The sequence below is a fragment of the Panthera leo genome, chromosome A2 (assembly GCF_018350215.1).
Source record: "Panthera leo isolate Ple1 chromosome A2, P.leo_Ple1_pat1.1, whole genome shotgun sequence".
Lineage (NCBI taxonomy): Eukaryota > Metazoa > Chordata > Mammalia > Carnivora > Felidae > Panthera > Panthera leo.
Genome location: NC_056680.1, coordinates 554085 through 686149, shown reverse-complemented (window position 1 = coordinate 686149; position 132065 = coordinate 554085). Strand labels below are relative to the sequence as shown.

At 64.8% G+C, this 132065-nt stretch overlaps 8 protein-coding genes and 1 long non-coding RNA gene across 19 annotated transcripts in view; 4 read left to right on the top strand and 5 right to left on the bottom strand.

The window, feature by feature from the left end:
- The window catches only part of MIDN (midnolin), a 9255-nt gene extending 1905 nt beyond the window's left edge, over positions 1–7350 (bottom strand). The window contains exons 1-9 of one of the 4 annotated variants that reach the window (XM_042927800.1): positions 7272–7350; positions 5421–6051; positions 4282–4369; positions 4039–4101; positions 1995–2123; positions 1598–1909; positions 1248–1416; positions 830–1090; positions 1–127 (exon numbers count right to left, since the gene is read on the bottom strand). The exon at positions 1–127 is cut by the window's left edge and continues 1905 nt beyond it. In XM_042927800.1, coding sequence (XP_042783734.1) covers positions 1–127; positions 830–1090; positions 1248–1416; positions 1598–1909; positions 1995–2123; positions 4039–4101; positions 4282–4369; positions 5421–5653 — 1382 coding nt within the window. In that variant the 5' untranslated portion in view covers positions 5654–6051; positions 7272–7350. The remainder of the gene's footprint in view (positions 128–829; positions 1091–1247; positions 1417–1597; positions 1910–1994; positions 2124–4038; positions 4102–4281; positions 4370–5420; positions 6052–7271) is intronic. The other 3 variants (XM_042927801.1, XM_042927802.1, XM_042927803.1) reach the window with 3 other exon arrangements.
- Positions 7351–10473: 3123 nt separating this feature from the next.
- On the bottom strand, positions 10474–12829 carry ATP5F1D (ATP synthase F1 subunit delta). Its single transcript, XM_042927380.1, has 4 exons — positions 12564–12829; positions 11680–11833; positions 11099–11187; positions 10474–10994 (listed from the first exon to the last, which is right to left on the bottom strand). Exons 1-4 carry the CDS (start codon positions 12702–12704, stop codon positions 10872–10874), a joined length of 507 nt encoding a protein of 168 aa, XP_042783314.1. The 5' UTR covers positions 12705–12829; the 3' UTR covers positions 10474–10871.
- Positions 12830–15589: 2760 nt separating this feature from the next.
- Positions 15590–24224, top strand: LOC122213673 (CACN subunit beta associated regulatory protein). Of its 4 annotated transcripts, none has more exons than XM_042927759.1 (10): positions 15590–15618; positions 17418–17534; positions 17633–17772; positions 17996–18060; positions 18404–18548; positions 18756–18927; positions 19107–19295; positions 19651–19861; positions 21047–21230; positions 22144–24224. In XM_042927759.1, the coding sequence occupies exons 2-10, from the start codon at positions 17439–17441 to the stop codon at positions 23210–23212; spliced, it is 2271 nt and encodes a 756-aa protein (XP_042783693.1). In that variant the 5' UTR covers positions 15590–15618; positions 17418–17438; the 3' UTR covers positions 23213–24224. The 4 variants fall into 4 exon arrangements, with proteins under 4 accessions (XP_042783693.1, XP_042783695.1, XP_042783694.1 ...); XM_042927761.1 differs by lacking the exon at positions 15590–15618 and adding an exon at positions 16936–16963 and having other exon boundaries at positions 18832–18927; positions 19148–19295; XM_042927760.1 differs by lacking the exon at positions 15590–15618 and adding an exon at positions 16936–16963 and having other exon boundaries at positions 19107–19244.
- Positions 24225–24541: 317 nt separating this feature from the next.
- Positions 24542–43762, bottom strand: STK11 (serine/threonine kinase 11). 3 transcript variants are annotated; one of them, XM_042927762.1, is made up of 10 exons: positions 43372–43762; positions 34712–34795; positions 33467–33556; positions 32634–32766; positions 32408–32544; positions 31228–31355; positions 29034–29091; positions 28567–28763; positions 25904–26122; positions 24542–25082 (listed from the first exon to the last, which is right to left on the bottom strand). In XM_042927762.1, the coding sequence occupies exons 1-9, from the start codon at positions 43659–43661 to the stop codon at positions 25920–25922; spliced, it is 1320 nt and encodes a 439-aa protein (XP_042783696.1). In that variant the 5' UTR covers positions 43662–43762; the 3' UTR covers positions 24542–25082; positions 25904–25919. The 3 variants fall into 3 exon arrangements, with proteins under 3 accessions (XP_042783696.1, XP_042783698.1, XP_042783697.1); XM_042927764.1 differs by lacking the exon at positions 24542–25082 and having other exon boundaries at positions 25995–26117; XM_042927763.1 differs by lacking the exons at positions 24542–25082; positions 25904–26122 and adding an exon at positions 28103–28349.
- A 13734-nt stretch (positions 43763–57496) lies between these two features.
- SBNO2 (strawberry notch homolog 2) lies at positions 57497–106721 on the top strand. Its single transcript, XM_042927754.1, is given in 34 exon segments — positions 57497–57599; positions 70151–70342; positions 74884–74957; positions 75560–75671; positions 82604–82657; positions 89474–89635; positions 91908–91991; positions 92246–92342; positions 92668–92822; positions 92903–93036; positions 93116–93206; positions 93286–93429; positions 95691–95808; positions 96049–96154; positions 96560–96713; positions 97560–97736; positions 98237–98334; positions 98998–99080; positions 100160–100351; positions 100602–100771; positions 101334–101465; positions 101959–102094; positions 102175–102287; positions 102394–102465; positions 102546–102654; positions 102865–102939; positions 103171–103314; positions 104177–104251; positions 104254–104270; positions 104354–104446; positions 104582–104713; positions 104939–105015; positions 105242–105432; positions 105511–106721. Coding segments are annotated over 33 exon segments (4167 nt in total). The 5' UTR covers positions 57497–57599; positions 70151–70222; the 3' UTR covers positions 105987–106721.
- Positions 106722–108192: 1471 nt separating this feature from the next.
- GPX4 (glutathione peroxidase 4) lies at positions 108193–110594 on the bottom strand. 2 transcript variants are annotated; one of them, XM_042927757.1, is made up of 7 exons: positions 110385–110594; positions 109426–109520; positions 109197–109341; positions 108883–109034; positions 108760–108784; positions 108526–108585; positions 108193–108447 (listed from the first exon to the last, which is right to left on the bottom strand). In XM_042927757.1, exons 1-7 carry the CDS (start codon positions 110466–110468, stop codon positions 108415–108417), a joined length of 594 nt encoding a protein of 197 aa, XP_042783691.1. In that variant the 5' UTR covers positions 110469–110594; the 3' UTR covers positions 108193–108414. The 2 variants fall into 2 exon arrangements, with proteins under 2 accessions (XP_042783691.1, XP_042783690.1); XM_042927756.1 differs by lacking the exon at positions 110385–110594 and adding an exon at positions 109791–110036.
- Positions 110595–110938: 344 nt separating this feature from the next.
- Positions 110939–112245, top strand: LOC122213672. Its single transcript, XR_006199610.1, has 2 exons — positions 110939–111296; positions 111915–112245. It is a non-coding gene; the product is annotated as an uncharacterized LOC122213672 (long non-coding RNA).
- Positions 112246–115700: 3455 nt separating this feature from the next.
- Positions 115701–121321, top strand: POLR2E (RNA polymerase II, I and III subunit E). Its single transcript, XM_042927753.1, has 8 exons — positions 115701–115887; positions 116945–117119; positions 118911–119026; positions 119586–119666; positions 120226–120284; positions 120379–120457; positions 120636–120716; positions 120935–121321. Exons 1-7 carry the CDS (start codon positions 115831–115833, stop codon positions 120699–120701), a joined length of 633 nt encoding a protein of 210 aa, XP_042783687.1. The 5' UTR covers positions 115701–115830; the 3' UTR covers positions 120702–120716; positions 120935–121321.
- Positions 121322–125816: 4495 nt separating this feature from the next.
- ARHGAP45 (Rho GTPase activating protein 45) overlaps positions 125817–132065 on the bottom strand; it is an 11849-nt gene continuing 5600 nt past the window's right edge. For both annotated transcript variants that reach the window (XM_042927752.1, XM_042927751.1), the window contains exons 9-23: positions 131887–131997; positions 131717–131797; positions 130094–130276; positions 129774–129911; positions 129490–129680; positions 129262–129386; positions 129093–129176; positions 128871–128957; positions 128606–128778; positions 128109–128297; positions 127877–128014; positions 127554–127780; positions 127276–127468; positions 126480–126588; positions 125817–126139 (exon numbers count right to left, since the gene is read on the bottom strand). In XM_042927752.1, coding sequence (XP_042783686.1) covers positions 125817–126139; positions 126480–126588; positions 127276–127468; positions 127554–127780; positions 127877–128014; positions 128109–128297; positions 128606–128778; positions 128871–128957; positions 129093–129176; positions 129262–129386; positions 129490–129680; positions 129774–129911; positions 130094–130276; positions 131717–131797; positions 131887–131997 — 2352 coding nt within the window. The remainder of the gene's footprint in view (positions 126140–126479; positions 126589–127275; positions 127469–127553; positions 127781–127876; positions 128015–128108; positions 128298–128605; positions 128779–128870; positions 128958–129092; positions 129177–129261; positions 129387–129489; positions 129681–129773; positions 129912–130093; positions 130277–131716; positions 131798–131886; positions 131998–132065) is intronic.

Genomic DNA, 132065 nt, shown 5'->3' with positions numbered 1-132065 from the left:
GGCCAGTGGTAGGGGCCGCGGGCGTCGCGTCGCGCCTTCCTGCGGAGCCGCTTCTGCTGAAGCAGCAGCTGTAGGCGCTCCACCTTGCAGCGGGTGGCCCGGTTCTCCGTCTGCCGCAGCCGGTCCCCTGGAAGGAGGCAGGGACTGTGACTCCTGAGCGCCCCCGCCCCCGCCAGGAGACACAGCCCGACTTCCTTCACGATGCCCCGAGAGAGGGAGCCGGCCGAGGGGGGTCTTTGCGGCTCTGGCGGACCCTGGGGTCCCCCGAGGGGACTCGAGGCGTCCGCTGCCCGTGTTAACCGCGAGCCGGGCGCTGGCAAGGCCGGGCCCGAGGCAGACGCGGAGCAACACTAGTGCCCGAGTTAGGTGGACCTCCAGCCCTGAGGCTGGTGCCTTGGTTTCCCCTTTGTGACCTGGGGGCTGGGGGTCTGCCCGGCAGAGAACAGTGTCGCTGTTCCACAGGTCTCAGGATTCACTGGGGATGACTGGGTCTCTGGGGGACACAGGCTACCCCCAGAGCCGCTCCAGCGCCCTCCCCTCCATCAGACTCGGCCATTCAGAGGCTCCACCTGCCATCTGGACAAGGTGCGGGGGGGGGGGGGGGGGGGGGGGGGGCGCGAGCAGGGAGGAAGTACCCCCCCAGGAGAGGACAAGGACACTTTGTGCCCCCAACACACATGCTCCCTTCTCTCCAGGCTCGTGCAGAGAGGGTGAACAGCAGCTGGTGCCCCCCCTCCTCCCCCAGCTCCCCGGTGGGTCAGCTGCTCTGAGCAGCCCACAGAGGGGCCTTGAACAGCCCAAGGGCGGGCGGGGCCAGCCGGTCACTTACCCAGAGGCTTGCACGTGCGGGCCTGGCTCAGGGAGGCAGGGGCTGCAGCCGCCAGCTTCTCACAGGAGGTAGTTTTGGGGGTGAGGTCCGGGGCGGGCGAGGCGGGCGCGCACTGGGCATGGCAGCGTAGCTGGGTCAGCGACGGGGGCATGCCCTGGTAGTGCCGCGTGGCACTCAGAAGGTCGTTGAGGATCTGCAGGATGGTGCCGATGTCACGCCGCGGCCGCCCGCTGCTATCCTGGCAGTTGGGGTGCAGCGTGCCTGCAGGAGGCAGGGGGGCTGCTGGTGAGTCCGAGTGACTGACACGCGGCCTCAGAAGGGCAGGGGGCCCCTCGTTCGTATACGGCGGGACCCCAGGGTGAGGGCCCAGACACGCAGACCGGTGGCCTCTGGGGTGGGGATGCGCCATGACACCTACCAGAGAAGGTCCCTGAGAACACCCCCGGGGCGTGGTTGACGAAGCTCTCAATGACAGCGCCGGGCTTGCGGGAGCGGGAGGCGGGGCTCCCGCTGGGGGTGGACGCGGGGCTCCCGCCGGGGGTGGACGCGAGGCTGCCAGCACTGGCCGGGGGCGAGCAGTCCATCTGCTGGTCAGGGGGAGGGAGGCATGGTAAGCTGCGGGGTGCAAGGACAGCCCTCGGGGGCCAGGGTCTGAGGGTCACCCACCGGCCCAGGGTCTGGGGATGGCCCTCCGTACAGAGAACACCTCTGGGACCGCGGACAGCCACCTTCTGGGCCCCGAGGAGAAGCCTTCCGGGCAGGACTCACCTCGGGGCAGGTGGCAGCTGAGTGGGATCGGAAAGAGCCGGCTGTGACGGGTGAGGGGGACGCAGGGGCAGGGCTGCTGGACACCGGGGGCACTCGGGCGGCGCTGGACACTGGCCGGCAGGGAGAGGACACAGGGGCGGTCACGCTGGGGCCCCCCCGGGCGGCGGCGGCGGCGGCGGCGGCGGCCGCCAGCACGTGGCGGTGTTGCAGCGGGGTATGCTGGGCGGCCAGCTGCAGCTGGACGAACATCATGTGGTCACCCACGCGCAGCGCCAGGGTCAGTGGCGAGCGGCCGGACAAGAAGTCACTGACCTGTAGAGAGTGACTCGTCAGCGCCAGGGCCCCGGCCTGCTGCGCCCCCAGCCCGGCCCGGCCCCGGCCCCCCGCGCTGCGTGACCTGGGGCCTCTCGCCGCCCCTCTCTGGGCTCTGGGGTCCCTGTCGGTGCCACGGATGCTTAAATAAAATGAATCGGTATTTCCGGAAGACGCCTCCGCCAGCCCGGCCTGGCCCGGGCGCCACTGGGGGCTGTGGGGGACAGAGGCGGGTCAGATGGGGGGGCCTGGCCCTCCCTGGCCAGTTTGGTTCTTTCAAGGGGAAACCGAGGCCAGAGGGGGCAAGGCCCAGTCAGCGGTCGCTGTCCTCAAATAACCCCACCCTCCCAGCCCCCAATCCTCTGCCTGTGAATATGGGAGGGGGGCCAATCTCAGACCCCCTCCCAGTTAAGCCACCCAGGCAGCAAGTGGGCGGGAATTCCTGGACAAATTCTTCGTCCTAACCTTTGCTTTCTCAAGATAAATATTTATCTGTCCTGGGTGGGGCTGAGGCTGAAGGGGAGGTTTAGCTGCTGCGGGAGGGGGCCCTGATGGTTCTCTGAGGCCTGGGTCCCCTGAGAGCTCAACACAGCCCCAGCGCAAACCCTCAAAATCTGGCGGTGTGTGTGTGTGGGGGTGCGTCTGAGCCCAGGCTGCACTGGGCTCCACCTCTGGAGCCTGGCCAGCGCCGAGCTTTCCCCAGGGGCCAGGATGGTGGGGGGGGGGGGGGGGTGGAGGTTTCTGAGAAGTGACATAGGCCAGGATGACTCAGAACCACCGCCTCCCAGCTCTCTGCTGGCAGCGGCTGGCGTAACCTTGGGGGCCGTGGGGAGGAGGAGAGGGAGGTGGGCAGTTTGCAGCCCCCACCCTGAAGCCTGGTCTTCATGGCATCCCCCCCCCCCAGCTCCAGAGACTCCCCTTGCAGGAAGGGCCTGGGGTGGCTTCCCAAGGGCAGCTGGGGAGTCCCCCCCACCCCTCCGCCCTGCAACTTCCTCCCTGGGGAGGGCGAACAGGAGGGCATGACTCTGTGCCAGGCGGGGGAAACAGCCCTGGGAGCTCAGTCACTCCGCCCAGTGGCCCCCCCCACTCCTGACGCAGGCACCCTGGGGCGGATGTGAACCAAAGACACCCCTGGCCCCCCCACCTCCGCCAACCGCAGGCCCCCCATGAGCAGAGCTCAGTTCAGGAAATGGAGCTCAGCTCCCACCTGGCTCCCGGGACCCCAGCTCTGCACTGCCCCCCCCCCCCCCATGGCAGACCACCCAGCGCCAGGGCCCCTCCTCACTAGCTAGCTGCTGAGGACAGGATGCTACATGCCGGGGAGGGGGCGAGGGCCTCAGGGCAGGAGGAGGGAAGCCGCTGAGCAGGTTTCCTGCGGCCAGCCCAGCCCACCCCCTAGCTGGGGCGGGCAGCAGGCGGATGGCTGAGGCCTGTGTCACCCTCCTGGGAGGAGGGACCCGCCGCCAGAAAAATGAGGAAAGGAGGAGGTTAAAAAAAAAAAAAAAGAAAAGGCTGCAACAAAACCGGGAACCCGGGTGTGGGCCAGCCCCTGCCTCCCGCTTCACCTCCTGGCCAGTTACTAAATATTTTCCTAACATCCTGTCTAGGCTGCAGCCCTGGGGCTGGGTGCCCCCCTCCCCCTTTTGGGGCAGAGAACAAAGGCCAGAGGGAGGAGAGAGAGGAGTGACTCCGCACCCCTTACAATGGGGTCACAGAAGGCGGAAGGACTGTCACCAGGCTGGCCCTTCCAGGCCCCCCTCCCCGCAGAAATTTTAAAAAGGTCACCCCAGGGAAACCGCAGTGGCTGCGGAGGGGGTGCTCCCCAGTGTGGGCCTGGGGACCCAGGCCCTGGTGTGGGAGCGTGGGCCAAGGTTACCCCCTCAGGCAGGCTTGTGAAAGCCCAGCCCCCTCCCCCATGGCAGCCACCATGGGAGAGAAGGCCCTCAAGGTCAGGTGGTGAGTGCTGGGGGGGGGGGGGTGGGTAGGAAGGAGGAAGAGGAAGCTGGGTGACCAGGCTACACGGGCAGGAAAGCTGGGCGGCGCACCCCCTCCCTCCCCACGGGTCTCCAGGGAGCACAGACAGCCCCAGGCCCTCGCCCTGGGCTGGGAGGGACCGGCGAGGGTCTTACCTGTGTCTCAGTCAAGCTCTCCAGGGCCTGCATCACAGACTGCTCTGGCCTTGAGGCCTGCGACTGCAAACAGAGAAGCCGCTTTGAGCGTGCGCTTGGGTCAGAGGGCCCGGGCACCGGGGCAGGGGAGCCGCTTGCCGGCAGGGCCGCCCTGGCAGGGCGTGTGCTGGGAAGCGAGCTCTCAGGGGAGGGGGCTGCCCGCCTGTGCCAGAGCCTCCGGGGCACTGTGCCCCAGCCATTTACCATGAGGCCCGCCTCCACGGTGGGTACCAGCGTCAGCTTGCTGCCATCCCCCACGCCGAACTCCTGCAGCTTCCCCGAACTGAGCCGGCTGGGGGGAGGAAGGAAGAGGGTGAGGCCAGGAGACAAGGCAGGGACGCGGAAGCAGAGGCCGAGGGGGGAGGGCTGTGCTCCTGGGGGACGCAGGGGAGCCCTTCCCACCCCTGTCCCTTCCCGGCCTGTGGGCCTTCCACACCCAGGGCCTGAACCTCCCGGTGGGGTGGGGGGGAGGGGGGGCTGTCAGGCATCTGGCCCTGAGAGCCCCCAGGCAAGTGGCTCAAATCTCCTTCCCAGAAGCCCCAACTCTGTACTAGGGCACCACCTCTGCACCTCAACAAAGCACTTTTTCATCATCCGGGTGCCAGTGCGTCCTTGCCACCCTCTGCCACCCTCCCCTCACCCCAGGGTCGGCCCCAGCCAGTAATTCAGCTACACCGACCCGGGGCTCCTCTTTGTGGGCGCCACAGGGCTTAGCCTTTAGGGTCTTTTTGCGGGGCCGGGCTCCCCCTCCTCCCTCCCTCTCCCTGGCGCAGGCCGCCGCCGCTCAGACAAAGGAGACCCTCCCCCACCCGCCCCTCCCCCACTGGGGCCCCTCCGCTGGGGATGGACAGTGCGTGTCCCTGGAGGCCCGCGGGGGGAGTGCTCCCCGGTCTGGAGGCGATTTAAATACCAGGGGGGAGGGGGAGGCTGCGGGAGTGCTCGGTGGTTAGAACAAAGGGGGGTAGAGAGACGCAAGTGGGGGAAGAACACAGCCAGACGTGGAGGGGGGCACCGAGCAGATGCGGAAGCCAGCCGGAACGCAGGCAGAGAGGGAGGTGGCCGCGCTTCCCACCCCCGCAGCCGGGACCCCCACACTGACCCGGGACTGCTGCCTTCCCGGGAGGGGGGAGGGCCGCCCTCGCAGCCGCCTTTGTGCAGCGACCCCAGGCGGGGGAGGGGGCCGAGGCAGGCAAGGCCGAGCAGAGGGCGCCCGAGAGCGCGCGGCGCGCCCCCGCCCCCCGTCTGGCCGCCCCCTTCCTTCCCCGTGCGGCGCGCTCTTTGTTCCCGCCCGGGGGCCGGGGCCCGAGGGGGCGGCGGGCCCGGGGGCGGCGCGCGGTACCTACGTGTCTTTGTGGAGCAGTGCCAGGCGCTCCTTGGGCACTTTGAGCCTCTGGGACAGCCGCTTGCGCAGCCCCTCCACCGTTTCGTCCGGGGGCACCGACAGCTCGTAGCGGGTGCCCGTCGTGCTGTGAATGGCCAGGCTCATGGGAGCCGCCTCGGCCGCCGGGCCCAGCTCGCAGGCGCCGCCGGGGGCCCCGCGCCGGCAGCTCCGGGCGCCGCCGGGCTGCGGCTCCATCCCCGGCCCGCGCTGGAGGGATGGGGTCCGCGGGGCGCCGCCAATCCTCGCCGCGCCTCCGGGCAGTGCTGGGGGGCTCCCCGAACCGGGGTCCTCGGGGTTCCTAGGGACAGCGCTCGTCCCCTTCGAGAAAGTCCCAGGAGCGGAAGATGAAATCAGGAATCAAAATCCAAGCAGCGCTCCGAGGTCGCGTTGGCTCGTCGGGGCGCCTTCCGGGGGTGGGGACTGCACTCGCGGCTCCTTTCAAGGACAGTGGGCGCGGAGGAGGGTCCGGAGAGGGGGGTGCCGCTCGGGCTTCCGCGCTCGGTGCCGTCCGCCGCTCGGGCCGCGCTTCCCCGCGCGTCCCCTCCCTTAGCAACAGCCGCCGCCGCCGCCGCCGCCGCCGCCGCTTGGAAGATCTGGGGGTGAAAGTAACAAGAAAAAAAAGTTATAATGTATCAACGTTCCAAGGGGCGGGGCTGCCGCCCCCTCCCATTCACTACTTACTCCGCCGGCCCAGCGCCGGCCAATCGTCGCGCGCCGAACGCCCAGTCGGCCGCACGGGCGGGCCAATAGGAACCGCCGCGGCGCTGCCCCACGTGGCCGCGCGGGCCCGCCCCTCGCTCCGCCCCCGGCCCGGCGGCCAAGGGGAGCGCGGCGGGGGCGGGACTGGCGCCGCTCCGGCCCGCCCCCGCGCCCCACCCGCCCGCGCCGGGGGCCATTCATACGGCCCGCAACAAAGGGCAGGCGGCCGGAGGGAGACGGGGGAGGGGGACGGCCCGCAGGGTCCGGGCCCGGAGCCGCGCGGCGTGGGGGCGGGCACTGTCCCTGCGCCGGGAGGGGCAGGAAGCCGGGGGACACCCACCCCCCCCCCACCGTGTCTGTCCGGGAAGCCGCCGCGAGCGGAAGCGGGAGGCGATCCCCACGCTTCGTGGCCGGGCGGCTCTCGGGAGGTTCGGACGGCGGGCGTCCCCACCTGTGGGGCGTGAGGTCCCGGCGAGGAGTGGGGCTGCGGGCGGGGCCTGCACCCTGGTGACGTGGGCCAGTGCCGGGAGGGCCCCTCCCGCGCCGGTACCACCTCGCGTCCCACCCCTGTCCCGCGGGCCGGGCCCGCTTCCCGAGTCGCGCCCGCCCGAGCCGTGACGTGACGCGGCGTCCCCGGCTGCGCCCGCGCGCGCCGCTTGGGGCTGCGGTGAGTCAGCAGCGCCGGCGCGCCCCCTGCCGGCCCCGCCCGGGAGCGCTGCCGGGAGTCCTGGGGAGGGGGCGCTGAAGCTGCCCTGGGGCCGGGAAGAGGCCGACGGCACTGCCGGCGAGCGGGGAGCTTCGCTAGGGGCTTGAAGCCTCTAAGGAAGGAGACTGGGGCCACACAACTGAAGAAACTCAGGCCGAACAGCAATTTGCTCAAGGTCACTCGCGGGGTAGGAAGAGTGCCCGGGAGGCGGGGCGGGGGCTGAGGTCCTGCCTGGGCGGTGCTGCTTGCGCCGAGCCCCTCCCATCCCACGACCCGAGGGGCTTGCCAGGGCTAGAGACACCCCGAACCCCGTCTGCCCACAGAACAAAGAAAAGTGGGACACCTTTAATAAAAGGCCTGAAGTGGGGACCCTCCTACTCGTCCCGTGAGGTCCCACCCCGCACTCACCAGGCGCCGCCAGTCCGAGGTCCCAACCGTCCTGAGCTTACCCACGTCCGGGACTAGAGCGCGGTGGCGGGGCAGGTCTGGGACCGAGCGGGCGGCCCCCAAGCCTTTATCCGCACCGCCTTCCCTCGGGGTGGAGTTTGGGCGGGCAGGGGGCGGAGGGCCGGGCGGCCAGTGACGCAGGCGGGCCCCCGCCCCTGCCTGCAGGCCAGGGCCCTGGGGCGCCTTGGGGCCTGGCTCCCCACCCCTTAAGCCTCGCTGCGTCTGGGGGGGGGGGGGGGCTCTCCATGAATACTGTAGAACCTGGGGTCGGAGTCGGCTCAGCCGACCAGTAGTGTCCCCAAGACGAGGTTTCGGGGTGCGCGAACTGACTCCCGCCCCGCCCCCTTTCCTGCCGCCCCAGGCCGGGTGCTTCCGCCTGGGGGCGCCCGAGTAGGGGAGCGTGAGCGGAGGGGGCCCTGAGTCAGTGGCCACGATCCAGGAAAACAGGCCGGAGTCACCTGCCTGTTGTGGGGGTGCCCCAGCCAGCTGCCCAACTGCCTGGCCGCCTGCATCCCTTAACGGTGACCTCAGACGGCATTTATGGAGCGATTAACCTGCGCCAGGCCTGCCAGTGCAGCCAGGCACCACCCGCCGCGCCATGACCTTTCTGAGCCTGTTTCTGTAGCTTGGCTATAGAGTGATAGGAGAATCCCGCGCGGGACTCTCTGGAGCCCCGGGGGTGTTGGGGCGGGCAGGACCACCCTACCCATCTCACAGACCAGTTAACTGACACCACACGGTAGCAGATGAAAATGTGTTATGCCCTGTTTCCCCCAGCATGCTACTCTGGGTAGGGACGGTTTTGAGGATGACCATGATTGGCGTGGGGCCTTCTCAGCCCTTCTGCTCCCTCTGCCCAGAGGGGGACCTCAGGACCTACTGCCCTACCCCCTGTCCATTTATCTGGTGTCTCACTTTATCTGGCCTGACCACCTCCACCCCACCCTAGTCGTGGGCACCCCTCCCGGGGCTGTGTGCTTTTCCAGGTCTCCATCCTGCTCCCACCCAAAACTCCTGCAGCCTCTGCCCCCCTCCCCCAGTCACACCCACACAGGACACCCCGCCCCTTAGGGTCAGGGCTGGGCTGTAGGGAGAGGCTGAGCCAGCCCTTGGAAGGGGTCACTGAGGGGCTGGGGTTGAGCTGTGCGCTCCCGCAGGTGGGACTCCGGCTGGAGGCAGTGCCGGAGACGGGAGAGGGGAGTGTGGGGCCACAAGCGAGGGCCTTGCAGGGGCCAGACGGCCAGGCGGGCACCCCACCAGGCAGGGGTGGCCCAGGGAGTGGCGGACTTGAAGCTGGAGCATCTCGACGCTGGAGGGGCTGCAGGTGGAGTGAGTGGCGGGTCAGGGCTCCGCGGCTCAGGCGGGCAAGGCTGTGGTCTCGGGGCGCGGAGACCTAGTCCGTCAGGTTGCCGAGGGACTGGGTGGTCCTCCCGGAATTGGGGCCCCGAAGGTCACGCACTTTGGAGGTGGGGTACTGCTCTCAGGAAGGGACCATGGCCCCAGCCTGCCTCTACAGGTCCCACCTAATAAACACACTAAGCCCATCCGCTTCCTACTTCCTTTCCTCTTCAGAGCATCCTCGTGCTCTAGATGGTTCCTGGGTGTGAGCACACACCAAGTGCGAGCGGACCCCCTTCCTGGGAGAGGAACGGACCCTTACGGGAGCCTGACCTCGAGGAAAGGACCCCTGGCTCCTGGTCACAGGGCCCGCTCCACTCCACCCCAGGGCAAGGCCGGGGACAACACAGGCTGTTCCCGTAGGCCCACAGCAGACAGAGGCATCCGGAAGGTTCCAAAGCTCGCACTTCCCCCAGAGGCCCTGCACAGTGCTGAGGGGCCTTACCTACATCCGAGACTGCCCACCCTTCCACCTCCCCCCCCCCCCCCAGAGGCTGAGATCTCTTAGGGCACAGAGAGGTACGGATAGGAGGATTCCCGGTGTGGGTGGTGCCGGTCTGGCGGCCTGGTGAAGGTGCTGCGGTCTTGGTGGTGTCGCTGTACCCTCTCACCACCTCCTGGAGCCCCCGCGGTGTCTTTGGTCTTATTTATAGCTCCCAGGGCCTGGCCAGGAACCCTAGAACCTAGACTCCAAAACGCTCCAAAACGGGGGACAGGGAGAAGTGATCCCATGGCTGTCGCAGCGTCCTCTGGGCTGGGGGTTCCTGAAGTGGGGGCCAGCTGCTTGGGCCTACCAGCCTGAGGAGGGGGACCCAGCTAGGAGCCCTCCACAGCTGCGAGCTAGTCTGGAGGCCCCCACAAGCATGGCTCCACTACCTGGAGCCTCCAATACAGCCACGGGACAGTCACTCGCACGGGACAGTGACACACGAGCACAGAGCCCATCTGTGCTGACAACATGCCTGGGGGTGGCCTCCCCGTCACCTCCAGGCTGCCAATGACACACGGGGAGGCCCGGACTCTCCTGCACACTCACGCCCCTGGAATCCCCTTGCCCACCCTGCTGAGGCCCGGGGCTGAGGAAGGAGAAAAATGAGACCCCTGCCCCAAAGTCTCCCGCGGGCCACCTGGAGCCAGCGTCTGGGCCACCCCCACGGTTGCAAAAGGGAAGGAATGGAGCAGCTGCCCGGTGCCAGGGCTGCCCCCGCCCGGCTGCCCCACCCCATCTGGGGCCAGCCCAGGGGCCCGGATGCCACAGAGGTGCCAACACCACCGAGGAGGAGGGCGCAAGGCCAGCCCAGGCCACCCACAGGCCGGGTGAGCAGAGGGCTGGGCCTCTGTGGGAGCAGGCAGGGCACGCCTCTTCCCAGCGTGGCTGGGGCGGGCCGGGGAGCCCACAGGGCAGCCTGAAACCTGGCAGGGCCCCAGGGGGCTGTCCAGCAGCCCAGGCCCAGCCCAGGAACAGCGGCCACGCCCCCGCCTGCTGTGTCCCCAGGCCCCGCTGGCAACTTTGCCCACACCCACCCTCCTGGGATGATGGCAAACGCCCTGCCCACCACCCACCCTGGTTTCACTGAGTAAGCTCCCCGCTCCTCGGTTTACTCCAGACCCTCAAGGATCTCTTGGGCCACAGCTTCGACACCCTGGAGGCCGAGGCTGGTACTGAACGTCTCGTCACACTGGGGGGACAGGAGCACTGCGGGAAAGGCCAGGCAAGGTCCTGAAGCCACAGGCCCAGGCAGGAGACAAAACCAGCATACACGAGTCAGGTCCCTGGTTTTTAATGGGGGGCTCAAGCTGGGAGCGGGCTGTCCCAGGGGCAGGACTAGGAGCTGAGGGCTCCACAGCAGAGTCTACAAGGTTAGAGAGAAAGCGGGTGGCACGTCGGGTTGGGGCGGGGGGAGCGGCTGGAAGGGTGAGACGCAGAGCGGGGTCTCAGCCGAGCCCCCCTTCGCTAGGAGGCCTGACAGTGCGCTGCCCCCTGGCGGCCTCTTGGCGAGACCGCTCCCTCCACCCAAGAATCCCCCAGGTGGCTCGAGGCCCCTCTCTCCCCACTTCCCCACCCCCAATCAGACGACCCGCGCGAGCTGGCTCAGCCTGCCCGGGACATCCCCGGTCCGGTCCTGGGCCTCGGTTTCCCCGCTGGCAAGGGCCGCGGACCGCCTACTCGAGAGCTTTCACCAGGGCCTCGTTGGCCTCGATGCGGATTTGGATCTCGGCCCTGGAGGCCTCGTCTGCTGCCCCTGACAGCTCGGACTGCGCCTTCTCCAGGTTCACCTTGGCGGCCTGCAGGAAGTGGGTAGCAGGTGAGAGCCAAGCAGCGACCCCGCCTGGTGCCCCCGGCTCAGATGTGGCCTCCTGGGTCCATCAGCTTCCCCTGGAACACTCACCCCCACGTCCAGCATGTCCAAGGTCACGGCCTCTTCAGCCAACAACTGCACTGAGGAATCAGCGTTCACTGTGACGGAGCCACTACTCACTACGGGACAAGACACACGTGAGAGCTCCGTGTTCAGGTGCGGGGGACCCCGTCGGCCAGAGCCACAGAAGTGGCTCCAGAGCGGTCTAGCACGGGAGACAGGCAGATGCCCACAGGGCCCATGGTCGCCCACTGGCACCTGCACACGGGGAGCGGGGCCTCCTTCCTCCACCCACCAGCTCCAGCCCATCAGCTGAGCCGGGCTCAGGGGTGAGCGGGGCGCTGGGTCTGCATCTCGGCTGTACCTCAGAGTTGCGCTGCGGTACGCTCTCCTTAGGACCCAGTACCCGCCCCCCCCACCCCCCCGCCCTCTCCATCGGCTGGGCTTCCCTCTCAGACGCCCGGCCCCCACCGAGACCCTGACCCACCACAAGCTACTGGAGGCACGGGTTGGTCTCTCTCGTGGGCTCTGCTTCTGTCCACACGGAGAAGCGAGACACTTGGGCCTGCTGAAGCACGCGGCCCCGCCCAGCCCCGTCCCGGTGCACGCACCAAAGTATTTGGAGGTGGTGCCGTCCTCCGCGTGGACAACCACCAGCCCCGGCCGCAGGACCTGCAAGGTGGGTACGTGGGCCGCCAGGATGCCAAAGGCTCCCGTCTGCGTGGGAACGTCCACTTGCCGGACGTTGGCACCGTTGAAAAATACCTGAAAGAACACACGGGGAATCCCTGCAGGCCAGTCCTCCCCGCCCGGATCTCAGTCTGCCCTGCAGTGAAACGGCCCAAGGCAAGACCCAACGGTGACAGAACACACACGGGAGCAGCCACGAGGACGCGCATACTTGTTTTGGTTCTCTAGCAGCATCTTAGTGCACAGAAGATAAAATCCAGACGGAGCCCGTCCCCACAGAAACGCTCCAAGAGCACGAGAAGCGCGCCAACCCAGGAAGACACAAGACAACAAGTGTCTGAGGCTCGGGGTTCTGCGGGACGGGGCGAACGGTGAGGTCCAGCCCTGGGGCGTTGGATTCCAGGTGGATGGCTCGGGAACTCGGAGAGCTTCATGGGGCTCGGATTCCACACCACTTGGAAAGGCGTAGGGCGCGGGTCAACGACACAGGGGTTGGGGGTGGCTCTCGGAGGGACACAGGTGGAGGGGGCATCGGTCCGGGGTCCTGGAGGGGGAGTTAGGGACCTCCGAGACTCGGAGGCTGGGGACCCCGGAGTCCTGACCACACTGGGGCGCCGACGCGGATCCGGAGCAGGAGGCGGTGGCCTGGGGATGGATTTCGGACCACACGGGGGAGGGGGCACAGGGAGCGGGATAAATGAGGGTCGACAACCCAAAGGATGGAGGTCTCCGATTGCGGACCACAGCGGGTCCCGACTGGAGGCGGTGATCAAGGAGGGGTCCCGAGCCCGACCGGAGTCCGAACCTGCGTGGGTGAGGCGAAGGTGAAGGACATCTGGCCCGGGCCCGCAGCCGGGGCCGGCGCAGCCGCAGCCTCAGCGTAGGCGCGGGCCTGACGGACGAGGCAGCGCAGGCCGGGACGGCGCAGGACCGCGACGGGCAGCATGGCGACGGCGGCGAACGGACTCCGGCCGAAAGCGGGCAACCAGGAGGACGAGGAGGACGACGCGCAGAGACGTCTGGGAAGAGGAGTCCGGGCGAAGGCGCACGCGCGAACTACGACCCCCAGCAAACCGCAGGCGACTTTAACAACGACGCGCCGAGCTCCGCGCATAGCATGCTGGGGGTTGTAGTTGCCTTCCAGTCCCAGGAGCCTGCCGGTGGTAAGGGGGGGGGGGGGGGGGGAAGGGGGAGGACCGGAAGCCTGCGCGGAACAGGAGTCACTTGCATTCAAGATTTGGGGGGACGCTCGTCGGATGCCAGGCGCTAGAGAGCCATCAAGGGAAATGCCAAGATTCCGGCTCTGGTTTGGGGTGGTGGGGACGTTTAACACTCAGTGTAACGAATACGCAAATCATACAGCATGTTAGAAGTTAACAAATAACTAAACAAGAAAAACGGGCGCCTGGCTGGCCCAGTCTGAAGAGCATGCAACTCTTGATCTCAGGGTTGTGAGTTCAAACCCCATGTTGGGTGCAGAGATGACTTAAAAATAAACTCCAAAAAAAAAAAAAGGAAAAAGAAAAGCAGAAGGCGGGGGGGAACGCGGGAGCGGGCAGCCAGCGGACTGTCAGAGACGCAGACGTTGCGGGGACGGCCAGCCGGCGCGGCTCGAATACAATCCCCAAGGACGCCAGCAGAGGGCGCCCCGCGACCGGAGATGCGCTCGCCCCAGCCCCGCCCGGCCACCGCCCCCGCGCGCCGGTGACGCACGGACGCGTGCGCGGGCGGCCCGGGGCTCTGCTGATGTCACCGCGGCTCGCGCAGCCTCGCTCACGGCGTTGACGTCACCACTCCGCCCCCGCGCACACGCAGGTGGCGCCCCAGGCCAGGCCCCCAGGCCCACATCTTGGTCTGAGGGAAAACGCGGAGTGCGGGATGCACGGGCCTGGGGCCCACGCCGGGAAGGGACTTGGCTCCCGAGCGAGGGATGCAGGCTGCAGCGGTGGTGTCGCACCTGGACGGGGTCGTTGCGTCAAGGTGTTGCTCCATTGGCTCCCCAACCCCAGGGGCTGTCCGCGCCTCGGCCGCCTGTGGCCTGCAAACGAGGGAGGACCCAGGCCTAGTGCCCAAGCCCCCGTCCCCTCTGGGCCAGCGCCGTGAGGGACATCCTGGCGCTGTGTGTGTGTGTGTGTGTGTGTGTGTGTGTGTGTGCAGACGGAAGCCCTACTCGCGTTTCTAGGGGTGCATCCTGTGTTCAGCCCAACTTTTCCCAGAGCTCTGGCCCCCACATGGAGGCGAGCCCAATCTGCCTAATCATTCGGCTCCTGGAACCCATCCATTGGACAATTTCTGTCCAGTTTCTACTCCAGGGTGGCCAATGGGTAAAGGCACCACCTGTTACTCGAGTCCCCAACCCAGCGTGATTCTGGAAATCTCCAGTGGACCCATCGGCAGGACCTGTCCACTCAGTTGGGCCACTATGGCCACGATCACTGGTTTGCATGGCCCCAGCCTCCTCCCCTGTCCTTTCCTCGCTGCAGGTGCCTTCACACACAGCCAGAGGTACCAGGTCATTCTCCTGCTGGGAACCACAAGATGGCTTTCCTTGTTCCTTCCAACACATGTTGAGTTACAAACAGTGTTTCTTACCTCAGGTCCTTTGCACATTCAGCTCCCACTCGCTTAAGCCAGCTTTGCTGAGTATTTACCCACTTAACAAGCACATTCTTGTCTCCAGTGTGCAAGCCCCTGGGGACCCAGCGCTCGACTCGGAACTCACCCCTGTAGTGGGGGAAGGGGTGAGGAGCGACACAATACACTGGAGCAAATAACAGACAACACGAGGACCGTGGAAAGAAGCAGGGGACTGAAACGTGGGGTGTGAGTTGCTGTGTTACCAAAGGTAGCCATGAAGAGATATAACGGGACTTGGCCATTTGGGAGAGAGTTGAAGGAGGCCAAGGAGTGAATCTTGAAGCTGAGTGGAGAAAGAGCCGGACAGGCCCAGCACCTGCAAGTGCAAAGGCCCTGAGGTTCGACTGGCAGTGTCAGTTTTCACTGGAGAAAGAGGTGCCATTGTGGGGTGCTGAGCGTAGGGCCAGGTGGGCTGGGCTAGGACCCAGGCCAGGCCAGTGCAGGCTGGTGTCCTAAGCATCTAGAAGGATGAAGCACTATTCTCTGAGGAGAAGGGGAAGCAGCTTTGGGATTCACCAGACATGGAGTTTCTGCCAGAGTAGTTCTGATGTCACCCCGGGGCTGCGAAGGCCCTGGTGGCACTCAGCACAGATTATAGTGACTACCTTGGCCCATTGCTCGTCCCCACAGGCAGAGCGCCCGGTGAACCTGGCAATGTCTGCAGCACATTGGGGGAGAAAGTGGGGGGGCATGTGTCCAACACCGCCTAGACTGCATCCTGGGGGCCCCCAAGTTGGGGGAGGCGAAGGAGGGGAAGCCGACGCACCCGTCTCCTCCCCTACGTTCCCGGCCCCCGGCCCCTCGGACCCTGGCGAGGGTCCGGAGCAGTGCCGCAGGGGAGGGGGTGGAGACTCAGCGGCCGCGGGAGAGGGAGGCTCGGAGTGGGGAGGGGGCGTCCGGGAGCGCAGGCTCCGCCCCCCACTCCCGCCGGAAGGGAAGGGGAGGCGGTGGCCGGCACGCTGCGAGCCAGACGCGGCAGCGAGCGCGGCGGGGGCGGTCTGCCCGGGACCGGGTGGCACCCAGCGGGTCGGAGCGGGCTCGCCGCCAACGCGGTCACGTGCGCGGTCCCTCCTCTTGCGCCCTGCCTCCCCCGCGCGCCGCGCTCTCCATTCATAAATTCTCCGCCTGCTCCGCGGCCACCGGGCACCGGAGCCCGCCGGGAACGCCGCGCAGCCGCCCGCCCGCCCGCCCGCCCCCCATGGGCCGCGCGCCCCGGCGCTGAGGTAGGCGCGGCGGGCCCGGGGATACGCCGAGGCGGGCGGGGGCAGGCGGGGGGGCCGTGCGGCCCGCGATCGCCGCCGGCTCCGGGGCCCGACCTGGCTCCGGACCACCGGCCCTTCCCGCGAGGCGGCGAGACTGGAGGGAGGGGGTGGGAGTGGGGGGCTGGGGCGGGCGTGGGGGAGGCAACCTGCATCCCCCGTCGCGGCCTGGAAAGGAACATTCCCCCGCCCACGCCCTCCCCCGGCCTCAGTTTCCCCTGTGAGATCCAGCGAGGGTGATGGCGTCTGCGTCTCCCGTCTCCGGGATTAGCCCGAAGCGGGGATGCGCCCGGAGTCTGGCTTCCTGCCTCTCCTCCAGGGCTCGCCGTGCTCGTCCCCGGGGTCGGCCGGGGGCGCGGGGATGGGCGCGGTGGCGAGCGAGCTCGGGGAGGCCCGGCTGGACCTCAGGGGCGGGCCCGTGGGGAGCGTCCGCCCTCGGCTCCGGTCCCCGCCTACCCCCGCGAGTCCACCTCTCTTCCCCTTCGGCCTCCTGCCATCTTTTCTGGTCTCCTGTCACGGTCCCTGCGCTCCTGCCCCCTCCCCCTACAGCCGGAACTCATTTCCCGACCTACTTATGCGCGCCCCCTCCCCCAGAGGATACCCGGGAGCCGGGCCGTTCTCGGACCGCGGCGCTGAGAACGCCTGGGTTTCGCCAGTGCCCACCGCCCCCCGTCTCTGGGCCTCTTTACCCCGCTGTCGAGTGGGGTTAAACCCGAAAGCGTCGGGGACGAGGGAGCCTGTGTACAGGTTCCCTCTTTCCTCTGGGGAAGGACCGAACGCACGCCCTGCCTGCTGAGCGCTGCTGGTCATCCCGGCCCGGCCTCTGCTCCCTGAGATCCCGGAGTGCAGTCCCCGGTCCTTCCCACCGGGAGGAGCTGGAGTTGGGGAGGGCCGTCAGGTGCAACGTGCGAGCAGTCCCTTTGCCGAGGGCTGAGCTCCCGTCCCCGGCCTCAGTTTACTCCTAGCGCCAGGCAGAGGTGGAGGCTGGCCTGCTCGCCCGCCGAGGCGCCGGGCCCCGCGCTGGGCACCGGCGGGGAGGCCGCTGCAGCAGCCATCTTGCCGCCCAGGACCGGCTCAAGCCGCCCTGCAGGAGGCCTCCCTCCCCCGCGCCCCCTCCTCTCCCCAGTGCTCCCTGGCAACCCCCCCCCCCCCCACTTCCCCCTCCCCGCTCGGCCCGCTGGCTCGGTCGCCATGGGAACCAGATTCTTCAGGGCTGGGAACACATGCGCCTTCTTTGGCCTTTTCGCTCCCCCTAGCACCGGGGGGGGGGGGGGGGGGGGGGACAGCTACCTCCGGGAGTCGTGACTTGGTAGTCCCTGAGCTCCGTGCCTCCGCCCCCCTCCACGGTCCCTGTACCGCTACCGCGGAACCAGCCTCTTGCGCTGAGGCAGCCCCTTCCTCTCCCGTGAGGGGGCAGGCAGGGCTCCTGGGTCTCGCGGGAGCGAGCTGACATCCTCAGTTTCCCTATTCCTCCTAGGAGTGCTTCCCCTTTTCCGGGCAGGCTTCCCGGCCAGCTCGCCGGGCCGGCCCCACCGGCTGGGGAGGTGGTGGAGAGCAGACGCCTCCCCCGTTTTGAGCAGGGGGAAACGGAGGTCCCGGGGTCGATCTAAGCGGGGTGGGGGCTACCCCGGGGCTCTCCTCCACCTCTCCGTGAGTCACCGCCCCCCTGTGGACTCTTACTCCCACTCCCTCTCCCTGGGAGCCGGGAGGGAGAGCAGGCGGAGGAGCTGGTCTGAGCACGCCCTGTCCCCCCCCCCCCCCAGGCCCCTCCTCCTAGCTTCAAGATGCAGCCCACGCCCACCATGGCCACCGCCGCCGCAAGCACCGCCGCCACGGCTGCCCTGACCTCGAGGTGGGACAACACCACCAGCAGCCCCACCGTGAGTGAGGGGGCCCGGAGTGGGGCTGCTGGGCGGGGCGGGCTGGGCCGGGCCTCCGGAGGCCGCCCCCAGCGGTCCTGACCCCTGCCGGCCCACAGGCGGAGCCTGACCCCATCCTCAACAACTACGTGCTGCTGGTGGTGGTCCTGTCGCTCTTTGTCGGTGGCACTCTCGTGGTGCTGTCCGGAGTCCTGCTCCTGTGCAGGCGCTGCTGGGAGGTCCACCGGCGCTTCAACAGGTGTGCAGCCCACCCAGCCTTGGGGCCCCCCTGGGAGCGCCAGCGGGGGGTGGGGAGGAGGGGGACGTGCGCGCAGGCTTGCGCTTGCTCTGCGGGCATCCGGGGGCCTGTGTGGGGCCGGGTGAGTGCGGGCTGCCTGGGCTGCGGCTTGGCGGGAGGAGCTCGGGCAGCACTGTCTGCCTGCCCCGTCCCACCTTGGGGCCCCCCCGCGGTCTCTCCCCAGAGCCATGGAGGAAGCAGAGAAGACCACCACCACGTACCTGGACAGCAGCGCTCATCCAGCCCAAGGTGCGGCGCCCCGCCAGGCTCTGACCCCTGCCCACCTGCCCGCCCTCCTGCCCGCCCCCTTGGGCCGCCTGACCGGCTGTGTCTGTCTGTCTCCCCCACCAGACTGGGCGCAGCTCGATTCCGACTCATCTCTGTTTCCTTAGAGCCCGCGTAGGTGCTCACAGGCGCGTGCTGAGCGAGTGAGTGTGTGAGCGGATGTGTGAGTGCCCACCTCGCCCCTGCCCCGTCCCAGCGCTCAGTCGGGCCCCACCCCTCGACCCTTCCCCGACCCACCCCCCAGCGGTCGCCGGTCCAGCACCAGGCGAGGCCCGCCCGGGGCCCACCCTCTCGGCTCTCCTCGCAGACCCTGACTTCAGGGGGGAGGACCCCGAGGGCCAGGACGCGGAGACGGAGCGCTTCCTGTCCACCAGCTCCACGGGCCGCCGGGTGTCCTTCAACGAAGCAGCCCTGTTTGAGCAGAGTCGGAAGTCACAGGACAAGGGGCGCCGGTAAGGAGTGGCGCAGCATGAAGGGAGCCAGTCCCTGGGGAGGGGTGGGAGCCTGATGCCCTGCGATTGGGCTCCCTGGGAGTCGGGTCCTGCCTTCCGCCCCCGACCCCAAACCAACAGGGACGGCAGCAGGGGCGGGCTCGGGGGTTCGGGCTGAGCACGGGGGGGGCCGGCTGGCGTGGTGACGGGCAGGCGTGCCGGGCACAGGTACACCCTGACGGAGGGGGACTTCCACCACCTGAAGAATGCCCGCCTCACCCACCTGCACCTGCCACCCCTCAAGATCATCACCATCCACGAGTGCGACTCGGGTGAAGCCAGCGCCACCACCCCCCCCCACGCCGCTGCCGCCCCCAAGGCCAGTCTCGCCATATTCCAGGTGAGCGTGCGGGCGGCCGCCAGCCTGGTGCTCAGCGGGCGGGACACCCACCCTCTGGGCTGGGCCCCGCACCTCGGGACAGGGAGGGGGCGCCTGGCCGGGGTGCACAGAGGGCTGTGGGTCCAGCGCTCCCCCTCACGCACCCGTGCTCTTTGACCTGTTACTGCTTCCTCCCCCAGCCCCCGGGGAAGGCCCTCACCGGCCGCTCTGTGGGCCCCAGCTCCGCCCTGCCAGGTGACCCCTACAACTCGGCCGCGGGCCCTGCCGACTTCGAGATCAGCCCCTTGGCGTCCAGCGACTCCGGGGAAGGCGCCTGGGTGAGGGCCCCCGAGCGGCCCCTCCCCTCCCTGCCCCACTCCAGGACCGAGGTCAGCCTGTGGCCTCCCCCCTGCCATGGCTTCCCTTGCTCCTGCCCGGTCCCCCTGCGTGGGAGGGAGAGGGGCCGGCAGGGCGTAGAACACGCGCGCGGGGCACTCGTCAGACCAGGGACGCGTGCTCTCGGACACTCGTCCTCAGGAGCCTGTCTGTCCGGGGCTGGGGACCACAGAGCTGCCCAGCGCCTGGCTGAACCCCTGAGCTTAGTCCAGCTGCCACCCACCCGCTGAGAGCTGTGTGTTCCCCCTCTGCACTGGGGGTGGGGAGGGGGGAGCGCAGAGCTGCGGCCCAGGCTGGGGCAGCACTGGGAGGGTCTTTGTGCCTGACCGCCTCCCTCCTTCCTTCCAGGCGGATGCAGGCGCCCGGAGCACCAAGCCCGTCGGGTCGGGGGCCACAGGGGCACCCGAGGAGGCAGGTCCAGGCTCCGGGGCAGGACCTGTCCTGCATTTCTTCACCCGCCTGCGGCGCCACACCAGCCTGGACGGGGCCAGCCCGTACTTCAAGGTCAAGAAATGGAAGCTGGACCCCAGCCAGCGGGCATCTAGTCTGGACACAAGAGGTGAGCGGCGGCCCTGGGTAGAGACCAGGGCCCGGAGAGTACAGCCCCGGGCAGCCTTACAGAGCGAGGTTCTGCACAGGGAGGGGTCACTGCTCCCCAGGGGCCTCGGGCTCCTGCCCCGGGCTGGCCAGCAGCACCCCTTGGCCACTGGGCATCTTGCCCCAGGGCTTACAGCTGGTTGGGCCGTGCGCTCTGCTCCAGGAAAGCAGGGGCACCGTCAGACCACGGCAGAGATGGGTGAGCTTTTTCTGCAAGCTGCGAGGCCGTAGCGGTTTTGGATCCGTGGTCTGTCTGGCCGGGCAGCGTGGGAGCAGCCACAGACTGCGTGTCTAAGCGAACGCAGGGATGGGCCGGTGCGAAACGGTCTTCAGGATGATAGGTCGTGGGCCCATCTGGCCTGCGAGCCGTAGTGCACCCACCCCTGAACTAACGCGGCAGCTCTTCCCTCCTGTAGACCTCTGGTCTCGTGGAGCCCTGGCTATAGGGCCTTCTTATCCTCAGCCCAGAGCAGGAGCACGTGTCGGGGGTGGGGAGGTGGCCACCCTGAGCGGCGGGTACCAACAGGCCCCTGCCCAAGGGAGCTGAGCCGGGACAGGCGGCGCTGTGGAGGTGGGGGGTCCTGGGGTCAGGAGAGCTAAGGAGAGAGCACAAGCCCCTCGTCGGGGCCTGGTGCCAGCTAGTGCTGCAGGGGAGGGGGAGCGAGTTCTGGCCGAGGCGCTCCTGGGCGGGGAAGGCGGCCTACTGCACTGCCGTTGGGAGCTGAGACGGAGCCCGTGGTCCCCGAGGGTGATTAGAGTCAGGCATAGGTGTGCAAGTGCCTGGGGCCTGTTTGCCGGGTGACTGTCCCCCGCCCCCCCCCCCTTCCCACCAGAGCTTCGCCTAGGCCCTCCAGGGGGCCCGTGGGTGGAGGTCGAGCTGGCAGAAGAGGCCTCCCCTCTCTCCCCTCGGCGGCCCCCGCCAGCCTGTCCCTCATCCTCCCACGTGTCCCGGCTTCTGCCTCTTAGCTCAGCGGCGCCCGCCTCCAGGTGTCCAGTGCAGACCTGCTCCGGCCATGCTTTCGTGGCCAGAGCTGCTTGGGGGTCCCGCTACCGCCACGGCACCTCAGCGCACCCCTGACCCAGGCTGCTCCTTGCGGCCCGGGGCCGGGAGGGACTCGGGCAGGCTGACGCGCCTTCCTCTGCACAGGCTCCCCCAAGCGGCACCACTTCCAGCGGCAGCGGGCAGCCAGCGAGAGCACCGAGCAGGAGGAGGGGGACGCCCCCCACATGGACTTCATCCAGTACATCGCCAGCGCAGGCGACACGGTGGCCTTCCCGCCCCCCCGTCCCTTTCTGGCCAGCCCCGCCAGCCCATCCCCCGCTCTCGGCAGGTATTTTGTAGTAGATAGAAGCGTCAGGGGTGGACCTGTGGGCCCCCGCCCCACCCAGTCCCCCGCTAAGTGGCCTGGGGAGGGCTTTCCCCACCCTGCAGACCTATCACATTCTTCCAGCTCCATCGTCCCTCCTGGAGACTGCCTCACTGGGGCCACCTCTCCAGCAAGGACCAGAAGAGGGAAACTGGGGGAGACTGGGTAAGGGCAGAGGGGCAGGTGGGGCCCTGGACGATGGCCACAGGGTCGCCAGGACAGGACGCCTGCCCAGGCAGGGCTGCCAGGGGCGTGTGCCTGCTTGGATATTACTGCTCCCTGGTAGAGTCCACGGCCCCGAGGGGTCCGCTGTGGCCTGCTGCCCCTTCCTTCCTGCCCGTGTTCCTGAAGGCTGGATGGCCTCTTCTCAGAAATTGTGGCTACTTCTGCCAGCAGCACCTCCTCCCCCAGCCCCACAGACGGAGGTACTGGGGTGGTGCAGCTGCCTGAGTAGTCCCGCTGGGGAGTAGGGGCCGAGCTGGACTCCCGCCTGGCCCCGTCCATCCCAGCCACTTCCTGCTCCGCTGAGGTGTTAGGAAGAGGGGAGCGCCACAGGGGAATGTTAACTCTGTGGGTGCGGCGCCAGCCACCTGCAACGCCAGCAGGTGCTTGGGTCAGATATTGTAAAAAAAAAAAAAAAAAAAAAAAAAAAAGCCACGATTGAAAGGCAGGTGCCAGGAAGGCTTGGGGTTGATCCAGAAACCACCCCCTGCAACAGGGACCGCCAGCATTTTCTTAAAATCCGCTCTCCGCAGAGCCTGGCCGAGCCTAGGGGGTCCCCACCGGCGCCCACCCTTCCGGACCCAGAGGCAGGGTGGCTGGGGAGAACGTGCAGGGGCGCACACAGCCTTCTTGACTGCTGCGGCCTGGCTTGCAGGCTAGAGGCAGCGGAGGAGGCGGGCGCCGCGGGAGGAGCGAGCCCCGAGTCTCCCCCCGAGCGCAGTGGTGGTGCGGGGCCTGAGCAGCAGCAGGAATCTGATGGTGAGCGGGACTCGGGGCCAGAGCAGGCCCAGACCACCTACCGGGATATCTGGAGCCTGCGAGCCTCTCTTGAGCTGCACGCGGCTGCCGCCTCGGACCACAGCAGCAGTGGCAACGACCGCGACTCGGTGCGCAGCGGCGACAGCTCGGGCTCGGGCTCCGGGACCACCGTGCCCACTTTCCCACCGCCCTCGCCGCCCCCCACCCCCCGGCCGGCAGACAGCGAGGCGGGAGGTCCGCGAAAGCTGTTGCAGATGGACAGCGGCTACGCCAGCATTGAGGGCCGCGGCGCCGGCGAGGACGGGCTCCTCAGCGCGTCCGAGAAGCGCTCTTCCTTCACCAGCGCCGGCCGCACGGCCACTGTGGGCACCAGCTTCGAGGGGGCGCCGGCGCCCACCGAGGCGCCCGTCCGGCCCCGCAGCCCGCGCGCCTGGCCCCGCCGCGCCCCGCGCCGCGACTACAGCATTGACGAGAAGACGGATGCACTCTTCCACGAGTTCCTGCGCCACGACCCGCACTTCGACGACACGCTGCCCTGCGCCACGCGCCATCGCGCGCGCGCGCACCCCCACACGCGCAAGCAGTGGCAGCAGCGCGGCCGGCAGCACAGCGACCCCGGCGCGCGCGCCACGACCCCTGCCCCGCCCGCGGCCCCTTTCGGGGCCGACTCCCGCCCCACGCGCGCGCCCCTGCGCCGAGGCGACAGCGTCGACTGCCCCCCAGAGGGCCGCGCGGGCGACGAACCGGCCGCGCCCGCCATCCCGGTCATCGAAGAGGAGCCCGGCGGTGGCAGCAGCACCTGCCCCGGCTCGGGCCTGTGCGTCGGGCCCCCGGGGACGCTGCTGGACAAGCTGGCGGCTGGCCTCGATGACAGACTCTTCCCGCCGCGCCTCCCCCAGCCCATCGCCACCGCTCCCACGCTGGCCGCCGCCGCGCCCACGTCTCCCGACCACAGCCCTGCCTAAGCCCTGCCTCCTGCACCCACCTCGTCAGCTTCTCCGGCGCCGCCCGGGACCCCTGCCACGGGACCCGCCTGGGGCGCGACGCTCCGGGGCGCGAGCGCTGGGGCCGCGGGGCCTCGCGCGCGCACGCGCGCGGGTCTTCTGGCCGCCCCCACGTGCGCGTGCTCGCGTCCTCGTGACACCCTCGAGCTGCCTCTGGTGGGCACGCGCACACGGTCCCCGTTGGGCACTTAGCAGGTGCCCTGTGGCTTCCCAAAGCGCGAGGCTGCAGGGCCCTGGCTCGGCTGGAGGGGGCGAGGCAGGCTCTCCTCTTCGGGCACCCGGGGAGAACGTTCACCTGCCTTCCACCCTAGACAGCAGCCTCTGAGTGGTGGCGTCTCGGGCACAGAGCACCGGGAGGCGCTCCCGCAGGACCTGCTCCCTGGGGCAGGGGCGGGCGATGCGGGACGGCGCATGCGCAGGGCGCCCCTACCAGGACCAGTGGAGCCTCGAGGCGTGTCTGGGCTGCACGCGCTGAAGGCCTTCCCAGGGCGCACGCGCGCGGGCCCTCTAGGGCCCGGGGCTCCGGAGAGATCGGGGCCGGCCGGCGCCGGCTCTGCAGCGCAGGTCGGGTGGAGGCCGCAGCCGCCGAACCCCTGAAGCTGTTTACCTCACTGCGGCATGTGCTCGCGGCAGTCTGCGCCCCCTCCGAGCAATAAACAACGCCTCGCCGCCACCCCCTCCCGCCGAGTTCCCACGCCCACCCAAAGCATGTGAGTGGGCCACCCGCCCGCCCCGCAGGTGCACCGTCCAAAGAGCAGCCGGAACTCTGTCATGTTTTAAGACACAAAACCCAAACGGCCAAGGTTTCAAGTTTCCCAAGCTTTATTTATTGCCAAAAGATGGGGCAGCCCTCGCCTGCGGCCGAGTCGCCCCACCCCGCCCCTCCCCTCGGAGCTTCGTGCCGTCTGTGTACCATCCAGTGATGGAGTTTCTTGTGTTTGTTTTCTGGTTGATTATAAATATTTACTGCACACTCTTGCTTAGTTCGGGTTTTCTCTGGGGACCCAGGGGCACAGAGAACTTGGAAAGAGGGTCGGGGTCCTGCGATCAGGCCCCCCAGCTGCTGCACTGGGGAGCCGAGGGCCCTGGGGAGCTTCGGGGAGACCGGTCACCACTGAGGGGACTCCTGTCCAGCGTGGCCAAAGACAGACCCCCTTGGAAGCCCCAGTTCCCACCACCCGACCACCTGCCAGCCGGCAAGACCTGCAGAGCCCAGCCTGCCCCCCCCCCCGGGCTGTGAAGCCCATGAGAGGACCACCCAACAGTTCCCAAACACCCTTCACAATCAGCTCAAATCCACCTGCTTTATTTTTTCTTAGAAAAAGGAAAAGGAACCAACCGAACAACAAAGACAAGGCAGCCGCCTGGCTCCCTTGGGCTCTGGGCATGCATCTCGGTTGACGGCCCTGTTCTACTGGCTCCTGCTGTGGCTGTGGTTTGTCCGAACACATCACTTAGGTGTGGGAGGCGCTAACGTGGAGCAGAGTAAGAAGAAGTCAGGGGTGGGGCGAGGACCAGTAGTCTGAACGTAAAGTGCATGGCAGGGGCTTCCCGCGGGGCCCGCGTGCCGGCGCTCTCCCTCCTCCCGAGGCCCGGGGAGGGGGCTCAGCACAGGGCTGCAAAGTCAATGAGAGGCCGTGTTCACTGGCCATGAGGGGAAGGCCAGTCCCCAGTCCCTGCTGTCCCCCCAGCCACGGCCCTCCAGGACCCCTGGATTCCTGAGGGGCAGTCGGCAAGGAGGGTGTGGTGGCGGCCTTTCTGGGCAGCAGACGTGGGCCAGCAGTCGATGGGAAGACTGAGGACCTGGGCCGTGGCACCTGGATGAGACGGGCTGCAGACGGGAACAGATGGGTCACTCCTGGGCCAGCAAACACATTCTGTATCTCAGGAGGCAGGGCCCACCCACCCTGGGGCCCGCTGACAGGGTGGGGGAAACTGAGGCCTGGTCACACGGAGCTGTCAGGCGTCCAGAGAGACCAGGCAAGGTCGCACTGGTTTGAGGGGCCACCCTGTGGTTCACTCCCTGCCCACTGGGGTTAAGCACCACCCTCCACAGAGAGAGCCAGGCCTCCCTGAAGAAGCAGTTCTCAGCCTGCCTGGCTGGTTCTGATGCTGGCAGATAAGCACTCCAGGGCCACTTGAGGGAGGGCGGGGGCAGCACCCTGGGAGAGGGCACCCCGCCTGCACCCTGAGCAGACGATGAGCTCTCCTGCACCCCTGGGGCCTGATTCCCCTCCACATACACCTTCTTGGACTGGGGCAGGCAGGAGCAGGAAGAGGAAGTGGAGGAGGCCGAGCGGCCACCGGGGTGACAGCGCGAGCCAAACCCAAGACGTCCCAACCTCCCACCCGGCCACCCGGCGCCTCATACACCTCTGGGCTGAGTCCAGCATCACCCAGGGCTGGCAGGACAGGCGGCTCCTGTGAGGGGCCCGCCTCCTGCTCGCAGATGCTGCTGCCCAAGCCACCCCCCACCCCCGAACCCCCAGCCAGGGTCCTAGAGCAAGTGAGTTCCTCTACCTCTGGCCCAGATGCTGGTGGCGGTGGACGAAGACCGACAGAACGGTGAAGGGCAGAACCGGCCCTGGTCAGCAGTGGTGGGCCGGTGCCCTCGGTGCGTCCCATCCCCCCCGGGTCCCCGAGGCGGCCTACCTGCGGGCGGCGACCCTCACTGCTGCTTGCAGGCCGACAGCCGGCGGATCTTGCTGCTGGCCGAGCAGGCCTTGCGGGTGGGGTTGGAGGCGGCACTGGCCCGGCGCTCCACCTTCGACTTGGCGCTCAGCTGCGCCGACTCCGTGCCGTTCACGCACACGACTCTGGGCGGGCCCCGGCTCTGCCCGTTCTGACTAGCCTCCTCTTCTGGGACCTGTCCTAGGAGGGAGAAGGCGAGTGTGGGCTCATGGGGGCCCAAGACCAACACCCCCAGGGCCCCCCAGCCCGCAGGCTACGTCTCCGCCTGCCTGGGCTTAGGTCCTCTCTGCCCCGCCGGGCTCCTCCACCTCCTGCCCCGCCTGTCCCGCCCCGGCCCCGCCCACAGGGCCCCTCATGTGGCTAGAGGGAGCCCACCGAGGTGGGGGCCCGGCCCACGCTCACCTGCCTGCTCAGGTTTGAGCCGGGTGTCTGCACCAGGTGGGCTGAGTGCTCACCATCCACCCCAGCACACGGGGAAGGGACCGGGGACCCGGGGCACAGGGCCCTGGGCTCGGCCTGTTCGCAGAGGCCACACCAGGCTGGGCCCTCGGGGCTTGGCTCAGGCCAGGTGTGCGACAGGCATCTCTCCCACGAACGCCAGCCTCGACTCCCCGTGCCGGGCATGGGATGAAGAGATCGGGGCCCAGGGCCTGCCGGTCCCTACTCTCAACTGGGTGGCACCAGCCCTTGCTGGCCTCCGGGGAGCCATGGGCCTGGGGCTGCCTGCCCGAGCTGCGGGGGCGGGGGAGGGGAAGGCGCATAGGAGCTGGCCAACCTGCCAGGGCCCAGGTGGCTCATTCAGTGCACATGGAGAATCGGCCTGCTGCCCACAGTCCGCCCTCCTGCGACACAGGTGGAAAGCTGCCCACGGCTGCCGCCAGCCTACCTCTTCCCCAGCACAGAGCCCCCTCTGGGCCAAGAGTCCCACTGCCTGACAGCAGCTTCTGGAACATGGCATCCTAGGTCAGAGCTCCTCACTGCTGACAGGCTCCTGCTGAGGAAAGCCCTTGGGGGGGCCAGGAACCCTGCTCTGATGGAGGAGGGGCCACGGGGGGGGGCAGGGGCAGCTCTGCACAGACCACCGGGAACCCAGCCACCGGCACAGCAGCTGTGGCTGAGGCGGCACAGGACCCGGCCTCCCTGCCCTCAAGGGACTGGGGCACGGCCGGCAAGCCCCCACTCCACCCCAGCCCGAGGCCCGGCACCCAGCTGTCAGGGTGGGCGGCAGACCTCCACAGTGGGGACAGTCCGGGGAGACGGAGGCCAAGCAGCTGAGAGCCTCTGAGCGGAAGCACCCCACCGGGACTGAAGCGAGGAGGGATCTTGGCCCCAGCGCAGCCCACCGCTGACCCACAGGAGGTCAGAGAAAACCCCACTGGTCCTGGAGCAGGACTGTGCTACTTCTGACACGGACGACATCGTCCGGCCAGGCATGTGGCTCCAAGCCTGGAGAGCTGCCCTCGGGTGCGCCCTCCCCTACCCATCAAAGGCAGCCCCTGGCCTCTCACACGGGCCAAAGGGCACACGGGAGCCAACATACACGGTCAGTATAGTCTGGCGAGGTTCTGGGGATTGGGCAGGGTCCTCACTCAGCCTTCCCGGGACAGCAGACTGTCTACCAGCGAGGGCCCCTCACAGGTTCCTGACACAACACCCCAGCGACTCTGAGAGGCAGGACGCCTTGTCCTCACTCTCCACGGGAAACGGAAGCTCTGGAGGCCGGGGGTCCCAGAGCTAGGACTCCGTACACGTCACCTCCCGGGACTCCTGGGGCCCCGGACCCGGTAGGGAAACGGCTGAGCCAAAGCCACAGAAACTCGGGGTCCAGCAGGCGCTGGCTCTGAGATGACCCTGCGGCCGGCCACGACGGGCTGTCACAGAAACCCCAAGCACGCCCCCCCCACAGGAGTGGGACCCATGATCCCCGCCCCGGCTCTGGCAGGAAAACGGCGCCGGGCCCACGGCGTTACTGCCCAGTGGGGTCTCCCGGGGGCCCACCCACCACACAGGCCACCTCCACACGCCAATTCTTTCAACAATAGAATCCTCACCCCTGGCAAACGAGCCAGCACAAAGGGAGACCGGCATCACCCCCACACGCACAGCGTGGCAAACCTTTATGACAGGAGCCGACAGGCTGGCCCCAGGACACAACAGAGCTGTGAGCGCTGTGGGAGGGGGTGGGGGAGGGGCCGGGGGGGGCGCTCGGGCAGCTGCACAGGCTTAAGGAGGGAGGCAGGGGTGCCGAGGCCTGGCCTCTACGGCACTGGAGGGGGAGCAGCGCTACACTACGCCCCGAGCTGCTCTACGCCCCCGGCCTCAGCTTCCTCTCCAGAAAGGTCTGAACACTGGCTCCTCTGCGTGCCTCTCTCCTCTCTAAGCCCTGCCTCAGACGCCTCCTCGCCACCTGGGGAAGCAAGGCGACACGCGTCAGGGCTGGCGGCCGGGCACCAGGAGGGCCACTGGACCCTCTCGGGCCGTCGGAGGGGCTTTCCCCCATCTCTCACCGCCCAGCGGGACGCGGTCTGCACTCCCCAGAACACAGGAGGGTCCCTTCCGGGGACGTGATCCCTGCTGCCGTGGGCAGGGGCCCCCGGGCCAGGCCGCGAAGCGGCCGCACTCACCGGGCACCGTGAAGTCCTGAGTGTAGACGATGTCGTCCTCGATATCGAACAGGTCCTCGTCCCCATTGTCGTCCGCACAGCCGTGCAGGTCCTCCAGGTAGGGCACCACCGTCATGCCTCGCCAGCGGTCCTTGCAGTCCGAGCTTGGCGGGATGGGCACGGGCTCCTCTGATGGCGGGTGCTTCTTCCGGAACCAGCTGTGGAAGTCACAGGTCAGGACAGTGCAGGGGCTCCCCCGCCCTCAACACGGGGCACCTCCCAACTTCAGGCCCAGCCTAAAAGCCAGGGGAAGAGAGCGGCCAGATAACCCAACCCTGCCCCCCACTCGCTCCCACCACGTGCACCCCCCACTCTCTCACCGTGCACAGGCCCTGCACCCCAACCCCCGACTCACCCCCACCACGCGCACCCCCCGTGCCCCCAGACCCACCCCCACCAGCACGGCCGGCCCCACACGGGACACTCACCTGTGTTGTCTGATCTGCTGTATGGAGAACCTCCTGGCTGGCTCGTATTCCAGCATCCCTGACAGACCAGCAGGGCGTGGGGAGTCAGTGCTGGGGGCGTGGCCCTAGCCCCAGCCCGTGTCAGCCTGTGCCCAGAGGACACCCCCAGGAGAAGGGGTGCGGGCACGTGTGAAGGGAGCCCCAGCTCGGTGCTCCAGGCACTCCCCCCGCCCCCGGCCAGCCCCCCACAGGCCTGGCCTCCACCAGTAGGGCCGGCCCGGGCAATGGGGCCAACACGCAGAGTCCATAACTGCGAACACTGGGTGCGCACAGCCCCGGGCCCCACGAGGCTGCCGGCAGGAAGGTGGACACCAGGGCCGCCGGGGAGCAGGGCAGGCCCGCCGCAGCGACGCAGAACCTGTCCGTGTGCTCAGGGAAGTCAAGCACGCAGGCCCACTCTCTGCTGGCCCCCGGCCGGCAAAAGGCAGGTGACGCTAGCGGTCAGCATTGCTAGCCAGGACCAGACGGACGGTCCCCGAGACGGCAGCCGGAGCGAACGGAGGCCAAGAGGGCGACGCGCTGTGGATGTTCGCACAAGGGTCTGGCGCTGGGGGGCAGGTCCCACCCCAGAGCCTGTAGCTTCCACACGGGAGTGGGGGGGGGGGGGGACAGCTCTGAGAGCTCGGCACGTCACACACCCGGAGGACAACTTTGTTCTCCAAACCGCACGGCGATTCGATCTGGAGAGCTGGTCGGACCCCAGGCCTCAGGGCCCGGATGGTACTCTCCAGGCCTGGCTGCGGTGCAGGGGCATCTGCAGACCATGACCCCGGGGCCACCTCGGCCTTAGGGCAAATGCCTTGGAGGTGAGGGACCGGACTACTGATGCCCTCTGCCATCTACGTAAGCACCCCGATGGGGGCTATTTCAAGCGCTGATAAAAGTAAGGGCGGTAACGGACCGAGCAAAGGACGCTTCCTTTAGAGAAACCGCCAACCAGCCGCTGCCTGTCAAGAGAAAGTGCGCCGTCTGCCACCTCAGCCGTGTCCGAAATGACCTTCGGTGGAAAAGAAAGCCCTCGTGGGGGGTGAGGGGAGGTGAGAGGGCCATGCTCTGGGCGCACCCGAGGACAAGGAGGGTGGACATCACAACCCTCCTCCAGAGTGCCCAGGAGCTTCCAAGGAGAACTGGGGGCGGGGGATGGGGTGGGGGGAGAAGGCCAGGTCTGAGCAGCAGGCGGGCTGGGCCACAGCGCGTACCGGGAACAGGGCAGAGCTGCTTCCCCCGTTCCCAGAACACCCTGGGCTGCGTGCTCAGCCGCCTTCGCCTTCGCGGGTCCTGGGGTGGCTGTCCGGGCAGGGCCCCAGAGGGAGGGGGGCGCCGCACAGGCTGCCCAGCGCTTGGAGTTCGGCCGCTGCAGCCCCAGCCTCGGCCCCAGCCTCGTTTCATCTTAACGTAAACGTAAGCGCCGGCCTGCCTCAGTTATCGGGAAACCCTCAAGAGCACGTGAAGTAACGTGAATCTACTCCTTCAACTGAAGTCCCAGGAGGTCTAGAAACCGAACATCCAACGCGAGCCGAGCGTAAAGTCAGTTACACGCCAGAGCCTAAGGACTACAGGCAGAGACAGACCCCAAGGCGCTATCTCCGTGACAACTCTTAGGTACCACTCACACCTGAGGGGGTGCTCTGGATGAGCCAGATCATCACCCACCGGGCCCTGAAAACAAACATCGAGGAACCCCAGGAGGCCAGCTGTGGCAGCCCCGCCCCTTGCGGGGCGGAGGGGAGGTGCCGCCCTGGCCAGGGCCCTGCGTCGGATGCACAGCGCCCCCTGCTGCACAGCCTGGGACACGCAGCAGGAAGAAACCAGCCGAGGGGGGGGGGGGGGGGGGCTAGGGGGCCAGAAGAGGGTGGAACCAAGGCCCCAAGCAGGCAGTGGGGCCCAAGGAAGTCAGCAATGCCCCTCCCAGCCTCAGCCTCAGCCTCCAGAGCTGATCCTGCCAGCCACTCTCCACTAACTGGGCCCATTCCTTGGGGGGGGGGGGGGGGGGGGGGGGGGGGACAGGCCGGGCATGTGGGGCGTGGGGCTGCAGAGATGAAACCCAGCTCTCCAGAGGCCAGTGGTCTGTAGAAAACCCCCAGGACCCCCAACACCCGCTGGCAGCCCGTTCCCGACACCTCCAGCCCCACAGGTGCCGTCCCGAGGGCCTCACCTCTCAGCAAGTCCGAGAGCGGGGGGCCGCAGTCACCCGGGATCGTGTAGTCTCCCTTCCCGATGTTCTCAAACAACTTGTAGATGTTGTCCCCCTCGAATGGGTACAGGCCTGTCGTGATGTTATAGCTTCGCCCCCAAGGGGAAGGAGAGAGGCCCGGTCAGTTGGGGCCTCTCCTGCAGCCCCAGCCTGGGACCAGCCTGGCACAGGAGCCTTAAACCACCCTCACCTGTAGGGCCTCACACTGGGTGACGGGAATGCTCTGGAATAGGTGGTGGTGGTGGTGGTGGCAGCACCACTCTGAAAACACCAGAAACCACTGCACCGGACCCCTTAAAAGGGTGGCTCTTACAGCGTAGGAGTGATCTCTCAACAAAATAAAACGAAACAGGGGAGCCCGGGTGGCTCAGTCGTTTAAAGGTCCCACTCCTGATTTTGGCTCAGGTCGTGGTCTCACGGTTCGGGGGACTGAGCGCCGCGTCAGGCTTTGCACTGACAGTGCGGGGCCTGCTTGGGACTCGCTCTTTCCCTCTCTCTCTCTCCCTCTGCCCCTCTGCTCTCACTCCCTCAAAAACAGATAAATACTTAAAAAAACAAAAATAAAACGAAATGAAACACCCATGTCGGCCGGCAGCCGCCCTGCAAGAGGCAGGAGGGAAGGTTCTGGAAAGTTAGGGCCTGCCCTCTGTGGCAGGCACCACACTGACCGCTGCTCACGCACAAGTGCTCGGGGGATGTGCCCCGAGGGACGGACGAGCAGAACTGGGGGACACGGTCTGAGACTCCTCCGGGGTGACGGCGTAGAGTCAGGACAGAAACACTTGCTTCGAGACAACAGCAGTGGCCCTGGGGTGTGAACCGGGGCAAACGTACCAGTACGAGCCCTCACGACCGAGGAGGAAGGCCCGGCCGTGTGCACCCCCAACACAGCTAATCCCGAGGACCCCACAAGGCGGGGAGCGGCCCCCTCTGCTCCTACCCACAGGGGGCTTCTCATCTTGGCACCACGGTTTCTCTGGCACTCTGGCCACCCGGCACAGCCCGGGAACGGTGTCTGGGGGACACGCTAGGAGGGGCGGTTCTAGAAGCCTGAAGCCCAAACAGGCCTGAGTCCTTGGTGGGCACAGGAGGGGCCCCTGGCGGGGGTGAAGCAGGGGGACCGAGGCCCACGGGCACTTACAGAGTAACCCCAGCCGACCAGATGTCCACCTTAAAGCCAGAGAAGGTGTCCAGGCCGTTGGCGATCTCAGGGGGCTGGAACGCTGGGGAGCCCTGGCTCGTCCGGCACGTGTCGTCCTCGGCAAAGGGGTGCAGGGCCTGCAGCATCGCCAGGCGGACCTCAGGGAGCAGCCCCCGCGGGAGCGCCCCCTCCCGCCCCCCCGGGGCGCTAAGGGAGGCGCACCAACCTCGGCCACACCCAGGTCGGAGATCTTGAGGGTGCCGCCCGTGGTGAGCAGCAGGTTGCCTGGCTTGATGTCCTTGTGCACAATGCCCTGGCTGTGCAGGTACTCCAGGCCGTCCACCAGCTGGCAGAAGTACCTGGGGGGACATGACTTCTGTGACCTGCCCCACCAGGAACCTCGATCCTGCCCCTCGGGTCCCCCTCGGCACCGGGAGTGACCCCGCGGCACCAGAGACATCGGGGCCCCGCAAACAGAAAGGACAGGATGGGTGGCCCAGCAGGGAACCAGAGGGACGCTGACCAATCGGAGCCATTCCTGGTCCCACCTGGGGAAGGCGAGGAGGGCTCCCTGGCCCCCGCTGCCGCCCCACTCCAGGCAGCCCTTCTCTGCGCTCCCCATCGGCCCGAGGGCTGTGCTGTGTCCCCACAATCACTCTGCCTGGACGTGACCACATGGCCCTAAAGGGGCCCCTTGGGGCCAGGGACCCAGGCTCACTCTGCCAGCTTCCCCTTCCCTCACGACACAGGCCGGCAGCGGGGCTGGAGCGGTGTGACTCCCCAGGAGGACCAGCTGACCCGTGGCAGTTCAGGTCACTGTCCTCGGCCTTTCAAGGACCAGGAGGTCCCAGAGTCTCAGGCAGCAAGCCCACCAGGGTCGGCAGACACAGCCGCTGGGCCGGGCAGGCTGCAAACTGGGCCCCCGAAGCTGAGCTTTAAAACACACTGGAGCGTTCATCTCGCCGGTGATCAGAAAAACTCGTCCGAACGCGGGACGGGCCCGAGTGTGGGTGACCCCACGGGAGGGGGGAGCCACGGGCCCCCGCGGCGAGCACTCACCCGTGGGCCTGGCACACGGGGAAGCGCTTCTCGGGCACGCTGTCCAGCATCTCCTGCATGCCGCACACGCAGTACTCCATCACCATATACGTGCGGGGCTAAGGAAACCACGGACTGACAGGGACCGCCACCCCAGGCAGGGCCTGCCCCCTGGGAACAGCCAGCCAGACGCTCGCGGGAAGGGTTTGGGGGAGAAGACCCCAACCGCGCCTGACGGCCTGGCCGCATCAACAAAGACAAGCGGTAGTGTGCAGAGAGATCGCAGAGCCCGTAGGGCGCCTCTGCCCCTCCGCTGACCTCCCCAGGGTCAACCTGTGGAGGTCTGTGGTCGCCTCGTCTGGGCTCAGTCCTCCGGCCCACGAGAAGCTCTCAACACCCTGAGGGGCTCCCGCCTCATCCCTCGCCCCACAGGAAGCCCCACACCAAGAGGAGACAAAGCTTGCAGGGCAGGAGGGAGGGGCGGGGTGGGCAGAGGGGAGGGAAGCCTGGGGGCCGCCAGGCCAAGCCGGAAGCGGCTGTGTCTCAGGCCAGCAGGAGAGAAGGTCGAGGCCCCCGCCACATCTCCCCCAGAGGTGGCCCTGAGTGCACCATGCTGGAGAGGAGCCACGTGCTGGAAAGCCTGCCACTCTGTGCCCAGCAAGTCAGTGACAGACGCCTTTGTGGAAAGACATCAGTCCCTTGGCTAGACCTGAGGCCCCGCCCCCCACCTGCCCCCTAGAGCTGGAGCCGGCCAGGGGGTGGGGGGTGGGGTGCCACACCGCCCTGAAGACACAGGGCCCGCCCCCAGAGAGAAAAGGGCAGAGCCAAGGACCGGCCCAGTGAAGCACCCCTGCAGTGACACTCCCCGCCCCGCCCCACCCCACGTCCTACCCTGAACAGAGCAGCCGTGCAGGGCAAGGTGCCCTGCGGCCGGAATGCCAGACGCAAGGAGAGCGCCCTCCACGAGGCCCCCCGCACTTAGGGGTGGGGCCTGGGACCCCGTACTCCCAGCCCAGGGCGCAGGGCGAAGGGAGGGCACAGCACCCTCACAACCGAAGATTGGAAGACACCATGCGGACCTGGCAGGCGGCACTAGCCGGACAAGGCCGCCCTCGGGCTGGTGCCGCCCCGGCAGCCCCCCGGGGTTTGCCAGCCCAGCACCCAGGGTCGCCGAGGGAGGTTTGGGGTCCCCAGGCCCTACAACTGCGCTCGAGCCTGCAGCCCCGACCCGGCGCTCGCAGAGGGGCCGGGCGACCAAAAGGATATATTTTTTGCTTCTCTTCGTTGTACAACACGTCCACCAGCTGGATGACGTTTTTGTGCCGTAATCTCCTCAGAAGCTGGATTTCCCTGAAGACGTAAAACAGAGGCGTCAGCGGAGCCGCCAGCGAGAAGGGCTCAGAACACCCTGCTCCCCGCTCCGCTCGGCGGGGAAGGAGAGCGCTTGCCCTGGGGGCGCCGTGCAGGGGCGCAGGGGCGCAGGGGCGCAGGGGCCGCAGGCTCTGAGGCGGCAGTGAGCAGCCACCACGTGCAGGAGCCGGGGCTCGGTTACACGGCAAGGCCAGGCCGTGACCGTCCCCGCCGCCCCGCATCCCCTCCGCGCCTCTTGGTGGGGACGAAGCCCCGGGCGGTGCGCCACAGCCGGAACGTGCCCGCAAGGCCCCCTTGCTCTCCCTGGCGCCCCGCAGCCCCTGGGGAAGGGCAGAGAGCCCAGGAGACCTCCGCGGCTCCCGTCCGGGCACAGGCCCCACCAGAGTGGACGCCACGTGCCCAGCGCTGCCCGCTCTGCGGACGGCCCCCCGACGCCTCACCTCTCCGGGGTCTGAACGGGGGGGGGGCCCTCACAGCCGGCAGGTACAGGGGGAGCGGTCGGCAGCCCCTCGGGAGGCCGCCGGCCAGCAGCCGAACCCACGGTGCCACTCCAGGTGTGTGCCGTGCCCGCGAGAACTGAAAACACGTCCACACAGAAGGCTGCACCTGCCTGGCCAGGGCAGCGCCGGCCACACAAACCTCCAAGCCGGAACCACCCCAGCGTCTACCGCACACGCGTTATGTCCACAGACGACTGTGCCCACGGCGCACGCGCACGCCCCTCAGGCGCGTCCACCGCGCACGCGCACATCGCTCAGCCGCGAGCAGGGGCGAGGCGCCCACCCCCGCCACCCCCAGGACGGACCCCGGACACACGACGCTCAGGGAGGGAACCCGACACCAGAGGCCACGCGGGGTGTGAGTCCCCGTGTGTGAAATGTCCAGAACGGGCCCGTCCACGGACAGGAGGGGGGCTCGTGGGGGCCGGGGGCTGGGGGAGGGGCAGGGAGTGACTGCTGATGGGGACCTTTAGGTTGCTTTAGGGTTGCTCTAGGGATGACGAACTAGATGAGCGCGTGGCGGGTGCCCATCCCCACGAATACATTAAATGCCATCAAACCGTACGGAAAGTCTAGGAGGTCCTCAGCAGAAAGCTCAGGCACGGGCTGGAGAGCCCACCGTCCTCACAGACCCAGGCCCCGCCACCACCTCCAGGGGGCCTCTCCTGACAACCCCCCCCCCCCTCCCCAGGGCAGGTCCTCTGCGGTGTGATGCCTGGAACCACCCAGGGCCCAGGACTCGGCGTGTGTGCACAGCCCCGCACCCCAGACCGGAGACCCCAGACCCAGAGGCCATCGCCTCACAGAGCAAAGCACAGGCTTGCAGGCACTTCCCCCACAAACTCACCGACCAAACCCTGTCCCCACGTCCCCACCCCCCACCCCTCCACCCCCCGCAGAATTCTGGGCTCAACGAGATTTCTACCCTAAATCCCTCGTTTTCCTGTTTTTCCACAGTATCCCTACCCGTCTGACTACTGAGGCCCAGGGATGCTGCACATATAGAAATACACACAGAGTGGGAGGGAGAGGGGGTGACAAGCAGAAGCCGGGGCGGCCCTGCTTGTACCCTCTGAGCCCTGCGGACTTACTCCGCCGTCCCTCCCGAGCAGAGATCAGAATCCCTTTTTATCCCCCCAAATAATTAACGCAGGGTGTCTCCCCCTCGGCACTTCTAACATTCTGGGCAGGTCGCTCTCGAGTGGGGGCGTCCTGGGCACTAGTTCAGTAGTATCCCCGCCTCCCCCCCCCCCCGCCCCCCGCCACTCCTGACAGCCACAGACGTCCCCAGACAGGGCCCACTGTCCTCTGGGGGTGGGCGGTGTCAGGTGAGGGACGGTGCCCTGCTGTAAAGGATCAAGGTCCGTGACGAGCAGGAGCGGAACCTCAGGCCACCCCTGTCCTCGCCTCTGAGCCCCTCTGGGCCAGCACGGGCATCCCCTGGAACTCAGGCCTCATCTCCCTCCCTCAGCCCTTCCTCCACCCCCTCCCCCCTCAAACCATCCCAGTCCCCTGCCTGCCCCAGCCCTGCTCCGTGTGTCCAGAGGGACTCTCCGCCCACTGGCCCATCACCCTCCATTTCTACCCAACAGGCACGGGATGGCAGCAAATACCCATTTATGGGGGGGCGGCCGACCATCAGCCCCCAGCCACCAGCACAGCGGTGCACGGCCTGGGAGACGACCGTGCCAAAACGGGAAGGATGTGCAGTCTTGTCTACACCTGCACAAAACCCCACTGGCAGGACACACGCCAGCAGACCCCTCTGGGGTCACCGCCAGGTGCTGCCTGGACTCCTGTCAAGGGGTCGGCAGCCCAGGTGGATTTAGCAAAAGGGGCAGGAGTGAGACAGCCCCAGAGGAGAAGGGCATCCGTGCACGGCGGGAGCTAAGTTAGCAAGCCCTGCGTGCCCGGGGGGGACCGACGGGGTCAGCCCCAGAGACAGACCCCGACTCCTCCAAGCTCTCGCTTCCTGGGACCGCACACAGGACTGGGAACAGTCAGCACAGACCACGGCACCGGAATGAGATTCTCCGACACATCGGGATATCTCCGGTCAGCTGCCTTCACTACAGCCTGGTGAGTCAAATGCTTCCTCGACCTGTCCGTGCCACCCTCTTGGCCCTGGAAACTTCCTCAGGGCCCTCTTCTTCATCCAAAGAGATAGCTTCAGGTACCTGCAACGTAACTAAAATGCATGTGTTAACGGGGCACCTGGCTGGATCGGCCGGTGGACCGTGTGACCCTTGATCTCAAGGTTGTGAGTTCGAGCCCCATGTTGGGTGTGGCGCCTACTTAAAAATAAATAAAATAAAAGTAAAACCCATGTGTTGAGACCAGGAGGCCTTTCCTTCTTCCAGCCAAATGGCGGCCACCTGTAGGGGATGTGGGGCAGCAGGACCGCAGCATCTACAGCAGAGCTCTACGCAGACACGGGGACGGAGCCCGGGACCACGCTTCTAATCCCACACTGAGAGTCAAGGGGCCCCGGGGAAGCCCACCCCAGGTCCTCACTGATAGGAAGGCGAGCCCCCCGCTCTGCATTGTCCTCGCATGCCTCCCCCTCCACCCACTGCCATCAGGATGAAACCACCACCCAATGTCCATCCTCTACAAGATGGTCACAGCACCAGCTCTGAACCGAACCAGAGGGCAGCACCCTTGCCTCTGCAGTGAAACAGCTCAACACTCCTACTCCAACGTCCAAAAAGTTTGTTCTTAAAAATAAAAGTCCACACTCTGACGTAAACAGGCGATCCACCGTGGGCATGCTGGGCTGTGCACTTGTTTGTTTGGTTCACTGTGATCAAAGCACTGCGAGTGAGCACTCGAGTCAGTCACCTTATCTCTACCAGGAAAGGACGGACACAATGTCAGGCAGTCCCCGAACAGAAGGGGCAGTCCCCGAACACAGCTGGCAGCGGCCAGAGCTCCAGGACAGAGAGTGCAGGAGGAGGGCACGCCAAGCCATCTGCCCAGGGACCCCCGAGCGTCCTGGGGGTTCCTGTCACCTCTGTACTTTCCGTGTCCCCTACAGGTTACATCGTGGGTCTAAACACAAAGGAAAACAATGTGTAAAGAAAAAGGAAAGGCGAGGAGCTCAGCCCGGATGCAGGAAGTGGAGGCAGAGGAAGTGGTGCCTTCCCCCCCCCCCCCCCCCCCCCCCCCCCCCCCCGGCTCAGTGCCTGTGGTCACAACCCTCCCCGCCCCCTCCTGCTGCCTGGGACCTGCCCAGGGTTGCTGCCCAACCCAAGTGGACTGCTTAGCCGACTTGTCGATTAACTGGAGGAAAAACCGAATGAGGGTCATAAAGCCATTCAAGCTTACAGAGGAATGGAGAGTCACTGCCTTCACAGTCACGTGGGCCCCAAACAAAACACACAGTGACAAACAGGCCCACTGCCTTGAGAAGCACCGGCTCCACGCATCCCCGAGCGAGGCCCGCGCGTCACTCTCCTTCAGGGGAGGAGGGGTCCGCTGGGCTCCGAGGGGCAGACCAGGGGCCATGGCAGCACTGGCAGAGGGACACTGAGCAAGATCCCGTCACCTCTCAGCCCCGCTGTTGATGCTTCTGAACGCTGTCCCAGGAGGGAGACTAAAACAAGGGGAAGTTGCTCGTAGGACGGTACACACACGTCCCCAACAGCACGACTCACAGGAGGCGTCAAGTGGACACGACCTGAACGCCCCACCGGCAGGTAAGTGGACAAACATGACGTGGTCGATCTGTACACATGCACGTCCCTCAGCCGCGAGCAGGAGCGAGAGGCGCCCACCCCCGCCGCCTCGCGGACGGACCCTGAACACACGACGCTCAGGGAGGGAACCCGACACGAGAGGCCACACAGGGTGTGAGTCCACGTGTGTGAAACGTTCAGAGCAGGCTCATCCACGGACAGGAAGGGGCTCGTGGGGGCTGGAGGAGGGGAGGAGGATGGCTGATGGGGACCGGGTTGCTTTCGGGGAGGCGGACCGTTGCCCCAGCCACGCAGCGTTGAGAGTTTCACGATCCGTGTAAGTATTCAATGCCACCGAATCACACCTCCTCGCCACCGATGTCGGTGTGTGAGTTCCGTGTCAATAAAGCCGTTCGAATAAACTGCAGTCCAGCCACATGGTGGGCCCAGAATAAAGGGCGGCTCTGCCAGCGTCCCGTACACTGTGAGGCCTGGCTCGCGACCTACTGCCCCAAGCTCCCGCGTTTCAGAATGAGCCCCGCACCAGGGAAGGAGCGGACATCCAGGGAGGACGCCAGGACGGTCCCTGCGAGTTGCAGTGGACGGACCACGCCCTCCCGAGGCCACCTGTGGCAGCCAGCCAGCCGGGGGTTAAAGTGGAACCCTTCCCGACACGGGGCGGGGCACCCCAGCAGACGCTGGGACCTTGTCGAGGCCGCCTGGGACAAGACCGGGAGCCGACAAAGTCCAGGGCTCTGATCCTGGACACACTACAATCCCAACCATTCACCACCCAGATCCAACTATCTGCCAATCACCGCGAGGCGGCCCAGCCTGGAAGCCGGCGCCCGCCTGCGTACAGAGCAGCCGCCCCTGTGCCGAGGACCCGCTGCTCCTGGGGCTCACTCGGGATACGGCAGCTGGCTGGATGAGACTGGCTGCGGAGGCGGGGGACCGGCAGTCGGGACACAGCTCGTCAGAGGCACACACGCTCCCTTTGACCCCAAGACTCCACTTGCGGTGACGTGCCCTTCCAGCACCCTTGCACTTATCACGGCACGTGGCAAGAAGTAACTCGCCAACGTGGCCAACAGAGCCACCAGCACCAGGTGGGTCGGACCCGGCCACGGAGCCCTGCCGCCCCAACAAGACCACCACCGAGACGCGTAGTGGAGACCCGACGACTGGCAGGGGTCCGAGAGCCACAGCCTGAGGGGCAGAGTGACCACCCCGTGACCTTATACGCCGACTTTGTATGCCGGTAAGCAGCAAGTGAATCTTATGATCCCAAACATCTGATGGAAAAAAGCCCACAAGGAACATTTTGTGGCGCATGCGACTCTCCGGAAAGTGAGTTGCAGCGTCTGTCGTGGTCGTGGGCACAGCCAGTCAGCCGCGCACCTGCTGCCCGCAGCTGCCTTCCCGCGGCTCCAGCACGGATGCACAGCGGTGCGCAGCCCAGGAGACAACCGTGTCAAAACGGGAAGGATGAGCAGTCTTGTCTACACCTGCACAAAACCCCGCTGGCAGGACACACACCAGCAGATCACGCCGGCTGCCCCCGGAGAAGCGGGAGAGAGGGAGACCCCACCAAATACCTTCTTCCCAGCTTTTACAGGTTCAATCCATGTGATTTACTGCCCGTTAGAAAAACAATACCACTCGCTTCCTAAAAACGATCAGGGTATATAAAAAGTGCTTGAACAGGTTTAAAGAAAAAACGCAAAAAAAGACTTGATGAGATCACAGATGACTCTTTCTCCCACTTGATGCTTTCTGAAACTTTCTCACTCTATAAAAAGAACCTGTTAGTTTCTAGAAACAAGAAGGAGAGAGGAGCCAGTGCAGACCCCGGGGCGGTCTTCCTGGGAGGAAGCCACATGACGGGAGGGCCACCCCAGGCCACCCCCCCCCCCCACCTTTACCACAGGCATCATTCGTTAGGAAAAAGGCTTCTGATCCACGCTGGGACTCCAGAGCTTGTCTGGACGGTTCCGGACACTTCACTCGGAGAAGAGCTGTTGGGGTTTATTAAGCCTCTCGAAGACAAAGGAGCCTTTTTTCCCCGCAGCCGGCTGGCAGCATGGCCGGCCAAGGAGTACAGGCTTCCCCATGCAAGGACACCCCTCTCCTTCCCCTGAGAGCCGGGCCCTGAGCTGATGAAACGGGCACTGGCACAGGGCCCCACAGCTGGGACACCTTATGCGAACGGCCAAGCCAGCTGGGGACCCCGAGCCCCTCCACCTCCCTGGCCTCGGTTTCCCCCCAGGTTCTTCTCAGGGACGCTGCGGGACCGAGCCCCTTGCAGCCCCAACACGGCACGCTCACGTGTGTCCACAAGCTCTTGGGGCCCCGACTGGCCATTCAGGAGTGCGGAGACTGGGACGCCGGGCTCAGCAAACCCCGCCCCCCCGTCAGGTTCTGGTGGTTCGTGTCTCCCACAAGTACAAGGGAGCTCTCGGAGGTGGTGGAACGCCCTCTAACTTGACCTTGGGTGTGTGCATTCGTCAGGACTCACACTGCGTCTGGCGGACAAGTGTCTCTACGACACCTGCACCGTGCCTCAGCAGAGCGGGCACTCGCCCACCGCAGCACCACCCCTGTGTCCCAGCAGGGGTCCGCGGAGTCCTGCGGCCACCAGGAGCCCCAGGACAGTCAGCAGGGTGGGCGTGGGGGACTCTCGCCACGGATCAGTTGGTGCCAGAACGCAGCCCAGGCCCTTGAGAGGGAGTCTGGGAACCTCAGGGTGCTGTTCCCAAGAGGCTGGGGGGCCACAGCGGCACGGAGTCCAGTGGCCAGCCCCAGGGATGCTCCGTGGACCCGTGCCGCCTCCAAGCAGGAGAGCTCAGCCGCGGGTGGGCCCTGTTCCCCAGACCCATCAGGGGATGAGGAGAGGAGCCAGTGGGACAGAGATGGACCCTGGACATTGGGAGAGGGGCTGTGCCAGGAGTGGGATCCAAGAAGCAGGAGCCCGAGTGCAGCCCCACACCCCGCAGGAGTGCCGGCAGGCTGAGGCCACGCAACCCCTAGGTGCTTCTGGCTTAACGAGAAAACACCTAGAAGGCAGCCGTTGAATGGGGATTCCTGACTCGGGGGTGAAGGATCGCTTGGACCTCAGGAGGGTGCCGGTGGGGCCCCCCCCCCCCGCCTCAGTCTCCCCCCGCATGCAGGTGGCCCCTGTCCAACCCCATGTCACAGGTAAGAGACTGGCACAGAGAACTAGGGCATCCGGCCATCCCTTCTCCACGTCCACAGGCCGGGGCATGAAGACCAGAAGAAGGCCTCATCGAAATACAGCCCGCCCTGGCTCTGGACCACACTGTCCAGAGGCCGGGCACCAACACGGGAGCCGGTCCGGTCTCTGTCCTCAGCCCATCCATAATTTCACCACACCCAGACCTGGGCCGGCCCGGGGCAAGTGAACACAGCTCAGCTTCTACGTGAGAGCAGGCCGGGCCAGGAAGGGGGAGGTGAAAGCGGACAGAGGAGCAACACTTTCCAGGATGGGCCTGGTGGGAGGGCCGACAGCGGGACGTCCAAGGTCGTCAGTCAGTCCTGCCACCTGGCCCGTTAGATAAACCCCTTCTTGGAAACTGGAGGCTGGGAGGAGCACGAGCCCAGGCAGGGTGGGGTCCCAGGGGCTGGCAGCCGACAAGAGGGGCACCTCCTCCTGAAACCAGCAAGAGGGATGGAGACACGGCTCCCACCATCTGTGGGGAGCCTCCTGCATGCAGACTCCGAGACCTCTGCAAAGCCCAAGAGCGGACAGGCGCCCGGGAAAGTCTGGATAAAAAGTTTGCCAGGACCTGGGCTGATTCCTCTCCCAGGGAGTCACCTGGGCTTGTAGTCACGGATGCATCTAGTGTCACATCCCAAATGAGCAAGAAAGGGCTAAGTTACCCCCTGCTGACCGATAAGCCAGTGCAAACAATTATTTTTGGCAACCGCAGGGCTCCCCTCCAACAGGATAAACAAATCGCATTTCGCCCGGCCCTAGTAACAGCTGCACGCTGCGCAGAAAACCTGCTGGTGGCGGCCAGGGCCGTTTAGGAACACGGCGTCTCAGGGCCAAATAAACATTGGCTGGTTCCATTGGGCACCTAAATTCTTTGGACAGCTGGGGGGGGGGGAGGCGCGCCCCCCTCCGAAAAAGGCTCTGACACCGCATCCTAAGAAACGGGACACCCGGCTGCAACAAGCCGGCCTGACTTCGTTAAAGTAACAAAGCAGGTTTCCACCGACACCTTCCCTGTCAAGGAGGACACGGGAGCTGAGGGGACAGGAAGGAAGGGAGGAGGAAGGAAAGGAGAAAGGGAAGGACGGAAGGCGACCACCCTCGCTGGCCGGCCGCTCGCTGACCCAGGAAGCCCACACTTACTTCTTCACGTTGGCCTCCCCATTGGGGATCCTTCGCAACTTCTTCTTCTTGAGGATTTTGACGGCTCTCCTGCAGAGCGTCTCCGAGTCCAGCACCTCCTTCACCTTGCCGTAGGACCCCTCCCCCAGCAGGTCCCCCATCAAGTACTTGCCGATGAGCTTGGCCCGCTTGCGACGCGGCTGGTAGATGACCTCCGTGGAGTCGATGCGGTGGATGAACGTGTCCATCCCCACGGACATCAGCTCCCCCTCTGTAAACATGCCCAGCTGCTGCGGGTCGGCCACATCCATCCTGGACTCTCGCGGGCGGTCCCTTTATCTTCCTTATCTATTCCCCCGGAAGAGCGGTTCTTCCTTTTGTCCCCCTAAAGTTCCCTTCTCCAAGGAAAAAAAAAAAAAAACGCAAAAAACAAAAATCAACAAAAAACGCAAAAAACAAAAACAAAAAAAGGGAAATCCTTCTTCGAAAAGAAACGATTGTACTAGTCGTGAGTTCAAGAGGCGCGCCTGGCCCAGAACCCCGGCACCCGAGGGTGCGGAGGGTCGCAAGTCTGGGTGCCTGCCCGCCTCGCAGCTTCGGGTCGGGCCGGCGCGTCCACGGGGACCCTCAGGAGGCCGGTGGGGCTTGCAAGTGCTAGGTCATCCTCCAGGGACTTTAGACCCTCGGACAAACACCGCTGCAGCCAAACCAAGTCTTCTCCGGGACGGGCATTACCAGCGGGTCGTGGCGCGCGCCCAGAGAGGGCCCCGCGGCGGCCGGCCGGCCCCAGGGCCCCAGGCTGGGCAGCCGAGCTTCGCTGGGGGCCGGGCGCGCTGCTGGGGGCGGCTCCCGGCGGGGCCCGCCGTCCCGGGGGCCCGCGGTTGCGGCAGGTGCCTGTCCGGAAGGCGCGGGGGGCACCGAGGTCCGCCCCCGCCAGCCCCGAGCGCGCGTCGGGGGGCCGGGGGCTGCCCGGGGCCCTCCCGCCGCGGGGAGCAACTTCCGTCGGAGCCGGCCGCCGCCGGGGCGCCCCCACACCGGCCTGGGACCCCGGAGCGGCCGTCCCCCGCCCCAAACGGCAGCCCGCGCTCGCTCTCCGCCGAGAACGCCGTCGGCCGCGGGCCGCGGGGCGCGGGGACCCGCAGGGCTCCGGGCGGCTGAGGCGGCGCAGGCCGAAGGCCCGGGCCGGGGGTTCCCGAGGCCGCCGGGGCCCGGACAGCGCGCGCCCCCGCCGCAGCCGCCGCACGTGTGGAGCAGGCGGGGCGGCGCGGGGGCCCAGCCCATGCAAGGCGGCGCGGAGCCGGCCGGCGCCCGCCGCCGCTGCCGCCCGCTCCCCGCCTCAGTCGCGGACGCCCCGGGCCGCCTCCCCCTTCCGCGCCCGACACGCCGCCGCCATCTTGTTTACCTCCCGCCCCCGCCCTGCGCCGCCGCGCCGCCGCACGCCCGCCGGGGGGGCCCGCCCCTCCCGCCGCTGACGTGCCCGCCTGTTGGCTGGGCCGTGAGGCCCCGCCCCGCGGCCCGCCCCACCACCGCTGCCGATTGGGCCGTTTGGACACAGGCAGGCGCCCAAACGGGGATTGGTTCACTCTCGGCCCCGCCCCGGGGGTGGATACGGCTTGGCACATTGGCCCGCGGAGGAGCCCGTCATGGGGTGGGGGGGTTGGCGGGAAGCGGGCGCGGGGAGCCCGCAGCGTCGACCTCTGAGGGGCTCGGGGCTGGCGTCGGCGGTCGAGAGCGACAACGGCCACCTGGGAACGGCTGTGCCGCGGGCAGAGCCCTCGAGGAGCCCCTCACCCACAGACCCCCTCGGAGGCCAGGGCAAGGGTCACACAGTAGCCCCCAGGGAGGGGCGACCGGCCGACTCTGTCGGTGGAACGTGCGAGCTCTGCTGTTGGGGATCTTTGAGTTCCAGCCCGACGTTGGGTGGGCTTAGAGCTTACTTTAGACATCAGTAAATTAAAAAGTGCCCCGGGGGCTCCTGGGGGGCTCAGTCGGTTAAGCGTCCGACTTTGGGTTCGTGAGTTTGAGCCCCGCGTTGGGCTCTGTGCTGAGTCTGGAGCCTGCTTTGCATTCCGTGTCTCGCTCCCTCTCTGCCCCTCCCCTGCCCTCTCTCGCGCGCGCGCTCTCTCTCTCGCTCTCTCTCTCTCTCTCTCTCCCAAAAATAAACATTAAAAAAAAAAGTTTTCTTTCTGAATGGCCCAAAGTGGAACGTTCCAGGCCAGAGACCCTTGCAGAGTCTCTGCACCCAGAGGGGACCCACTGCGGGAAAGCAGTGGCCCAGGTGCCAGCAGAGTGCTGTGGGTACAGAGTGGACAAAGTGGGCGGATGTGAAAACACCTCCCTTCCGTTGCCCAGCACTGTATTCTTAGCTCTGCACAAACTGTTCATCTCATCTGGTGTGACCCTCCTGGTTCACGACAGCCAGAAAAGTGGGACCTAGGGGAACAGCGCCATCAGATCGGGACTCCAGGCTGGCGACCTGTGAACGCCCTGAGCCTCTGTGCAAACTTGGTGTGCCGGAGAGTGGTGGTTGGACATGCCCCATGAGTGTCTTCACCGTCTCCGGCACCCATGGAGGGGGACTGATGTGACTCTGCAGGGAAGGGGTCACGCGCCACATCGGCAGGACCAGCAAACCCCAAAATTCCGCTGAGAAGGGAATCCTACCTACCAGAGCAGAAGCCAGTAAAATACAATAGAAAGCAAATAGGGAAAATAGATGAAGCCAAAAGATTGTTCCTTGAAAAGATTTTTTTTTAACGACAAAACTCCACGTTCACCAAGAATAAAAGATGGCCCGTACCAGGAATCAAAGAAGGGATACCACTACAGACCCTAAAGGTATTAAAAAGCGGGGCGCGTGGGTAGCTCAGTTGGTTAAGCCTCCGACACTTGCGTTCAGCTCAGGTGGTGGTCTCACCTTGATTTTTTTTCCAAAACTCGTCACCATGAGGGGCGCCTGGGTGGCTCAGTCAGTTAAGCATCTGACTTCAGCTCAGGTCATGATCTCACAGCTGGTGAGTTTGAGCCCCACATCATCGGGCCCTGTGCCGACGGCTGGGAACCTGGAGCCTGCCTCAGATTCTGTGTCTCCCTTTCTCTGCCCCTCCCCCCTCACTCTGTCTCTTTCTCTCTCTCAAAAATGAACATTTAAAAAATTTATTTTTTATTTTTTTAACGTTTTATTTATTTTTGAGACAGAGAGAGACAGAGCATGAGCAGGGGAGGGTCAGAGAGAGGGAGACACAGAATCTGAAACAGGCTCCAGGCTCTGAGCTGTCAGCACAGAGCCCGATACGGGGCTCGAACGGGCTCGAACTCACAGACCGCGAGATCATGACCTCAGCCGAAGTCGGCCACTTAACTGACTGAGCCACCCAGGCGCCCCAGCATTTAAAAAACTTTTAAAAACAATGGACAATAAGTGTTGGCAAGGATGTGGAGACACTGGAAATCTCATACAGATGGTGCAGCCACTTTGGAAAAAGCCAAAAGGTTGAAAACAGTGTTTCCATGCAGCCCAGCTACTCTTATCCTGGGTTAGCACACACAGGTCCACACAGAAACTTGTACACTGTGTGTTTACAGCAGCAGGATTCACGACAGCCAAAACTGGGGGAAAAAAACAAAATATCCATCCACAGATGAACATATAAACACAACGTGTCCCCCGAGCACGCGCACGTCCCTCGGCCGCGAGCAGGAGCGAGGCGCCCACCCCCGCCGCCCCGCGGACGGACCGAACACACGATGCTCAGGGAGGGAACCAGACACGAGAGGCCACGCGGGGTGTGAGTCCACATGTGTGAAACGTCCCGAACAGGCCCATCCACGGACGGGAAGGGGGCTCGTGGGGGCTGGGGGGAGGAGTGGGGAGTGACTGTTGATGGGGACCGGTTGCTTTTGGGGTGATGGAATGTTCTATGACAGGTGAACTGACTGAGGCTTACAGGAAGGAAGCCACCTGTCCAGGTCCACAGTGGATCTGGGACTCCAGGTTATGGGGGTGGGGGGGCAGGTTATAGTAGGAGACCCCAGGCTATATGTGGAGGCTCTAGGTTGTAGGTGGGGGGCAAGGTTATGGAGGGCCCCATATTACAGATAAAGATCCCCAAGTTACAGGTGGGGGACCCCAGGTTATTGAAAGGCAGCCTCAGATTATGAGTGGAGGGCTTTGGTTTACACACAGGGGCCCTGGCTTACAGGTAAGAGCTCCAGATTATAAATGGTAGTCCCAGGTAATGGCAGAGGGCCTCGGACAACAGGCGGGGACCCCAGGCTATAGGTCAGGGCCCACCAGCCCCTCCGGGGCTCAGGCCTATAGCCTCTGCCTTCCTCTCCTCCCACGATCTCTTCCTCACACCCCTCGTTTCTCCTGCCCACCCCATGACCCCCCCTACACACAAACACTTGTGCCCAGTTGGCCCCCTTGCAGCCCCCGCTGACCCTCTGACATCCTCCCTTTACGCCCCCCCCCCCCAATGGAGGACAGAGGAAGCCCGCGGTCCTCCTGGGCACACGACCAGCTGGCGCTCCATCCCAGGTCTCCACCCACTCAACGGGTATCCTACATGTCAGGTTCCTGACCCTAGCCCCTTCCTCTCCATGGACCCAGCTCAGCCCCATATCCATCGAATAAGGGCCCAGGAGCCAGAGGGGTCCTTCCAAATTGAGGTGAACCCCCACTGGGAATCCAGCCATGGTTCCAGGTTAGGGGGTGGCTGGGATGGGGGCGGGGGGCATGTGGGCTTCTCTGCCGCCACCAGGGGGCGGGCAGGGACTGCAGCCGAGGTTTCTGGACTGCGGGCGTGTGTGTGTGTGTGTGTGTGTGTGTGTGTGTGTGTGTGTCTATGTGTGTGAATGAGATGTCAAAACCACAGGGTTGGAAGCCCACACATGATCCCTCAGGGCGGTGACACTCTGGACCATCATTGTCACCCTTATTGGACCTTGTTACACACCTGGTCACAGGGCAGGGATGCCCCACCATCACACACCTACAGTTGACTGTCCCCCTTCTCCCGGCACTGTGGACACTGGGGGGCTGGTGTCATCCTCTCTGGGGGTCCTGGGCACTGCAGGGGTTGAGCAGCGTCCCCAGCCCCCACTCAGACGATGCCCCCAGTCCTGACCGCAAGTGTCGCCAGACATCGCCTGGGGTCCCCTGGAGCAGAACTGTCCCCAGTTGACAATCTGCTTTAGAGATACACGCTGAAGCATTTACGGCTGAAAGGCTATGAGTCTAGGATTCTGCTTCAAACATTCCCAGGCAGAATGTACATCTGAAGTGTTTGGGAGAAAGTGTCCTAAGGTGGCCCCTTAAGTGTTCTTAAGCAGGGTTTATTGGGTTGAATGGTGGTCCCTGAAGGAGGTTTCCCCATCCAACTTCCCAGAGCCTGTGAATGTGACCTCACTCACTGTTGTCACCAAGCTAGGGATCTTGAGATGAGATCATCCTGGGTTACTTAAGTGGGCCCTAGATCTAATGACAATTGTCCTTATAAGACACACACAGGGGACATTTGACAGAGAGGACCAGCTATCGATGGAGGCTGTGATAGAGGGATTCTCGGCTGCCTGGAGCCCCCAGAGGCTGGAGGAAAGGGGAAGGGCCTCCTGGAGCCTCTGGAAGGAGCTCGGCCCCCCACACCTGGCTCCAGAATGGGGAGCGGATGAATTTCTCTTGTTTCAGTCACCCAGTGAGCGGTCATTGGTCTCAGCCGTCCTAGGACACTAACACAGAAGCTTCCTGAGAATTGCGAGGCGGGCAGTTTGATGAATCTTGACGAAAGCATGTGATCACCACTGTAGGTGAGGGATAAAACCTTTTCTTCCCTCCCGACCCCCCCTCACACGCCTTTGTGGGGGTCATCGCTTCCCTCTGCCTTCCTTCCCAGGAAAGGATGGAGTTTTGTCCCTTGTAACTCGGTCTTTTCCGGGTGTCACATAAATGGGATCCCACGGCAAGGCGTACTTCACTTGAGATTCATTCATGGTCTCGCGAGCCTTAGCGACGTGTCCTCCCTGCGCTCCTGGAACGCCCTCGTATGAACGGGCCGCGGGTCTTTCGCCCACTTGGGTGGTTTTCTGTTTTTGGCGACTGTGAGTCGTGCTGCGGTGAACACGTGCGTGCAGGTTTTTGTAGGGACAGAAACTTCCATTTCTCTCGGGTGACGCCTAGGGCTGGGATGGCCGGATCCCACGGCCGTTCTGAGCAAACCGTCTTCCAGAAGGGCCGCACCGTCACCCCACGAATTCAAGGTGCGGGACACGGCCACCGCAGCCTGCTGAAGACCGGTCCTGCCTTCTCCCACCTGCCTCCGGAAGCTGACGAAGCACCCCCTCCAGGCTACCCGAGGGGCGACCGTAATGATCGTAATGATCGTGGTTGACACGTGCTGACACTCAAAGTTCACTGCTGGCTGGCCTCCAGGCTGAGGTCCTTCCTCCCTCTCACCATCCTCCGGTCAACAAGGGAGACTCCTGGGCTCGCAGAGGTGCCTGTGTCATTGCCCAGGGACATAAGAGCAGGGGTCAGCTGACCTGTTCTGTGAGGGACCAGAGGTCAAGTGTGTTCAGCTGTACGGGCCCAACCGTCTCTGTCACAACCCCTCCGCCCTGCTGGTGGGGTCAGGAAAACAGCCGCAGGCAATACGTAAACGACCGCGTGTGTCTGTGCCAAGAAAACTTTATTGACACCGATGTCGTATCGCTTCGCGTGTCACAAAACAACCCTTCTTCTGAAATGTTTTCAGCCACGTAAACACAAACATCTCGCGGCGCCCGGCTGGCTCGGTGGGTAGAGCCCGTGACTCTGGATCTCAGGGTCGTGAGTTCAAGCTCCGCTTTGGGCGTGGAGCTCACTTTAAAACACAAAAAGGAGGGGTGCCTGGGTGGCTCAGATGGTTGAGCGTCCGACTTCGGCTCAGGTCCTGATCTCATGGGCTCGTGGGTTCGAGCCCCGCGTCGGGCTCTGTGCTGACGGCTCGGAGCCTGGAGCCTGGTTCCGATTCTGTGTCTCCCTCTCTCTGTCTCCCTCTCGCTCTCTGGCCCTCCCCCGCTCTCCCTCTGTCTCTCAAAACTAAAATTAAATAAATACATAAATAAATAACATTAAAAAAAGAAATGAACATTAAAAGAGAAAGGAGACGAAACATAAAGGTTTCAGTGCCACGCGTCTGTCTGCACCAAGAAGGCGACAGGCTGGACTGTGCCTCTCGACGTGCTATAGTCTCCCTCACTTTCAAGCCTTGAGCTGCTCTCCAGAGGCGTGGGAAGGAGCCTAGAGATGCAGGCTTGTGTCAGTCTTTGAGACACTCCCGGAAGGTGCCGGATCTGGCCGTGCCTGCTGGATCAGCTGGTCTCATCTGTGGCTGTCACGCCAGGGGTCTCCTGGTGTCCGGCGGGCGGGGACCCGGAGGGCTGCTCAACACGAGGAACCACCCGGCCCCAAATGTCAGCGGGGCCGGCGGGGAGAGCCCAGTGCTAGGTCTCTCCCTGGACCTTTCCGTACCGTGAACGAAAAATTCCCATTTACACAAAAAAGCTGCTTTCGGTTGCAGTTTCTGTCACTTGCAACCAAAAGGTTGTAACAATGTGGGATATGAGACTCGAGTAGGGGGTTTTGGACACAGGAGTGCAGATGGCAGCTGGCCAGGGCTGGGGCGGGCCTCACCCCCACGGGGCAGAGAGCCCCCAGCAGGACGGAAGCAGGGTGGGAGGACAGGGGCTGGGCCGTGCTCTACTGTTCTATCCATTTCCTCGAAGATCTGCAGGGAGGTTACGAAGACAGCGTGGGGCGCCCTCCCCTTGCTGTGCGTGTCTCACGTGAGTGGGGGACGTTTGTCACCGATACGTTAGCAACAAATCTCCGTGTGCTTAAGATTTCTTGGGGCGCCTGGGTGGCTCCGTCCGTGAAGCGTCTGACCGCGGCTCAGGTCGTGATCTCACGGTTCATGGGTTCGAGCCTCACTCACATCAGGCTCCACAACGACAGCGCGGAGCCTGCTTGGGATTCTCTCTCTCCTTCTCTCAAAATAAATAAACGTTAAAAAAAAAAAAGAACTTCCTTATTATATGATACGTATCGCAGAGTAAGTTACACGCCACAACTTCTCCATTACTCAGGACTTGTGTGATCTGCTTTGTTGACAAGACCAGGGTCCAGCAAAGTCTTCCCGGGAAGGGCCCGAAGGTCACTATTTTTGGCTTTGTGGGTCAGGTGGTCTTTGTCACTACTACTCGCTCGACGTGGCTGCGGGAGACAAACAGGTGCGGTCACGTGCCAATAAAACTTTATTTACAGGGACACCTGGGGGGTTCAGTTGGTCACGTGTCCGACTTCGGCTCAGGTCACCATCTCACGGTTCGTGGGTTCGAGCCCCACGTCCGGCTCTGTGCTGACAGCTCAGAGCCTGGAACCTGCTTCCGATTCTGTGTCTCCCTCTCTCTCTCTCGGCCCCTCCCCTGCTCATGCTCTGTCTCTGTCTCTCAAAAAATAAATAGACACTAAAAAGAAAGAGTTCTGTAGTTTCCCCCTCATGTCCCTTTTCTGCACCAGCACCCCATCAGGACCCCACATGACACCCAGCTGTCATGTCTCCTCGGGCCCCTCTGGGGTGTGACAGTTGATCAGACTTCCCTTGAGTTTGAGGCCTGGACCGTGTTGAGGTTGGGTATTTTGTTTTTTAATTTTTTTTTTTTTAACATTTATTTATTTTTGAGACAGAGAGAGACAGAGCATGAATGGGGGAGGGCCAGAGAGAGAGGGAGACATAGAATCGGAAGCAGGCTCCAGGCTCTGAGCCATCAGCCCAGAGCCTGACGCGGGGCTCGAACTCACAGACCGCGAGATCGTGACCTGAGCCGAAGTCGGACGCTCAACCGACTGAGCCACCCAGGCGCCCCGAGGTTGGGTATTTTAGAAAATGTCCCCTGACTGGGGTCTGTCCAGTGTTACTCTGTGGGTCAGGCCAGGGTGAGGGGTTTGGGGTGGAATGGCACAGAGGCCATGTGCCCTTTACGTCCGGTCACGTCAGGGGCCCCTGTCCACACGGCAGATCGGGATGGAGCCTGGTCATTAGAGCCGGGGCCCCTCCCTGACCCGCCAGCATATTTGTGACTTTGGGGTATAAGCACAGACGTGCTGTGTCAACCATCACCCCTCTCATGGCCAGCGTAGACTGTCTTCCTTTTAAGTTCTTTTTTCTTTTTTTTAATTAAGTAGGCTCCAGGCCCAACGTGGGGCTTGAATTCAGGATCCTGAGATCAAGAGTCACGTGCTGACTGAGCCAGCGGGGGGGGGGGGGGGGGGCACCCCGGGGCTGGGGCTTCTGGCTTCTTCCTCAGTTGGAGGCGTGGAGGATGGTGGGGTCCCTTGAAGTTCTCCAAGTGCCCCAGACGTCCCTTGTCCCCCAGGAGCCTAGCCCCTGTCAGGCGTCTGGGACCTGGATGTGAGTCAACCAGCCCCAGGCGCCCTGGAGTCCCCTTCAGGGCAGGGCAGACCCAAGGTGAAGGTTCAGGAAGTACCAGCACAGGTGACCGCAGTGCTCCGTGCTGGCTGCTAAGCAGGAGGACAGCCTGGGGAGGGCCAGCGCCTTGTGCCCTTTGGGGGATGTCCTGCCCCTCTGCAGCCTGGGACACCACGGGGCATGCTCTGATGCTCTGCTCTCTGTGTCCCCTGACTCGATCAGCATTGTCTCTCTCTCTCACACACACACACACACACACACACACACGCACACGCACACGCACACGCCCATCCACCTTGTAGCCCAACCCACTTCCTTCCTGCACTCACTCACCTGCGCCCTCCTGCACCCGCACCGCCTCCTATGCCCGCTCTGCCCTAGCTGCATCTCTGTCCATGAGCCAAGCCAAGTCCCCCTCTGACTTGGGGCTGGGGGTGAGTACTGGTGAGGGGACACCCTGAAGGTCCTCACCCTCTCAGCTCTGGCCCAGCTCTTGCCTGGCTCACCATAGACCCTGACAGAAAGAAATGCAGAGTGAGGCTCCTTCGTCTGGCTTCCGGGCAGGAGCTCTGCCTCTTCAGACCTCTGTCTGGCCTCCAGAGGAGCGAGAAACGTGGCCCCTGTGTCCCGCCCCCTCCAGCCCCGCCCTTACCACCCCACCCCACTGCTCCATCACCTTCAGTGGCTCCCTACTGCCCGCAGGATACAGGCCTCGCCCTGGCTTTCCAGGCACACCCCCGCCCCCTTAGCCCACTCGGCCCTTTCCAGTCTCACTCCCTTGCTGCCCTGGACCCCTGCACACGCTCCCTGGATGCTTTCCCTACTTGGGGCCTTTGCACATGCTGCCTTCTCCCTGACAGTCCTTCCCCTCTTCCTTCTCCTTCCTGCCTGCTCACAGCCTTGCGGCCTCAGGGTCCAGCCCTCGCCCAGCCTGAGGGCTGCTCCGTCAGACATCACATTTAACCTGTGCAGCCTTGGTGTCCCATTCTCAGTGCAGAGGTGGGGAGTCCTGTCTGGGGCGGATCTCAGACCCACCGGACAGGTTTGCTGTTCCCTGCAGTTGTCCTGGCTCAGAGGCAGCCCTGGTCGGCCTAGGCAAGATCCTACGCTGGCTCAGGCAGGGCCGGGAGGCAGCCAGCGCTGCCGGGGGACTTGCGAGGGCAAGTGGCAGTGGCAGGTGGGCCTTGGGTGTAGGGAGGTGGCTGGACAGGGCAGGGTCAGCTGGGGAGGCGGGCGAGGCCAGCAGAGACAGGAAGTGATGCAGGAGGAGATACACACATGGCTGGTGCGACGTGGGCCGGCTGGTTGCTCCTGCCTCAGTTTCCCCTTCTACACCACAGGGAGGGCTGGAGAGGGAGGGCAAAGAGGGGCGCGGTAGGAGGGAGGGGAAAAGGAGGGGGGGGGGATGAGAGGCAGGAGGCGGGGCAGGAGCAGAGCCACAGGGGCTGGGGGGCAGCCAGGGGAAGTGGGTGCAGAAAGGAGAAGTGTGGTGAGGGACCCAGCGCCAGGAGGCGGGCAGGGAGGTGCTCCCACTGCTGGGGAACGCTGGGGCTTTCCAGAATGTGGAGAAACAGGAAGCACCCCGGCCCCGCCCCCACCCCCTGGGCAGGGCCAGGCCGACCCACCTGCCCCACCTCACCTGCCCAGGTCCGGGGTGGGGTCTCCGCTCCCTGGGTGAGCCCTCCGCCTGCCTCAGTCTCCCAGTCTGCACGCTGGAGTCCTCCCCAGGAGGGAAACTGAGGGGTAGCCCAAGAAGCTCCCCATGGACCCACAGGGAACCCCCCCGGGGGACCTGACGTTGAGGTCTGACTTTTCTGCTGTTTGAAACAATTGAAAGGGCAAGAGTTGTCGCACTCTGTGAGCACGCCTGTGCGGAAGGTGGGTCAGTCCCAGGGCCGTGCCCATTTGGCAGGTGAGAACACTGAGGTTCAGAGGGGCCCCTGGCCTGGCTCTGGGACGCCATTTCTGCTGTGGTCTCCCCACACCAGGCTGCCCAATCTCACCAATAGAAACAGGACTCCCGGTTTCGCCGGAGGCTGCTTTCTTTTGCATAAGTATATCCCAGACACTGCGCGGGACATACTTAAACATGAGAAATTCTTCTTCACGTACGTGGAATTCAAATTTAACTGAGTGTTCTGTATTTTATATGGTGGCCTACTTCCTCAAGCCTGGTTGAAATGTCTGGGGGGATATGTAGGGGGTCCCTGCATGGGACTGGGACAGAGGGAGGGCTTGGGGAAGGCTCTTGGACCAAAAACAGACCCTCACCGGACAGACCTCTGGTCTTCTGTGAGCCTTTTCCCCACCGGAGGAGGGGACCTTGGGCACATCTGATGAGAGCCGGGCGTGTTCCCACCCTCTGAGTGTGACAGCTTCTGCAGCCTGAGCCATGAAAGCTGGGGCTGCCCAGGGCCCCCATCCCAGCCTTTTATCACCATTAAACAACAACAACAAAAAAATCCCTCCTCTCCAGACCTCCAACCTCAGGCTTCATCATCATTATTATCTCATAGAACCCTCATTTAGGTGGCTCTGTGGACTTTTGTGAGGAAAGATCCAGAAGTGCATCTGGAAACATTCATAATACCCAAACACAAGAAACTGTTCATTTTGCTATCTTAATAACCTAGAAGGTCCCCACTTCAAATTTACAGGTGGGGAAATGGAGGCACAGAGACATTAAGTAACTTTCCGAGGGTCACACAGCACACCGCCAAAGCCGCTGCCCTGCAGAGCCGTGTGCCTTCCGCTCTCCCGGGCTGCCTCTTGCAATTCCCTGGAAATCCCCAAATCTGACTAATTCCCTAGACATCCCCAGACTTGGCAGATTACTCCATGCTGAGATGGCTGGACCCACCCCGGCCTGGGCAAACTGCCCCCATTTCAGGCAAAATTACCCATAGAAACCTTGTGGTTTCCCGAGGTGGACGTGGCAGAGGTCAAGTCCATGCCTCCCTGCGCTCCGTGACCCTGCGCCGGCTACTGGACGGTTCTGCGCTGCCGTTTACCCGCCAGCAACACACAGGTAATAGCGGTCCTGACCTCGGAAGGTCATGGTGGGAACAGGGCCGGCTCTGTGGGCGTGTGACTCAGGGCTTTGCCCCGGCTCCGTGTTCAGGGGGACCCGTACTCCGTTTAATGCTCTGCTGTCGCCATATTGAAATCCTCACTATTTGAACGGGGGGCCCTCTGTCTTCATTTCTCACTGGGCTCGACAGATTATGTGGCTGGCCCTGTGTGGGAGGAAATGGGAAAACACAACCGGAAGGCCATCTATCCCCTCATGTCAGCTTATTTGTGCTTTTGAATTTTAACTGTCGGTTGCTCAATAGGACTTATTTTCATTAGCTATGAAAAATAGTTTCAAAGTCAAGGCTACAACCCAAATTGCCAAAAACTACACATACCGAAGCAAAGCTCACTCTGAATAAATCATTTCTCCTCTCTCGACCTCAGTTTCCCCTGCTTCCTTGTAGGCTTGGCTACAGGTGGACTCTGACCTGGATTTTTGTAGGTCAAACGGGTTTTAAACAGACCCTTACAAGTCTGTGAACAGCTTTCATTTGCCTGGACTGCCCTTCCTACTCTTGTCTATCTGGCAACCTCCTACTTGAACTTCAAAGCCCCAGCTTCAATACCCCTTCCTCCATAACGTGTTAGGCAGAGACTTCAGCCCTCCCTGGGCCCCAGGCCCAGTCTTGCAGATGGGAGTGTCTGGTCCAGCCTCCATTCCCCCTAGATTGGGAGCTTCCTGAGGGCAGGCCTGGGAACTGAGTCCTCTGGAGCCCCAGCTTTGTTCAGCTCGAGACCAGGCAGAGACTGGAATCCGTAAGGGTTTACTTAATAAGTAAACAAGCACATGGGGAGGTACCCTCTAATTTCAGGGGGCTGGAATGGGCACAGGAGGCCTCTGGCTGGTGGCGAGGTGGGGCTTTCATTACTGACAACCCAGCTAGGGAAGGGGTGGTGCCTCCCAGACTGGATCTGCCTGAACCAGCCTGGCCCAGCCCACAGTGGGTCCAGTGGGTTCAAGTCACAGGAAATCTACAGTCTGTGCCAAAGTCCCACCCTCTTCCTGGCAGTGCGGCAAATCTGGCCTCGTTTGCATCAGGCCCCTGGGAGCCCTAACGGGGAGGGAGCCAGCTGGGGAGCAACCCAGATCCCAGGGCCTCTCTCTTGGGACTCGTCAGACCCCACCACTACTGGGCTCCACGCTGGGGCTTCCGATAGGTCCCAAGACTCCTCCTGGGGTGGAGACAGACTAATGGGCAGACAACTATTGGTGGGGAGGCAATTAAGGGAGAGCGCAGGACTGGGTGGGGGTAGGGCCGAGTCAGATGGTTTTTAGGGAGTATCTGAGGAGGGGGCTTTAGAGCTAACATCCGGATTATACGAGAGCCCCAGTGGCTTAAAGCTCAGGTGTGAGACTGCAGGGATGGAAAGGGCCCGGAGGTGGGAGTGATTCAATTTGATCTCCATGTTTGCATAGGAGGAAACTGAGGCTCGCGAGTAAGCCAGGAGCCGGGGTCCCAACATAAACAGGAGTGGGTGGGATTGGAACCCGTGGCCCACTGAGTCCTAACCCTGCAGGGCCCCCTGGGGCCCCGCCCACGACCACGCCCACCCGCCCGCCCACTAGAGGCTCCGCCCCGCGGCATGACCGGAAGTGAGCGGGGCCCCCAAGATGGCGCCCGAAACCCGGAAGTGAGCGCGGCTGAGGCGAAGCTCGGAGAGACGGAGGCGCCGCGGGCTCCGCGCCCGGCCGGACCCAGGACGGAGGTGAGGCGCGTCTGGCCCGACCCTCGCTCCGACTCCGCCGACCCCGCCCAGCCCGAGCCGCGCTCCCCGGCCCGCTCGGGCCCCGGCCTTTCCCCCCCCTCCCCCCCCCCTCCGCCCCGCGGCCGCCTGCGTCCTGGGCCGGGGGTTCCGGGGTTCCGGGGCCGCGGGCGGCGGGAGCGCGGCGGCCTGTCCCCGCCCTCCTCGGCGACCCCCCCCCCCCCGACCCCGCCCTCTGCCTCGAGCCTTGACCCCGCCCTCCTAAGCGACCCCCCCCGACCCCGCCCTCCGCCGTAAGCCCCGTGCGCGCTCAGCTGTGAGCCCTGAAGTCGCCCTGCTCCGCGACCCCCGACTCTGTGCTGCTGTGTGACCCCCCTTCCCGACCCGCCTCCGCGTGAACCTTGACCCCATCCTCCGCGGCGACACACCAACCTTTACTTCCCTCCCTCTTCGGTACCCCCGTCCCCACCCATTAGTGATTCCCTTACCCCTCCCTACCGGGACCCCCATCCCGCGCTCTTTAGTGATCCCCAAACTTTACTTCTTCGGTGACCTTTGACCCTGCACTTCTCGGCGACCCTCCAGCACTGTGTGACCACCCCCTTCACAACCGCTTCTCCGTCATTCCCTGACTGCCCCTTTTTGTGACCCCCCCCCCCCCCCCCCCCCCCCCCCCCCCCCCCCCCCCCCCCCCCCGCCCCGGCCTCCGCGACCCCAGCCCCTTCCTCCCTGGGTGCCTCCTGACCTCTCCTATGTTGGTGACCCATGACCCCAGGCTCCTTGGCGCTTCCTGCCCTCTCCTGCTTTCCTAGCGGCTCTGTCCAGACACTCCTGTTGCCCACGGCCTTGGGATGGGGGCCTTCCTGGGGTCGGCTGACTGCGCCCGGAGTGTTGGGTGGGAGTCTTGCCTCTGCTGGCATCGGAACCTGGCCTCCAAGGACAGGAGGACGGGAGGAGGTGGGCAGAGAGCTGGAGGTGGGCGGGTGCGGAAGGGGATGCCCGCGGTGGGTCCTGCCCATGCCGGGCTGCTCCCCAGCACCCAGGTCCCTGGAGCAGGAGGCTGGGAGACCCAGAGTCAGGGAGTAGGGGTGTGGACAGCCACGGAGGAGCTCCTGGGAGGCGGTGGCTCCCTGAATAATGTGGTTAATGGTCTGAAGGGGAAGAAAATCTGAGTCTGTAAGATGTGTGTCTGGGGCACCCCTGGCTTCTGCTTCCCAGCACGGACATCGGTCCTGCCTGGCCGCTGCCTGGCCGCGCTGGCTTGGCGCCATGTGTTTGCACCCCACACAGGAGGGTGCCTGGCCTGGAAGCCGACCAAGGTGAAGCTTCATCTGGCAGTTTGGGGGGTAGTGAGTGTTTCATGGCATGGCTAGGGGGGCTGGTATAGGACAGGCGTCAGCTGGGAGCCTGCTTACCTGCCGCCGGGCATGGCGGATCTTTGGATCTTCCCCGTAGACGCTTAGGAAAGGCTGAAGGAAGATGGGGCTCGGGCCCCGAGGACTGCAGACCCTGCAGGGAGGACAGATGGCCACCTGTCAAAGGCACCGTACTCCAGAGACTGTCTGAGGCCAGTCTGGGTTGGGATGTGAGGCCTGGCCCTTCCTCCGGGGCTGGACCTGACCCTGTGCCTCTCTTTTCCCTCCCTGCCTGGCTGTGGGGGGCGCTGTGCAGTCGTGGACCCTTGTGAGCACAGCCGCTGGGTGCTCCTTTCTTGGACGCTGAGACCAGGGCCCACTGGGCAGCCTGTCTGTGTTCTTTCTTTCCAAGCACCCTGGATTTTCCCAGGGGAGGCCCCAGAGGTGGGTGAGTGCAGCCCAGAGCTGTGTGCTTAGGGCCACGGTCCTCTTAGGACATCCATTTCCAGAGGCTTCATAGAGAATGCTGAATATGAAGTCTGGGCCACTGGGTGGGTGGGCCAGAGAAGGCAGGATAGGTGAATGGCCCCAGGGTCTCACCTGGTCGGGAAGGTGCCAGCAGGTATGAAGAAGGCCCCCAAGCAGCCTGGCAGATGCAAGACCGCGCCCGCCCAGGGACAAGCCGCTGTGGGGACTGAGGGGAAGGCGTTCTGTGATTTCAGACGGGGGAGGGCGCTTTTGATTAGCTCTGAGTATCTGAGCAGACACCTATTCACACCTGCCCGGAGCCAGCATCTGCCTGGTGTGTGTGTGTGTGTACACGAGTCTTAGAAGACGGGTGGGGGGACCAGATTTCCAGGAGAGCCTGTGGGACTGAGTGCAGCAGGGGGCTAGGTCCCTTGGAGACTGAGTGGGGTGGGGCCAGCCACTAGTGTGCAGGCAGCAGCCCAGAGCCAGTGTTCTCCAGCCGCGTGACCTTGGACCAGTCACTGCCCTGATCTGGGGGGACACCGAGGCTGGATTCCCGGGCCCCGCAGGCCTGGCCCCCACTGGGGCGAGACCAGCTGAGGCTGGCCCAGCTCAGTTCTAGCAAAGTCCCTGAGGCCCCTCAGCAGGGGCCAGGCCGGAAACGCTGACCGAGTGAGTTCGGCCGGGAATAAAGAGGCAACTGTGTCCAGTCCCCAGAGGCCACCTCCCTCCCAGGATGGTCTCCTCTGGGTAACAGGCCTTTATGGCCGCGGGTGGGGGTGGGGACCTGCTTGTTCCTCTGCTGGTGGGGAACGTAACCTCAAGTACAAACACCGTGAGGCTGATGTGCAGAGTGGGGGGCACCCTCCAAGGTGCCAGCAGCGTCCAGGGTGTGCACGTGTGTGTTGGGTGTGGCGTGTGCGTGTGCGCGCCCACCTGTGAGGGTGCTGGGAGTGTGTGCAGCATGTGTCCTGTGACCCGTGCGTGCCTCTCCTGCGTGCCCAGTTGTGTACCTGTGCCCACGTGAGTGTGCTCTCAGTGCTGCGTGCGTTTGCCTGCACGCGTGTGTGTTTTGTATGTACGTGAGAGAGCGTGCGTCACGTTCGTGGGATTTGTCAGCGGCAGGCTTGGAGTGTCACAGCCAGGGTGTAGCAGGCCTCCCGGGGCAGCCAGAAGGCACAGTCACCCGGACCATCCCAGGCCTGGCCTTACTCCTGCTCACCTGCCGTCCGCCCGGCTCTGCCCGTGCCCAAGTGCAGGCCCGAGTCCTGGTGTCCATGACGTGCCTCGCGAGTGTGGGTCCCCTCTCCCCTGAGTGGGGTCCCTTGGAGCGGCCCTTTCCCCCGCTCCTGCTGTGCAAATTTCCTTCATCTTCTTGCCATTGGGGACAGCTGGCCCGCAGGTCCCCTGCTCCCCTTTCTGCCAGGCGGGTGACTCAGGCGAGGGCTGAGAACGTGATTTCTGATGCTCAGGCTCTGTCACCTGCTGCTCGGTCTTGCCAGGCCCCGAGGGGAGGCAGAGATAAGGCTTGTCATTTGTTTATGTATCGCCCCGCGGACGGACCCTGAACATGCGACGCTCAGGGAGGGAACCCGACACAAGAGGCCACACGGGGTGTGAGTCCATGTGTGTGAAACGTCCAGAGCAGGCTCATCCAGGGACAGGAAGGGGCTCGTAGGGGCCGGGGGCTGGGGAGGAGGTGGGGGTGAGGGGGACAGGGTTTCCTTTGGCTGATGGAATGTTCTGGCACTCGATAGAGGTGATGGTTGCACAACTCTGTGAACGTACTGAAAACCACTGAATTGTATATTGTAAATATGTGAAGTATATGGTTTGTGAACTGTGCCTTCACAGAACAAAACAGCAAGGCCTGTCCTTGGTCAGATGCCCATGTGCTGTGGCCTGGGGGTGAGCGGGTGTCGGGGAGCGGGCCCCTTCCAGCCCCACGAGGAAGACGGGAAGAGACATCTCCTCACTGTATGAAGGGGGGGAGCCGCCCCTGAACCCCAGCACTGTCTGGGACGTGCAGATGGACGTGGTGTGCAGTGCGCATCACGTAAGAAGTCCTGGGGGTGTTTGGACTTCTGATGTAGGGTGCCTTGGGCGGGAGGCCCCGGGGGAGCTCCCCCATAAAGCCTGGGGCCTGTAGGAGATAGGGGAAGGGGTGCGGTACTGCTCTGTCCCGGCTGTCCTTCGACGGCCCTGATTGCCCGGGGACCTCCCTGCCGGGAGGCCAGGTGACAGTGGGGAGCGTAGTGACCCCAGGGAGTTGGTCCCGTCTAAAGTCATCTGTGGACTCCTCCTGGGCCATCTGCAGGGGGTGCCCTCCAGCTGTGTGGTCCTCAGCATGGTGGGCGGGGACATGGCCCAGGGAGGCCCACAAAGCACCTGTCCTGTGGGGGGGGGGGGGGGAAGGAGTTTGTGTGGCCCCTGCTGTGTGATGGCAGATTTGGGCTTTAGTCTGTCCCTGGGGGCTCGTGGTCTGTGTGCGTCTCAGGTGCCCCTGTGGAACCAGGTACCTGCTGGCCCTTCCCTGGGACTCCTGTCCCTAGAGCCCCATGGCAAGGGAGTCACCAGGTCTGGTGGCACTGAGAGCAGACACCCAGACTCCCCATTGGGACTGGCCTCTGTCTCCTTTGCTCCAAGGCCTGCTGCATTTCAAAAGCGACCTGTGCCGCACTCTGGAGGCAGGTCACCTTCATTTCCTTGCAGTCACAACCCAGAGGGTCAGAGGCCACTGACACAGGATATGGGGATGGCAGGAGGAAGGGAGCGGGTCTGCAGAGAGCAGTAAACCTTTATGGCACTGACTCACCAGGTGGGGCAGAAATCCCTGCCCTCGGGGTGGCCTGGGGGTGCCAGGAGTGGCGTCTTCCTCTGCACGTTGTAAGGTATGTTACATAAGGTACCTTCAGGAAAGGCTGCCCCCCCCCCCCCCGCCCCGACAGCTGCACGTGTGAGTGGCAGGTGTGGACGTGGGAAGGTGGACCCGTTGACCTGCTCAAACTCTTGTCTCCCGCTGGGGTGCCGTGGGCATCGAATCTGTGTCTGGGTTCGCGCATGGTCTGCACAGGGCCAGAGCTCAGCAGCGTTTCTGGAAGGTCCTCCTCGGCCACTTGCCCTGAAAGCTATGAGGTGGGAGTGTAGCCACCCCCCCCCCCACGCCCCCGCCTAGTCCCAGGGTGGTTCCGAGCTTGGCACTTGTGGCCCAAGGCATCGGAGCCTCTCCTGGCATCGTTCAGGCATGTGTGAGCTGCCCGGGGGCGTATCCAGGATTGGATCCTGGCCCTGTAGGTGCTCGGCCACCTGAGGGCGGGGCTCAGAGTGAATGAGCCCCTGGGTCCGTGCCGGGGACTGTCAGGGACAGGGGCGAATGAGCCCCCGGGTCCATCTTGGGGACCGTCAGGACAGGGGCGAATGAGCCCCGGGTCGGTGTCGGGGACCATCAGGGACAGCCTTGCAGAGGGGTTCTGCATTGTCACAGGGGGACTGGGTGGTCCCACCCCCAGCACTGTGGGAACCTGCAGGAAGTCACCCCACATAAGGAGGGTGTGACATGACGGCTGGATTGCCAACTTTGAGAAATCAGGGGCTGCCACCCCCAAATCTGGGTCTGCCGCGTCTCTCAAAGAACCAGCCCATCTGGAAGCCCCGGGCCACATTCCTGCATAGTGTAGGCTGTGCTGTCCCAGCCGCCCCCCGCCCCCCCACCCGGCTCCTCTGAGGACTCTGGGAGGCTTCCCAGAGAAGGGGTTGCGGGGGGCTTCTGTTCTCCACAGACTGTTATTATGGGGGACACTGGGCCAGCCTGGCTGCCCACTGGTCCGTTATGAGCTATGCTCTACTCGACTTGTGTGGTTGGCTCAGTAATAGTCCCAGAGACCGGGTCCCTCGAGGCCCCTGAGGTGGGGGTGACCCTGGATTCCCCAGGGACCCAGCATTCTCCCGAGGTCCTCAAAAGCAGAGCACCTTTAGGGGCGCCTGGCTGGCTCACTCGGTTAAGCACCCGAGTCTCGGCTTCGGCTCAGGCCACGATCTCACGGTTCGTGGGTTTGAGCCTTGTGTTGGGCTCTGTGCTGACAGTGGAGCCTGCTTGGGATTCTCTCTCTCCCTCTGTCTCTGCCCCTCCCCCCCCCCAAAAAGGCAGAAAACCTTCTCACTGGAGGCTGAAGGGGAGTGAGAGGCTCGAACTTGAGGGAGGCTTCCGTGTGCTGCTGCCGGCGACAGGGACGCGGGCCTGTGTCCTGCGGACGCTGCGTCCGCCCGCGAGAGGGACCCAGCACGGAGCCCGGGCCTCGTGACGCCCAGAGCTTGGGGTTCCTGCTGCTGCGATTTGGGGGCCTCTGCCCTCTTCCCAGAGGCGGGCACGGCCCGGTGCCGGCGTTTGCTCGGGACGGGGCGTGTGAGACCGCGTGGCGCCACCGCCGTCCCCGGGACCGGCCCGAGCCCGGAGGAGCCCTCCCCCTCTCACGGGACACCATTTGCTCTTTGGGTTTGGGTGAAGGTCCCTGGCGATGGTCTTGCACCAGGCTGGCCCTCGGGAGCCTGAGGAGGGTGTGGACGGGTCAGGCCGCACACCTGGGACCGGCGTGACCCCGTGTGGGCAGCAGTAGCCCTGTCCTGCTCAGGGTTCCCTGGGGGCTCAGGAGACACCTGGCACGCCAGCCGGCCTGAAGCAAGCCCGACACTAGCAGGGGTGACAGCAAGCACCGGGACAGACAGACCACCCTCCGCACGGACAGACCGCGCGGGGCACGTCGCTGTCAAGGAACCGGGACGTCGGGCGGGTGGGCTTTGGCCCTAAAACCTGCTCGCGGGAAGAAGACGTGGGTGTCAGAGGAGACCACAAGCTCAGTGTGCACGATGCCTCTTAAAAACCGCGAGCAGGCGCAGACCTGAAGAGGCACTTCCCAGAAGAAGCCACGTGGGGGGTGCTCAGCGCCTGTAGGAGGTGTTGGTGTCGGCGACAGAGGTTTGAAGGCCTAGCACCCTTAAGCGGCGGGCTGGGAGCGCCGCTCCCGGTGGCGGGAGTGGGCTGGCCGGCAACAGCGGTCCCCGCCCGTGGGCAGGTGGGTCGGTGCAGCACCGTGGGAAACCACTGGACCACACCCGGAAGTGAGCCCCCTCGGGCTTGGGGGGCCCCTCCCGAGACCCAGACTCCAGCGTCCTCAGCCATGACCGAGGAGGCTCCCTGTTCCGGTCCCCATTCCCCTCTGGGCCCTTGGATGGGTTGCGCAGCGCTGTGTGCCCCCAAAGCTGTGCCCGTGGGGCTGGCAGAGCACCCTCGCTGGCCTCCCCGGGGCTGCCGTCAACCCGGCGTCTGTCACAGGCTGCTTTATAAAGCGCCCGCCCCGCCGCGGGGCTGTCCTTCCACCCTGACCTTCGTGGGCCGTCACAGGCGCTGCTGCTGACTTGGCCAGGCTACCCTGGACCCACGGGCTGGGGTCCGTGGGCACACGGCCGGCAGAGGCGCTGCCTGGAGAGGCGGACGGATTGCCGCAGGCAACCCCGAGGCTCCCCCAGAGCTCGGCTCCAGGCTCTCCGTGCCTCACAGGGTGTCGTCCCGTCCATCTGGGGTTGGTGCCGCTTCCCCGGATGCAGTTTCTCGCCCTCCTGGCTGGCCCTTGCCCGGGCGAGCGAGAGAACACTGACACAATGCCGAGTGCTCCGCCGGGCCGGGTCTGTCGCCCCCGCCTGGCCCCCCCCACCGGCCCCAGGTGGCGAGCGGGGCCCTGCGTGCTGCTGTCGCTCCTGGGCGCCAGGTTGGGGTCACGGGCCTGTGGTGTCCCTCCTGCCGGAGCCATCTGCACTTTCTGTCCACTTCCCGGCCTCGCACCGAGCCGCGTGCTGACCACGCAGGCCAGGGCCGGGGCGTCCGGGCTCCCCGTCCAGCCTGGTGTGGCCGCCGCCCGTGCTAGCCAGAGCTCGGCCCCCCAGGCGAAGGTGTGCGGGGGCGCCGGGCCTCACGTCCCCGCAGGACGGCGGGACCGGACATTCGCGGGAGCCCCTCAGTTGAGATGTGGCCCCTGGGGAATGGGGTCTGGATGGGCCTCTGGGGGCCCGTTGAGAACAGAACTGGAAATTGAACCCCTGGACAGCTGTGCTCTCAAATGGGGATTCTGGGCCAGCCCACCTTGTCCTTGTCTCAGATGCAGGGGCTCCCCCTTCCTGCCCTGCCTGGCCTGGGCACCGGGCGCCGGGGCTCCTGCCCTGTCTTCGGCATCTCAGAGCTGTTGCGTTCCGGATGCCTCCTGGGAACTCTAGAGATCCGAGGTCACGTGCTTGCCGCCAGCCTCGCCCAGAGCTCCTGGTCGGCAGTGCTCCCGGGGTCACAGAGACTCGGACTGAGGGTTGGGGTGGTTCCAGCTGGGGTTTGCTTTCCCCTCTGGTCAGAGTGTCCTGGGGTGGCCTTGCCAACTGACCACACAGTGGGCCGCTTAAACCACGGAGCTTTGTTCTCTTCCAGTCCTGGAGCCCAGAGGTCTGAGGTCAAGGTGTGGCAGGGCCTGGGCTGTGACCCAAGGTCACATGGCCATCTCCTCTGTGTCTGTGTTTGAATCTCCCTCGTATAGGGGTACCAGTCTTTGCAGTAGGCCCACTCTACCCCAGTAGGACCCCATCTTTGCTGATTGCATCAACTAAAACCCTATTTCCAGGCGAGGCCCCGTTCACAGGTTCCCAGTGGATGTGAATTTAGGGAATGGCCGTGGCCCGCACCTCTCCTGCCCCATTGCTGGCACCCTGTCCGGCCCCCGCCCCCTTTACTGTTTGCCTGCCACTCTGGCCTCAGCAGATGAGGGAGGCAGGAGCCCCCACAACGTCTTCCCTGGGGACCCTAGCCCCTCCCTCCCCTTCCTTTTCGTCCTTGGGCCCAGAGCACCCATGAAGGCCACTATTTGGGGGGTGCGCTCCCTCGGAGGGTCTGGGAGAGCTGAGCTATGCCTGGAGCCCAGGTAGGATCTCTGCTCTGGACTGGGGCCCCCAGCACAGGCCGTGGGGTCTCCCCTCCACGTGGAACCCTGCCCGGCTGCCTGCCTCCTTCTGACACCTGCACAGCTCATCTTGGCTGGGCCCCTCTGTCTGGGAGCAGAGGAGTTCTCTGGATGCCCCTGTCCGTGTCCCTTCCCGGGCACCCCCACTGGGACAGCCCCAGGCCGGCTCTGACCCGCGGCTCCCCACCCGTCGCTCGGTGTGGAGTCCACAGGCAGACCCTCCCCAGACGGTCCTGGTTGGCCAAGTTGGGGTCTCATCAGGCCTCTGGATTTTACCAGGGCCTCTGCCCGGAGAGCCGAGCCTCACAGAGCCCTGGCCAGCCTCTGTTGGGCCCCCGTCCCCCCACCCTCCCTCCCCCACCTGACCCCTGCTGGTATCCCTGGATCTTCACTCAGAGCCAGGTGGAAGGACGGCCAGAGAGGCCACCGTCTTGTGCCCTGTGGGAGGCCAGCCAGTCCCTGCTGCCCAGAGACACAGTTCCCGGGGCGGGGGACGACGTCGTCCTGGCCTGGCGGGGTCCAGACAAGGTAACAAGTGGGAGAGGGCAGGCAGTCTGGGCAGCCATCAGGGTCGGGACAGCCTGCTCACAGCGTCTGGGGGGCAGGCCCACAGGGCTGAGGGGGTTGGCAGAGAGGCTGGGTGCCCGCAGGTGCCTGCCGGCCGGGGCGTATGAGAAAGACGGGCTCTTCCAGGCCTTGGCCTCCCTCCATGCTGCGCTGCCCCGTTGTCCTGTCTGGGCCACTGATTCCTTGATCTTTTTCTTTCACAATGACTCATTCGAAAACCTGATCTCAAAAGGAAATTGTCTGAACACAAACCACGATTGTGAAGCGTAGGCCTCTGTGAGCACCCACGCTTCACCTGTCACGGGATGTTCTAAAAATACACGCCGGGCCCACCACATGGGTGCTGAGCTCTGACCCAGCGGGCCAGCCTTTGTTACCTCCCCTCGTGCCCCAAGACCCCACCTGGTACTCGCGGGGCTGGTCCTGGGGCAGCTGGAAAGTCCCAGGCATGCAGCGCGTTGGTGCTCTGGGGTCCGGGGCTTAGGGCAGGGTTCAAAGTGCAGGAGGTAGGGGAGGTCAGCAGAGGCCAGAAATCGGGGGGTCAGGACAGCTGGAGTCTGAGGGAACAGAAGGAGGGCTGTTTGGGGGCTGCCCCAGGGCTTTGGGGGGATGGGGGAACAGGAAGCCTGAGGCTGTGGAGGTGCGCAGCGGTGACAGGTAACACTGGCCCCCGGGGGTTTGGAGGAAGGGGGCACTGTAGGGTGGCCTCTGGGGGCCCGGGGTGGTGGTGGGCACAGTGTGAAATTCATAGTGTAAAACTGGGTCTTTCAACGTGTACAATTCAGCGTTTTCCACTATACAATGTACGAACATCCCCGCCACCTAATTCCAGAACCCCGCCCCCAGCCATCACCCCCACTCCTCCCGCGGCCCCACGGGCCCCGCTCCTGTCCGTGGATGGGCCTGTTCTGGACGTTTCATACACGTGGACTCACCCCGTGTGGCGTCTGGTGTCGGGTTTCCTCCCTGAGCGTCATGCGTTCAGGGTCCGTTCGCGGGGCGGCGGGGGCGGGCGCCTCGCTCCTGCTCGGGGTGAGGGATGTGCGCGTGCGCGGTAGATGCACCTGAGGGGCGTGCGCGTGCGCGGTGGGCACATTGTGTTTATCCACTCACCGGTTTACGGACATTGGGTTCTGCCATCCTCACACCGTTGTGACTCACGCTGCTGTGAACGTGTGTGTATAGGTTTCATGTGGATAAGTATTTTCGTTTCTTCTCGGGTTCCTGGGAAGCTGCCCACAGCACCACCGTGCTCCTTGGCCTGTGGCCTCTGGATGGTGCTTTTCTAAAGGGGCAGCCCAGGGCTCAGTGGCTGCAGAGCCTGGAAGCACCTGTTTGTGGGAGGGGTTCAGCTTCACTCCGGGACACGTGGGGTATGGACAGGGTTTAACAGATGGCCTCAGGTGGGGGACACATCTCGAGCACCTGCTGCAGAGAAGGGGCGGGCGGTCGAACCCCAGGGCTGAGGGGATGCTGGCCAATGCCTGTGGTCAGCTCTATGTTTCCTCTGTTGAATTAAGGTCATTCCTGCCTGCCTTCTGTCCCAGGTGCTGGGGGCAGAGCCCCCTCGAGGGGTATCCCCCAAATCCAGGAGATTTCCTGGGGCCTCAGTGAAACCAGTGGTCATCTAACTGGTCCCTGGATTGCTGGGGCCTTGGGCTCTGCTGAGTGCCTGACCAGCCTTGCCCATGTACCTCCAAACAACTCAGTTCTCCTGTTGAGCAAAACCGGGGCTCAGAGGAGCTGAGGTGTCCCTGAGTTGTCAAATAATAATCCAGTTGTTAGAAGGCTGAGCTGGGTCTGACCACATCTGCCTGAGCCCGAAATCTTTAAAAGGAAGGGCTGAGACCCCAAATCACCGAGTAGCTGTGTGTTTATGGAGCGAGACCTCAGGACTTCACACTCCCGGCTTCCAGGTCTGTGTCCCACCAGGTCCCCAGCCAGGAGCCTGGAGGGCACAGGCCGGAGCAGGCCAGGGCCACCGAGGCAGGGGGAAGCACCGTCTTCCCGGCAGGTGTGAGCCCGTGGCTCGCCCAGACCAGTGGAGGTGAGCAGGGCAGCACCAAGGCTTGGAGCTGGCTGGAGCTTGGCCCCACGGGCCCCTTCTCTGGCCAGGAGCTTGGGGTGAAGGCAACCCCTCCCCACCCCCTGAGGGATTGCATAAGCTGCCCGTGTGCGGACAGTGATTACTGGAAGTCCCGAGGATTTCTTCATCCAGGGCTTGGCCGGGAGTGGCAGCTGCCTCCCCTTCCTGCCCCCCTCGGTGATTAATGTCCTCAGCCACTGCCTGACTGAGGAGCACAGGGGCCGGCCTAGGGTCCGGGCTCAGCCAGGAGCAGTGGTGCCGGGGGGGGGGAGGGGGGGGGGGCCGGGGAGCCTAGGCCACAGTCCACGGGGCAGATGGAAATCGTGTGGGAAATCCTGTGTATCTGTTGTCGGCTCTTATGGCAGGCATGTTCCCGGCTGGGTCTGCCTGCATTCGAGAACAAGAACATTCTCAGTGGGGATGCTGTGTGTCCTTACCACTTCCTGGCTCAGCTTGGCCCTGACTCCCCCAGAGCCCCTTCTGCAAACCTGCTCTGGCTGCAGGGGGACAGGACTGGCCCCCAGCCTGGAGGTGCTTGCTGAGTTGGACTTTGCCTCACAGCCTCAGACATGCCAGGTCACAGAGCCAGGCCCGCGGGATCAGCTGAGTCTCTGCTACTCGCTGTGGGGCCCAGATGGCCGGAGCATCCCCCCAGGGCCTGAGCTGGTCGCGTGATGGGCAGGGAGGGAAAGCGGTCGGGTGGCCCAGCCTCACTGGAAGGGCTGCCACCGTCCTGGAGATCTGTCCCCGGGGCTGGTCTTTCTGTCTCAGGCCCCTCTCTGTGGCCAGGAGCCCCACTTGGGGGGGGGGGGGCGCGTGCGCTCCTGTCCCGGCAGCCGAGGGGTTGCTCGAGCACCCTAGCACGCTCAGGCTGAGCTGGGGTCCGGGCCCCCTCCCTGCGCCAGCACAGCCCCCGGGAAGAGTCCAGGAACCCAGAGGGGCGCCTGTCACCGCTGCGACATTGGGGGAGCCTCGGCTCACACCCTCCCGTATCAGGGGCCTGCTGTGCTGACCCCACCCCCTCGGCGCCAGCCTCGCAGGGACTCCTCAGAGGTTGACCTCGGGATGTGCCGTCTCTCCCCCCAGGTCATGATGCCGCCGCCCAGGAGCAAGAAGCCCAGATAGACGCCTCGGCGGCCTGGGTCGTGGAGCCGCCCGATGCTGGCAGTGGGGCCCGCCATGGACGGCGAGTTTCCTCAGCACGAACCCCCGCCAGCGGGCGGCATCCTGTACAGCCCGCCGCCGCTGCAGACCCCGCTGTGCGGGTCCGGCGTCCAGGTGAGCCCCCGCCATCCGCGGTCGGCCTCGGGGCGGGACGCTGCCCTCGCGGTCGGGTGCGGCCGCAGCTCCCCTTTCCAGGGCCTCGAGCAGACGTCCCAGTCCCCAGCCCGGCAGGGGGACGCCTCGGGGTGCCCACCTGCCGTCAGGTGTGTTTGCCAAGGCCGTGACGGGCCCTCAGGGAGACGCTCAGGCCAGGGCTGCCGCCGCCTTCCCTGCAGGACAGGGGCTGGGGCCTCTGTGACGTGGGCTTTTTTACCAAGGTTTCCTATTTTCAATTTAATGGACTTTGTGTCTTAAGCAGTTTAGGGTTTATAGAAAAATTGGACAGAAAGTTTCCACCTCTCCCACTTTCCCCATCGATAACGTTTTTCATTGGCGATCCTGCTGAGTTATCACAACGGATGAGCCAGCACCGAACGTGACGAACCACGGTCCACAGCGGACACGAGGTCGCTCCCGGTGCGGCACACCCCGTGGGTTCGGACGAATGTCACGGACACCTGCCCACCACCACGGTGTCGTCCGGAGTAGACCCACGGCCCTGAAACTCCTGTGCTCCTCCCATTCACCCTCCCCCACCCCGGCAGCCGTGCCTCCGCGGTCCTGCCTCGTCCAGAGCATCCCGGACTGGGAACCACCCCGTGTGTCGCCTCCTCAGCCTGGCTTCTGTCACCGAGTGCTGTGCGTCTGAGGGTCCCCCGTGTCTCTGTGCGGCTCGAAGGCCCGTTTTTAGTGCTGAGTAACATTCCCTCGTCTGGGCCGGGCCACTGCGTGTTTATGGACCGGTTTACCTGCTGGAGGGCGTCTCAGTTGCTCCTAGGTCCTGACAGCTAGTGAAGTATCTCAAGTAGTAAAACCACCACAGGTCCCAGCAGCTGCAAAGGGCCCCGTGGAGAGAAGTGTTCAGAATTGTGCACCAAGTCAGGCCTGGAGCCCCCCCGCTCCCAGTTTCTGGGGCGAAACCAGGGTTCTTTCTCCTGTAGAAAAGCAAATGGTGTTTCTGAGTAGAGAGACTCGAGCTGCCGGGAAGGGAGGGAGAAGGGTGTCAGGACACAGTGGCAAGGGGTGCACGTGGCTGGGGCTGCCACGGGGTCCCTCCTTCAGGAAAGCGTCAGCTGCCGTCTGCCCCTCGGTCCTGCTGGTTTGGGGCCGGGAGGAGGGCCGGGTGGCAAGAGAGAGCAAGGATCGAGCCTGGGTTTGAGAGGAGCCGGGAAGTGGGCCGCTGGGGTCAGGCTAGCTCAGGGCCCGATGCCCAGAACCATCAGGAGGAACCTGGGAAGGCAGAATTCGGTCTCCGTCCAGATGTGCCCACGTGGTACCCTCACGTAAGAGGCGCGGGACAGAAGTTGTGTAGGTGAGCCATCAGTCTGGGGAAGGCAGAAATGAGTTACCCCCGAAGGTAACACTTCCAGGCCTCGGCTGTCGTCCAGCGCCTCTGGCCAGGGTCCCAGACGTCACCGTGTGCCTCCTCTCTCTCCCTTTCCTGTTGGAGCTGTGTCCACACGTCCCCTGACCCTCCGTGTCCCCCTGCTCCCCTCTGAACTTCTGCCCGCGTCGTCATGGCGATGGCTTCCTGTTCCCCACGTGCCATCTGGCCCCTGGCAGTCAGTGTGTGGGCTCTATGTCCCGCCACTTTGTAGTCTCAGAGCGTGCTTTTGTCATTCTTAACAGCGCTGCAGGACTCCTTCTTGTCGGCATCCCATAACTTGCTTAATGATTTCCCTATTGTTGGGCCTTTGGGGTGATTCCAGTTTTCTGCTGCTATAAATAGCACTGTGTGCCCCCCCCCCCCCCCCCGTCCCCATGGATTGGGCAGGAGGGTGTCCTTCTGAATCAATTCCTGGGTCGGAAGGAGCACTGGGTAGGGTCACGGATTCTGGGCTGGGGCCACACCCTCTCGATGGTGGCCCGTATGCCGACGGGGAGGAGGGGGCACGCCTGGGCTGCCGTGGGGACCCATGGCAAGGGATGTGCCTCTCCGAGCCCGACTCTGGCTCTTTCTGAGGCTGGGCCACTCCTCCCCAGGCTGTACACTGAGCCTGTCCCTGGTGAGCTACCAGCTGTGAGGGCTGCCCCCTACCCGGGCCACTCTGGGTGCAGCTGACGCTGACGCTGAGCGTGTATGTGGTCGGTGTGGTCAGGATACTTGGTGCCACCCCCCTTCATCTGTCCTGGCTGGGCTGAGCCACCGTCAGCAGAAGGAGACCTACCCCAGGACTGCCAGTGTCATTGAGGTGGCCAGATTTAGCAACTGAAACCGCAGACATTGAATGAAACGTAAGTTTCACGTAAACGCAAGTGATATTTTAGCGTGTGTGTTCTATGCAACATTTACACTAAAAATTGTTTGTCGTTTATCAGAAATGCCAATTTCACTGGGCACCCTGTATTTTATGTGGCAGCCTTATTTTATCTGCTGCCCTAGTGAAAGTGTTCTCTTCTTACATCAGCTTCCAGGTGGCCTGGGCAGCCTTGGATTAATGTCCCAGGGCCTGCCTCTCCCCAGGAGAGGCCAGCCTCTCCGTCTCCACCTGAAATCCCCAGGCAGGCTCGAATGGGCTGGTAGGGGTCAGGCATCCATCTCTGGACCGATCATGTCCCAGGGGCCTGCCCTCTAAAGGCAAAGACGTACCTCTGGCCTTAAGCGGAAAATCCCAAGGAAACCTCTGATTGGCTGGCTGGGTTCAGGGGCTCCTCTCTGGACCAATCATGACCCAGGGGCCTGCCCTCTAAAGGTGTGGCCACCCTTCCGGCCTCAAGTGGGAAAGAGCGAGGTGGGCTCTGATTGGCAGCTGTGTGGTGCCCCTGAGCTGGGGGAGGAGTGACCTCCCACCCTCCGGCTTCCTGGCTGAAGCCCCAAGGTCCTAGAAGACCTGGGGTTCTGGGTGCGGCGGAGAAGGTTGAGTAAATGAAGGCCCTCCACCGCCGGGAGCCCCCTGAAGCCTTGAGGCCGGCCCTGCCTGCTGTGTGCCCACGGTGCCACGTGTGCGCCTGGGATGGTCTATGCCAGTTCATTGAAGCGGCTGAGTATGGTCTCTGCTGTGGAAGTGTTCCGGGAGTGCCCCGGAGGGGGAGCCTTCCGGAGGCTTCCACGGCGATTCCTCCATGATTCCTCCAGCCTTCGTGCTGGAGCTGCTCTTATCTTACAGCCCGGGCAGACGCCAGAAGAGCAGGCACAGCCCCTTCGCGGGGCGTGCGTCTCTCCTTCCTAAGTTCTGGCTCTCTGCGGCTGGACGTCTGGCCACCGACCGCCCTGCAGGGGTGGGGTGTTGGGGGGAAACGCACAGTGATGGGAAGTCAGGGCCGGCTCCTCCCTCCCAGACACAGGCGCCATATGTAGAAGGGCGCCTGGTCTCCCCGCCATCTGGGCTGGTTCCGGGCCAGCTGTCGTTCACGGGTCCCGTGAGCGGGAGGAAGCGGTGGCTGCGGGATCGGTTCCCGGCGGCCTCGCTGAGGAGCAGGACCCGCGTGGACCAGCGGGAAGGCCGCTGCGCTTCCGTCTCTGGACGTGCCGTCTGGCAGAACCAGCTAGGACGAGTAGGGGACAGTGACGGCTGCCAGCAGGCCTCTCCCCACCGCTGGTCGGGGACCTCCCCGACATGGTCCCATGTGGGCCGCGTTGTGGGTTAGGGGAGGGACCCCTGCTCGGCAGGCTGTGTGTCAAGGTGGGACGAGCCACTTCTTTCGTACGGAAGGCGGGGGGCGTGAGTGTCCACAGCCCTCCACCCTGAGTCGGTCCGGTCAGAGCCCAGTGCAGGGCCCCTCAAGTCCCCGCTGACCTCAGGCTCATTCTTCCAGCCTGCCATCGGTGTTTCTCAAAGCAGGCTCCCCAGGACCCCTACCTGTGCTGCACTCTTGGGCCAGACAGGCTTGGGGCTTTCCAGGAACACCCTTGGCCAGAGGGAGTTCTCAGAAGGCCAGGCTCTTGTCCCTTCTCCCCCGTCCCGGGAGGGGGCTGGGGCGGGGACCGGTCCTTGGCGCTGGTGGGAGCCCCTCTAACGAAGTCCTCTTTGCCACACGGGCGCCTCCCTCGGGGCTGGATTGGAGGGGGGAGCTCATGCGGCCTTGCTTCTCGCCCAGTCCCACCCTGCGCTTTCTAGAACGGGGGGCCTCCATGCAGAGTCCCTGGCCCACCAGCACGCCTGGATCCTGTGTGAAATGGGGGCTCCCGGTCAGACCCTCGGATGGGCTGCCCAGGCCCCTTCAGGGGTTCTGGAGGCACTCCAGTCCGGAGGTGGGTCACACCTACCCACCCCCGCCCTGCGCACAGAGAGGCCTACAGCAGCGGCACACCAGGCCCGGGCCCGAGCCCTTCACGGGTGTGGACGAGTTCCCCTCGGTGGGCTCTCCCATGCCGATGGGCAGACTGAGGCCCCGAGCTGTCAGGTGGTTAAGTGACTCCTAGGTGACCCAGGTGGGACGCCACAGGGTGACGTTTCTACCTGGACGGGGTCGCAGAGTCCTCACCCCCTCCTCACTGAGGAGCCCCCCGCCCCTTCCACAGGGCAGCCCCTCCTGACGCTCTTGGTCTGTTCCAGAACACCATGCTGCACTACCCGTGGTGGAGCCCCTTCTCGCCCACGCCGTACCCAGCCTTCTCCAGCGAAAGCCAGTAAGTTCCTCTGGCCTCCAGGGTCCGGGCAAGCCCCGCCACGTCCCGCTGGGTGGCCACAGTGCCCTCGAGGCCTTCCGTGGCTCTGCAGCCACTGGTTAAACGAAACTAGAGCTCGTGGCAAGTGAGGGGCTTCAGTGTCCTGCTGAGGGGGCCGTGGGCTGCGCCCTGGCCACACGGAGGCAGCCGAGACTGACCGGCCGTGACTTGTCTTAGAAAGAGCCCGCCAGGAAAAAGGGCAAAGGTGGGAGGGATGAAGGATCCTGGGAGGGCTCCGTGGGTACCCTCTGGGCAGGGGGTGGCCCTGGGCAGCGGGGGAGAACTTTGGGGGCAAAGGAGCGGGGAGGGCACTTGCCTGCAGAGGGCAATGGCGACCTGGGTTTTGAAGAGTCAGTAGGAGTTTGCCGGGGGAGCGGGCCCACAACCAGGCCGAGGAATGGCCTGTGGAAAGGACCCAGAGCACGGAGCCAGAGGCTTGAGGTCTCTCCGGGGCACTGTGTTCCGGGACGGGGGCACGGGGGCCTCTGCTCCGAGCTGAGTGTCTCGGATGCCAGAGCCCTCCCTTAGGCTCCTGATGGCTGACCTTCCCTGTCTGCCCGCAGCCAGTTCATGAACTCCACCTCCTTCATCGTCAGCCAGCCCTGCGCGGACACCAGCTGCGGACCTTCCGCCGCCACCCCCAGCTTCCTGCCAAAGACAGGCGACTTTCCTCAGGTAGGGACCTGGAGCCAGAGTCACCCTTCGATCCCCACGTGCTCCCGGAGGCCCGTGCCACGCACTGGTGGCCTTGGCCGGGCCCCGGGCTGGGCTCAGGGCCGCATGGAGCCCCGGCTTGTACTTGGGAATAGCCAGTGCTCCCCTCTACTGCAGGCCTGGCCTGAGGGCTCCCGACTCACAGCCACGCCCGCGTGGGCCTGTCAGGGCGGCTTCCGGGCAGCGCGAGAGCTGGGCTAGGGGCCACACCTGTCCGCGTGCTGCTCACGCCCCCGCCGTGGGTTGTGGGGCGGTACCGTGGAGCATCTGATCCGCTTTTCCCAGACCTTAGCGCCTTCCTCTCCTGGGCAGAGGCCCCCGCGCCTGCTCCGTCTGGGTGCCTTACTTAGCGTCTCGGCAAGGGTCCGCCGTGTTCCCCGCGCCCCTGGCCAGAACGACGTTCCGTCCGGCACAAACCCCGTTGTTGGCATTTATGTCCCCAAACAGCAGCTATTTGGAGAGCGTCACCCACCCAAACCGAAGGAAGAGATACGTGTGATCTCTTTTTTTGGAGAATCGGGGGGACCCTCCCCGGCAGGCGTCTCTAATGGCACGCGACTTCTCGTGGCGGCCCGGACACCGGGCCCCGCAAGAAGATTCGTGGGAAGGAGCCCAGGGCGATCGGAAGCTGGGGCTGGCAGCAGCCGGGCAGCGTGGTCTCCCTGGGAAGTTTGGAATCCATGGCCCCAGTGGTTTCGCTGTGGCACGCAGTTTGGGAACCGGCCAGCTTGGAGGGCCCCAGAGGCTCAGCTCCCCTGAGCCTGTTTTCCCTGTGAAGTGGGGGCCTGTGGGGGTGGCAGTCTGGGAGGCTGTGGCTCGGACCTGTCAGCTCAAACCCGCTAGAGCCAGACAAGCGCAGTTCAGGAGGCTGGCCGTTGTCCACGCGGCCTGGCCGGGCAGGGATCTGGGGCCTGGACCAGTGTCCCCCAAATCCGGGTCCACCCAGAGCCTCGGAATGAGACCGTTTTTGGAAACAGGGTCTCTGCGGGTGTCATTTCGCTCAAGATGGAGATGAGGTGATCCCAGATCACGATGGCCCTAACCCTAAAGGAGGAGAGACAGACACAGGAAGCACGTGACCCCGAGGCAGAGTGAGCCACGCGGCCACGAGCAGGGATGCCAGGAGCTGGGCGAGGCAGGAGGGGCCTCCCCTGGAGCCTCCCAGGGATCGCGGCCCGTGACACCTTGACCTGGGGTGTCTCCCCCACAGGGCCATTGGGGCACACCGGTGTGTTGTTTAAGTCCTCCCTCTCCATCTGGGACGCTTTGTGGCCGCCCAGGAAACGACTTGGCCAGGCCTGGAGGAGATGGGAGCACAGGGGCCCCCCTGGCCCTTGGGGGCGCACGCCAGCCTCATCTGGCCCCCAGACCTCCCAGGGTGAGGAGTCAGTGGGAGGGGGATGGGAGGGCCCTGTGGACGGGGCCCCGTCCCGCAAGGGATGCCCTGGCCCCTCTGTTTGGCGGCCGCCGTCGCCCAGCCCGGGACGCAGCTGGTCCGTCCGCGGCCCGAGACCCTCTCTGGCCTGCCGTGCCTCGGGGCTGGCGGCCCTGCCTGGCTCTGAGCCCCGATGAAGTTCCTCCGCACGTGTCCCCGACACAGCTCCACATCCAGACGTGGTGTCCCGTGATGCTGACGCCCACGCTGGGGCGTCACCTGCCGCACGGACAGGGGAAGCTGAGGCTCGGGTGCACGCAGGCCCCGCCCCAGTAGCCCCCCCCCCCCCCCCCCCGCCACCCTGGCCCCAGTCCCCCGACGGTGTCTCATGTACTCGGCTTGCACAGCTGCTCCTGGCTCTGCCCGGAGCAGACACGCTTTCTTCCACCAAGACCCCCTCGGGGCCACCGCGCCCGTTTCTCATCACGTGCAGGGGAGCTCAGCTGCCTCCATCCCACGGATACCTACTGAGCATCTGCTGAACGTGGCGGGAGCCTACCCTGCCGGGGGCACCTTGAACCCAGATCTTTTTTCTAAAGCCGCTTCTTCAAACAAAATCTCACCCCATGCCAAGTGTGGGATTGACAGATGTGAGACCAAAGTTCAGATGCGGTGAAGGGTCTTGAGGCCCTGTGGGTCTCCATCACCTCCCTCGTGACCCCTGGGCCTGTGAGCGAGGACAGGAAGGGGCCAGACCGAGCTTGGCATTCGAGGCCCTTCACAGCTGTGCCTCAGCCAGTGGACCCACTGCAGACACCCTCCGTTCCTAACTGACCAAATAACATCACCATGGTGACAGGCAAAGGGACAGCCTCAAAGACGTCCCCGTCCTGATCGTGGGACTGGGGACCTGTCCCCTCACGCAGCAGAGGGGACCTCGTCAAGGCCCCCGAGGCGGGGGTAACCCTGAGTGCTCCGGGGGGCCCGGAGGCCTCACAAGGCCCTCTCGAGAGGGAGGCAGAGGGTCAGAGGCAGAGAGACAGGCAGACCCCGCGCTGCTGGCCGTGAGGATGAGGAGGGGCTGTGGTCCCAGGATGCGCCCCCTCTGGAAGCCATAAAAGGGGGGAGAGGGCTGTCCCTGGGGCCCCGGGGAGGAGCATAGCTCTCCGTTTTGGACTTCTGATTTCCAGGACCATAAGGTAATAAGCGTGTGCTATTTTAAGCCATGAGGTTTGTGGTAGTTCATTACAGTGGCAAGAGAAACCTGATGGACCATGTGAAGCCCTCACGTGGCCCCTGGCACACTCTCGAAATGTCCCCACTGTTGTAGAAGTCAGAAGAAATTGGAATAGAAAAGCCAGAGCTGGGTTGGGGCAAGGAGTGGACGTGGGCCTGCAGGCCTTAACGTACCTCCTCCTAACTAAACCTGAGCTCTGAGTTTCCTAGCAGCCAAAGCAAAATGAGAAAGGAGAGGAGCTGTGTGACTCTTGTTGCCTGCAAAGAGAAAGCTTCTCTCCCAACGTCCTTCTGGGGCACGGAGCAGTTCCTTGGGGTCGGCATCCCACGCCCATCTCCCCGGGGACTGCTTATGGCGTTGGTTCCCAGTCCTGTGGTTGGTCTTGGCTCTGGCTTTGCTGTCTGAGGGCCTTTGTTCCTTCTGTTGTGCCTAGGGCTGAATCATTGGATGTTAGGGGTACCGGGTTCTGTACCAGGAACCAGGAACCTCCCCTGGTTCTGTACATGAGCCGACCCAGACCCAGGACCATTGGTGGCAGGTTGGTCACGCCTTTATGTGGGGTCCTTGTTTTATTGTTGTTGTTGTTGTTGTTGTCTTAATTTTAATTTTATTTTTAAGTAAACTGTATGTCCGAAATGGGGCTTGAACTCATGACCCCAAGATCAAGAGTTGCATGCTCTACTGGCTGAGTCCATCAGGCATGCCAGGGTTCCTGTTTTATAGACACCCAGGTGGGGCCCACATCCTGTGGGACCCTGCTGTCAGGAATGCAGGAGGTCAAGGCTAACCCCCACTCTGAGGTGGCTCTGCCCTGCGGGGCGGGCCTGGCGTTCAAACCACGAGCCCCCTGCAGAGGCCCAGAGCCCAGGGGCCCAGGTTCCAGTTCGGAAGGCCCATGCACCCAGGGGTTATCTATAAATTTAAGGTCTGATACTCTCTTTTGCTGTTTGTTCGTTAAGGTTTTCGTGACGAGATGACTTTTAAAGCACTTTAGCTTATAGGGAGGTTGCAAAAACAGTACCAACACTCCTCGAACACTGTCACTCGTTTGCCCAGTGTCCTGGCACGTTGTTGTCTTCTGGAACCACGGTCCATTATCACGGCGCAGAGAGTAGCCCCCGCACAGCACCAGTGACTGACCCGAGGGCCGGGGCTGGGGCCCCGAGGCCTCTGTAGAGAGCTGGTCGGTCGCCGCCGAGGGCCCCTGCGTGGGCTGGCCTGGGGCCCTCACGCTAAGGAGGGGTTCTGTGTTGTTGACAGGAGTCCCGCAGACGGGGCGCCGCGTCCTCCTGGGGCGTCACTTCCAAGCCTGCTGGCGTTGGTGTGCCTTACCGCTGACGGTCCTGCCCTCCAGCCCCGCGCCTCCCTGTCCCCCATCCACTGTCAGGTCGCTGCCGTTTTCCCCTCTCCCCCTGCGAGGGTGCGTCAGGGACCCTGGTCCCTTGTGGTGGGGAGGGGGGTGGATTTCACCAGGCGCCGGTAGACGTTGCCTGCAGTGACGGCCGCCACGGGGTCTGGCTGGCAGACGTTTGTGTCCTTGCTCCGCCGTGTCGATCAGCCGGAGGTCTTCCGTAGGGAGAGCTGTGCCTTCCCTTACTCAGTCATGTGGGCGACGACACGGGCTACGGTCAGGTGCTATCCGCTGCTTCTGTGTTGGCTGTCGGAGCCTCTGTCCCTCTGTGTCCTCCCTTGTAGCCACTAGGAATGGCCCAGGCCCACTCCCTGAGGTCCCTGCCTCAGCCTTCATGCCACCTGCTTCCCCAGGGAAGGGCCCCTTCTCACTGTGCGTGGCACAGAGCCACTGAGGCCCCCACGTCTGTTAGCGACCTGGATAGTCGAGGGGCCCCACGTGGGGTCTCCCACCGCCTGGGGGGGGGCACTGTGTGTTGGGTGTGAGTGCGTGGCTTTTCACTCGTTCTTTCCTTTTAGGTGAGATATGATTTGCGTGTCACACAACTCACTGACTTAGCAAATTCACCGGGTTATGCAACTAGCACCTCCATGTAATTCCAGAATGTTCCATCACCCCAAAAGGAAACCCCCTTCCCGGCAGTGGACGAGCCCGTTCCGGACGTTTCACACACGCGGACTCACACCCCGCGTGGCCTCTCGAGTCGGGTTCCCTCCCTGAGCGTCGCGTGTTCGGGGTCCGTCCGCGGGGCGGCGGGGGCGGGAACCTCGCTCCTGCTCGCGGCCGAGGGACGTGCGCGTGCGCGGTGGACACGGTCCTCGGTGGACGTGCGCGTCCGTGGTGGCTGTGTTGTGGGGGCCCGTTTACCCCTCGTTGGGCATCTGGGTTGTTCCCACAGCGTGGATTTGGGTGACTGTGAATTGTGCTGCTGTGAACATCGGTAACCGGCTTCTTTGTGGACCTGAATCTGATTGGGGGGAGGTACTTGGGGAAATGTTGAAGTCGTGGCGGCGGGTGAAGGACTCGACGTCGCAGCGCCGCCCTCCCAAGGCCTCGTGCCTGCAGCCCTCGCTGCCCCGCCCCTCAGGCCCTCCCCCGCGTTCTCCCCACCCTGGTATCTGGGGTCCTGGTTGTGGGCGTGACCACCCGACCCTCCCTGCTACACCCCCAGTGCTCATCCTCACTGCTTCCCCCCCCCCCGCCCGCCCCCCGCAGACGCGTTCCCTGGGAGTGGGGGCTGCCCCGACCCCTCCTCCCAAGGTCACCTGGACCCCTAACGTCTCAGCTGGACTCTGGGGGAGGGCACTTCTTTACACACTGAGCCCCCCTCACTCTGTTACTGGAGCGGGCGTCCACCCTGAGAGTCCAGGCGTCTCGGGTGGGTCCCGCATCCACTCAGCGAGGACGCTTTCCGTCTGCTGGCCTGGGGCTTCTGGGAAGCCAGGATGAGGTCACAGCTCAGAAAAGTGCTTTGCGAACTCTCAGCAGCTCTCCAGTGAGGGGCGGGCGGCACGGACGCCCTGCAAATGGATCTCAGCAGGGATCGGAGGCCCGGCACGCCCCGCCAGCAGGCTCCCAGGAGTTACCGGCATCGGCAAACCAAACCGAGCGAGCGCGAGGTTTCCTCTCAAAGGAAGCCCGTCGGTTCACTCTGAGCCGCGGCCGAGAACCCAGCCCCACCCCCGCCCCCAGCTCCGTGGTCCATGCCGAGCGCCATGGCCAAGGAAGCCCTGCTCCGTGGTCTGTACTAAGGGCCGCAGACAGGTGGCGACGGGGAGCACAGGTGTCTCCAGAGGGTCTCTGCGCAGCAACTGGGACACCGGGAACCGGGGACAGGGACGAGGACGGGAGGGAGGGGCTGTGAGGCCTGCAGAAAAGCCCTTGGTCAGGGTCTGGCCACAGGGAGCAGAGCTCCAGCCTCTCCTGATGGCAACAGGGTGGTCAGCGTCAGTTTTCTGGCGGGGGCTGCTGTCCCCACGACAGTGGGCTATGGCAGCAGTGTCTCAGGGGGCCGTGGGAGCTGGGGCGGCCCCCAGAGAGCACCGCAAGCAGGGAGACCTGGCGCCAGTTCTGGGGCCACAAGTCCGAGGTCAGAGGGAGGGTCCTGGGGGCTGCAGATGTCCCTTGGCCTGTGCCACCTGCAGCGGCGCCTGCCCCCGTGGCCTATGGTTGCCTCCCCACGCACCTGTGTCCGGATTTCCCTCCTACAAGGACACCGGTCACCGGATTGGGCCCACCTGACTCCTGTACGACCTTATCTTAACTGATTGTATTGGCAAAGATTCTATACCCAAATAAGGTCCCCTCCACAGGCACTAGGGGTCAAGACTTGGACATGTCATTTGGGGGGGACACAATTCACCCCTCAACAGGAACATTCCAGCAATGCAGTGTGCCTGAGGGGAGCCTGCAATGCCCACCACACCCTCTGCCGTAAGTCAGGACACGCAGCCACCTGGGCACAGGCTTGCTGTGGGGGCCTAGTGGGGAGGGGAGAGCCCAAAACAGACCGGGAGGGTCTTGGGAATCCCGGGGCAGCTGGGCCTCGCCCGCCCCTCTGTACGTGGCCTGGCCACAGGGCAGAGGGTCAGTCTGGGGCCAGAGAGAGGGTCCCGCCAGACAGCACTGTGGCCCAGACGCAGCCAGACGGGGGCGGAACCAGTCACGTCCCTGGTCACGACCCCACTCACACTGGTGCCGGGGCCTCTGCCCAGACCCCCCCCTCGGCCCCTCCACCCCCGTCCAGACACGTAGCAGACCCGCACAGCCTGCAGCCACCGGGGGCGGGGGTGGGGGGGGGGCGCAGGACAGCCCTGAGGGTGCTGACTTCTTGGTGTGGGAACCCCCACCCGGTTTCCCTGTCTCCTCAGGGCCACCCTTGCCCATCAGTCTGGTGCCGAGATTTGGGGGACGGATACTCAAAGGTCAGTAACTGTGCTGGAAACTTGATGGACTTTATGCTAAATCTAATAATGAGAGCCTGGCCCAGGCACTGCGTTCATCTTTTATTTCAGTTCCCAGTGATTATTTTTAAACGGAGTCAGAACTGGGGCGCCTGGGGGGGCTCAGTCGGTTGAGGGTCCGACTTGGCTCAGGTCACGATCTCACGGTTTGTAGGTTCGAGCCCCGCGTTGGGCTGTCAGCACGGAGCCTGCTTGGGATCTTCTGTCGCCTTCTCCGCCCCATGTGTGCCTCTCAAAAATACACATTTAAAACTGAGTCGGGGCGCCCGGGTGGCTCAGTTGGTTAAGCATGCAACTCTTGGTTTCGGCTCAGGTCGTGATCTCACGGTTCGTCAGCTGAAGCCCGGCATCAGGCTCTGTGCTGACACGGGAGCCTGCTTGGGATTCTCTCCCTCTCTCTGTCCCTCCCCTGCTCACACTGTCTCTGTGTCTCTCTAAATAAATAAACAAACGAACTTTAATAAATGAAAATAAAACTGAGAATCCACATGCCTTAAAATCCATGCTTTTGGGGCACCTGGCTGGCTCCACTGGTAGAGTGCATGACTCTTGATCTCAGGGTGGTGAGTTCAAGCCCCATACTGGGTGTAGAGCCTACTTAAAAAAAAAAAAAAAAAAAAAAAAAGAATAAAAACTGTTATAAAAAAATAGTAAAAGCCACTCTTTTAAGTAAATTCACAGAATTGTGCAACCACCACCTCTAATTCCAGAACATTCCTCATCTAAAAGCAACCCTGTCCCCATCAGCCATCACCTGCCCATCCCCGGCCCCCATGAGCCCCCTTCCCGTCGTGGATGAGCCCGTCCTGGACGTTTCACACAGTCGGACTCACACCCCGTGGGGCCTCTCGTGTCAGGTTTCCTCCCTGAACGTCGCGTGTTCAGGGTTCGTCCGCGGCTGGGGGGGGGGGGGGGGGTTGCCTCGCCCCTGCTGGCGGCCGAGGGACGTGCGTGTGCGCGGTGGACCCGGTCATCTGTGCGCGTGCGCGGGGGACGTGGTCATTTGTGGGCGTGCGGGTGGGGGTTGCGTGGACGTGAGTGTTCGTGTCTCTCGGGTGTGGACCCGGCAGCGGGGTCGCGGGGTCGTGTGGTGACCCTGGGGTCGACCTGACGAGGAACTGACCGCGGGCCTGTCTTCCAGACAGACCGCCCCGCTTCTCGTCCCCACCGCCAGCCGGGGTTCTGGTTCCTCCACTTCTGCTGACGCTTAGCCGGAGTCGGCCGAGTGGTGCGGTCCCGGCGGCCGGCCGGGAGGTGGTGTCTCACGGGTTTCGGTTTGCGTTTGCTCGTTGCCTGGCGGTGCCGAGCGGCTCTCTGCCGGCTGGTCGCCCTTTGCGTTTCCCCTGCACACGCGGTGGCCCCAGCCAGGCCCGGCCCTCCCCTCCCGTTGTCGGGGTTCGGGCGTCTGCCGGCCGTGAGGTGCGGGCAGGACAGGGGCAGCCACGGTGGCCTCGTTGCGTCTGCAGCATTGGACCCCGCGGTCCCTCATTGTCCCTGACCAGGCCCGCGGCCCGGGGTCTCTCCCCAGCGAGAGCCCCTCGTGTGTCCATGCCCCCCCAGCCTATGCTGCGAGGCTCGCCTCACCAGCTTGCTCCTCTCAGCCAAGTGACGGCTACGTGGCACAAACACCCTACCGGGTGGGTTTTCTTTTCTTTTAAAAAAATTTTTAAGCTTATTTATTTTTGAGAGAGAGCACGAGCGCGCGCGCACACACACACACACACACACACACACACACACACACACACACACGCATGCACACCCCAGTGGGGGAGGGGCAGAGAGAGAGGGAGCCATGGAATCGGAAGCAGGCTCCTGGCTCCGAGCTGTCAGCACAGAGCCGGACGCGGGGCTCGGGGCTCGTGAACCGTGAGATCATGACCTGAACCGAAGTCGGACGCTTAACCGACTGAGCCACCCAGGCGCCCCCAAAGTGGGTTTTCTAAAAGCAACAGTTGTTTCCCGGGGAAGAGGACACCTGACCCCACAGGGTTCGACAGGGCCTCACACCCCCTGCCTGCGAGCCCTGCCTGTGTCCCACCCTCTGTGCGGGGCCGAGGGGTGCAGGCGCAGGCCCGGAGAGGAAAGAATGGGGGTGTCGGGGGCAGCCATACCCCTTGGCAAAGTTCCAGGAGAAGGAGCACGGTGGGGGCCGGGGTCCCGAGGGGGCGCGCCCACTCCAGGTGAGGCGGTAGCGTGAGCAAAGGCCGGGGGCTGGGGGGCGTGAGCCCAGCGAGGCAGCGGAGACGGCTGCCGGGTGCTTGGGGGCAGCTGGTGAAGGCCCCTGTCCAAGCCCGGGAGCTGCCCGGAGGGGACGTGGAGGCACCGGCCGGGCCTTAGGGCGCCCGGACCGGCCGCCCTGCGGTCTGGGGAGACCGAGGCGGGCCGGCCGGGAGGGGCCCCCCGCGTTCCCCCGGCCCCCGGCGGCGGCGGCGGGGTGGGCGGTGGGGGGCGCCGGGGCGGCAGGGTGCGAGCCGGCGGGCGGGGGCCCGGCCCCGCCGAGAGGTCTGTGGCTAGATTCCGCCCAGTACAGGAATTCTCGCTCTGCCAGTAATCACCCTGACTTCCCAGGCGGCCATCATTTCCTGAAAGTCAGCCGCCTTAGGGGAAGTCGGCGCTGGCGGTGACTAAACCAACATGCAAATGCAGCCGGGCTGAGAGCGGCCGGGCGGCCGCGGTCCGGAGGGAGCCGCCCGCCGCCTTCCCGGGACCCGCCGCGGCCGCGCCATGTCCCAGCTGCGGCTCTGGCTGCACCTCGCGGCTCTCAACAAGGTAACCCTCCGCGCCGCCCGCGGGGCTCCGGGCGGGGAAGGCGGCCGCCCGCGTCCTCGGAGCGGGGCCGCGGGGCCTGGGGCGCGCAGGTGCGCGGCCGGCACCTTCCGGGCTGCGCCCTGCCGCCCCCAGGGCTCAGCGCCCGACCTCGACAGCGTCCGGGGTGCCCCGGGACGGAGCTACGGAGCTGGCGGAGTGCCGTCCGCTCGGGCTCCGATTGGCCAGGTAGGAGCGCCCCGGCCCTCCGGCCCTCCTCCGGCCCCCCGGGGCTCCGGGAAGGGGTCCAGCCCCTCCCCGGGGCCCGCGTGACAGAGCCTGTCTCTGCAGGGCATTCCTGGGGTCTGAGTGTGTGCAGCAACCCCCCCTCGCCCCAGGGAAGGCCCAGAGCAGGTCTGGGGTGGGGGCCATCCTGTCCCCACCCGGCGGTCTGTGGCCAGAGCGGGGCCACTATTTGGCGGCTCCCCCCGGGTCCCGCCAGGTCTTCGCCTGGTGCGGGGAACCCCAAAATGCTGCGAGACGGTAACCACAGCACGTGACCCCCAAAACTGTCAGGATGAGCAGCTTGCTCCCGCCCCACTGACACAGCAGATGGGGCCAGGTGGGAGCCTGGGGTCTGAGGGGCAGGCGCTTTGCGGGGCGCCCACAGAGGGTTCGTTTGGATTTGGCTGGTCTTGGAGGTCTGCTTGGTGGCTGCTGGGCCTCAGGTCCCGACAGGGGGGCTGCTGGGTGAGCCGCCCCTGGGTGGGGTCAGCTCCTGCCCCATCCTGCCGCCAACTCCTTATAGGGAGTGGAGCTGGGAGGGACTCTTGGTGACCCGCTTTGAGGCCCTGCCTCCCTTTGGCCCAAGTATCAAGGTGAGGGCTGCTGAGGGCAGCATCCCCGCCGTTTTTTTGTTTTTGTTTTTGTTTTTGTTTTTTAAGAGAGGGTGAGTGAGGATGAGCAGGGGAGGGGGCAGAGGGAGAGAGAGTTCGGGAGCAGTCTCCACGCCCAGCTCTAAGCCCACTCACTCGCTCTGTGGGGATCCTGGGATCACAACCTGAGCCAAAATCAGGAGTCGCTGGCTCAGTTGACTGAGCCGCGCCCCCATCCCCGCTCGTTAAATACCTTTTGTCTTGGAGCAGCGTGACCCGCGCGGTCACTGAAGGTAGCGCGGTTCCCACGCCCCGGCCCCTGTTCACACCGCACCTCAGCGCGGTGCGTCTGTCGGTGGGACAGGCAGGCGCCCATACATCATTATCGACCAAAGATCCCTCGGCCTCCCGTGTCCTCGTTCTGTCCCACGACCCCATCGGGACACCGCGTGAATCGGGTTCTCACTCTCCTTAGGCCCCACTGGGCTGACACGCTTTCTCCACCTCTTCTCCGGTGGATGTCCCGGGCAGGCGGTCAGGAGGAGGACTGGACAGGCTTCCTGCAGGATGTCCCCCCCGCCGGGTTCATCCCACGATGGCTCTGAACGAAGTGTCTGGCTCATGCCGTCACACCTGGGGCCCCCGCTGCCCGCGAGGTTCCTCACCCCCGACATTGACCTTGGTCTCCGGCCGGGTGTGCCGGTCGGGCTCCACACGGTCCTTGTGGGCAGGGGGTCGCCATGTGCAGCCCATGCAGGGCTATGGTCCCCCTGAGCACCCACCTCATCGGGGCTCCTCCCCACCTGCCCATCCTACTGCTGGTGACCGTTTTCCCTTTAGGAAGCAGGGCCACCCCTCAGGGGCCCTCGGGGCTGCCAGCTTCATGGGTTCAGGTGCTGTTGTCACTCTGACCAGGCTTGGTTGGCGTCCTCTGGGAAGGCCACCCTCAGATGCGGTCCCAGAGAGATTTTAGCCAGGACACACAGCAACCCCCACCCCTACCCAGCCCCCACCCCAGGCAGCCTGCAGGGGTCCGTGCTCCATGCTGTTTCATAGGGAGCGGGCGGCCAGCTTCTGTGGCCCAGCCTCTCCTGGCGTTATCTGCCAGGCTCGGGCTCGGTCACCTCTGACCCCAGCTGCCCCGGGATGGGGCAGAGTCCATAGGAGGTCCTGGTGGGCAGAGAGCAGTCCTCATAGCCAGGCCAGACCCCACGCTGCCACCTGAGTCCTCCCCCAACCCACAGATGGCTGCTGTGGCCTGGTGAGCTACTGGGCTCTCACGTGAGGGTGATGGGCGTCCCAAGTGTCCGGCTGTGCCTTTTCCCACTGTGAGCATGGTGTTCCCTGCTTCTGACCCAGCGCTGCGGACTTTTGCAGACCTTCCCTGGGCCACCACCTGCCTGAGCTGGTCTTGCCAGCTGCTGTCTGCCTCCTCGCCGGGACTTGCCCAGGCTGGCAGGTCCTACCGGGGTCCGCCTCCCACGGGTCTGGGCTTGGCACCGCTGAGGGGCGGGAGCGAGTGGCAGTCCCTCTGCCTTCCCATATGCTATCTGCCACCAGGGCGCCTCGGGGTGGCATCCAGTCAAGGCACACCAGCTGACGTGGGCACGGGTGGTCTTTGCAGCACAGATCCTGAGTCCCAGCCTGGCTCTGGGACCAACCCCATCTGGTAGAGAGTCTCCCGCATTTAGTCTCCCTCAGGGGGGCCTGACCCCCTCCGTGCCCACCCCCTCCCGAGGGCACAATGGGCCGGAGCCTGCACGGTCCTGGGGCTGTGTGTGCTCTGGCATCGGAGCGAGCTGGACGTTATCACTTAGAGACACCCCCCCACCCAGGAATGGGGATCTGACGCCAACACAGATCAATGGGAGGGGAGCTCCAGAAACAGCCCTCACAGATGGAGTGGGGCAGGAGCAGCAGCCGAGACCAGGGGCCTGTTCTCAGGGACCTGGGGGCTGCCAGGATGCCGCCTCCACCCCCAGAAGCCAGTTCAGCTGTGTTCTTGGAGGCCGAGCCAGCTGCATACAGGCGGGCTCCAGGCCCACGCATCCCCTTCATCCCCAGAGCCCAAGACGCCCGCTGGCCAGCCCTGTCTGTCTGCCTCGCCGTCCCCCCGTGCCTGTGCACTGGCATCCCACCCGGCTGGCCCTGGCCTTCCAGTGGCCCCGACAGCCCGAGACACGTAGACGGTGCACAGGGCCTGGGGACTCCGTTGCTCCTACATGCGGCCTCATCCAACCCCACTGGCCTCTGCCCTGCTCACAAAATGCCCCCACTGACTGACCTGAGATGTCAGCGTGGTCTGGTCCTCTGTTGTGGAGGTCCGGCTGGAAGGGCCTCGTCTGGGCGGGGTTGTGGGACTCCCTCCCCAAGAGGAGTCGGCTGAGGGCTGTGCCCCCACCCCCTGACCTGGGCCTGCAGGGCCTCAGGGATGGGGAAGGAGGCCTGCCCCTCCCCAGCTTCAGGCACCCCCGGGCCCTGTGTGCAAAACTGGACACCTACTGCCCCCTCCTGGTGGCTAGTGGTATGAACACCAGAACCCAGCAGGGCACCATGGGGGTCTCCGGCTGGGGGGCTCACTCCAGGCTGGCCCAGGAGCCCTTGGGGGCTGGTCTCCGAGTGTCCTTGGTATCCGGTGCAAACAGGGTATACACAGGTCCTCAGTGCCTGTGAACCAGGGGTGGGAGGGAGGGCGACGTGGGAACACCCCGCACCGCGTCCGATTTTCTTTAAATTTAGGTTTCCGAATTGTGTGTACCGTGTACAGCACGCCACCTCCTGGAAGGCGTGGGGCTCTCTGTGTTCTGACATCCGTGCGCTGGTGTCACATGTGCCCAGTGTCACCTAATTCCAGAACGTTCCATCTCCCCAAACGCGACCCCGTCCCCATCAGCCGTCGCCTCCACCCCTTCAGCCCCTCCCCTGTCCCCACGAGCCCCCTTCCCGTCCGTGGATGAGTCTGTCCTGGACGTTTCCCAGACGCGGACCCACACCCCGCGTGGCCTCTCGTGTCGGGTTCCCTGCCTGAGCGTCGTGTGTTCGGGGAATGCCCGCGGGGCGGGCGCCTGGCTCCTGCTGGCAGCAGGCGTGTGCAGGGTGCGGCTGCCCCCAGCCCCGGCCGCGCCGGCCGCTTCTCATCCCGCCCGTCTCACAGGACTCCACGTACCTCGACGAGCTCTCCAACGCCTCCATCTTCTCCTCGTCCGTGGACTCCCTCTCAGACATCGCGGACACACCTGACTTCCTGCCGGCTGACAGCCTCAGCCAGGTGCCCACCATCTGGGATGTGAGCACTGGCCCCTCCGCCCAGGACAAGGTCAGCGCCCTCCGAGGGCCCCGTCCACAGGCCGGGGGCGGGTTCAGGTTGTTGTTCACAGACTGCAGTGAGGTCACAGGTCAGGCGTCCTCCTGTTTCCCGCACAGCCCGGAAAACGCACGGACTGGGGCGGGACCTTCTGTGGAAGGTCCTGTGGCGGTCAGGCACCAACCTCGCTGCCTCCCCTGGCTCGGCGCCCACACTCTGCCCTGCTGGGGACGCGGGCTTCCCCAGGAGGTGAGCAGCAAGCAGCTTCTAACACTGCTGCTTCTCACCCTGGCGCTTCTGCGCCCAGGACCTTGGGCAGTGGCTGGAGGCACCGGAGGGGGTGCCCCCGGCCGGCCTTCTGCAGGGGGTAGCGCGCTGGGTTGGCGTCTGTGAAGCTGCTTCCTCGGAACACGGGCGGGGGTGGGGAAGATGAGGCCGGGCAGGAGTCGCCAGAGGTGAGCAGGGTCTCCGCGTGCGCCAGGCCCGGACTCCAGCTCCTTCCCAGGACCGGGGCAGCAGGCACATCGGTGAGGAAGACCGGGGCTAATGCCGGGTGTGGGGAGCCCTCGCCCATCCAGGCCTCTTAGGGCTGTCTGCTGGGAGAGAAGCCTCTAGCTTTCGGGGGCCAGAACCCTCATTCAGGGCTGACGGGCGGCATCGGAAACACGGATGGGGGCCACGCGTGTCCGAGGGGGAGCGGCCCCTTCCATCCAGAGCCAGCCGGGGGGAGCCCGGGGAGCCCTGCCAGGTGGTACACGGTAGTGGACACGATGCCCGCCCGGCCACTTTGACGTTCCTCAGGCAGCGTCCACGGCCCAGACGCAGAAGGGCCGGGCCTGGGAAGTCTGGGGCCCGGCATGGGGCCAGCAGAGGGGCGGGAAGTGCCCGAGGCAGCCTGGCGCGGTCCCTGCCCTGGGCAGCCATGGTGGCGACCCCGGCCCCCTCCTGCGTCCGGGCCGAAGGCCCTCCGAGCAGCCCACTGCTCCCGGTGGAGAACGTGAGGCACGGTGGCTTGGAGCGGACGGCAGGGCGCGCCAGCACCCACACCCCGCTGCTTGCCAGCCCGCCGGCCTGACTCAGCCTTCCAGGAACCCGGGCCAGGCTGTTTGTTTTTGTTCATTGAGAAGAAGGGGACTGGGGGTTGAGGAAAGGTTCCTGGCTTGCCGGCATCCTGCTCTCGTTACATTTTCTTCTTTGAAAACAGCGGGGGGTTGTAAAAATCAGGTGGGGTGTCGTGGGACCAAATGCCTTGGGGGCCCGTGCCATCCCGGAGACCGTAAAGGATACCCGAGCTCCGTGTGTGCTCAGGAATGGGCACCCGGCACTCACAGTCACTGGCCTTGGGGTGGTGGGAGTCCCAGGGGAGACGGGGTCTGGAAGGGATTTCTTCAGTTCTGTCCCATTCCTCACCTGTCCTTAAGGTGGCCACGTGATTGTCATGTTTTTATTTTAACGGTAAGCACGTTTTGGAATTGCACAGACCCTGGTCTGGACCGTGCTGTGTCCTCACTGTGTGTCCTGGGGGCCGAGAAGTCACCCCACCCAGGCTCTTTGTGACTGTTCAGACATGGGCGTAACCACTCCCTGAGGGTGGGCAGGTCAAGGGCCAGGTGCGACATGGCCCTAGAGCATTTGGGTCTCCCGTCCTGGCCCATCTGTGGGCTCTGAATTTGTGGGCTGGGTCTGCCCAGAGCTGAATTTGCTCTGAATCTGTGGGCTGAATTCTTTTTTTTTTTTTTTTTTTTTTTAAGTTTATTTCTTTTCGAGAGGGAGAGAGCGCGAGTGGGGTTGGGGGAGGGGCAGAGAGGAGGAGAGAGAATCCCAAGCAGACTCTGAGCTCTCAGCCAGATCCTCATGCGGCGCTGGCACTCATGAAATGCGACCGTGACCTGAGCCGAAATCGAGAGTCTGTGCTTAACTGACCGAGCCACCCAGGCTCCCCGGACACCACATGAGTCCTAATCCCAGGTGGGCTTCATGCCCCCATGGCTGATGGACCCCCACGCAGGCACCAGCTTTGCCTATCAGGTTCTTGGTTCCCTTGGACCAGACTCAGGTGCTCAGTCTCTGCCGGGTGTGACTGCGGTTGGGGACGTGGGACGTGTCCTTGCTCCGTTTGATGGGAATTCTAGCCTGTTGCTCAAACGAACCAGCTGGCGGGCAGCAGGGAGGGGGCAGGAAGACCACGTGGTACCCCCCCGCCGGAGGCCGGGTCAGGGGGCTCGGGGAGGCGCTTCCCCCCCACACGTCTTGTCTGCAGGCTCATGTCCACTGTCCCCTCCAGCTGCTCCTGCCCCGCGGGCCGTGGACGGGCGTCGAGGACCCCGTGTCCTCTCTCTCCAGCACCCCGCTCCTCGTCAGCTACCAGGTGAGCCAGGCCTTCTCCCCCGCCCTGCCCACCTCTTGTAGGGACTAGAACGCTCAGAGGCAGCCTTTTGGAAGCAAGATCTGCCCGTTTTACAGATGGGGAAATGGGCCCTTGGGAGGCAGCACACTGGGGGCGGGTGGGCCACTCCCCACCCCTCTTGCTCGCTGGCCTGGCTGCCCCTTGGGGGAAGGCCGGCCGTGCTGGGCAGCACAGGGCCATCCAGCCCTGACCACAGCTCCTGCACCGACCTTCAGTCTCAAAGTCAGCCTGAGGAGGAGGAGGAGGCAGAGGAGGAGGAGGGGGACGAGCTGGGCCACGCAGAGACCTACGCCGACTACGTGCCCTCCAAATGTGAGCGTTCTGCCCTGCGAAACCCCAGCAGGGGCGGGGGGTGCTGGCTGCTCCAGGTTTCTGGAGGGGCTTGGGAGCTGTGGGCTGGCCTTGGGGCCACTTCTATAATCCCTGCTCGGCACAGCGCCTGAGACAGCACAGAGCGTACCATGAAAAGCCCACTTCCTCCCCGCTTAGGATTGTACAGATCTGTCCCGCACCCCTTTGTGTGAAGCACGGATAGGTCCCCCCCCCCCCCCCCCCGCAGCCAACCCTGAGACTCCGACCACGCCCCTGACCTGTCCCTGGCCACACTCCTGACTTGCCCCCGGCCCTGCCTCCGCAGCCAAGATCGGGAAGCAGCACCCTGACCGCGTGGTGGAGACTAGCACGCTGTCCAGTGTCCCACCGCCAGACATCACCTACACCCTTGCCCTGCCCGCCTCGGACAGCGGGGCCCTGTCTGCCCTGCAGCTGGAGGCCATCACCTACGCCTGCCAGGTAACCTCGGTCTCCCACCCGGCCCCCGTCCCGCGTGGGGGCCTCCTGCCAGGCCCTGACCGCCGTCCCTCGGCCCGCAGCAACACGAGGTCCTGCTCCCCAGCGGACAGCGGGCCGGCTTCCTCATTGGCGACGGTGCGGGCGTCGGCAAGGGGCGCACGGTGGCTGGCATCATCCTGGAGAATTTCCTGCGGGGCCGGAAGAAGTCACTGTGGTGAGTGTGCCCTCCCACCCCGCGCACGTGGGCAGGGAGGGGAGGGGGCGCCATGGCACCCACCGGCCCTCACCCCTAGGTTCAGCGTCTCCAACGATCTCAAGTATGACGCGGAGCGCGACCTTCGGGACATCGACGCCCCCGGCATCGCGGTGCACGCGCTGAGCAAGGTGGGTGGGGCGGCCCCCTCCTCTGGCGGGGTCCCCGAGTGAGCCTGGCTGCACCCCCACGCCCGCCTCTCTCCCCCAGATCAAGTACGGCGACAACACTACCTCAGAGGGCGTCCTCTTTGCCACCTACTCCGCCCTGATCGGGGAGAGCCAGGCCGGCGGGCAGCACCGCACGCGCATCCGCCAGATCTTGGAGTGGTGCGGGGAGGCCTTCGACGGAGTCGTATCCTGAACCAGAGGGGGCGGGGCGGGGGCGGGGCGGGGGCGGGGCGGGGGCGGGGCTGCGCAGTACGGGGACCTCCCTCCCCTCCTCCCGTCCCGGATGCCAGCGCGCCGCCCGCTGGAAGGCATTCCCGGCAGGACGCTCGCCCTCAGTGCCCGCCCTTGTCCTCTTGCGGTCTGGCTCGGCGGCGGCGTCCCGGCTCCGGCGAGCTGGACCGCGACCACAGGCGCGGGGGCGCCGAGGGGCCCCAGGGCGGGAAGGTGCCTGTGGCCAAGGAATGGGGCAGAGGGCGCTTCCTTCCTCTGCCCCCCTCCTCCTCTCCCTCCCCTCCCTCTCCTCCGTCGTCCTCCCTCCTCTAACTCCTCCCCCTCCTCCTCCCTCCTCCTCTTCCCCTCCTCCCTCTCCTCCCTCCACCCCTCCTCTTCACCCTTCCCCTCCTCTTTCCTCCTTTGCCTTCCCCCTTCTCTTCCTCTCCTCCCTCTTTTTCCTTCATCTTCGGCCTCCCCCTCCTTCTTCCTCTGCCTCCCCCTTCTCTTCCTGCCTCCTCCTCCTCTCCCCTCCCTCCTCCTCTTCTCTCTCCCCCCTCTTCCTCTCTCTCTCCCCTCCCCCCTCCCCCTCTTCCTCACCCTCTCCCTCCCGGTCGGTTGTGGGCTCCATGCAGGTGGGCAGGCCAGGCTGGGCCAGCTGGAGGACAGCTGGGCCAAAAGCCAGGCTGCCGGGGTTCAGGAGCTCTGCTGACCGGTTGGTCAGTTGGGGGGTATCCGTACCAGTACTGGCTCTAGATCCTTCCCGACTTGGCAGGAGCTTCATGGATCGGAGGAGTTTCTACCTTTCTCTTCTCCCTTGGAATTTAGAAAGCTTGGTTTTGTGCGTCTCCCAAACTAGAGAAAAGCGACGGGGGGACCAGTACAGGCAAGAGCAGGACAGTCTGCTGTGGGTCGTGTGTGAGCCGTTGAATCACACACGTCAGGCACCAGCACACGCCCCTGTCTCCCCTGCTGAGGTGCCGGGCGGGGGCCACGGTTTTTCCTGGATTTCTGCACTGGCGCCTGTGGAGGGTCCCCTGAGCCCACCCCACCCCCTCTCCCGCCAGCAGGCTCGGCACTCCTCACGGTGCTCGGGGGGGGGTGGGGGGGGGCGGCCTGGCCCCCACCGAAGGGCGCTCATCTTCCTGTGCACTGTCCCCAGGGCTGTCCCCGTCCTCCCCGCCTGAGCCTGGGTATGTCTGCACATCACGTACTGTGCCGCCCTGTCCCCGGGGCCTGGAGGCAGCTTCCGGCCTCTCTCTCTGGGTCATAAACAACCCTGAGTGACTGGGCCCGGCCAGGGTGCCCCATCACCCCGTCTCCCCCTTCTCACTTTCCTTGGGCCCCTTCCCAGAAGTGGGGTGACTGGCCCCAGGGCTGCCCGGCACTCTCCAAACGTCCTCCTCTCTCCTGGTCCCGGTCACAGATAGGAAGAGGGACACCGGCCCGTGTGTCCTTCCCACTTAGCTGGGCGAGCTCCCGGGTTTACCGCCATCAGATGCCACCTGTCCTCTAGAGCAAGTCTCTTGTGCCGAACCGGCACCGGCACCGGCACCGGAGGGCGCTGTGCTTGCCCTGCGACAGCTCGCACAGCCTGGGGCGAAGACCCCACACAGCCTGGGGCAAATGACGGCCGGCCCACCTGGAGGCTGTGCGCTCACCCCCACGCTCCTGTTTCCTAGTGTCGCTCCCGCAGAGCCGCGTAAAGCGGGCTTCACGTGAGGCGTGTACGTGCACGCACGCGTGTGTGAGGAGAAGCGTGTCTTGTGTTTAGAACACCTCGGTGGCGCCCGTCCTCGCCTGTAACTGGTTCCTTCCCTCTTAAAATACAAAGACCTTCCCCGGTGCTCTGCTTCGTTGAGCGTCTCCAGGATCTGTGAGAAGTTACTCAGAGACCCCGCCCCCCCCCCAGGGGACCCGTCACAGCTGGGATGCCTGCCTGCTCCCAGCCCAGCCCTCTTCCTCAGAGACCCCCGTTTCGCCGTGCCCCTTGGCACGAGTGTCTGTGTGTGTCTGCGCCACCTACCCGGCACGCATCCTCAGCAGTCGAGAGGGGGCCCTGAGGCTGTTTCCCACTGCCCTGGCGGTGACATTCCCAGGCTCCCACCCCGAGGCTGCATACCCCCCAGGCACCTTGCCGAGCTCCCCTTCAGAATGGGGTGGCCTGGGGCATCCGGCCAGGGTCCCCGGGGCTGTCTGTCTCCCAGAACAGTCCTTGACCCCTGCCCGCACCAGATCGTGTTTGACGAGTGTCACAAAGCCAAGAATGCCAGCTCCACGAAGATGGGCAAGGCTGTCCTGGATCTGCAGAACAAGCTGCCCCTGGCCAGGGTGGTCTACGCCAGCGCCACAGGTGGGGGGGGAGGCGCAGGGCGGGGGGGGGGGCGCCCCGGGGGGCCTTGGGAGCACCTGGTCCAGAGGCAGGGCTTCTCTCCCCAGGCAGATGCCAGACCCGTTCGGGGCTCCCTCTGCCATCTGCCTCCACCCGCTCGGCACCCCTGGCTGTGAGCCTCCCGGCCCCCGTTCCTGGGCCTCCATTCGAGTCATTCCCGGGTGTTCAAGGCCCCTGACCTTGCCGGCTCCCCCAACCCAGGTGCCTCTGAGCCCCGGAACATGATCTACATGAGCCGCCTGGGCATCTGGGGGGACGGCACGCCCTTCCGAACCTTCGAGGAGTTTCTGCATGCCATCGAGAAGAGGTGGGTGCCCTTCCCTGCCCGAGACTGGGGCTGGCGAGGGCCCCACAGAGGGCGCTGCTTCTCACGCCTCAGGGCCCGGTGTCAGGGGCGTTTGCTGTACACCCTGGCCTGTGCTCGTCCAGCCACCAGAGGGACCCAAAACTCACTCTTCCGCCTCCTGCTGCCCATCATCACTCCAGGAGAAGGAGCCCCCCTCACTCCTGCTTTTCTTGCACCGCCCCCCACACCTCTCGGGCCCAGGCAGGTGGGAGCACAGGGCCTTTGCGTGTGCTGCCTCCTCCGCTCTCTGTGTGCTTGGCCCTTCCTCACCCTCCAGGGCTCAGCTCCCAGTATCAGCCCCCCGCCAAGTCACCCTTGTTCCGTGGGACCCAGCATGTGGTCAGGTGGCCCTGTCCTTGTCCGCAGGGGCGTGGGCGCCATGGAGATCGTGGCCATGGACATGAAAGTCAGCGGCATGTACATCGCACGCCAGCTCAGCTTCTCCGGCGTCACCTTCCGCATCGAGGAGATCCCGCTGGCCCCAGCCTTCGAGCGCGTCTACAACCGCGCGGCCCTGCTGGTAAGCAGGGTGGCCGGGCTTTGTGACCACACGGACACGAGTGTGCGTGTCCCTTGGGAATTATGCTCCCGTCCGTTCAGCATCTGTCCTCGCGGGTGCCACGGGGAGTTGGCCCGTCGAGACTCACTCCTGCCACCAGTTCTCCTGTGACCGTAATGACGGGGCCTCGTTGTTCCCGGAGCTCGCGGCCGCTGTCGGCGTCCACGTTTCCGTGCCTGTGGCGTGGCCCCATCTTCGCTGGCATTTCTGTGTCGTGGACGGGCTCCTCTGTTCTCACGGTCCCATCTCGCCCACACGGGACAAGCCCTGGGCGTCAGGCCTGACGGTGTTGATGATTTGAACTACAGTTCAAACCCAGTTTGGGCCGCCTGCCCCATCCGCCAGCACTGCTGACACGGGGTGGGGGTGGGGGTGGGGGGTCGTTCTCTCTGGGGCGTCCCGGGCACTGGGGGAGGGGGAGCAGCATCCCCGGCCCCGCCCACTCGATGGGGCCCCCAGTCATGACGGCCACAGTTGTCGCCAGGCACGGTCCTGGGTGAGACGCCCCGGTCTGAAGTGTCAAGAGCCACGTGGCTGCTGGCAGAAGGCGGTCACTGCAGGTGTCCCCACCCCTTAGCAGATGCGGCGTCTCCTCGCCTCCCGCGCCGAGTCTGCCGTTCCCACCGTGGCCTCGCCAGAATCGCACGTTTTGGTTTTCTAACATTTCTTAGCGTTTGGTACCAGCAGCACCTCTGTGTTGCTCTGCTTACCACCCCCTCGCCCCCCGCGACGAATCCCAGCCGGGATGGGAGCCGGGTGGCGGGGAGCGGCCGGGCCGCAGCAGCTGAGCTGGGCGTGTCCTTGCAGTGGGCCGAGGCCCTGGGCGTGTTCCAGCAGGCCGCCGACTGGATCGGCCTGGAGTCCCGCAAGTCCCTGTGGGGCCAGTTCTGGTCGGCCCACCAGCGCTTCTTCAAGTATCTCTGTGTGGCCGCCAAAGTGCACCGGCTGGTGGAGCTGGCCCGGGAGGAGCTGGCCCGGGACAAGGTGAGCCGGCAGGCACAGCGCCCAGGTGGGCGGGGCCGGCGAGGCGCTCTTCCCTGGTCGCCTGGAGAGCCGGGCAGGGCTTGGGGCTTTGCGGTCACACCAGGAGCCCTGCGCTCTTGTGTGGCTGGGCCGAGTCCGTGAGGACAGAGTGTGGCCTGGAAGGTTCCAGTCCTGCCTGACCCAGCCCCCCTGAAGCAGGTGACAGGCGTGGCCTGGCCCCCGGTTTTCCACGTCCAGGCAGGGCTGGCAGGAGCCAGGGCAGAGGGTAGTGAGAGGGTCCGGGAGGGCTGAGGCTGTGTGGAGTCCCAGGGTAGACTCAGGTGTGTTGGGGGCCTGGCAGCCAGCGGGACACCAGGGGCGGAAAGAGAAAGGAACTGAGGCCAACTTGGTTTCTGACGACCAGGGGCTTCCCTGTGGGCCCCTCTGGGGCCACGCTCCTGGGCTGGCCAGTGGGAGTCTCAGAGCCCAGCTCACCCCCAACCTCCCCCCACTCCCCCAAGTGTGTGGTCATCGGGCTGCAGTCCACGGGTGAGGCTCGGACCCGGGAGGTGCTGGACCAGAAGGACGGGCAGCTCGATTGCTTTGTCTCCGCCGCTGAGTGAGTGATGCTCGAAGCCCCCAGGGTGGGCGGGGACAGTCTCTCCCCCCCCCCCCTTGCGCCCCCACCCTCCGTTCTCCCTACGTGGCAGCCAGTGCCCTGTGACCCCAGCCGTGAGAACCCAGGTGTGCATCTGCTCAGACACTGCCCCAGCCCTCAGGGACGACAGGCCGGGACGATGAGCCACGGGTGACCCCAAGGCTCAGAGGGTGCCAGCAAAGGGACCTGGGATTTCGGAACAAGGCTCCCAGGTGCCCATCCCCCACATGGCTGCAGCACTGTTTCAAGGACCGCGCAGGTTTTAGGAACTAGCCTTTGGGGATCCTAAAGCTGCAGGCCTCTCTTCCCAGGGCTGGAAAGCCTCCTGGGCCCAGGGCCTCTCAGAGGTGGTTAGTCTGTGTGCACAGAGCTCTTGATGGCTGGAGGAGGGAGCCCCACTCAGGGCCCCACCCCACGCCCAGGCCCTCACAGTGAAACTGTGGCCCTGGGCCTACCCTCACCCTGCACCCCTGCAGTCTCCACACCCTCCCTCCCTGCCTGCCCCCCCCCAGTCCTCACACCCTCCCTCCCTGCCCGCCTTCTCCAAACCCCAGGCACCCTCCCCAGAGCTATTCCAGGTGCGATTTTTCTTGTACCGGGAATAATTTTGCTTCTTGATTTTAGGGGTGTCTTTTTGTCACTAATTCAGAAGCACTTTCCTTCAACCAAAAGAAAGCGAGAGAGAGGAGTTGGCAGTAAGAGAAAACGTAAGCTCCCCCCACACCCCCCTGCCTCTGATCTCTCTCCCATCTCCCATGCACAGCCTGGCTCGAAATCCTCCCTGGTCTCCCTCCCATCCTCACTCGCTCATTCCTCTGCCCCACTGTCCCCTGTCTGAGCATCGACCCCTCTGCTGCTCGCTGCAGAGCCGGGAGGGTTCTGTCTCTGAGCAGGCCCAACTTGGGCGCCCCCCCCCACCGCCACCCACGTGTCCAGGGGACAGCAGGTGCAGAGGCACTCGGCACAGCTTCCCAAGAGAAACCCCGTGGGTGGCAGCCTCCAGGGTGCACTCGCTGCACGGGAGACGCAGACCCCAGCGGGGCCTCTCCTCAGCCTCCCAGTTGGACAAAGACCAAACCCCGGTTCCGCGGGACGGCGTGGCTAGCTCGTCCTCGGGCAGCAGCCACCTGTGGCCCCCAGCGTCGCCCTCGGATGGGGGAGCTTAAGATTCTGGTTCTCGGCCTTGCGCCCCCTAGGTGGAGGCCAGCCCGGCGCCCCCACCGCGCTAGCTCGTGGGCCACGATGGGGCTCAGGAAGCGCATCCCAGGAGGGAGGTCACCCTCCCGGCGGTGCCTGCGTGGGCTGCTTTCCAGCAGAGGCTGGGCATCAGCTCGCTGTGGGAAGCGAGGCTCAGAGAGGCCAGGCAACCCAGCTGAGGTCACACAGCCAGACGCGGGGCATCCCCGACGATGGCAGTGTACGTAAGGTGCCTAGACCACCGTCCCCTCGGGACCTGGGTACGTCCTTTGGCCGACCCAACCAGGCAACCAGGGTTGCCGTGTGAGGTCAGGCACCTGGCCTCCCCAGGCACCAGCCAAGAGTAAACTGAAGCGTCAGGAAGTCAGACAGGGACGTCAAAACTGCTCTACGCCACGTCCTGGCTGACGGCAGGACCCGGGAGAGCAGCCAGAAGCCGGACGGAGCAAGAGGCTCAGGCCACTCGGGTCCCGGCACCTGGGTGTGGCCCTGGACTGCCCCCTTCCCCTCCTGAGGCGTCGCCGTGAGCTGGGCCCCTCAGGAGGGAGGAGCGGGCCGGGCCTCCATGAGCCTGGTTCCTCCTGTGCAGGGCGGCCACGGGGCCGTGGGGCCAAGGCGCCCAGGCTGGTGTGCGAGGTGGCAGGCGTCATCCGGATCAGTGACGACAGCAGCACCGAGTCAGATGCCGGCCTGGACAGCGACTTCCACTCCTCCCCTGAGTCCGTGCTGGATGACGACGTAGTCATTCTGGACGCCATCGGGCTGCCGGCCGATGACCGCGGTGAGGCCCGCAGCCCGGCATTTGCCACCTTACGGACAGGGGAGTCGGGCTCAGAACGCCATCAGGGCCACGCGCCTGGCCTGAGGCAGAGGGGGTTCACACCAGCAGTCTGGGCTGAGAGAACATTCCAGAGCCCTATCCCCCCGTGCACGCGACTGTGCCCCGCTCCTCAGGAGGGACCCCTTCACTGCTTCCAGCGGGGCTGTGGGCAGGTGGGCCGGCCGGTACCCCCTGACCTCTGGCCCTGCAGGGCCCCTGTGCCCCCTGCAGCGAGACCCACACGGCCCTGGTGTCCTGGAGCGTGTGGAGCGGCTAAGGCAGGACCTCCTGGCCAAGGTGCGGGCGCTGGGCCGGGAGCTGCCCGTCAACACTCTGGACGAGCTCATCGACCAGCTTGGGGGCCCCGAGCACGTGGCTGAGGTGAGCTTCCACGGGGCCCCCCCGTGGCCACCCCGGAGTCCCCACACGGCACCGTGACGCGGGGTCGGAGCTGGCAAGACCCCAGGTCCGGCATCCGGTGTGCAGCCCAGGAGGCCGGGCCGGCTGCTGGTGGACTCCCCTCCCACAGCCGCCGTCGCCCTGCCCCCCGCTCCCCAGCCCGGCCTGGCACCCACCTTCCCCACACACCCCCGTGTGCTCCTAGTCCCCAGGCCTGTCCCCCTGTGTCTCCTCCCTATCCTCCCCACCTGCAAACTGGCCCCTCTCTTGGGATGTCCCTGTGGGGACAGCCCAGGCTCTGGTTTTGCCCCAGGGAGCAGGTTTATAACAGAAGACGTAGGACGGAGTGAAAATCCTGCTGTCTGCCCCTGGGCGGCCCGGGCCTGGCACCAAGGCCGTCCTGGCCCAGGGTCCACAGCGTCCCTAGCACACACACACTCGGGGGCTCCGGGCACCCAGGCAAGGGGCCAGGGAAACGGGCATGCGGGGGCCAGTCCCTGACGGCCTCACCGGCTGACTGCTGGTCCCCCCTCCCCAACCCCAGATGACTGGCAGGAAGGGCCGTGTGGTGTCCAGGCCCGACGGGACAGTGGCCTTTGAGTCTCGGGCAGAGCAAGGCCTCTCCATCGACCACGTGAACCTCAGGGAGAAGGAGCGCTTCATGAGTGGGGAGAAGGTGGGGGCATGAGGCCGGGGCCCGGGGGGGGGTGCAGGGGATGGGCTGTGTCAACAGGTGCCCCCCGTGTGGGGGGAGCGGGTGAGGACCCTGCGTGACCAGGGAGGTGCAGGGTTCCTGAGGGGCTGGCCCCAGGACCACAGCCCATCGCGGCCCCCGCTGGGCGTGTGTGTGCACGAGTGCCCGAGCGGGGGGGGGCCCCCACAGGCCCCCCTGGCCGTCCCAGCCTCCAGTCACTGTCACGCTGCCGTCTGTCACCGCCCAGGGGCCGCTGTGAGGCCCTCCACTGGAACTCAGTGTGGGCTGCTCCTCTCCACCCAGGGCAGGCCAGGGGTGGCCCACGGTCCGCTCTGAGCCCACGTGGGCTCCCCCACGGACACACACCTGCTCCTCCCGTAGTCACCTTAAACGAGTCCCAGTGACCCACGCGAGCGAGGTGCGCAAGGCACAGAGGCGCAGGCAGGGTTCTGACCGTCCCGTCCGTGTCCCCCAGCTCGTGGCCATCATCTCCGAGGCCTCCAGCTCTGGCATCTCCCTCCAAGCGGACCGCCGCGTCCAGAACCAGCGACGCCGGGTCCACATGACACTGGAGCTGCCCTGGAGCGCGGACCGGGCCATCCAGCAGTTCGGTGAGTCCCACCCCGGGCAGCCCCGCCCCCGGCCGCCCCGCCCCCCGCCCGCGGTCCCTGAGAGCCCTCCTCCGCTTCAGGCCGGACCCACAGGTCCAACCAGGTCTCTGCCCCCGAGTACGTCTTCCTCATCTCCGAGCTGGCCGGGGAGCGAAGGTTCGCCTCCATCGTTGCCAAGCGGCTGGAGAGCCTGGTGAGCGGGGCTGGCCGGGCTCCCCCGGGGGGGGGGGGGGGGGGGGGGCGGGGCGGCGCCGGGAGGAGCGGGGGCAGCTCCTGACGGCCTTCCCCATCCGGGGCAGGGGGCTCTGACCCATGGGGACCGCCGCGCCACTGAGTCCCGTGACCTGAGCAAGTACAACTTTGAGAACAAGGTACCTGGGGAGGGGGAGGGGGGCAGGAGGGGATGTGTCCATGCCCAGGGTCCCCTAACGCCCCTCCTCTCTGCACTCAGTACGGCGCCCGGGCCCTCAGCTGTGTCCTCACCACCATCCTGAGCCAGACTGAGAACAAGGTGCCGCTGCCCCAGGGCTACCCCGGAGGAGACGCCGCCTTTTTCCGGGGTGAGCTGGGGCTGAGTGAAGGTCTGTGCGGTGTGGGGACAGCTTGACCCGGAGCGGTCTGGAGCACTGGCACTGGCAGACTGAATTTGTGTCCAAAGACCCCCCTTCCGCACAAGCTTACCGAGGGGGCACTGGTGGCAGGGCGGGCCCCCCGGGCTGGCTGGAGGGCTGGCACGGGGCAGGAGACATTCGAGGCCCCCCCTTCTGCAGATATGAAGCAGGGCCTGCTGTCGGTTGGCATTGGTGGGCGTGAGTCCCGCTCTGGCTGTCTGGATGTGGAGAAGGGTGAGTCCTCCACGCAGAGCCCCCCTGCCCCCCCGCAAATCCATGGGAAGGCCTCCACACCTCCCAGGCAAAGCTCCCGGGGCCCTGAGCTCCCCCCTGCTCCCCCCCAGACTGCTCCATCAAGTTCCTGAGCAACCCCACCCCCCAGACTGTTCCATCACCAAGTTCCTGAGCACCCCCCCGCCCCCCCAGACTGCTCCATCAAGTTCCTGAGCACCCCCCACCCCCCAGACTGCTCCATCACCAAGTTCCTGAACCGCATCCTGGGGCTAGAGGTGCACAAGCAGAACGCGCTGTTCCAGTATTTCTCCGACACCTTCGACCACCTCATCGATGTGGACAAGAAGGAGGGCAAATACGACATGGGCATCCTGGGTGAGGGCTGTGGCCTCCCCGGGGCGGGGGCCTGTGGGGGGTGGGGGTCTCCAGAGCCCGGAATGGCCCTGACGGTGTTGCCCCTGTCCCCGCTCCAGCCTCCTAACGGAGGGACCGTGGCCGTGCTGGGGTGATCCCCACCCCGGTGAGCAACTGGGAGGGCCCTGGAGGGGCAGGACTTGGGGCACCAAGAAGACTGTCTCGGGGAGGGGGGCTGCTGCAGCCTAGTGCCGTTCCCTGAGGACCAGAAGGTCTTATTTAGGCCTGAGGGGTGTATCCACATGCCCCACGTGCTGGTGGTGAGCCTGGCACGTTTGCTCTCCTCATGCCAAAGGAACCCGACGGCTGATACCCCACAGCAGGGGCTGGGGGGGGGGGGGGGCACAAGCCCTCCTGAGAGAGACCAGAGTCTGTATTTTCAGCTTCGAGGACCAGTCTCTGCCCGAGCGTACAACTTGGCCGTGGTAATGAAAGCACAGACCACGGGAAACTGAGTGGTCACGGCTACGTGCCAATAAAACTTTATTTATAAAATCGGTGGCAGGTATAGTTTGCTGACTTCTACGTAACCATCCCCACAAGAGCCTTGCAGAGCTGGGGCCCTGAGGGGCATGTTGTCTGTAGTCACATCTAGTGTGAGTGTCCAATGGGGGCTGGGGAGGCGGCTTGGACCCCAGGCCACCACAGGAGGGGCCGCTTGCCATCCGGGCCGTCTCTGCCGGGGGCGCATCCACCGCACTCCCTAGTGGACATCTCTGGGGTGTCCCCGAGAACTTGGGACGGACGGCTCCCGAAAGCCCAGAGCCTGGAGCCTCGTGGCCCCCTGATGGGAGGGTCTCACCCCTGCTCATCCTCTCTGCAGACCTGGCTCCAGGCGTTGATGAGATCTATGAGGAGAGCCAGCAGGTGTTCCTTGCCCCTGGGCACCCACAGGATGGCAGGTGGTCTTCTATAAGGTGAGTGGGCGCTAAGCCGCCCAGCACGTGCAGGCCCGCCCCCAGCACCCCTCACCCCGCTCTGAGCCCACGTGCTCTTCCAGATCAGCGTGGACCGCGGCCTGAAATGGGACGAGGCTTACGCCAAGTCCCTGGAGCTGACGGGCCCCCACGACGGCTTCTACCTCTCCTACAAGGTGGGTGGCTCGGGGGGCCCCCAACACGTCCCCAGGGGCGGGACCCCAGCCGAGGGGGTGGGGGGGGCAGGGAGGGGCAGGGAGGGACACGCAGCATCGCCCCTACCTCCCCACCTCCCGCGCACCCCTGCGCAGGTCCGGGACAACAAGCCCAGCTGCCTCCTGGCGGAGCAGAACCGCGGCAAGCACTTCACGGTGTACAAGCCTAACGTGGGCCGGCAGAGCCAGCTGGAGACCTTCGACAGCCTGTGCCGGAAGTTCCACTGGGTAGGCGCCGGCTGACGGGCCGGGGGTGGGGGGGTGCCTGTGCCCCCTGGCGCACGTGCTCCCCTTTCTGCAGGTCCCCAGGCCAGCCCTCTGTGCCCAGCTCACCCGGCTGCCGGTGCAGGAGGAGCAGGCCTGGGGCACCGTGGACCTTAGCTTCCCGCTCGTGCGCTGGGAATCGTGGATGGTCAGCCCATGCGGGTGGCTCACGCGGCTGTGTGTCCGCAGGTGACAGCGGAGGAGGCCAGGGAGCACTGGGAGAACAGCTACGCCTTCTCGCTGACGCACTGCAGCCACACCGCATGGTGAGGGCCGGGGTCGGAGTGGGATGGGGGCGCCACAGCTTTGCACCGCCTGGCCCTGGCCTCTCTGCAAAGCACGTGTACGAGGAGGGTCCCTACGAATGGCACAGGGCAAAGGGGGGGGGGGGCGCGTTGGGCGTCAGGGGCGTTCAGGGAGCTCGGAGGAGGCCAGCAGGACGGTGCCTGGGGGCCGTGGGATCCGAGCCTCCCCTCCCTCGCCCCGGCGCAGGAACCGGCACTGCCGGCTGGTGCAGGAGGGCAAGGACTGCGTGCAGGGCCTGCGGCTGCGGCACCACTACATGCTGTGCGGGGCCCTGCTGCGCGTGTGGGGCCGCATCGCCGCCGTCATGGCCGACGTCACCAGCAGCAGCTACCTGCAGATCGTGCGCCTCAAGACCAAGGACCAGAAGAAGCAAGTCGGTGAGCAGGTGGGCACGCCAGAGGGGCCGGGCGGGAGCAGGCACTGCTTCAGAGGCCCTGACCCGCCCCGGCCCCCAGGCATCAAGATCCCCGAGGGCTGCGTGCGCCGCGTGCTGCAGGAGCTACAGCTCATGGACGACGACGTCAAGCGCAAGCACGCGCGGGGCCGGGGCCTCCCCGCGCTGCCGCCGCCGCCGCCGCCGCCCGCCCTGCGCCCACTCGAGCTGCCTTGCGGCCCCGGCGAGGTCCTGGACCTCACCTACAGCCCGCCGGCCCAGGCCTTCCCGCAGCCCCCGCCCTTTGCCTTCCCGCCCCCGGACCCCGTGCCCGCCCCCGGCGGCCTGCCCCTGGGCGCCCCGGACTCCGCAGCCGACGCCGCCGCCGCGGCCTTGGCACACCAGCGCCGTGACATCAACTTCAAGGAGGTGCTGGAGGACATGCTGCGCTCCCTCAACGCCGGGCCCGGCGCCGGGGCAGCCGGAGCGCCCGCAGGGAGCGGGGGGCCCGAGCGGCAGAGCGTCATCCAGTTCGGCCCCCCCTTTCCCAGCTCGTAGGCCCGGCAAGCGGCCCGCAGCCGGCGTCCGAGAGGAAACTTATCTGCAATACGCACGTCTCCGTGGACTCGAACTTCTCTCCTGCAGGCCTGGGTAGCGGGGCGGGTGGTGAGCCGGGGCCCAGGGCCCCCCTGCTGACTTCCGGGGAGGGGCTGCCACGCCCCCCCGCCCCCGCCCCCGCCCCCAGCTTCCGGAGGCCTCCACTGTAGTGCCTTCCCTACCGGGCAGACCCCTCAAGATGCTGCCCGCCCTTCGGGGCCCTCCCAGGCAGCGCAGGTCCCACTCAGGATGTCGCGGGCTCCAGGCTTGGGCAGGGCCCCGGGGGTGAGGGGCACACCCTGCCCGTGCCTCTGCCCTCTCCTGCCCTCCAGGCCTAGGCAGGAGCTCCCCATCCCACCTCACCCCACCCACCCTCAGGGCCTGGTCTGACCAGAAACCCCTGAAATCCACAAAACTGGGTGGCCCCAAGAGCTGGAAACTCAGGAAACCCCAGGTGCTCAGGGCCCTGCCTTCTCTGGGACTCCGTGGGACAGACCCCACCCCCATTAATATATGCAATTCTTCCCCACTCTCTCTGCTCCCTAAATTATTGCCCCGCCCTCTCTCCCAGGCCCCAGAACCTGCCGTGGAGCTGGCGGTGTGGGTGGGTCCCTGGTTTCTATGTGTATTTATAATTAATGCAGGTGTACATATGTAAAGAGATCTTTTTTTAAATATATGTGCCTTTTCACTACCTCCCAGATTGTCTGCTTCTCCAGCCTGCAGAGATCATGGGGAGAGGAAGGCACAGTGTGTCTCCTCCAAGAACGTTTAGCGGATGCCCACGGTGGCCCCACTCAGAGGAGGTCAAGGGGGCTGTTGCCTGTGGAGGGAGCCAGGCGGGTAAGACCAGCCCACTCCTCTCCCAGACCCGTGGGAGGCCAAGGCCAGGGTAGAGGTCTAGGGCCAGGCTGAGGAGACAGACCCACGCTACAAGGGGCCATTGTCTACGATGTCTTCCTGGCACCAGCGTGGCAGGCCAGCTGCCTTGGCCCAACCCGTGCCAGCCCTGCTGTGTCTTGGGCCAGTCACTGGTTGCCTCCTGCCTGCCGGGGAGACCCAACACCCCCCGACACCCCGGGACACTCAGGGTGGTGGTGCTCTCCAGAGCAGTTCCCCTAGTCTCTGGTGTGCACAGCTGCGGCCCCTGCTCCGGTTTATTCCCAAGGCTCCCTCAGTGTTGGTTCAGGTGGGTGGGGTAGCCCAGGACAGGAGGACCAAGAGCTGAGCCCTTGGGAAGGCAGGAACGCACGCCAGGCCTTTCGCGGAAACCACGGAAGCACACCCGGGTCTGGTCCTCAGGTTAGAAGGGTCTCCCACCAGCCAGGACATGGACAGGTGAGGAGCCGGGAGACCCAGGGGAAGCAGCTCTAGGGTGGCTGGGGTTCTCAGCCTGGCTACTGCAGCCCTCCAGCCCCATCTCTCTGCTGCTGACCTTCACTGGAAATTGGTGGGGGCTGGGGGGGTGGGTAGGGACAGGACAGACCCAACTGCTCTCCAGCCATGCCATCCCCTACTCCCTTGCCAGGATGGCCCCAGGCAGCTACAGGCAGGAAGCTGTGACCATGCCTCCCAGGCCCCCCAGACCGTGGATGAGCGTTGGTCTGCAGGACTGATGGCCTCAGGCTATTCCCACCCCTTCCTGGGGCGGGGGACTGTAGATAACGCCCCCACGGCTGCACCAGATGAGGCCCCGTGGGCAGGCCTGGATGCCCTGGCTCAGTGTCCAACAGTGAGGCCTGTCTATTGCACAGGCCCTGCCTGGTACGGCTCTGTGCCCAGACCAGCTCGGCCTGATGCTCAGCCCACCCCACGTGCCCAGTCCCTCCAGTGGGCAGAGCCACAAGGCCCCAGCCCCCTTGGCCTCCCATCTAGGCACTGGGGAAGACCGGCCACAGGCAGGCCCTGAGCAGCGGGCTAATACCCTGGATGAGTCACAGCCAGTAATTCCTATCACCTCCCACAGGATCAGCCTGTGCCCAGCAGGCGGGGCTGCTAAGATTAGCGGGCGCAGACGCAGCCCTAGGAAGCCAGAGAACTCCTGAACTCACAAGAGCCTGGGGAGCTACCACCACCCTCCTGCCCCTGAACCAGAAGGTCCCCAGGGCAAAAGGCTTCCCCGCCTACCCCGCAAACCCACCCCAGGGAGGCAGGAACTTGCAGCAGGCCAGTTTGTACGTTTTATTCCCACAAGATAACCAGGGGTGGGGGGCGCCGAGCCACGAGCCGGGCCGAGGAACCTTCCTCCGGCAGGGGGTGCACGCCGGGTTCTCGGGTCTGCCCCACCAGCAGGCTGGTTTTCAGGCAGACCGTCACGGGTGCCGGGTAGAAGGTTCCGAGGGGCAGGGGCAGGGCCGTGGGGGGGCGGGGGGGGCGCATCCTTGTGGAGCTAGAGGTAGCAGGGCAAGTCCTTCTCGATCACCTGTGGGGAGAAAGGGGGTCAGCGCTGGCCTCTTCCTTGGCCCCCACCCCCCCAGCGGGCCCCTGCGGAGGAACCTACCAGGGGCTCTTCCATGGGACCGTACCGCTTCACCACGCAGCCATTCTTGTCAATGAGGAACTGCAGGAAGGGGCCGCGTCAAAACAGGGACCCCGCAGCTCTGGGGGGAAATGCGGCCCCCGGGGCTGGAGTCCCTTTGGGCAGGGCACGGAGCTGGGGCTGAATAAACGGACCCAGGGGCAGGAGCTGGCCCTGGACACGGTCCTAGCCTGTCCCCCCCTTCCCCCTTCTTACCTTGGTGAAGTTCCATTTGATGGCACTAGAAGACAAATGTGAGCTCATGAGAAATCTGTGGCGATTGCGGGCCCCCCGGGGTCCCTGCGGACCACCCTGCCCCCTCCTTTGCCCCGCACTCACTTTCCCAAGATGCCCCTCCCCTTGGGCTGGACTTTCATCCACTTCCACAGCGGGTGGGCATCATCCCCGTTCACACAGATCTTGCTGAACATATCGAACTTGACATTATAGCCAGCAGCGAACTCCTTGATCTCCGCGTTACTCCCTGGTTCCTGGGGCGAGCAGGGGCATTGGGGTGAGGGAGGACAAGCCTGGACTCCCCCTGGTCCCCGCTGCCACAGGCCCGACCCAGATCTTCTCCCCACACCCGCCCACCCTAGTCTTGACCATCCCGACACAGGGACACCTAGGGACACAGCTGGCCAAGTACGTACCTGCCTCCCGAACTGGTTGCAAGGGAAGGCCAGGATCCGTAAACCACACTCAGCGTATCTGGCGTGCAGGTCGACAAGCTGAGTATAGTTTACCTCCGTTTTGCCTCATTGCGAGGCCACGTTGGTGACTATGCACACGAAGCCCCTGGAGGAGAGATGGTGCAGTCAGGCCAGGTCAGGGCCATCGACCTTTTCCCCTGCCTCTCCCACCAGGCAGGTATGTACCCACCGGTACTTGTCCAGGTTAACCATGTGTCCATCGATGTCCTTGGCTGAGAACTCGTGCATGGACTGAGCACAGCGCCAGTCGTCTCGGGAGGCACACTGTAAGGCAAGGGCACCATGAGGGGCCTGTGGACCTCGCTGCCACCTGGCCCATCGCCCAGCTCAGGGTCCCCAGAGGAAGGACTCCCAGGCGGATCCGCGCCAAGAAAACCATGTCCCCGGGACAAGGAAAAACTGAGGACTCCTCCTCCTCGAAGGCGCCCGCCGCTTGCGCTGCAGGGCGCATTTGACAGAGGACACTGAGACCCAAAGAGGGTTTGGGACCCCGCCAGGTGGCTCCAGCGGCGGGTGTGGGGGCCCCGCGCGCACCGGATCCCGGGAATCGGCGCTACAGCCGCTATCACAGGTCGCGAGCGCCGCCTGCCCCGCTCTCTCTAGACGCGGCTCCTTCCGTCGGGGGCGCGCCCTCTTGCGCCCGCAAGCCCCAGCCTTCCGCCGCGGGGGGACTCGGCGCCGCCGCCTGCCCGGCAACCGGCGCCGCTGCCCGCGGCGACCCGGGGAGCCGGCGGCTGTGCGGCCCATGCCGGACCGTTTCCGGCCGCGCCTGTGCCCGAGGGCCGCGCCGGGGGGACAAAGGGCCGGTAGCCAGGGCGCCCGGCCGCCCGTCTGTGACGCCACCGCGCGGGGCCCAGGGGAGCACGGGGCGGGGGAGGGGCGGTGACGCCCCGCGGCGCGTGACCCGGGGTTTCCAGCCCACCGGGCGCCTCCCGTTCGCCGGGCCCCGGCCGGGGGCGCCAGCGGCCGAGAGTGCCCAAGCCACCCAGCCCCCTCGACGCAACCCGGAGGCGCCCATCGGGGGTCCTTCCTGCCCAGGCCTGCTCCCGAACGCCCCCCGCCCGAGTTCTCCGCGGCCCCGCGCGCCTGCCCAACGGCCCGTCGGCCCGCCTCCGGTGCCCAGCTCACCATGGTGCCGGCCAGGCCGGGTGCGGCCAGGGCTCCGCACAGCAGCGCCGGCTTCAGCAGGCGGCACAGGCGGCTGAGGTTCATCGCGGCGGCGGGGGCGCCGGAGGCAGCGACTCCTCCCCTCGCCGAGCCAACCAATGGACGCGCGCCGGCGGGCCTGACCTCCCCCGCCCTAGGCCACGCCCAACAGAGCCCTCATTGGTTGTACGCGCAGGCGGGGCGGACGCGTGGTGACACCAGCCAATGGGAGGCCGGGGTGAGGGGCGGGCGGGGTCGGGGCCGGGCCGGGCTGCGGCTCCGCGGCTCTGCGCGACTGCGCATGCTCGCCGGCTGGGAGGGCTGCGAGGTCCGCGCAGGAGGCGCGGCGCGTCGGCGAGTTTAGGACGGTTATCCGGCTGGTTGACCTCGGCACCGCGGGATGCCTGACCACTTGAGATAGTACTGGAAACGCGTGGTGGGGGGCTCGAACTCCCAGACGTATCGCCCAGCTCTTTGAACACTGGAGGTTGTCTTTTAAAAGTAAATAAAGTCAGTCGGGGTCAGACTCCCGCTCACTGGAGACTGCGGTGTCGCTGCGGGGGCGCCCCGCCCGTGGGCCCAGCGAAGGCCGGGGACCACCCAGCGGCGAGCCACGAAACGGCACGCTGCCGTTACAAGCAGCGCGTGAGCCCGGGGCCACTAACCGGGCGACGGTTAGCGGGCCCCTGTGGCCGCGAGGACGCGCAGGTGTGTGCGGGGCAGCGGCGGCACACGCCAGGGGCGTAGTCTGCACACAGTGCAGGCGTGCTCAGGCATTTGGCCGAGTCGGTCCAGAAGACAGAACCGCCCGCTCTTGGGAATTGAGCCAAGGAATTCCTCAGAGGCCCGTCCGCCCCCACTCCCAGCCCTGCCTGGACTTTGACCTGTGGACGAGTGGGTGTTTTCAGCTTGTGCTACAGTGCACTTCTTATCCCCTTCTCGGGTCCTCCCGTGAACATTGCTGCAGAGACGGGGGGGGGGGGGGGGGGGGGGGGGGGAAGGACTCTCGGCTTGGTTCACTTGGGGGGCCCCAATGAGACCCCCTCCCACCCAGGCTTGCCCAAGGGCAGAGCTGGGGCCCTTGGCCTTGCGCCACGCTTAGGGGTAGAAGCGCAATGAAATGAGGAAGCCCATTCCAACGGCCAGGCCCTGTCTTGCACAATGGCCTTCACGTGGCCGCCTCCCTCCAGTGCGGCTACCAGAGGCCCACTTGTCTGAGTCACCTCCCGGAAGAGAGCCCCCATAGTCCCACCTGGGCAGCCTCACTTCTCAAGAAGGAGCACCCCCCCCCCCCGCACGTGCCGCCCATATTGCTTCCCCCCTGGAACCGCGGGGTGTCACGGCCACATTGGGGAAGGAGCCTGTCTGGCCCTGGGGGGAAGACTGCTGTTTTCACTTTTGCCGCAGTTGTGACCTATAACTTTGTCATAAAGATGGCCCCCGAGGCTGTTGGTTATTGCAGGATGGGCCAGAAAAACAGCTCAGGGAAACGCCCTTGTGCCCACCCCGCAGGAGGAGAGAGGTGGAGCGAGCTGGCAGCACCCATGTCCTGAGGGGGCCAGAGGCGAAGACAACAACCCATGTGGAGGCCAGCCGGAGGTGCGGCTGCCGGCGGGGCGTCCGGGCTTCACGGCTTCTGCCGGAGACACCCCGTCTCACAGAGGGGGCCGTGGAGTCTTGGGACAGTCTCAAGGCTCCAGGAAGGCTTCCCTGTGGTGGCCTAAGTTCCTGTGTGTCCCCAGTGAGGGGGCTCAGCTGGCCACTGGCGAGAGGCCTTTTCAAAGTGGAAAGTTTTTCTAATTGAGATAAAATTCACATAACATAAAATCCACTATTTTAGCCATTTTGAAGTGCACACTTTTTTAAGATATTTAAAATGTACAACCATCTCCGCTAGGTAATTCCAGAACATCCCATCACCCCAAAGGAAACCCAGTCCCCATCATCAGTCACTCCCTGTCCCCTCCCCCAGCCCCCGGCCCCCATGAGCGAGCCCCTTCCTGTCCGTGGAAGAGCCTGTTCTGGAAGTTTCACACACGTGGATTCACACTCCGTGTGGCATCTCGTGTCGGGTTCCCTCCCTGAGCGTCGTGTGTTCGGGGTCCGTCCGTGGGGCGGCGGGGGTGGGCGCCTCGCTCCTGCTCTGCTCGTGGCCAAGTAATGTTCCCATGCGTGGTGGACAGTGTGTTTACCTGTTCATATATTGATGGAATTTGGTTGTTTTGAACTTTTGCCTTTGTAACGCTGTACAAGTGTTTGTATGGGCATACATTTTCATTTTTTTAATTAAAAAAAATTTTTTTTTTCTTTAATTTACATCCAAATTAGCATATAGCGCAACAATGATTTCCAGGAGTAGATTCCTTAATGCCCCTTTCCCATTTAGCCCATGCCCCCTCCCACAGCCCCTCCAGCAAGCCTCTGTTTGTTCCCCATATTTAGGAGTCTCTTCTGTTTTGTCCCCCTCCCTCTTTTCGTACATTTTCATTTCTCCTTGGTATGCACCTAGGAGTGGAATTGCCGGGTCAGATGCTAAGCCTCGTTTAACCTCGTGAGCAGCTGCCGGACTGTTTTCCATCCACTCCATTTTATATCCCCACCCAGGAGCGTGTGGATGGCGGCCAGAGTTCTGGACTCAGCCTCGGCCATGTGATACAGCATGGCGAGAGGTGCGAAGGAGCAGCTTGCCACTCTGTGTCTCTGTGTCCTGGCGCTGAGGGCACAGTCACTGGACTCTGAATCATCAGAATGATGCTCAGGCCTTGGCAGCCTCTCTGGGGTCCTGAGGCCCACCTGGCCCTGTGAGCCCTTTCTCCTGTCTCTTCTGTGCCCTGTGGAACAGCAGGACTGCCTAACATCTACACACCCACTACTGTATTCACCTGCCACCCATGCCTGGGCCCTCTTGGGGTACTATCCGGGCCACCTTTCCTTGGAGCCGGCCTCCCCCCGCCCCCAGGTTCCAACAGTCCTGCCTTCTCCCCTTGCCAGATCTGCCTTCACGCCAGCAACCTAGACAGATGCCTTTTCTCCCATCTTAAAACCGCTCCTAGCTCCCTCTCCTTCCACCCTTGGCCCCCCTCCCCTTGGCATTCGCGTCCACATCTCCAACTCCTTTCCTCTCATCCATCCCACCCTGGCCAGGCCCCCTCCTGACCTGCCCTCCTTGGGGTCACCAAGCTCCCGTCCAATCTTCACATCTGCTCAGACTCAAACTGCCGTTTCGTGGCCGTGATGGTTGGTCTCTCCCTCCTCCTCCTCCAGACGCTTTCTTCACCTGGTTCCAGGGCACCTGGCAACCTCCTACCGCCCTTTATTCTACCAAGGAGCACTCATGTAACACTGCTGGTGCCAGGCACTGCCATCGTTAATCAAGCGCCCTGAGAAGCGGGTGCTGTTTTTGTCCCTGTTCTACGAGGCAGGGGGAAGGGAGACATTTAGGTACAAAATTGCTAAGGGATGTGCCTCGGTTCACACAGCCAGGACTGGAGGCCAGGCCACTGCTTCAGGATCTGTGCCCCGCTCTGTGCCCTTCCGCTGCTTCTTCCCTCTCCTCGGCCTCCACATCTTGGCAAGGCTCCAGTCCTGGTCTCGGATCTGTTCGGTGACCGCGCCCAGCCTCCGATCTCCATTGACTCCCACAAGTCTGCTGCACCCCCCCCCCCCCCCCGCCTCCCAACCTTGGACTTTGCCCTGGATTCCACTCATATCCCAAGGTCTCCTTGATCTCTCTCCTTGGGCCGCAAGGAGATCATTTCTTCTTTCTTTTCTTTCTTTTTTCTTTATTCTTATTTTTTAAGTAATCTCTATGCCCAATGTGGAGCGTGAACTTCTCCTCCACCAACTGAGCCAGCCAGGTGCCCCCAGAGCCCCTTTCTTTCTTTTTTTAAATTTTTAAATTATTCAATTTATTTTTGGGAGACAGAGAGAGACAGAGCATGAACAGGGGAGGGGCAGAGAGAGAGGGAGACACAGAATCTGAAGCAGGTTCCGGGCTCCGAGCTGTCAGCACAGAGCCCCACATGGGGCCCGAACCCACAAACCGCAAGATCATGACCTGAGCTGAAGTCACACGCTCAACCGACTGGGCCACTCCCAGTGGCGCCCCTCCAGAGCCCCTTTCTAATCTGTCACCCACACCTGTCTCTCCCTGGCCTGTTGGCCCCAGTCAGGGCTGCCCTGTTCTCCCTCCTCCCTCTCTGTCTCTCTCTTCTCCGTGTCCCGTCCATCTGCAAATCTGTGGGCTCCACCTTCAGAATACCAGGACTCTGCCCACTGCTCTGCCCAGGTCATCCTCTCCACCCCTCCTTGGTCTCCCTGCTCAAACACTGAGAGTGACTGACAAAGTTAACCCAAGCTTTTCAACCCAAGCAACAAGGCCTCCCAGGGTTTGCCTCACTGCACTCTTTAACCTCCTGTCCTCCCCTCCCCCCACAGGCCTCCTTGCTGCCAACTCACCAGGCAAAGTGCGGCCTCAGGGCCTTTGCACACGCTGTACCTTTTGATAGACCTTTCTATAGACATTCCCACAGCTTCCTCCTTCTATTTGGGCTTTTGCCAGAGTCTCTCTCGCTCCTTGCCTTCCCTGAGCTCCTCCCCATTTGACACTGAAAGTCTCCCACGTTGCTTAGCGTGGTCTACCTTTTCTTCCATAGCATTGTCACCTTGTAACATTATCGTCTGTTGTGCTCACCGTTTCTGTCCTGTGTCTCCCTGGAATGTCTGTCTCTGTGAACGTATCGCTCAATGAGAAGCTCCTGATGCGCCTCCAATGGGGCGAGCGCTGAGCTGGGGGCAGGGGTGGATGCGCAGTGGGAGTTGCGGGGAGACACAGGTGGGAGCACCTCATGAGCCCAGGAGCTATGCCAGGCTCCTCCCAAGCACAGCCGTCCCTTTAGACTCTCACCTAACCCTCTAAACGGGGACACTTTATTTCCATTGCACAGAACGGAACACCAAGGCTCATGGGCATTAAGTTGGACGCGGCCCGCAGCACCTGGATGCATATTTACAAAGGGCCTACAAAGTTGCCCGGCCCTCTCTGGGAAGCGAGGAGACCGCTGCCTCCGTCCGGCCTCAGTTTCCCCTCCCGTAGCTCGCCTCCGCCTCCCACGATTCTAAATCTAACGCAGAGACCAGCGTTGAGCGGAAACCACAACTCCCGAGAGGCCCTGCGGCCAAGGCCACGCGAGAACTGCCGAGGCGAGAGTGGGCGGTTCCGTTCGCACGCCTCTCGCGCAGCCAACCGCCGCTCTCAGAAGGCCCGGGCTGCCCTTGGCGCTGCCGCTCCCGAAGTTGTCTGGATTCAGGCGTTCGCTGTCGACAGCCCTCCACGAGACGGACTGGGGGCTTGACAATGGCTCGGCGCAGGCGCAGTCGGTGAGGGTACTGCCGGGCTGGGGCGCGTTGACGCGGAGCGGCGGCGGCCATGGACGACGAGGAGGAGACGTACCGGCTGTGGAAGATCCGCAAGACCATCATGCAGGTGAGCCTGCTCGGCTAACGCGGCGAGGTCGGACCAGGACGAGGTCCCTGCGGCGCGCAGCGGGGCCGGGGCGCGTGGAGGACGGAGGGGCCGACGGCCTGTGGCCGAGCCGGGAGTCCGGCGGTCCCGGGGAGGGGCGGGGGGTGGGAGTGGGGAGGAGGGGGTCTCCCTCGAGCTGGAGAGAGACGGCGGACCCCTGTTCTCCCATTTGGGCCTGTTCCTGGAAGGCTTGGGCTCTAGCCCGGGTGCCTGACAGAATCCCAGAATCGGGGCTTGGGGGGAGCCCTGCTGGTCAGTGAGGGCGTCTGACTGATGTTTCTGTTCGGCGGCTACTTCACGGCCTCGGCCGCCACCTTTGAGCTCCTCGCGTTGTTCGGGACAACTATCAGCAACAGTCTGGCTGAGCGTTCGCTGCAAGGCGTGCGGTTTAGCCGCCCGGTGGGAGGGGACCCGTGCGATCCCAGGCCTGGGAGAAATCCCGCCGGAACTAAGCCCAGGCGGCCGCATTCAGCCTCTTCTTACCGCTTTGCAAAGCTGCTCTAAGGCAGGGACCAGAGCAGCCGTGCCCAGGGGCTGCGCTGGGGGCCCTGCAGGCTCTGGAGGGACAATCAGGCCAGGGGGCTCATGGAGAAAAGGGGTGGGCGCAGGGCCGGGTAGCAGCTCTGACCTTCCCTCTCTCCATCTGGATCCTCTTCGCCCACTGGAGGAGCCCTGGCCAGCCCAGCAGTGCCCCTCCCACCCAGACCCCAGGGCCATAGCTCTGCCCCACCGCTTCCCGGTCACGGCCTGTCCCCGAGGCTCAGGATAAGGTGACAGTTGCGTGTGTGGCAGCTGGTTGTCTGGAGCAGCGCAGGGGCTCTCTTGGGGCGTGCCCTGGTCTGTGTCCCCACCTGCCCATTTCCGTCTGACGTCTACACGCACCTGTCGCATCAGGCCCCCAAACCCCGTGTCCTTCTCTGCAGTGGCCTCATCTGGCCCGAGCGCTTCCCGCCAGCTCTCTCTGCCCTGAGGTCACTGGGCTAGCTCTCTCTCTCTCTCTCTCTCTCTCTCTCTGCAGCTCTGCCATGACCGTGGCTACCTGGTGACCCAGGATGAGCTGGACCAGACACTGGAAGAGTTCAAGGCCCAGTTTGGGGACAAGCCGAGTGAAGGGCGGCCACGGCGCACAGACCTCACAGTGCTGGTGGCCCACAACGACGACCCCACTGACCAGATGTTCGTCTTCTTTCCAGGTGAGGGCCTTGCTGGTCCTTGGCTGTGTGTGTCCTGGGGGTCACGGTCCTAGTAGAGCCATCCGAGGGCCTGCTCGGGGTCACATGGTCGCAGCTGCATGCTGTGTGACCAGTGTCTACACTGACCCTTTTTACTCTTCCCAGCCTGGAAAGAGAGCACACACCCCCCCTGCCGCGCCCCCCCCCCCCCCCCCGCCCTTTCGCTGCAGACGATGACATTGATCTCTGACTTCTCTGACTTCTCTGAGCACTTTTTCCAGCTTCCTTCTCCTCGATCCCCTTCCCCAGTTTTTCTTCCTCGGCTGTGTTCTCCACCAGGACCGTCACAGGCCTCCCAGGGGGGCCCCCGGACCCCTCATGACCTGAGACTCACCTGTGTCCTCTCTGGCCCCCCCCCCCCCCCATCAGCCCAGCCTCCAGTCTCCAAGCCTCCCGTTCCCTGCAGCCCCTTCCTGTGCTGCTGGAGGGTTCTGGCCCCGTCCTGGGCCCTGTCCATGCCCCTCACCGAGCTCGGGTGCCACCCCTTCCAGGTCGAGCGAAGAGCCCACCGAGGGGTGTCCCGGGCCCCCTGTGTCCCTCTGTCTTAGCACCTGCTCACTGAGGCAGCCCGACTCTGAGGCCCATAAGGGTCGGGAGGCTGTGCTGTGGGGTGAGCACTTGGGGGCCCAGCCCACTGCCTGGAATCAAGGGGGGTGGCACACGTTTACACAATGGACCCAGCTGGTGCTTTCACAGGAAGCGTCCCCGTGTGTGAGGCGTGCTTGTTGGAGGCATTGGTGCTTAGCCGCCTGCGTCCCTGTGGCGCTGTCTCAGCCTCCCGAGAGTGGGGGCGTCCGTGTTCTCCCGCGGGCCATAGCTCAGGACTGGGGTTCCTGCCGTGTTAGTCCACACAGCACCCCCGACCTGGCGGCTTGAGCGTCTGCGACCGCTCCGCTCCCAGCGCCGGAGGCACGAAGTCTGACGCCAGGTATCAGCAGGGCTGGCGGTCTGCCGCCTTCGCCCTGTGTCCTCACACGGCCGCTTGCTCTTTGCGTCTCTGTCTTCGTGTCCTAGAAGGACAGCAGTCGGTTGGATTCGGGTCTGCCCCGATGACCTCGCGTAAATTTAGCGTTGTTTCCAAATGCAGTCGTGTTCGAGGTATTGGGGGTTGGGACTCTAACGTAAGGGCTTTGGGGGGACACGACTCAGCCCACGATACTGCCCGTCGGTGGAGCGAGGGTCTCAGGAGGGTGCCGTGACGGAGCAGCGGGCAGGGGCCTGGCCGGGAGCCCCGTGTGGGTCCTGGCACCAGGGGCTGCCCGTCTGCTGGGCTCCCGGAGTCCAGAGGTCCCATCGTGCCAGGCTCTGGGCCTGTGCGCCGTGGTGACCTGGCACCCCACCGGCAGTGCAGGGACGGGAGGTAGTCTCCGTGGTGGGACCTCGGGCTCCCGTAGACTAGACGAAGCGCTTGATGTGGGCGTTCCCAAACCCTGGCACCACTGAGGCCCCGGACCACATGCGTCCCAGATCCTACTTCCAGGAAGGGGTCCAGTAAGTCCGGGCTGCCAGGCACCTTTCAGCTCCCCAGGTGACGTGGAGGCGGCCAGCCCCCTGGTCTGGGAGCCAGCAGCCAGGTTCCTGTCGTGTGTGTGGGGAAGCTGAGGCCTCAGAGAGAAGGGGCCGTTCCGGAGTGGCACAGGGGCCCCTCGGCACAGCAGAGCTAGCGCCCGGGTGCCCGAGAGGGCGAGGGAGCCGGGCCCGCACGGCGAGAGGGGCCCCGGCAGTGCAGACCGCCGTGCGTTCTGTCCGCAGAGGAGCCCAAGGTCGGCATCAAGACGATCAAGGTGTACTGCCAGCGGATGCAGGAAGAGAACATCACCCGCGCCCTCATTGTGGTGCAGCAGGGCATGACCCCCTCCGCCAAGCAGGTGGGTGGGGGCCCTGCCCAGGTGCTGAGCCCCGCTGTCTCTCATTCGGCCCTGAGCACCTCGCTTCCCTTCCTGCCACAGCTCCTCACGGGGCCCTTCGCCCATCCCGAGGGGACCCCCGGGGACTGGGATCTGAGAAGGAGCGGTTGTCCCTCGCTGAGGGGCAGGGCCAGAGTGGCAGGGCGGTCGGTGCCCCGTCTGTGACAGGACGGGACGGAGGACCAGTAAGCACTCTTCGTCCTGTGCTTGGGGGCTGCAGGACACTCCCAGCCCCATCGGCTCGAGGACGAGCCCCGGGAGCATTTTGTCAGATGGAAACACGCGAGCATCACCTGGTTGTCACCGTGACACCGGGCCGAGGCCCCTGTTGGGTGGGCGGGCTCTCCCTGCGGAGGAGCCCGGCTGCCTGGTGGTGGGTTTTGCTGAATTGCAATGCTTGGCGGTTTATTGGGGTGTGAAAGCAAACCCTCTCTGGCTTCCCGCCCCCGCCAGCCTCCAGGGAGCCAACGGTGGGGTGGTCCTGGCTCTTGGCTGTGCCTGAGGGCGGTCTCTCTTCCAGTCGCTGGTTGACATGGCCCCCAAGTACGTCCTGGAGCAGTTTTTGCAACAGGAGCTGCTCATCAACATCACAGAGCACGAGGTGGGGGCCTCAGGTGGGGGCTGCGGGGAATGGGCCCTCCTCCCCAGCGGGGGCTAGCGAGGGACGAAGGGAGGCTGGGAAGGCAGTGCCGGGCCCCACGGTCCCTCACCCGCTGGGGGATGGCAGAGATGTGGGCATTTGCCTGACAGTAGGAAGACAGTGGGGACGCGTCCCCGGGGCTGGATGCTCCCGCTTTGCGGAGAGCCGGTCTGGTGATGGAAGTAGGGCAGGGGTCCCTGAGCGTGGTCCCGGACGGGCCGCAGCAACATCACCCAGGAACATAACCAGGAATGCAGATCCCCAGGCCTGCTTGGCCTGCACAGTCAGGAAGCCCCAGGGGGTGGGGGCGGGACCCCAGGGCTGGTCTGCAGAAGGCACAGTCTGGGAACCCCCGTCCACACATGGAGGCGGGAGCAGGATGGGGCTGTGCCAGGACATCTGTAAACCCCGGCCCCTCTGGTTAACGTGGCGCGACAAGGCAGCTGGTCAGGGCCCGCCCCGCACCCCTTCTCTGTGTGGGGAATCAGCGGGGCCTGTCCTCGGCTCCTCCTCTTGGCAGCTGGTCCCGGAGCACGTCGTCATGACCAAGGAGGAGGTGACCGAGCTCCTGGCCCGGTAGTATCCTTTCGGCCCCCTCCCCTGGGCCCCCGCACCCCAGTCACCCCCACCCCCGTCAGCTGAGCCTGGCTTTTTCCCTGACTGAACTGCTCAGTAAACTCCGAGAGAACCAGCTGCCCAGGATCCAGGCCGGAGACCCGGTGGCCCGCTACTTTGGGATAAAGCGAGGGCAGGTGAGGACTCGCGCCGCCCCCCCCCCCCCCCCCCGGGGCTCCCCCAAGGGCAGGTGAGGAGTCCCGCCCCCCCCCCCCCCCCGTCACCCAGGGCCCCCCCCACCCCAGATCCGGGGTGGGCTGTGACTTCAGCCTGTGGGGAGGCCCCAGCCCCTGTTCTGCTTTGGCACCTGCGCAGGTGGTGAAGATCATCCGGCCCAGCGAGACCGCGGGCAGGTACATCACCTACCGGCTGGTGCAGTAGCCGCCCTGCTTGCAGGTGAGATGGCACCTCTCGGGGGTGCTGAGCGGGAGGGCCTGTCCGTCTCCGGCCCGGGAGGGAGCGCATCGTTCCCGCCCACCGGGTTGTGGCCGGAGAGCCCCTTCTCCCCGCTGCCCACGGTCCTTCGTGTGTCATCCACTTGTCGCCGGGCTTGGAGGCAGCTGGCTCAGGCTCGCAGGACCGACTAACACGCCTTCGTCCTTCCTCTCGTCCAGCGGCCCGGAGTCCCTCACCCAGGCTGAGGGCGGCAGCCGGCCTGCCCTGTGGGAACAGTCACCCCAGGAACCTCCTCACTGCTGCTTCTCCACACCCCTGGGCTGAAGGTCTGTGTGTGGCCTCACCTGGGCCCCGCGTGGGGGCGCCTCCGGAGGGAACGGGACGGCGCAGGGAGGCCCTCCGGCGCCCGGTGACAAACTGCAGTCCTGGGTCCAAGTCTCTGGCCCCCAGCGCCTTGCTGTCGCCGTGTCCTATAGGGTGGCCCCGGGGACATCTGTGAGCCGCGTCCGTGGCGGCAGAGAGCCAGTCGCTACTTGCTGCCGGGTGTTTTTAAGAATTAGAAGTATTGGAGTCAATAAAGCGGCCTGTCTGGAAGGCAGAACGAACGGTTTGCGACGAGTGGCCTTGCTCGAGGCTGTAGCCCCTAGGCCCCACCGGGGGGACTCAGCCCCCTTGTTCTGTGGCGCCTGCTGCCCCGGAGGGTGGCCGTCCTCTCCCGTCCCTGTACCGAGCCTGCGGGGGGGTGGACGGTGGGCATCGGGCCCTGTCCACGTGCGCGAGGCAGGCAGCGCTGCCGTGTTGCTTCGACTTGGTTTCCTGCTGCTTTTCTCGCGCAGAAGTTTGCAGTGAGATCACCCAGCTTCCTCCCGTTACCGTCTGATTTCAGGAAGTCTTCCCCCGGTTTGCTTTTCTTTCTGTTTTAGTAACTGCTTTATCGGGATGTAACTTTTGTGCCACACAAGCCGCCCATTTGCGGCACACCGTTCAGTGGGTTTTAGTGTTGTCACTGTTAGAACTTGTCACCCCAGAGGAAACCCCGTCCCCATCACCACTCATTCCTCCCCACCACCACCCCGGCCCCCACGAGCCCCCTTCCCGTCCGTGGATGAGCCTGTTCTGGACATTTCACGCACATGGATTCACACCTCGCGTGGCCTCTCGTGTCTGGTTCCCTCCCTGAGCATCGTGTGTTCGGGGACCGACTGTGGGGCGGCGGGGGCGGGCGCCTCACTCCTCGCGGTCAAGGGATGTGCGCGTGCGCTGTGGACGTGTGTATCCATTTGCTTGCCATTGGACAGCGAGTTCTTCCACGTTTTGGCAGTTACGAATAATGTTGCTGTGGGCCTTCACCACAAATTTCGCGTGGACGTGTGTTTTCATTTTTCTCGGGCGTGTATCTGGGAGTAGAATTGCCGGGTCGCCTGGAGGCTGGTTGCCCGTTGGAGGAACCGCCCGGCGGTCAGCACTGCAGCCGCCCCACGTCTCGTCCGCACACCCCTGCCCTCTGCGGCTCTCCTGGCGGGGCGGGCTGCGTCCTCGCCGTCGCCCGGGCTGCTTTTCCCTGACGCCTGGCCACGCTGAGCAGCGTTTGTGTGCCTACTGGCCACTTCAGCATCATCTTTGGAGGGAGGTCTGTTCAGAGCCTTCGTCCGTGGCGGGATCGGGCTGGCTGGCTGTCTGTCCGACCAGGCTGCAGGTGCTGTCGGTTCCCGTGTGCAGGTGTGTTATATACGCTTAACATGCACAAGTCCCTGGTCAGTTACACAGTTTGCGAGGGCTTTTTCCGTTTTTTGTTTTTGCAAACGTCTGTTCCTAACGTTGGTATGTTTACACGTGGCCTTGACTTCTGGGATTTGCTCCTGGGCTTGGTATGACTTAGGGATGTATCTTTTCTCCCTGGGAAAGATGGTGCTCTTGATACTGTGAATGCCTAGCGGGTCCTTACTGCCCGAATTGCCACACTCCTCGGGATTCCCAGGTGGACATGGGTCTGTTTCCAGCTCCTCTTGTCTGTGGATCAGTCCTGGTTTTCCAAGTGACAGCTTTGTAGCATGTCTAACGGTGGTACACGTCTCCCCTGCCCCTGCAAACGTACGTACATTGTTTGCCAAAGGAAGCCAGGCACAGAAGGTCACGTCCATGTGACTCCACTCACGGGGGGTCTCTAGAGGAGTCCCGTCCACAGAGACAGTGGATGGTGGGAGTGGGGGGTGTGGTGGGGGGCGGGGAGTCAGTGCTTCATGGGGACAGAGTCTCAGTTTCGGGAGATGGAAAGTTCTAGAGACGGATGGAGGGGGTGGCTGCATGACTGTGAGTGTGCTTGCCGCCCGTGAGCTGTGCACTTAGATGTGGTAGGTATTCCGTATATTTTAACCACAGTAAAAAAAACAGAAAACGACTTGGTTATTGTGTCCTTGCCCCCACAGGGGTAGGGGGGTTTTGTGTTTTGTTTCGGTTTATTGATACTTACTTTGTGTGTTTTGTTTTGGGGGGAGGCATAGCTAGTTACTGAGGGGTAGCTGACAGGGTGTCACTGGTTGCACCTGAAATTAACGTGACTCTTGGCTGTTCTTGAACATGGACTTCGTACAAGAACAGGGGTGCCTGGGGGGCTCTGTTGGTTAAGTGTCCGACTCTTGATTTCGGCTCAGGTCACAGTCTCACGGTCCCGGGAGAATCGGGCTCTGCGCCGTGGGATTCTGTTTCTCTCTGTTTGCCCCTCCCCTTCTCATGCCGCGCTTTCTCAAAATAAATGAACTTAAAACGAATATGTAAACAATCCTTTTGCTTTTGGTTGAGTTTGCTTGGTCTCTGAACCCAGGTGCAAACCTCTGGCTCAGCTGCACACGAAGGACTTTGAACAACTTTGAAGCTCCGTTCGAAGTCGGCAGAGTTTCGGGCGTAGAGGCCACGGACGTTCCTGTCGTTCTGGTGCAGGGGGTTTTTTGTTGCCTCAACCTCCATGCCCTCCTTCCAGCGGCACCTGGCCTTCCTTTGAGAATTCATCCCTTTTGGGGACCAGATCCTGCCTATGCCATTGAGTATAACCTCCCTAAGATTGGTTCAGGTTGGGCTGTTGCTCAGACACCTGCCTCAGGCCTCATGGAAGAGGTGCCCCCTCCTTGGATACGGGTGGATTGAGGAGGGGGGCCCCAGGCCCCTGTGACGTGCTGTGAGCTGGGTCAAGCCTGGCCTGAAGCTGGCCCTGAACCAGTAAATTACCAGGCACCTCATGAACGGCATCCAGAGGCCTTCGTTTACAGGCCTGGCCAGACTTCAGGGGGAGGCTTTTCATGACCCTTGCTGTTTGAATAATGCCCGTAAGTGGAAAGGTGCCATCTGGCTGAACACGGAATACAGTTAAATGGTCTTAACTGAGTTTTGTTTTTTTTGGTTTTTTTTTGTTTTTTTTTTGTTTTTTTTTTTACTTATTTTGAGAGAGAGCCCACGAGCTGGGAAGGGCAGAGAGGGGGAGAGAGAATCCCAACCAGACCCTGTCAGCGTGGAGCTTGACGTGGTGCTCGATCCCATGAACCAGGAGATCGTGACCTGAGCAGAAATCAAGAGTCTAAAGTTTATTTTGAGAGAGCAGGCAGGGAAGGGGCAGTGAGAGAGAGAGAATCCCAAGCAGGCTCCACACTGTCAGCCCAGAGCCCAACTCAGGGCTCAGTCTCACAAACTGAGATCATGACCTGAACCCAAATCAAGAGTCAGACGCTTACCCAACTGAGCCAGCCAGGCGCCCTCTTCTGACCCTCTTAAAGCATGTATCGGGTGGGCGTGCTCTTTCCGTGAAGAGCCAGACCATAGGTATTCTCGGCCCCGGGCCAGACGGCCCCTGGGTGCTTCCTCGGCTCTGCGGGGACATGGGCAGCGCGTGACGAGGTTTGGCTGCGTGCAGTTGCGCGTTGGGCTGTTGGCCGGCCCGGTGATCTCCTCTTCCAGATCTTTCTTAGCTGCTGCCGGGGAGGGCCGGGCAGGCTGTTGCAGAGCATTCTGACCGGCACCGCTGCTGCTTTCTAAGCCTGGGGTGCGCAGCAGCTTCCGGGGGGCTGCTCTGTGTCAGGAGGGGAAGGCCCCTCCTGCCACTTGCGTGTCTTGGTGGGCGCGAATTCCGTCTGCTTTTCCGCTGCGTGTGAAGAGTTGGGATCTTCCCAGCGCCCGACCGTCCCCGGCCCTCCGGCATGAACCCAGCTTGGGGGGTGGTCTCTGAGCCGGGTGGGGGGTCAGTAACAGGAATTGGGGGCAGGGGTCCTCTTCTGCTCCGGGCTGAGGGTTCACTGCCGTCTCCGAAGGTGGCCACAGAATTTAAACTGTTCCTCAGGCACACTGGCCCCGTTTCCAGGGCTCGTGGCTGCCACACTGGACGGTGAACGGACAGCATTTCTTTCATCTGGAAGGTTCTACCGAACGGTGCTGGGCTAGAAGTTTTTATGAAGTGGTTGTTTGAGGTTGTGTCTGCACAGCTGGTCTCAAAGGCCACTGGAGCTCACACAGCTGTAGTGGAACTTCTGTGTCCTCTGTGTCCCTACCCCCAGCCTGCCACCACCAGAGAAGATAGGCTCCGATTTTAAACTTTATTTTAAGCAGAGTAAATGTGCATGTGAAAGATGTACATCGTGACCAAGATGGAGCTCACCACGCGCCTAAACCCCACGTGTCCCGACTCGGTTTTCCAGGAAAGCGAGGGCGTGGTGCTGCCACTGGCCGCTGCTGTCTGGCTTTCGGAGTGGCCTTCGGTGGTGGCCCAGCGGTGAGAGGTCAAGGCAGAGCTTGTAGGCCCACGGGGCAGCTGGCCCCGGGGGCAGGGCCGTGCGGCAGGGACGTCCGAGGCTTCTCTGAGCACACGGTCAGTCCCCGGACGACTGGACAGCAGGATCTCCCAGCGTGGCTGGGTCGGGTCACCAGGGCACACAGGCAGACGGAGCGGGCTTCGGCCTCACCCAGTGCCCCGGAAGCTTGTGGAAGAGGCAGCCGGCAGTGCCCTCACCGGTACGGGCTTGGAGGAAGAGGCCAGGCCTCCCGTGGCCTCCCGGTAACTGGACACCCACAGGGATGGGAGCCAGGAACACACGGCGTGCCCCACGCCCCGCGCCCCAGCTACACAAACTCGGGCTGCCTCTCGTGGCCGGTGCCCGCTGCGATCTGCCCATCGTGGAGCCACGTGACGGGCAGTCCGACCTCGGCCACATTGTTGCACTGATTGGTGTTGAACTCGGAAAGCTGCTCTGCCGGGCCCTCCCCGGCCCCGGCCCCCAGCTGCTCCTCGCTGCCGCTGCCGCTGCCCTGGGCCTCCTCCACGCTGGCCTCGCTGCCCTGCTTCTCCAGGAAGCTGAGGCGGTACGCGCCGCTGCCCGCCGGGGACGGCAACTCCGAGGCCTCCTCCCCCTCGGAGTCGGAGTCGTTGGAGGCCACTTGGGATTCTGCGAAGCCAAGGAAGGTGGGGTGGGGGCAGAGAGGCCAGTTGCGCCGTGACCAGGAGGGACCTGGGGTCCACCGCCTGACCTGCTGTCCTCTCGCCTGGCCCGCTCCCCGCCCTGGGACCACCCACCCGCAGGCCGAGGTGCGGGCTCAAGGCCTAGGGCACCCACGTCGGTATCTACAGAACACCTCAAAAAGGCGTCTCTTTGCTGGCATTTGCAACAAATTAAGAGTTGATATAGGAGATGTCCCTGCCCATGGGGCATGTGGCCTCCAAAGCCCCTGACGTGGCCCCCTAACACCACATGGTCTGCCAGCGGGCATCCAGGCTGCCCCGCTCACCTGGACCCCCGTCTGCAGGCTCCTCCCGCAGCGGGAGGGCAGCCCCTGCACCCGCCTCCGGGCATGGCGCCTGTACCCCATCCTCAGCCCGCCGGTCATCCGTGTCCTCCTGTGGGCGGCAGAATGTGGTCAGCCGGGGTCCGGGATTCTGGCCCCTCCCAGGCTCTGTTCTCCGTCTGGTTAACTAAACACCCGGCGCGCGGATGGCCTGATGCCACTGTGCCCGGTGTCGCTAAGCAGGTGCGACTCGCCCACCTGGGGCAGAAGGCCGCGGCCGGCAAGGCCGAGGTCCCGTGTGGACGCCAGTGTGCCCTGCCGCCCCGAACACACACCCCCTGGAAGAGGGCCTTCCACGGGGACAGGAGCACGAGGCTCGAGAACAGAGCAGACGGGGCTGGCGGACAGGAGAACGGCGGCACGAGATTAAAACCCAGCAGCCAGCTGAGCTGGCAGGTTGGACCCAGCTGGGCAGCACGTGAGCGTGAGGATGTGCTGTAGGCGGCACGGAGACGGGAGACCCACGGGGCCGGGCCGAACGCGAGGTCCGAGGTGGGCTCTGGAGGGGGGGGGGGGGGGGGGGGGGGGGCACGGCCACAGGGCCTTTGCACCAACAGTGGCTCTCCCTCAAGGGTCGAGCCCTTCCTCCATCAGTTCTTTGCTTAAAAGATGCCTCCAAGGCCACTTCTGACCACCCGGCCCAAAGCAAGCGCGTCAGTCATTCTGCCTCCGGCCCGGCCCCCTGCTCAGAGCGGGCAGCCCTACGGTCCGCCAACACCCTCCCCTGGCCCCCAGGCACCTCGGGCTCCTCCTCGAAGACCAGGTCGTAGTGGGCGATGAGGGTCTCCACGATGCGGGCCTGGTGGGGGTAGTCCACCAGGGAGGACAGGGACACGGTGGCCTCGGTGGGCCTTGGCCGCAGCAGCGTGGGTCCAAACACGATGCCCAGGTTCCCCGGGGTCATCTTGTTGTCCTGCTCCACCTCCACGATCCTGGGGGCCACGCGGGCGCGGGAGCAGGTGTGAATGGCTCCCCCAGGCCCCCCACAACCCGGACCCCTGCCAGGCCGGCCCTCACCTGCGCAGGTGTCGCAGCAGGTACCGCAGTGTGGCCCTGTTCTCGGGCGGCAGGCCCTGCAGGCGCTCCCGCAGCCGGCCCGCCATGGCCACGGCTGCAGCCTCGCTCTCGGCGGCGTCGGGCCGGCCCCGTGACGCCGCCTTGGCCTCGGCCTCCGCCTTCAGACTGTCCTTGGCCAGCCCCACGAGCTCGTGGTAGAGGCGGAAGGAGATGAGCGGTTCGGGCAGCTGTGGGTGACGGGTCGGACGGGGTCAGAGGCCCCCAGCCCGCCAGTCCTCCCCCCGCCCACCCCCGGTCCCGGCTCAGCGGGCACTCGGCCCCACCTGGCGCAGGTAGAGTTTGAGGACGTTGCTGACGTCGTGGGGCGAGGCCTGGGACAGTTCCACCAGCTCCTTGCCGTTCTCGAAGTCCTGGCACAGCTTCTCCACGCGCGTTTTCACCCCGTTGACCCGGTAGATGCCCTGTGGGGGCCGTGGTCAGCACGGCCCCTGCCCGCTGCCGCCCTCCCCCCCCCCCCCAGGACGAACCCCCCGCTGCTGCCCCGGGGCTGGTCACCTTGGTGTGCAGCGCCCGCCGCTCGATCTCACAGATGCACTTCTTGACGATGAAGGGCACGCCGTCGGGCGTGCCACGGGCCGCCTGGCCGAAGTCCTGGCCAAAGAGCTGCAGGCGGCCTTGGAGCTTCTTGTGGCCGCACTGGATGGCCAGCGTCTCCAGGCACTTCTTGTGGCAGGCCAGGCAGCACTGCGGCGGGCGGCGTGTCAGCGGCCCCCTCCCAGCGCCCTCCCGACCCTCACTCCCTCGTGGCGTCTCCGGAAGCGCCACCGCTCCCGGCTCACTCTGTCTCCTCGGCTGGGGGGACACGCCTGTGCCTGCCACCCCAGCTCCTTCCTTCCAGACGCCTCGCTTTTCCTGCCGACAGCCCGGCAGTCCTGCCTCCGGGCCTTGGGCGCTCCCCCGGGGCCCTCCGGTCTCCAGATGCTCCCCTCTGCTCCCAGCTGAGCGGACCCCCCCGAGCACGTAGCCCCGGCCGTCCCCCGAGCTCGACCCACCTCCTCGCACTCGGCGCCCTGGAAGTAGACGTAGCTGTTGCACTCCCTGCACTTGGCTGGCGTGCGCAGCTTCCGCAGCCGGTGCGTTCGCGCCGCCTTGGACAGCCCCACGTGGCGGAAGGGCCCGCTGGGCACGGCCACCGGCAGCTCGGGGGCCATGCCGTTGAGGTCGGCTGCGGGGCGGGTCCAGCAGTCAGCTTCGCGGCCGCAGGCCAGCACCGGGCCCACCGGCCTCCCCCTGACACCAGGCCCGGGGGCCCCTCACCCTGCTCGAAGGCTGATGCCCCTGCGCTGCCGTCCTGGTCCGCCAGCTCCTCGCCGGATGACATCCGCTGCAGCTTCTTAAAGTCCCCTGCACGGGAGACCGGCGTCGGGCACCCCGAGCCACGAGGGACTCTCCCCAGAGGGCTCACGGCTGCCACAGCGTCCCATCACCCCCCCCCCCCCCCGGCTGCCCCAGACGCCCGGCAGGCGGGGGCCTCTTCACCTGAGCCAGGGCCGGGGTCCAGGCTGCCGTCGGAGTCTGCGGTGCTGCTGGGCCACGACTTGTGCACCTGGTGGCCACACCCACCTGCAGAAGGAGGCGTGTCTCCAGTGGGGGGGGGGGGGCGGGCGCGGGGAAGCCACACCCACCCCGCACTGCGCCAGGCGCTCACCCCTGCGGTCCTTGGCCAGCGCCCCCTCGGTGGGCCCGCTTTCCTCCTCGGGACCGCCAGCGGCCTCTGTCCCCACGGCGTCGCTGACGTTGAGGCTACCCTTCCGGGTGCGCATGACCGGAGACCTGGTGGACGGAGCCAGAGGGAGGGGATGGGCGGGGGGGTCACAGAGGCGCTGCAGGCGGGCGGGAAGCCCGGCCCCCGCGGGGCCCGTGCCGCTGGCCGTACCAGGTGTTGGTGGAGACGTAGGGCTCGAAGTCGTAGCGCACGTCGGGCTCATCGCCCCGCTGCAGCTGGCACACGTGGGAGGCGTACTGCTGGCCGGGGTCGTACAGCTTGCTGCTCTCGCACAGCATCTGGAAGTGCACGGGCAGCGGGGCCGTCTGCATGTGCATCATCTGGTAGTAGGAGATGGTGGCCTGCGGGCGGGCGGGCAGGCGGGTGGGTAGGCTGCACCGACCGGGCCCAGGGCCCCCCTGCCCCCCGCCCGTGGCCAGAGCGCGGGGCCGCACCGACTTGATGGTCTGGTCGCTCTGCCGGATGACCTCCTGGATCTGCCGCAGCACCGTCACCTTGGCGTCCTCCAGCTCCTGCTTCTGCGTCTTGGCATCGGCCACACACGTGCGGTAGGTGGCCATGGCCTCCTCCGCCTGCATGGGGGCAGAGGGGTGCCCGGAGATGCCTCAGCCCGGCCTCGGCCCCCGGGACGTCGCCAGGCCGGCCGCAGGAACCGAGGCGGCAGAACGGGCTGGGACGCGTTCCCACGGGACACGCAGCCTGGGCCGGTGCCGCGGGGTTCTGCCGCCGGGGCCCCCTCCTTGTCTGCGCTCACCTTGTTCTTGGCCTCCTCCTCCAGACGCCTCCGCTTGTCCAGGGTCTTGGAGGCCGCGGCCCCGGGCCCCGTGCCTGCCTGCTCCTCCTCGGCCTTGGCCGCCAGGAAGCGGGCCTTGCTGTGGTCCTCACAGCGCTGCCCGTAGCCCTGCTTGGCCTTGCGAAGGTTGGACTCGGCCTCTTGCTGCGGGCAGGAGGGTGAGGGCGCCAGTCCAGAGCTGGGCTCCAGCTGGGCTCCGCCTCCCGGCCCCTGTCCCCAACCACCGCCATCAGCCACCCACACGTCTTGTGCCCACGGCCCTGCGGGGCAGACAGAGGCCCTACCCAAGAGTGGACAGGAGAACAGGAGGGGACGCCTGCCTACGGACCCTGGGAGGAACGGGCGTCTGGTGTGCCCACATCACAGCCCCCGCAGCTGAGACCTCCACCCACCCCCGCCAGAGTGGTGGCCACCCTCCCGTCTCTCACTTCCCCTCCTACGCAGGAAAGGTGTAAGCCGCCCCGGCAGGAAGCCGGGCACCCTGAGGGTTGGTCAGAAACATGGCGAGTCTTCTGGGGGCCACGCCCCAGCCTGCGCCGTCAGAGGCTTAAACGTACAGAAACTAGCTTGTGCAAATACCAGGGGAAACGTGGAGAGGGTCTGAAAACCATTTCGCTGTGGGAAGGCCTTGAACATGGGACACAGACCCAGAAACCACACAAGAAAAGGCTACCGCTGACACGCTCAGGCTTCTGGCTGGCAAAACAGGGCCAAAGGTAGAGTCAAAAGCCAAAGACGATAAACCGGGGCGGGGGGGGGGGGGCCGTAACTCACATCAGCAAGGGCTGAGATCTCTAGTACGTCAAGAGCTCTGACAAATCAGTAAGAAAGAAAGAAAGAAGGCATCATCCAGCCCAAGATGAACAAAGGGCAGGAAACAAGTGTTTCGAGGAGGGAAGCAGAGGGAGCTCAGGAGAGGCTCACACGTTCACACCCGCCCCCAGCCGTCCTGCTTTGGGCACCCGTCGGAGATAAATGTCCGGTCGCAGGTCCGAGAGACGGACGCAAGGTGTCACAGCGCTGGTGCCTGAAACGCCAACAGCCCAGCGGTGACGGGAAGGTAGCAGTAGGATTTAGTGAACTAAGTCCGGTGGCCTCCACAGCTGAGCACCTGGAGCGGAAGATGCCCCCCTCCCCGCCCCCCCCCCCCCCCCCCAGATTGAGGTGCCCAAGCCTCCGGCCACGGGGACGGGGTGTAAAGGGCCAGGAGCAGAAGAGCCAACCCGACACGCTGGAGAGCATACGGAAGGGGAGGGGCGCTTGCTGGAAGGGGGGGCGGGGAGGTTTTCACTGAAGGCCCCGTTAACGTAGCTGGGAAACACACGGATGCTTCCCGCTTTGGAAAAGTCTAAAACCAAACTGGGGAAAAGAGACACAAAGGAGGCTGGTGCTCGCACCAGACCCGCTGCGCCTGCGCGGGGGGGCGCATGGGCTCCCCACTCCTCTCTGCACCGCCGCGGGTGGCAGCCCGGGATCTGTCCCACGCAGGGCCCGCGCCCCCCTCGGGCGCCACTGCCAGCCTCCTGCGGGCACAGGAGGCCACAGCGCCGGGCCCCTCCCACCACCCCGTCCCCGCCGGCCTACCAGCTTCCTCTGGGCACGGTGCCATGACTCCTTAATCTCCTTCCTGCGCTTCTCATGCTCAAGCCGCCTCAGGCTCAGGGGCTGGTGGGGGGCACAGACCGTGAGCGAGGGGGGGCCCTGGCACACCCCCGGCCTGCCCGCCCGCCCGCCCGGCCGCCCGCCCGGCCCACCTGGATGAAGGTCTGGTTCTGCAGCGTGCCCACCGCCTGCACCATGTTGTGGCCGAACTCCAGCTCCTGCTCTAGCGCCAGGGAGTAGATGGACAGGAGGGGCATGTGCGGCTGCGGGGTGGGGGCGGCGGTCACGGAGGAGGGCCCGGGCGGCCCCCCTTCCCTGTGGCCCCTCTGGG

What these genes read in the sequence shown, in the direction of transcription:
- STK11 (XM_042927762.1), bottom strand. Translation starts at nt 43,661, where the DNA reads ATGGATGTGGCCGACCCGCAGCAGCTGGGCATGTTTACAGAGGGGGAG. An exon ending in CCCGTGTGCCAGGCCCACGG is followed by an intron (nt 32,767 to 33,466) that starts GTGAGTGCTCGC and finishes ATGTCCCCCCAG; the next exon opens with GTACTTCTGCCAGCTGGTGG. An exon ending in GCTCTCGGACTTGCTGAGAG is followed by an intron (nt 29,092 to 31,227) that starts GTGAGGCCCTCG and finishes CTGGTCTGTCAG; the next exon opens with GGATGCTGGAATACGAGCCA.
- POLR2E (XM_042927753.1), top strand. Translation starts at nt 115,831, where the DNA reads ATGGACGACGAGGAGGAGACGTACCGGCTGTGGAAGATCCGCAAGACC. An exon ending in GATGTTCGTCTTCTTTCCAG is followed by an intron (nt 117,120 to 118,910) that starts GTGAGGGCCTTG and finishes TTCTGTCCGCAG; the next exon opens with AGGAGCCCAAGGTCGGCATC. An exon ending in TGACCCCCTCCGCCAAGCAG is followed by an intron (nt 119,027 to 119,585) that starts GTGGGTGGGGGC and finishes TCTCTCTTCCAG; the next exon opens with TCGCTGGTTGACATGGCCCC.
- ATP5F1D (XM_042927380.1), bottom strand. Translation starts at nt 12,704, where the DNA reads ATGCTGCCCGTCGCGGTCCTGCGCCGTCCCGGCCTGCGCTGCCTCGTC. An exon ending in CCTTCGCCTCACCCACGCAG is followed by an intron (nt 11,834 to 12,563) that starts GTTCGGACTCCG and finishes GTGTTCTTTCAG; the next exon opens with GTATTTTTCAACGGTGCCAA. An exon ending in TGGACATGCTGGACGTGGGG is followed by an intron (nt 10,995 to 11,098) that starts GTGAGTGTTCCA and finishes CACTTCCTGCAG; the next exon opens with GCCGCCAAGGTGAACCTGGA.
- LOC122213673 (XM_042927759.1), top strand. Translation starts at nt 17,439, where the DNA reads ATGCAGCCCACGCCCACCATGGCCACCGCCGCCGCAAGCACCGCCGCC. An exon ending in GTCCACCGGCGCTTCAACAG is followed by an intron (nt 17,773 to 17,995) that starts GTGTGCAGCCCA and finishes GTCTCTCCCCAG; the next exon opens with AGCCATGGAGGAAGCAGAGA. An exon ending in TCACAGGACAAGGGGCGCCG is followed by an intron (nt 18,549 to 18,755) that starts GTAAGGAGTGGC and finishes TGCCGGGCACAG; the next exon opens with GTACACCCTGACGGAGGGGG.